Source organism: Plasmodium brasilianum, chromosome 4 (assembly GCF_023973825.1).
Source record: "Plasmodium brasilianum strain Bolivian I chromosome 4, whole genome shotgun sequence".
In the NCBI taxonomy this organism is placed as follows: Eukaryota; Apicomplexa; class Aconoidasida; order Haemosporida; family Plasmodiidae; genus Plasmodium; species Plasmodium brasilianum.
Window position 1 is genome coordinate 1,093,725 of NC_090117.1, and position 144,179 is coordinate 1,237,903.

Below are 144,179 nucleotides of genomic sequence, written 5' to 3' on the forward strand. Positions count from 1 at the left end.
ACGGTTACTATTCAGTAAAAGAACATGATGCTGAAGATGAATCATGGACTACTACTTGGAATAGCATGTCATCTACTCCAGATGAAAAAGGTGAAAAATCCAAAACTAAATTATCTCATAAGCGAATATCTAAAAAAAAATTAAAGAGAAAATGTAAAAGAAAAAAACTTAAATCAGAGAGAAAGGATACCACCACCCCTGAAGAGAAAATCGACGAGAAAGAAGAACAAACTGAAGATATTCCAACATACGAGGAAACTACTAGCATTGTAGAACAAACCGAAGCGGATATAGATGAACAAAGAAAAACAGAATTAGAGGAAACCACGGAAAAAGAAGAAGAAAGGAAACATAAAAAATCAAAATCCGAGGCACCCTTCCAGGAGGTTATTACAGGATACGTCCGAAGGGAACCTGAAAAGTCATTATTCAATTGCTTTTATTACCCAAAAACCGTGGATGATGAAGCATTACCAAATATTACGACAAAGTCAAGGCTCTTCAAAAACTGGGGAGAAAAGATTCCAGATCATTTACCAGAATCTATATTTAAACCAGATGATTTCAATTTAGAAGATGATAGTGCAAATTTAAAACCAAAAGGCGGTTTGCTCCCGCATAAGCCGCAATATAGGCATAAGAAGTATTTAAAACCAAAAATTATTTTACGCACTCCCGATATTCCAAAACATAAGCGTAAGAAAAAATTAACCACAAAAAAAGATAAGAATAAGACATATGAAGCATTCAAAGGTACGCTTTGGCCAGAGCTAGTTGGCTTAGATGAAATGCTAGATACGAAGCCGACACCGTGGATACCCACTGTAGAAGAAACCGATAAGGTAATAATCGAAACACCAGAAATTACTCCAACACCCGAGATTTCCACTGTAGAAGAAACCGATAAAATTAAAGATGAAACACCAGAAATTACTCCAACACCCGAGATTTCTACTGTAGAAGAAACCGATAAGATAATAATCGAAACACCAGAAATTACTCCAACACCCGAGATTTCCACTGTAGAAGAAACCGATAAGATAATAATCGAAACACCAGAAATTACTCCAACACCCGAGATTTCTACTGTTGAAGAAATCGATGAGGCGACAGACGGAACTCCGGAAACCAAGTCAAAGAGCAAGAACAAAGCTAAACAGGAATGCGATAAGAAAAAAGATAAGAAGGATAAAAAAAAAGATAAGAAAGATAAAAAAAAAGATAAAAAAAAAAAAAAAGAGAAGTCAACAACAGAGATTTCGACTATAGAAGAAACCGTTAAGGTTCAGCAAGAAACATCAGAAATTACACCAACACCAGAGATATCTGTTGTAGAAGAAACCGATAAAATTAAAGATGAAACACCAGAAATTACTCCAACACCCGAGATTTCCACTGTAGAAGAAACCGATAAGATAATAATCGAAACACCAGAAATTACTCCAACACCCGAGATTTCCACTGTTGAAGAAACCGATAAGGCGACAGACGGAACTCCGGAAACCAAGTCAAAGAGCAAGGACAAAGCTAAACAGGAATGCGATAAGAAAAAAGATAAGAAAGATAAGAAAAAAGATAAGAAAGATAAAAAAAAAGATAAAAAAAAAAAAAAAGAGAAGTCAACAACAGAGATTTCGACTATAGAAGAAACCGTTAAGGTTCAGGAAGAAACATCAGAAATTACACCAACACCAGAGATATCTGTTGTAGAAGAAACCGATAAAATTAAAGATGAAAAACCAGAAATTACTCCAATACCCGAGATTTCCACTGTAGAAGAAACCGATAAAATTAAAGATGAAACACCAGAAATTACACCAACACCCGAGATTTCCACTGTAGAAGAAACCAATAAGGATATAGAAGAAAAATCTGGAAGTACCTCAATATTTTCTTGCTTTTCTAAAAAGAAAAAAGGCCATAAGAAAGATAAGAAACAGAAAAAGAAGTCAACGACTCAAATAACAACTGTAGAAGAAACCGAAAAAATAACAGACGAAACACCAGAGATTACACCAACACCTGAGATTTCCAATGTAGAAGATATGGATAAGACACATGAAGTATTCAAAGGTACGCATTGGACAGAGCTAGTTAGCGTAGATGAAATGTTAGATACGAAGCCGACACCGTGGATGTCTACTGTAGAAGAAACCGATAAAATTAAAGATGAAACACCAGAAATTACACCAACACCCGAGATTTCCACTGTAGAAGAAACCGATAAAATTAAAGATGAAACACCAGAAATTACACCAACACCCGAGATTTCCACTGTAGAAGAAACCAATAAGGATATAGAAGAAAAATCTGGAAGTACCTCAATATTTTCTTGCTTTTCTAAAAAGAAAAAAGGCCATAAGAAAGATAAGAAACAGAAAAAGAAGTCAACGACTCAAATAACAACTGTAGAAGAAACCGAAAAAATAACAGACGAAACACCAGAGATTACACCAACACCTGAGATTTCCAATGTAGAAGATATGGATAAGACACATGAAGTATTCAAAGGTACGCATTGGACAGAGCTAGTTAGCGTAGATGAAATGTTAGATACGAAGCCGACACCGTGGATGTCTACTGTAGAAGAAACCGATAAAATTAAAGATGAAACACCAGAAATTACACCAACACCCGAGATTTCCACTGTAGAAGAAACCAATAAGGATATAGAAGAAAAATCTGGAAGTACCTCAATATTTTCTTGCTTTTCTAAAAAGAAAAAAGGCCATAAGAAAGATAAGAAACAGAAAAAGAAGTCAACGACTCAAATAACAACTGTAGAAGAAACCGAAAAAATAACAGACGAAACACCAGAGATTACACCAACACCTGAGATTTCCAATGTAGAAGATATGGATAAGACACATGAAGTATTCAAAGGTACGCATTGGACAGAGCTAGTTAGCGTAGATGAAATGTTAGATACGAAGCCGACACCGTGGATGTCTACTGTAGAAGAAACCGATAAAATTAAAGATGAAACACCAGAAATTACACCAACACCCGAGATTTCCACTGTAGAAAAAACCGATAAGGTGACAGACGGAACTCCGGAAACCAAGTCAAAGAGCAAGGACAAAGCTAAACAGGAATGCGATAAGAAAAAAGATAAGAAAGATAAAAAAAAAGATAAAAAAAAAAAAAGGAGAAGTCAACAACTCAAATAACAACTGTAGAAGAAGCCGAAAAAATAACAGTCGAAACACCAGAAATTACGCCAACACCAGAGATATCTGTTGTAGAAGAAACCGATAAAATTAAAGATGAAACACCAGAAATTACTCCAATACCCGAGATTTCCACTGTTGAAGAAGCCGATAAGATAATAATCGAAACACCAGAAATTACTCCAACACCCGAGATTTCCACTGTTGAAGAAACCGATAAAGCTACAGACGAAACATCTGAAAGTAAATCAGTATTTTCGGGCTTTTTCAAAAAGAAAAAAGGCGATAAGAAAGATAAGAAACAAAAAGAGAAGTCAACAACTGAAATAACAACTGTAGAAGAAACCGAAAAAATAACAGTGGAAACACCAGAAATTACACCAACACCCGAGATTTCCACTGTAAAAGAAACTGATAAGATAATAATCGAAACACCAGAAATTACTCCAACACCCGAGATTTCCACTGTTGAAGAAACCGATAAAGTGACAGACGGAACTCCGGAAACCAAGTCAAAGAGCAAGGACAAAGCTAAACAGGAATACTATAAAAAAAAAGATAAACAAGATAAAAAAACAGATAGGGAAGATAAAAAAAAAAGAAAAGAGAAGTCAACAACTCAAATAACAACTGTAGAAGAAACCGAAAAAATAACAGTGGAAACACCAGAAATTACACCAACACCTGAGATATCTGTTGTAGAAGAAACTGATAAAATTAAAGATGAAACACCAGAAATTGCGCCAACAACCGAGACTTCCACTGTAGAAGAAGCCGATAAAGCTACAGAAAAAACATCTGAAGGTAAGTCAGTATTTTCGGGCTTTTTCAAAAAGAAAAAAGGCGTTAAGAAAGATAAGAAACAAAAAGACAAGTCAACATCTCAAATAACAACAGTAGAAGAAACCGAAAAAGTAACAGTTGAAACACCAGAAATTACACCAACACCCGAGATTTCCACTGTTGAAGAAACCGATAAAGTGACAGACGGAACTCCGGAAACCAAGTCAAAGAGCAAGGACAAAGCTAAACAGGAATACTATAAAAAAAAAGATAAGCAAGATAAAAAAACAGATAAGGAAGTTAAAAAAACAGATAAGGAAGATAAAAAAAAAAGAAAAGAGAAGTCAACAACTCAAATAACAACTGTAGAAGAAACCGAAAAAATAACAGTCGAAACACCAGAAATTACACCAACACCTGAGATATCTGTTGTAGAAGAAACTGATAAAATTAAAGATGAAACACCAAGAATTACACCAACACCCAAGATTTCCACTGTAGAAGAAACCGATAAGATAATAATCGAAACACCAGAAATTACTCCAACACCCGAGATTTCAACTTTAGAAGAAACTGATAAGATGGTAGGGGAAACATCTGAAAATCATTCAAAATTTAAGAGTTTTTTCAGAAAGAAAAAAGTTGATAAAATTGATAGAAAAGAAAAATATATGTCAACAACTGAGATGACAACTATAGAAGAAACCGAAAAGGAGAAAGACGAAACACCCGAAGTCTGCACCGAAGAAGAAACTGTAAAGGGGGAAGACGAAACCCCAAAAGTTACTCCAACATCTGATATTTCCATTGTACAAAAATCCCATAAGAAGACATATGAATCAGATGAATCTATGTCAAAACACAAGATCTCTACCAAGGAAACACATAAAACTCAATCAACACACGAGATTCATAATGTAGAAGAAACGGATATAATGAATTATAAAACACCAAGTGAGAAAGTATTGTTGAAGTACACTACTGAGTTAGGTGAACATGATGATATAGAAAATGAAATATATACAACGTGGAGGAACAAATATATAAAATTGAAAGATAAGAATGTAGGAAATAGTACAACAACATACAAGTATTCAACAGAAAAAAATGTTAATGAAGAAGGTGATTCACTAAATAGGTATCCAATGGATAAATTCCTAAATGAGAAAAAGGAGAACGTTATAGGGGTTAAAGAAGAAGATGAATCACGATATGGATTATCCCTGTTTAAGGGTAGGACACCATATGGTGATTTGGCACCACATACAATATGGAGGTGTAAATGTTCATCTGTACAATATAGTGCAGGTGATATAACACCAAATGGTTCATGAAATTATAATTATGCAGCTATGAAAACTACATCTTAAAAAGGCGAAACTCCAAAAAATATATATATGTTTTAATTAAGATTATTATGAAAAATATTAATAAAAATGAGATGATAAAATTTACCTTGTATATGGAAAAGCAAATATTGTATTATATAATGGTAGAATATGACAAAAAAGTTGAGAAAACATATAAAATGAAGTGTAAAAAAGGCATTTGTTTTTTGAGTTAAATAGAAAAAGGAGAGATGATAAGAGCAAAATCAGACTTAGAAACGATATCAAATAATTTAGAAGAGAAACATGAATTAACAAATGAGAAAAAAAGGGTAGAAAGAAAATGTTACATACTCAACGAATCGCGAATTATAATGATTATTATGTAGATAGGTTGTATTTATAATGAATGAAACAGCAAGATTGGGGAGATAGATTAAAATAAAGCCAATGAAGAATAAAGATTAATATGAAAAATATTAATAAATTGTTATAAAATTTTGTTTATGGATGAGAAATATTTATATAAAACTTTTTACAAGGGTGTTTTGTAACTGGATGATATTATGTAGAATCAAAATATATGAAGGAAATAAAGTTACATATGCGAAAAATTGAAAATAAGTAACTAAAAGTAGGAATATTTAAAGTATTGAAATTGGAAGAGATAATATGTAAAAATATGTAAGAGGAAGAAATGAAAAAAATTAAGTTACCAAAAGGAATTATTTGAATGCGAAATCATGCAAATACAAAAAATATCATTTATTTTATTGAGTTTCATATATTTGCAAACAACCCACATAATATGTTTAGTGTAGTTTGTTTTTCAAATTTTGTATTATTATCTATATTTGTGAGTCTTATAATTTTATCATAGGCTTTTAAACAAAGTCATATATTGTGAATAGGGATAATTGTGCAAATACGATTAAAACGTTTTAAACATTTCATATATTTTAAAATATACATAAGAAATTATTAGCAGCTAGTTGATTAAAATTTTAAAGAAATTTTTTTTTAATGATATTTTGATAACTTTTTTTTTCTTTTTATATGAATAATATATTATTTGAATACAAGACTGTGATAAGTCCATGTATATTATATATATGTTATTAAATCATCAGTATTTCTAGTTTGTAAAATTTGTTAAATTAATTATATGGAATTCGGTTATTTGAAGTATAATTCTTAAAGGTTTAATTTGTACATGTATAATTATATATATGTATTTATATATATTAGTCTGTAAAATTATAAGTGTAATACTAAATTTATGAAGTTATTATTTTTTTTTTTTTACATAATAACATTTTAAATTATTTAATGCATATTTGAAAAGGAAAATATCAGCTAATTTTGTGTTATGTAATTAAATGTGTACTTGAATATATATATGATATTTAAAAATTTTGTTATTTATTTTTAATTAATAGAAAATATGTATTATATATTTACGATTAAATAAATAGGAACTCATAAAACTTTTTTTTTTTTTTTATCAATATATATTTATTTTACTTAATATTTTACTATTAAAAAGAGCCTCATTAAAAATTAAAAGATTTATGAAAAAAGATTTTGTTACTCCACAATTGAGTTTTATATAAATTCTGTTATAGCACGGAAGTGCAATGGATACCTTTTTATAATTATTTTAACGGTATACAATAATAATAAATTCGAAACTAGCAATTAATAATATTACTTTCCTTACCAAAGTTAATCTGTTTTCTTTTTACAATAATACAGTGAATATGTTCTAGATTTTTAAAAATGAAATATGAATTTTAAACATAAATTACTTTTGTCTTTACTGTGGAATATGTTGTAAAGATTATTAATATTAGAAGTTTTAAAAATAATAATTATATATATATTAAAAGAAATTAAACCAGATATGTTATACTTTTTCATTATGTTGTATTTGATAAAATGAAATAGATGAATAAAAGGAGGAAAAAAGTCATTTAAAAAGTTTTGTAATTTTTTTATAAAAATATTTTATGCTTAATATTATATTAAATGATAATAAAAGTATGTGGAATAATAATAATGTACAAAAGTGTTAAATATGCTAATGCATTTTGTTTTCATGAACAATAATAAAAATGAATTAAAAGTGCAATTATTTTCATCCTGTTAACCTATTATTTATAATATCTAATAATTGCTTTCATATGTTTGTTATTCGTATACATTTTTGGTATATATACATTAAAGCACATAATATTATTAAGTTTTTAAATTATTGAAGAAACATGTATTCTCTACCCCATCCTGTTTTTTAGCATAACTGTTTTTTTTTTTAAATAAATCTTTATGTATTAATTGTATTAAAAAGAGAAAATACAAAATAATAAAACAATTTCGTGCTTTTTACAATATGTTATCTGCATGCTATACTCTGATTTTTCTGATTAGTAGGTTTTAAAATGTGAATTATTCTATATAAAATGAACTTTAAGATAAATTTATATTACACTTAGCAAAAGAAAAGGAAAAACATAAGAAGAATTAATATATAATATTATATAAATACAATATAACTACCTATTTTATTAATTAAAATTTTTGGAGTACAAAGCAGTTATATATTGTAGCAATTTAAGAGAGTAAAAATAGTGAAAAAATATATTATTACAAAAAGACACATTAGTAAGAGAACACATATATATATAATATATTTTTTTTTGTACAACACTATTTATTTTTTAGTTATTAAAATATTAATAAAGATATTACAAATAATTTATGAAGTAATTATGTATAATTTAAATTACAAATAAAATAAATTTTTTCATAAAAAAAAAAAAAAAAAAAAAAAAAAACTGAAGCAAAATTAAGTAGCTCTGTTCTTAATGTGTTTTAAATTATTATAAGCCTTTAATTAGTTAGAAATGAACTTTAATTCAATTTAATGGAGTTAGCAAACTACATATTATTAATAAATCCAATTATTAAATTTTTTAAATTGCTCGCTTAGTTACTCTTAAAATTGTTTTTCTAATGTTATTTAATAAGAATCTAATTTACAATTATTTTGCTTTTAGGAAATTCTTAATATTCCGTGAAAAAGTAATATAACGATATTATTATATTATTGTCTTTTCTACTAAAGATTTTCAATATATCTGAATATTTTATCATTAAAAATGAGTCCCCATATATCGATATATTGTTATTACTGTAAAAAAAAAAATTCGTATTTATAATATACACCTTTTCTATAATAGGAAAAATTAACAAAAACATCATTATTCTATCTCGATCTATGAAAATTTTATGAGTAAACATTCTATACGAAGATATCTTTTATTCCTTTTCCTAAGATTATATATTTAGCTAAGTCATTACAATTAAAAATTTTTATTTGACATATATATTACTAACTTTTTATATAATAATAATTATAATGTAAATTCTTATTAAAGAAAAAAAAAAAGAATTCATTTTACTTAACAAATAACTGATAAAAAATATATACATATGTAATTGTGATAAATATAGGAAAAGTTAGTTTCAAGTGTTTTGATTTATTAATTTTTATAGAAAAGGAAATCTAATAAGCTTATCCATATTAAGTATTATAACTGAAAAAGAAATATTTGAAAAATCTTCATCTCTTCTTTTTTCTTAAATTTCAACTAAAATCTAAATCTTCCTTTCGTTTAATACTGTAACTTAAGCTAATATTCGAATCTATGAAATTACTTAGGAGTAATTCCATATAAAACAATTCACCTTTAGACGTAAGAAATTTTTTTTTTCTAATTTCAAAATTATTAAAAAAATTAAGATTAATTTACTTAAAAATAATATAAATTTCTCTTTTTTTTAATTTTAAGAATTAACCCTTTTTTCTATATTTTTAAAACTCTTTTGTTTCATGTACTTTAATAGGTATGTACGCTAATATGTAGGATGACACAATTGAGGTAATTAATATATATCCTAAATGATATTAAGTTGGTAGTGGGAGGGGACAAATAAATACATTTTAAATTTAGTTCCATTACTTTTTATTTAAATTAAATTCATAAGAGTATAATTGTTTCACACTCTCCACTAATGTTGTTTTCATTACAAGATAAAAATGAAATATATACACTAAAAACTTAAAAACAAATAAAAATGTTTGTCCATCCATTCACCTATTTATAATTTATGTTTGTAATAGAATAAAAATATAACATATCTATATTAAATTTATAATGTATTTAATTAGTTTTTCAAAACTTTTGATAGAAAATTTATCTTTAAATATTCCACAAATAATATATATAATATTTTTGTCGGATACAATTAACTCTTTAATTTAAAAAACTGAGGATACTTTATGTATAAATATAAAATTGAAAAAGATTATGTGAAAATAAAAAAAGTATTTTATATATAGCATATATTGTTAGTTTAAAATTTTATTAATATATATATTGTTATTTTCATATTATATATTAACATTTAAGAAACAGCTGTATGAGAACCTTTTTATAACTCTAATGGAAAGGAAAGTTAATAGGAAAAATCTACTTATTTAAATATAAACATATTTATATATAAAAAGAAAAAAATAAACTAGAGGGTACATTTATTGTATATCCTTATTTAATGTAAATGTAGTTCTTATTTCGATTTAATTAAAAAAAGTAAGACATTTTTTTAATTTAAAATTAAGTACATGTGAGATTTTTAGAACTCAGAAAATCTGTGTATTTTTTTTAATAAATTTGGAGTTACCACTGTTATGTAATTACGTTAACAATAATCTTAATAAAGTATTGTATACATGTGTTTTCGAATAAAAATATATATAATCTCTTCTATAAATATACTTGCATAAAAACTCTACACCAAAATAGTTCGTACAAATAAATCAACAAGGAAAAATGCGTATATATATATATATATATATAATGCAATTATAGCATTATAATGAATATATAGTTAACGCAAAAAAAAAGAAAAAAAAAAAACACTCTTATTATAAAATGATAAAATTTTTATATTTTTACTATTCTCTACTAATCTCTTAAAAGTAAACTTTTTAAAATTAAATTCAAAAATTCATGATAAATATTTTTTTATAGTTTCTGATATTATGCTGGATAGTTATAAATTACTAGAGCACGATGTAAATTTTTTTTTTTTTAAGGTAAAACCTTAATTATAGCTAATATTTAAATGATTTATATCCTACTTTATAAGTTCTATGTTTGTCCATGATTAAATAATTAACGTATTATTCAGACAAACGCACAAGATCTTGATAAAATGAATACATTTTATAATCATATCGTAGTTAAAAATGTGGTAACTACTGATACGGCTAAAAGGAAAAATGTAAAGTCCTATAAAAAAATATATATATTTTAGTATCCTTTTTTTTTTCTTTTTCAGTTGTTAATTTTAGTTGTATATTATCTGTCGTTTGTATTTTATGGTATTTTTTATTTTGTCTATTATTTTTACTTTTTCAAGAAATTTAATTTTTCTTTCATATTTCGTTTTTTACACATTATCCATCATTTGATTCTGTAAATTTTTAATAGTTAATTTCTCTTATCTAAAAAATTACTAAAGAAATAACAATATCACATCTATTTCTTGTTTGTTTTTTAATAGTTCATTATTCGTTGATTTTTAAATTATTTAAATTCTGATTTCACGTTATTTGTTTTTTAACTACTCTTAATTCTCTTGTTATTATCTCATTTCTTATTAGCTACACTAATTTTGTTGTAATGATTTAGCTTTTTAATATATATTTTGATCATGATCTTCTGTTTTATTAGGATAATTTTCTTTTGAAGAGTTTTGTTCTTTCTTGTTTTTTCGATTTTTCTTTTTCTCTTTTCGTACATTAGGAGGATTATCCTCTTGATCTTTTTTTTCTTGGCCAGGAACTTGTGTATATTTCTTTTCTATAGCAGGGACTGGAGCAGGTTCAGAATCTTTTTCATTTTGTTGCAGATTAAGATACTCTGTGGTCTTTTTCGTAGGTATATTTTCTCCATTTTCTAGATCATACGTTTCATTATATACTATGTAATCAACTTCATCTTCGTACGGTTCTTGTCCAACAATGGGGAATCTTTTTCTTAATTCATATATATCCGGTCCAGGAGAACCTGAACATATATCTATTTCGTAGGGGCATTTTTCTTTAAATGTATAATTTGTTGCTTCATATTTTTCATCACAGTTTTTATTTCCATCTTCTGCATTTTCCTTTAATTTGTAATGTTTCATTTCGTAATTTTCTTCATATTCTTTAAATCCACAATAAATTTTTTCTTTTACTATAAGACGGCCTTTTAAATAGGGTTTTTTTGTTGTAATCTTCAATACTGCTAATGACCTATGAGTTCGTGAGACGAATACTTTTTGAAGTCCATATTTATTATAGCAATTATCACCACATTTTTCCTAAAAATTGCATAAAATTTTATAAAATTAAAAACGAAATTCATATTTTCTTGTTAAAGCAATAACTGTAAGAAATTCACAAGGCGTGATAGTAAGAAGGTACATATAATATATATATATATATCTTATATCAACTTACACAATTCAAACAATTTAACATCCAAATTAAAAGAAAGAAAATTGATACTTTTATGAAACAGAGAAAATTATTTATTTTCTCTGTTGTGTTATTCCTCTTTAATATAACCATTTTCGTCAAATAATATTTTTAGAATGATAAGAATTATTTGCGTAAAACAAAGTAATATTTTAAACTTAATAATTTATGTGAAATTTTTGATTTCTTTTAAAGTATAGAAAAAAATTATAAATTTAACGAATTGAATGAATATAATATATACATACATATATAATAAAATGCAAAAGGATAAAAACTACTTGAAAATAAATTATATATTTATTTACTTGAGAATAAATTATATATTTATTATTGCAATTCAGATTCGTTTTATATATCAATTATGAAAAAAAAGTAAAAAAATTTATTGAACATATTTGTAATTTATCCTAATAATATGTTTTACATAAAAATTCGGAAAACAAGTAAATAGAAAATATACAATAAAAAAAAATTAAATAATATAAAAAAGAAGCAAAAAGAAGAAATGAGAATAAATTAGAATTTATTTTGCTATGCTATACGAACTCTAATTAGGAAACGAGATAATAATGTTTAATAGCGAAAAATATATATATATATATATATTAATGCGCGGATTTTAATAATATGTGCAACGTGGAATATGCACTTAATTTATATATTCAATTTTAAATTATATAAATATGGGATAGAAATAATATACATTTAATAATTTATTTCTTTTAATCCATAGTGCTTTGAAATCTGTAAATTTAAAATTTCTCAAGATAAAAAATTATCTTTTTTTTAACTTATTTTTTAATAAATTTTTTAAAAGTTCAGGCATACTATCCAATCTTAAACGATACTTCAAAGATAATATTTTAATATATAGGTATAATAAAAAAAAATAGGAGTAACCTAAAGTAATAATTTCACTTAAAAATCTTTTCACTAAAAACATTTTACTTTTATTTTGTTACAAAAATGATTACATGTTATTGAACAAAATATAGGCAACAATATAATAAATGTAAAATAAAATCAAATGTATAAGCATAATTTAATATGTATGGTGGTTAAAAAACTATCAAATATTTTTTGCATATCTGAAGAAATAAAATTATAAATTATGCATTAATTATAAATTATAATATTAATGCTTTAAGTATTTTTATATGTGTAAAATTATCCATTATTAAAAATTATCACAATGAAGAAAGTAAAATTTTCAATAAAAAAAAAATTATTTTAAGAGTGTTTTTATAATATGAATAATTTATAAAAGTTTATTATTTTCCTTTTTCATTTTTACCTAATCTTTATATTATAAGAACTCTTTAATTTTCGACATAAACATAATACATATTATTTTTTCGATTTGCTCAATGAAAATGAATACAATAAAGTTTAAAATAAATACATTTTTTTTTAAGATTATAATTTATTTTTTTTCGAACATAATTATAATTAAAAAACCTTTATAGATAAACTTAATTTTTAATTAAAATTCTTTTTATAAAATGGAAATTACATTTAATATTAATATAAAAAAAAAAATATATATATAAAATATTAAGTTTTTTTCATTTTAGTAAAAATCACTATAATACATTGTTAGTTTTTGATATATTTTTTTCTAATGGGTAATTTTATATGGTAAAATAAATTAAATGTGTACATTCCAGAAAATTATTAATAATCCTTTTTTGATTAACTCTTAGAGGAATTATATTATCAAGTTAAATTATTGTTTTATTTAATTTTTTAATGGTTTTATAGTTCGATTTTTTAATTTCATTTGATGACTTCACATAGAATGTAAAATAGAAACTACTTTTGTTCCTACTGTTAAATTTAAACGAAACCAATCTTTAATTTTCCCTTAACATACTATTTTAGTTAAAATTACCATTTTTATATAATTAACGAATTATTTTACATTATAAAATTTAAAATAATGCATAAGTAATTAAATGAAAGTCAAAATTTTTATATAGTGTAATAATTCAATATTACATTTTTAAATTAATTAAATAACTCGAAAGCAGTTTACATGGTTAGGATTATTTGTAGTATGAATATATTTTTGTACATCAATATGAATTTTATTTCCGATTAAAAAAAAAGAAATAATAAGCAGATTAAAAATAATAAGTGATAAAGCAAATACATTTATTCAGAATTTTAGGAATTTTACCTAAATAAAAATGATGAAAAAAGCCAAAATATCGTAATAAATTCGGTAACACTAAAATGAATCTAGTGTTATTAGTTCATAAATAATAATAAAAAAATTATCTCTTAATAACTCAAAATTTTAAATATAAAATGTGCAATAATATAATGGATGTTATATACTAATAAAATATATCCTAATAATTTAAATCTTAATAACTAAAGCTATTGAACAAAAATTTGTTAAAAATAATAGGGAAAAAGGACTTTGATATAATTAATTTGCATAGGAACATTAAATTTAAAAAATAAATTCAAAAAAGAACACATGGAAGAATGTACGATAAATGAAAATATGAGTTATGGAAGTCAAAAAATAAAAAATAATATATTTGCAAATTGAAAAAAAAACTTATCAATTATTAGTATATTTTCTCGTAAATTATTAAAATAGTTTTGTTGTAATTATTTTGAAAATCTAAAATATAAAAAGTTCTTTTAAAAAGTAACATACTTATTTTTATATATAGTTCTTCATTCATATATAATTCCAGTGTCTTGAATTGTAATAGATATATATAAAGTTGAGTATTTATTAGTGACGCTAAATTCTATTTACTAGTTTTATAATATATATATTAATTATTTTTTAACCTTTAAAAATAACATAAAATAGTTAAAGTTAATACGCATAAATATAAGAAATATATAAATGGTTTAGAAGGAAATACAATAGGACGGTTAATAAATTTATTGACGAAGATATGATATTACTGTGCAATAAATAAATATAAAATGATGAATGTAAACATTACAGCTAAGTAAAAATAAATTATATAGTTAATGTAAATTATAATATATTTTAATAAATAAAAAAAACAAAAATACAAGGAAAATGGGAAAGCAGGAGAATATCATTAATTTAAATTTTTATTTTACAATGAACTACAAAATGTTAATTGTTACAATTTTAGTAATGACAATATTCATCTATTTAAAAATGATATGCGAATATTTTTTTTATATTGGAATTATATGTAGTTGCAGTATTTATTAAAGAATTGTTGTAAATATTTATGTTAACAAAGGCTTGTATGATAATTAATTTTATAAACATAGTATACCATAACAGAAATTCATGTAAATAATATAATATGTTTATTTTTATTACTTTCATGTTGAATCAATTTAAATAATAAAAATATTAGCCATTTCTGTTGTTTTTATATCTAAGCGAATAATTTAAAGATTCACTGTTTTATTATAAATTGATAATATACTTACAATATAATAGCATTTTTTTAAAATACCTAGCTTTAAAAAAAAAAGAAAAAAAAAACTAAACTTACGAATTCGTGAATTTTAATATTATTACTTTAACTTTTTTTTTACTTGATCATTTTTTTTTGTTTTTAAGTTGACATAATAAACTTTTACATGGATGGAATTATATGTATACATAATTATACTACTTCAAAGTGCACTCTATTATTTTTATTTCATTTTACTCCAATCTTAACAATTTATGTTATGAACCGTTATTAATTATAAGAGTTTAGAAAATTTGATACAAAGGAAAATATATAAATATTAGTTAAAAGCAAATATACATAAGACACTAATTTTAAGATCGAATAATGAAGAATATATATGAACAGTTTATATTATAACTGTGTGAGTCTATCATTGCACACAATACAACCTGTACTTTTTTGTCCTTTAACCTGTTACTCATTTTTTTATAAAGTTTTTATTATATTTTTAGAGTCACTTATAAATGTTTACGACTATTTATTATAGAATATTTTACTTTTGTCTATTTATTAAGTGAACTAAATTATTTAAATTGCAATTCATCAGAACAAAGGCATGATGTGTTTTCTACCTAATAATTTAATAACTATATATATAATGTATTTTAAAGTTGTAAAAATAAATTATACCTTAATTTTCTTATTATGATTCCCACAATAGTTTATTTTTCACATTATGATATATATTAGCTGTGATGTACAAAATCATCATACATATAAGCTAAGAAGTTTATATATTAACTAACGAAATGAGTTATCAACATTGTTGGGTACATAAATGTGATATACGAATTAAAAATAAACACATATATGATATGAAGCTTATAGTTAAATTTAAATAGAAAATTAGAAATATTTAAACATTTATCCATACCTATATATATATATATATATATATATATATATATATACATGTGATACATTTTTAACAGAATTTTTCCATGATAATGAAAATAGAAAAAATGGGACTGTAAATACTTTTTTATATTCAATTTTTCCAATTCATAAAAAATAAAATAAAAAATCACATTCAATTTCGTTTTTTTCATTTATATAAATGTAATATAAATTATAAACAAAAGGAACTAGAGATCTCAATGAATATATAAATTCTTCATATATTTTTAAGTAAAAAAAATAAAACCTTCGACCCAATAAATATATAATACTTAATATATGTTAATATTTAAGTAATTTTATTATGTTATTGAGAAATTATTATGATCTGTCAGCACAGATATCTATAACCAATATATAATATATGTATATGAATTTTCTTTTAGTAATATAAAAATAATAGTATGTAATTTTTTTTGTTTTTAGATGCAGCTGGAACTTTAATTAGATTAATAGCTAGCATTTTTACTTAGATATTCTTTCCAGTGGCATTCCGTATTATTTGTAAATGATTCCCATAAAGATTTAATTGAATTTATAGTTTCAGTAAACATGAACGATAAAAATTTTTCATCTTCTATTGATAAAGTTAATATCTGAAATGACTGTTGTTCAGTATTATATAATTCATATAACATGTCCCTATAGACCTTGAGCCATATTCTGGTCTTATAATTTCCCATCAAATTAATAGTTCTTGCTAGATCTTCCCAATAATTACTCAAATCTTTCAGCATATTATGAAATTTATCTTTTTCAATAGAGACCAATCTATTATATATGTTAAACATATCCCTAATATGAACATATTCACTTAAATTTTCTATTTCTTTTTGTAATTCCTTTTCAGATAGTTTTTCGTAGTATTTTGACCCCTTAGGATTTGTATTTTCACTTGTCTTGTAAAGGCTGTTAGAATATTTCTTTTTATTATTACTCGTATATGATTCATCTTCAGAAGAACTGTCTTTTTGATTATTATATGTGTTCATTACACTATTAGAAAAATTTCCCATCTGATTATTATATGTGTTCATTGCACCGTTAGAAAAATTTCCCATCTGATTATTATATGTGTTCATTGCACCGTTCGAAAAATTTCCCATCTGATTATTATATGTGTTCATTGCACCGTTAGAAAAATTTCCCATCTGATTATTATATGTGTTCATTGCACCATTAGAAAAATTTCCCATCTGATTATTATATGTGTTCATTGTACCATTAGAAAAATTTCCCATCTGATTATTATATGTGTTCATTGCACCATTAGAAAAATTTCCCATCTGATTATTATATGTGTTCATTGCACCATTAGAAAAATTCCCCATCTGATTATTATATGTGTTCAATGAACCTTTAGAAAAATTTTCCATTTGATTATTATGTGTAATCCAGCTATCACCAGGTATATCTACTGTTTGAAATAAGTCTAATACATTTGTCTTGTTACCACTGTTATAATTGTGTTCTGTTGATAATGAATTATCAGTCACATTACGATTAGAATCTTTGCAACTTAGATTACTTTGATTAGCTTGTTCATTAAATGATACAGCTAAGTTTCTTACGTACCTATTACTGTACTGAATTTGTGATATTATAGTACCTTTATACACAGAATTGTTCTGTAAAAGTGTCATTATATAAAATTAGGGAAAAAAGGTTAATGCAATTTTTAAGCTTTATTTAGAAAAAAAAAAAAAAAAAGGATGAGGATTAATGAAAAGAAAGTAATGTGTTTGTACTGATGAAATTGTGTTTAGTCTAACTTTCATTAAAAAAAACAATAGTACAAGAAAGAGTACATTTGTAAATCTTGAAAATACAAAATTTTTGATACTTCCTTTGTTAGATTTTTTATTTGTCCCTTCTAAAGAATTTGTAAAATAATAGTTAATATTCCGTTCATTAACAGCAAAGGATTTTTTTCTTGATAAAGCAAAAATTCTTACATTACAACGTTCCATATTTGATATATACATTATTAAGACAGAAAACAATTTTTAATTAAGATACAAGAATGAATTATTCTAATTAAATCATAAAAATTAATTAATAATGCAAATGTAAAAATATTTTATTTAATTTTACTATTAAGAATTGCTACAAAATATATATATACTTTTTTTTTATTTTAAAAAAAATAAACGATGAACTACCTGTTATGAACATTTTAAAAAATAGTTTATAACATTGCTACAAGTTAATTACAACATAAACAACACCTTATATATATATATATATATATATATATATATATATATATATATATATATATATATTTAGTTTTTTTTTTTTTTTATTAATGCAGTGGAGATAAAACTTGGTATTTTTTACACGCTTTATTTTAACTAATTTATCAAAAATATTTAAAAAAATAAATAATAGTAATATTTTATGATTTATGAATGTATAAGGAATTCTTAAAAAATTAAAATTTAATATTTTTTTTTTTGCCAATTACTTAAATTAGTTATAATGATTTATTCATTCATTAAAAAAAAAAAAGAGTAAATAATTATACTTTTATTATAAAAGAACAAATACAGAACAATGGTTTAAAAAAAACAAAAGTACATATGCACCAAAAATTATTATTATAATTCATTATATAAAATCATCATTTACAACTCAACCATATTTGTTCTAAAAAAACAGGAGTTGCAAATATTTATTAAATTATTAGAATACATGCAAACATTTAATTGGTTTACCTATATCAGTATATAGTTTTGTTCTATTGATATTTCTTTTTTCGCTTACCATATTTTAAAGTAATAATTAACTATTTATTTTTATAAATAAAAAAGTTAAATATAGTATTGGAATATTTTTGCAACAAATTATTTTTCATCCAGAAATTATTGTTATTCCATATTTTATTCTTAATATAACTATTTTTCTGAATTGTGACAAATGAGAAAAATGAACAAATAAATATAATATGTTTTGATTTATATATAAAAAAGAACGTACTTTAGTATCTCTTACTTGAAGTATATGTATAGAAACACTGATGTTAATATCTAGAATTATAATATATAAATTAAAATATAAATAATACTTAAAAAAATTTTTTTTTTCCGTTTTAAGTAACATAAAAAATATTTTCACAAGTGTACTACAGCGTTTATTCATATTTTTTAAAACTTCTTGTTTTAAAATATAAATTTCTCCTGAAAAAAGTTATTGCATGGGCATTATTTGTTCATTTAAAATGAAGAAAACAAAAATTATTAAATTTTTTGGAATAGAATAAAATGAACCCGCAAAAACATGTGACACCAAAGAAAGAATTTTTCTTTGCTTTTTATGAATACTTTATGTGTAGTCTTCTAATTTTTGATGACACATCGTTTTAGTTATATAATATAAAAAATAAAAAGCAATAAATGAAGAAACTTATGTAAACTTTCTATATTATGGTTATCTTTTATAATAAATTTTTTTTTATTACAGCTTTACTAATATCGAAATAAAAATTCTTTGAAATTTATAACCTATATATATATATAAATATAAATATAAATATAAATATAAATATAAATATAAATATAAATATAAATATAAATATAAATAAATATTTATAATTTTTAGAATTATACTCAGGTTCCGTAGTACGTCTGGAAATATAACTTTGAAAGAAAAGGCAATTTAAAGAATTTATGAAGTCATTAGAAAATAATAATTTAGTATTTTGCATTAGAAGCTGAAAGAATAAAGGAATATTTTCACAATAAATTAACAGAATATGAAATGTAAATTGCAAAAGAAATTGAAAAATTAGAAAAATTAATTATCTCTAAGAAATATTATAATAAAATTCTTCAAAGATAAAAGGTTTAGTCATTTTTTGAATACATAAATGTAGTATGTGTACATGTAAAAAAATAAAAATACAATCTCATGAAAGTAATAAAAGTGCTACTAGTAAAAATTTAGTAAAAAATTAATAAAAAGGAGTAAAAACTAGACATTTATTCAAAAACACACCTTGGTTTTAAAATGGTTAACTCTAATTATGCTTTTAGTCTTTGTATTCATTCTATATAATTATGAACTTAATCAAAATTTTCGTATATTTATTATTTTTATTATGATTATTATAGTTATTTTATTTTACATAAACAAAAAAAAATAAAAGGTTTAATGAAATAATGTAAATTTCATCTTTTATAACAATTTATTTTGAAACAAAAAAAAAAAAAGAAAATGCCATATTAGACAAGACAGTATATCGTGTGTGTACAACATAGTAATATGACTGAAATAAATTAAAGCAATAAATCCTAAAACTTGATATATTTTAGAATTATAGCAATAAATGTTAATAATATAAACATTAAACTATTTATGAATTGTAAAATGTTTCTTCAATTTTCTCAATCTTTTAAAAACATATAGTTTTTAGAATAAATACTTATTATTTCTCCTAAAATATGTAATGTTTCTTCATTATATATATGTACATCTTCAAATTTAAATTTACGCACTTTCTATTGGACATTTACTTTATTTGAAGACCATTTTTAATTGATTTATGTGTTTATATATATAAACTTCATAGTTTCTTTACATAATTTTAATTGATATAATTATTTTTATTTTACTTTGGCTTGAACATTGTAAAGTTTATATTTCATTTCTTAGAAATAACAGTGACGTTATACTCACATTTATATAATAAGTACATCAGATATTCTAAATGCATTTACTAATGATATATAACACAGCTATCGAAATAACAACTATAAATGACTTATTTTAAAAAAATTATATAAGTTATGTGTTTTGTTTTTTTATGTGATATCTTCATTTTTTATTTAAATAATTTTTGGATAGCATTAATATATTACCTTTTTTTAATACTAATTATGAATTTATTTTAATATATACTAAACAGATATGTAATTCTATTTATAAAAATTTTAGTATAATTTATAATTTTAATTGTTTTAAAAACTTTTTAATTTATCATTAACACATTATAATACATCGAAAAATTATTTATTTGTAGTATATATTCACCAAAATAGCTATTTAACATATATTTTATGATTTTTCTCACAATCGTTATATTTTTTTTTTTCCATTAAATGTAAAGATGCGATGCAAAATATATCAACCTTAAAACTAACACATAAACTTTTAAAGCTTGAATCCTGAACCCTTTAAATATACTAACTTTAGTTATTAAATATAGGAAATTTTTATGAAGGTTTATATATTTTATTTTAGCTAAAACATCCATATGTTTCATCTGGATTTTCTTTCTAATTTAAAGTTTCATTTTTCATAAGCTTCAAATTCCAGTGTTTATTATTTACCCCTTAATTATAACAAAGGAATGCTTTTCATTAATTAAAAAAAAGAAAGGTTTATCCATTTTTCCACATTTTTTATGCTCTTATATTTTTAAGTTTATATGAATTTTTTATATATTGTACAATTTTTATCAATAGTTTAACTTCTCTGTGAATCCTTTATCCGTATTTATCGAATTTTTTCAACATAAAAATAAAAAATGGTATTATCACGTGGCATTTTCATATTACTCCAATTCGTGCACTATTTATTATGTTCGTAATATTGGGCATCTAGGTCCACTGCTGCTTTTTAACCTTCTTCCACTAACACATTCTTTTATATATAAAATACCGTAAGTTTTTTTCATTTTCGTTAATCTGCAGTATTAAGTTATAATATATACTGAGAAATGGGAAAAAAAAGTAATAATTACACTTTCTTATTTTTTTTATTTTTTTAAAAAAATAAAGAAAATTAAATGATATTAATTTGTATTGAAAACGGTTACAAAAAGAAAAACGTTTTAAGAGGAATATTCAGAATAATCAAAAAAAAAAAAAAAAAGGAAGTAAAATATTAGATAATGTAACAAGTTCTGCTGAAAAAAAAATAAATATTTTAATTTAATGCCATATTACCGATTAAGATATATAACATTAATAAAAAGATGAATTAGAAAATGTATATGCATTAAAGTTCATTATGATAATAATGATCAAGTATATAATATCTAATCAGTTTATATTCAAATAAAATAATACAAATTTTATAATATATATATATATACATTTTACCATAGCATTATGAAAAGGGCGCATAATCATTATTATGATTAAACATTAATGTTTAAACTTTAATGAAAAAATGATTATACGTATTATCAATAAATTAGGTGTAATTTTGTGTATAATATAATTATATAATGAGCTCGCGCAGCTGAAGCATTATTATGGTAAAAAAATTATATACTTTATACACAAGTACACTTGAAAAATTATATAGATAAAAAATTACTTTAATGAGATATTTATACTTATGAAATTTTATATAAGATTAGAAATGATCACATGCTTAATTATAAATTTAAAATTAAAAAAAAAAAAAAATTTAGTTAAGTCAGATGTCCAACTAATAGCAGAATTATATTGCAATATATGAAAATAAATACACTAATAAGATATAATTTTCAAAAAAAAAAAATTAGACATAGAACATTAACTATTTAAGTGCAAAAATATGAAACACAATTAAATTAAAATAATAAAATATTATGCATTTCTTTTATGAATGGAATTAACAGACACCATTGTTATAACTGTTCTAAATTTTGAGTTTATTTAATTTTTCATACGTAATTAACCTTTTCATTTTAGGTTTTTACTTATATGGCTTTTTTTTTTTTTTTTTTATTCATATAACCAACTTCTAAGTTAAAGAAATATATAATGTATTTAATTTATTTCGTACTATAAATAAAAAGTGCTTTATATACATATATTTTATATGTTTACTATTATTCCAATTTCATTTATGTTATTCTTAATTTATATTGCATATAAATAAATACTTTTCCAATTATGTACCGCACGTATTTACAACAATTTTCCATTTAATTTATTATAATACATTTTTTTATTATTCAGATTCACCACAGCAGTACAAGTTCTTTACTTCAAGACATACATTCCATTATTTATTTTGTGCCCATTTCTTAAAAAAGAATACCAACCAATACTTATAGGCAATACTATTATTTTCTTTCCATTGTGTGATCGTACTTCAAGTTTTAGAAGCGTATATTCCATTAACATGGTTGATTAAATTCAACCAATCACCTTTTTCTCTTTTTCTACGCATATTCCAAATACTATATTTTTTAAATAACGTGGAATAATTTCGATCTCGCTTTTATGTATGTGGTTTTATCTTTTTCCAATAGCATTCTGTAAGTACATAATTTTCCTTTCTATCCCATTGATTTTTCTTCATATTATACCTCGCAGTCAACTTTGATGTCATATCTATTATATGGGGGGGTGTACATCTGTTAAGCTATTTTTCATATTTATATTTCAAGTTACTCCATATGATTTAAACCATTTTATCCACACATCATCACTCCATTTTTTGAATACATCATAATGATTTGTTACATATTCTTCTTCCATATCCTGATTATAATACATCCAATTATTATCTAAAAATTTTACAAAATCATCCCATTTTACATCTTGGCGTTCAAGTCAACATTTCTTTTCACTTTCAAAATCTTTTAATATTTGTGTTTTCCATGGAAAAAACCATTTCCTTCATTCAGCAATTTTAGCATCTTTTGCTTTTTTTAATTTTAATGAAAGATGTCTTTCAAATGCTACTGGTAACTTTGTATTTTTTGTTTCACAAGAACTACTAGTTATTGGCTATATTTTTTCAGTAACAACCTTAATAACAAATTAAAAAAGAAAATTATTTTTTAAATTACTTTAATTATTAAACATTATTAAAAAATTTACATATATTTATTAAAGATGTTTTAACTTACCAATTGTTGGGTATCCTGTGAATAATTAGCGAACTATAATTTAAATACGGCAACAGATGCCGATATAAAAAGAAATATTAATTTCATCACTAACAAGTCTTAGTTTTATTTTATATTATTAAAATTTCAAGAATATACTTAATTCTGTAAGAACATACTATAAAATGAAAAATATGAAAATAATTAAAATGAAAAATATGAAAATAATTAAAATGAAAAAATTGAAAATAGCTTAAAAAAATATATTTAAATTAATATTCAGAAAAAAGAAATAATAATATAAAAATTTTACGATTAAAAAAACATAAGGACGATAAATTTTTAAAATTATAATTCTAATAAGAATTATATTTTTTGTGTAACACCATATTAATACACTGCACATTATTTTTTATTTTTAATTACTTAAAGTTATTATATAGTTGATTATGTACTTATTCTCATCATTTATAATTTTAGTAATAATTAAATTCATGTATTTTTTTTTTTTTTTTTGTTTTAAAAATATTTAATTTTAAAATAATAAAATTGGAGTTTAATGTAAAACTTCAAGTATAATTTATAACAAACTTAGAGCTTTAATGTAATTTTGTTCCTTTTTTTCTAACATCCATATATAATAAAAGTTATATTTTATTATTAATACATTTAGTATTTTTATTCATTCGTTTATATTTTAATTATTTTTTATTTTATTCTTTTAAATACTGTTGTTACGGTATATCATACTTGTACATAAAAAAAATTATTATAATAATTTTAGAACAAAGTAGAAAAATAAGAATAATAATTAATAATTCAAAAATAAAACTTAAACTTTTATTAAGGATAAACATAAATTATGATAACTATTATATAGAGGAATTATTAGATTAAATATAAAATTTTAATATATGAAATGGAGTATTTTTTCCCCTTATTTTCAATCCTTTTTTTCATACATTATATATTCACTTAAATTCATTTTTTAATTGTGTATTAGCTATTTCATTTTCTCTTATTGTTTGTCATTTTTTATTACATTTTTTACGGTGTTTGTTTTTTAACTTTTTACGTTGTTTTTTCTAAGTTTTTTTATTATTTTTTCAGAACTTGATTTATATATTAATGCAAAGAAAATAAATTCTTATGAATTATCCTGAGATATTGTTTAATCAGAAAAAAAATCATTATTTATATATTTTTGGTTAAATTATTTTGATTAAATAATTTTGTTATTAAAAAATAATAAAAATAATGATATATTTTAGAGGAAAATAATAAAGCATCAAAACTTGTCTGTCTTTGATGACTACTAATAATGAATTTATAATACAAAAACGGGTTTTAAAAGCCGTTTGCGCTGTCTTATTATATTTTCATTATAAAACATGAACATTATTTGATATAAATAATTAACCTAAAAAAACTATAAAATAAGGGATTTATATTTATTAATATATTAAAGGTTTTCAATTTAAAAAAATTTTAATGTATTTTTTTTGTATTATGACAAAACAAAATTAAAAAAAAAAAAAAATTATTTTACGAGTAGAAACAAATAATTTTTAAAAAATTACATATTGCATTATAAATTGATTACATAGTGATGACGAAAAATAATAATTTAAAATATATGTAAAATAGTTACAACACAAAAAGTATAGTACAACGATTTAGTAATTTGATGTTTGTTACATTAATAGCATTATTTATAATTAGTTTTTCCTTTTTAGTAACATTTTATAAATCATTAATAATACTTATTTTATATTCTTAAAACTTTAAGTATTTTAGTTAAAAATTCAATTCTTTAAAAAAATGGTTTAATGTAAAAAATTTTCTAACTGATAATGCAGCCCATGAATATAGTATAACAGAAAACACACTGAATTATAGAGGGGTAATTTTATACTAAAAATAAAAAAAAAATCTTGAAAAAAGTTAAAAACGAATATATTTACTAATAATGTTCTTGTATGTTTAGGAGAATTACTTTTAGAAAAAAAAGGAAAAAATTGATTGTTTTTCTCTAATGTATGTATTTTTCTATACCAGAATAGAATAATACTTTATTAAGAATCAATTAGTATAAATTTTAATTATATATATTTTTCAAAATAGTAATAGGTGATATAAATATTATTTTATTAGGAAAAGTAATGTTCATATTTATTTCTTCTATATGTATCAAAATTTTTATTTTATTATCAGTATTCAATATAGTAGAATGATTTTGTAAAAGTATGATGGCGCTTATTATTATAGATATTGAAATTTAGATATGATATAAAATGTTTTAATTTGTTGTTTAATAATTTGTTATTATAGTAAATGTTTGATAGCATTTGTTAATTTAAAAAGTAATACTTAAATAATGAACCATTTATAAATGTGTTTTATAAAGAATTAATGATGTGTATAAAGGATAAACTGCATATATAAAATCGTTTTATAGTTTTACTGAACTTGTTTACGTTAAAATAAAATATAATATTAATAGTTCATATCAGATTAGTTATGAAACATTAATATTATAATTTTTGGTATAGTTGAATAAAAGAAGAAAGGAATGAAAGATATATAGATGATTTTAAAATTAACATGAACTTTTACGAGTAATAAAAACAAAGTAGTATAAAGTATATGTTTCTTATTATCATATAATTGGAAAAGGTAAAAGAACGTGATGATTATGTAAATATAATTGTTATAAATATTAATTTAGACAAAAGAATTAAAAAAAAGAACGTATAAAAAGTGTACTAGAAAGTTTAATTAAAATTTATATTAAATAATATCATGTTGAAAAAAAGTACTTTATTTTGAAAAAAGAGTAAATGTATTTTTTTTTTTTTTAAATAAAAAACGAGAGGATACAAAATTTTGGAACAATAAACGAAGTATAAGAATAAATAAAAAGTAAAAAAAAAAAGACCATTAAAACATTCACATATTATATAAATATATAATGAATTTTAACAAAAGTTTTAATTCTACAGAGTATTATTGTTCGTTAGTTATTATAAATATATTTACTTTTTTTTTTTTGGTTTATTACAAATATGTTGAAGGACTACAAACGAACTACTGAAGTATTTTTAAATTATTAATTAAAACGATAATAGTATATTTTTCATTTTTGATTAATCATAATTGAGTATGACAAAATTTTTTAAGTTCCCAATGATGTCTTTTTTTTCATAAATATGTGCTTTTCAAGAATTAAACATTTCATCAAGCTATATATTATCTTTTATGCAAGAATGCTGGAAGAATGTTTAATTCAGTATAAGTACAAGAAGTCATTAGAAAATAATGTAGTTTTATTATGAGTTTTCTGTTATAAATATGAATTCGTATAATAATATATTATGTACACATAAGAAATACTAAAGAACATACAGAAAAAGGCTAAAAAAAAAAGAACAAAAACATACATTTTATTTGATATTAATAATTATTATATATATTTTTTTTTAATTTTAAATAAATTTTTATAAGAAGCATAAATATTTATTCTTAAAATACTTAAGTATTAGTATAAATACAAAAATATAATTGTTCTGTTGATTGTCTTAATATATATATATATATATATATATATGCAGTAATACTGTTTTATATAAATGTATATTTTTTGAGGGAATAATTATGTTCTCCCTATTTATATAATTATTTTTTTATATTATATATTTAAAAAAAAAAAAAAAAGAGAAAAAGATTACAAGGAACAATTTGAAAATAGACAATTTTATACAAAAGTTTATTTAATATAATTTTTATTTGTTCTAATGAAATAAATATAAAGTAAATACTATCGTGTGCACGAAAATTGATTCGTAAGAAAATGTTTTTTTATGTATCTAGTGTTATATTTTATTTAAAAGTTATAATGTAAACTCGTGTTATATTATATTAAAGAAACCTATATATATATATCTTTATAATACCTTCAAAATGCTTAATGTATGCTTCTTAGTATTACATATATATAGTGACCTCTACTATATAATACGTACGTAATGAAAATTTAGCTAACGTAAAATTTTTCTGTGTAATTAAATATATGAATAACTAATATCTAAGAAATTTAATTAAGAGGTTTAATTTATTCATATGTTTAAAAGTTCCTTTCAGAAATACTAGTAAAAAAGAAATTTCCTGTTACATTATTACAACCTTTCATTTACTTTACTATGAATGTTATATTCCTCATTATAGGTAGCATAAAAATTATCCACCAAAATAAGTATTATATTTATTATAATTTTACATAATTTTTAGTTAAAACAGGAGGATGAACAATCTGTTTATATAATTTATAAAATATTGTTAAAATAAAATACCTCAAATAATACATACATTTTAATTCCTGTGACTGTTGTTACATTATTGATATTTTTGTACAGTATAATGTAAAATTTATCTTTAAAAAAGTTAATATTTCTTTATGTTCCTTAGTAAATTGTACTTATTATATTCCAACTATAAAATAAAATTATAATACATACATTACTGCTATTTCTATTTTATTACAATAGAAACTATTTGCGTTAGATTCAGATGAACAAAGGCAAAAAATAAAGGAAATAAAGTTTTCTTAAACCATTAAAAATATCTGAAGGCTTTGATTTTGAAAAATCTTGGACGAATAAAAATGTATATGATACTGAGGTTATAGGTGAAAAACAGGAAATCTAGAAAAGGACATAATGCATAAATATAGGAATATATATAAGGAAAAAGAAAAAAAAATATTATAGAAAGATATATGGTAGTACTAAATAAATATATAATTCACGAGTGTGAGATGAATATAGGATATTTCTTAGATCTATACTTAGGAGATTTTCCAAGAAAGAAAAAAAAACAAGTGAAAATGTGGTATAGGACATTTATAAAGCGAAAAGGTAAAATTAACTATGAATTGAGTATATAGGAAATTATGGACATGTATTAGATAACAGGAAAGAAGAAGTATTGTTTCATAACTTAACGATTAATTGTATACATGTATTAATAAAGTATATATATATAGGAGAACACACAAATTCGATGAGATTTGTAAATTACACTTTAATAAATCCTATTCTTTAAATGCAAAACATTGTACGGAAACAGTGGATAGCAAAGGGAATAATCATTACAGAACAGTATTCTGAAAAATTGTGGTTTATGGAACTGATTAAGAAATACAAGATTGAAAATTTTACATATCATTATGAGGATGAAGAAGACACTTTAATGACAATTATAGACAATTTAGAATATAAAAATTACTTCAAAGAATTATATAAGCATAAAGGAAAAATTCGTATAGCAAAAGCATATGTACTGATATATAGGTTTTTATTATAAGAATATATGAAAGCAGAATACATAAGAAGAAAAGAAAAATTTTTAGGTTGTTCCATAAAAAAATTGAAAAAAAAAAAATAACCCGATAAAAATTCAAAATATAGCTATAATAGGGAAGATATAAAGAGAAACCACATTAAATGTAGTAAAAATATGGAATTTTATGAAGATGAAGAAAAAAAATATAATGAACATATATTAGACGATTTGATAAATGGTTATGATGATGAAGGTATAATATAGAATAAAGCTGTAAAATTGTATAAAAATAAGGGAAATATAAAAGAAAATGTTATTTCAAAAATAAGTAAGAGCAGAACAAAAACACGTTTAGAAGAAGGTATGCAAAAGATATGTATAAGTCGAAATAATGAAGTAAATTGGTTAATTATTGTTAAATACGAGAAAAAATATAAAAAAATATATGATACTGAAGTTAAGAGAAAAATTACAAAGTAATATATATGGAAAATTAAAATTTAGAAAGTTAATATATAGATATTATGGCAAAAAATGACTTTAAAAGAAAAATGGATGACAAAGAATTTATAAATTTACTAATAATAAACTCTGCATTTTCAGAGGTAAAAGGGATAAAGAGAACAAATATATTTTATATATCCATGTACATCTAGGACATTACGTACAATTAACTATGCCACAAAAGTAGATATTATATAAACAATATATAGAAATATAAAAATATATCTGTACACTTAACTATAATATGTAGCAAAGATAAAATGTAAGACATAGAAAAAAAAAAAAAAATGGAACAATAACATATATGAATATATAAGTTAACTTACAGATTTTCTTTTTAAAAAATCGTAATTATATATTAAAAAAATAATAGCAATACTATATTGTCTTAAGAATTATGTGTTTTATTATGTGTGTATGTTTAATTTTTAGTTTTTTGTTTTATCTTGCCATATCGTATTTTTAAATTAACATTTTTAAAATATTTGTTTTTTTTTTGGGTTATATTTTATTTTATTTTTGTTCTGTTTGAGAATTTTTTATAAGAACTGAAAAAATCCATATTGTTCATTTAAACCGTGATTAATTAAAAGGTATGACATCTATAAAAACGAAGTATATTATTATATATGATAAAAAATATTGTTATATATTATGGTTTAATGTTTAGATTATACATAATAAATAATTAAATTTATTGGTATAATTTTAACTTTTAGTAGAAATTGTACATGTTATATTATCACTTTTGAGCATTATAACAGCTTACGAAAAAATAGAAGGATAATTATTTATAATATTTATCATTACCCTTACGTAAATGCGCATTCTGTTCCATTATATAAAATTTATCATATATGTATGATGAAATAAAATGATAACAAAAGAGATGTGTAATATTATTCTTCATAAAACTAAACAAACACATTATTAAATCGAGATTATTGTGCTAATAATACATATTATACAGGATTTGCTACTTTTTTTTTGTGTGCGTTCGCTTTTTATTTATTATAATGTTGTTTTTAATTTAATTTTTTTTTTCTTTTGCTCCTTTTTTTGTTGAATTTTCTATTTTTTATTATTCTAAATATAAATTACTCATCGATCAGGTTTTTCACGGAATGAACGTTTTGTTACAAAAAGCTCCAATAAAGGTAATATTATTCCATTTGTTTTTATTTTCTTCTAATGGTATAAAAATGTATACATTTTGCTGTACATTCAATTGAACTTTAAGTTACGAAGTTATTGGTAACTTGTGTACTGTGTCTCAATTTCTTTTTTGTATCTTTTTCACCATCTGCGTGTTTTGACGTCTTCAATTTTTATACTGATAAAATAATAGTTTTTTATTTCTTGAGTTACGAACACATGAGAATGTAAAAATAATTTTGATTTTGTGGTGAGCTTTGGAAGTTTTTTTGCAACATCCTCTTTGCAACTACATACTTACGAAAGTCCCTTTGAATTTTTTTTTTTTTTTGGATTTTTGGCTTACAATTTTTATAAACATTATTATTAATTATAAAAAAACAAAACACAAAAAAAGAAAAAGAAAGAAAAAAGAAAAATAGTTATTTTAAATCCCCTTTTTACTTTTATAATTTTCCATATTATTACTGTACTTTAAAATATATATATATATTTTAGTTTGTTCAAACTGTTTGTACAAATTTACACGTGTATATAAGTAAGGATGTTGTATCACAAATGAACACATATATTCCTAGATGTGCATCACTTTTATGGTTTATTTTTTCTTCACCTTTTTACATTTTGTTTACTATAATTTTTTTACATTTGCTTTTTTGTTAATAAAATGTCTGTTAAATTATTTTTTTAAATGAAGATATAAACATACTGCATTTGTATATATATATAAACACAGATACATTTATTTACAGATTATGTTTATATTTTTTTTATTGCCACTTACCTTTTTTTTTTCTTTGAAATTTATAATAGCAAAATTAAAATAAAGCATAACAAGTATTAAAATTTAAAGGAATCACATCCTGTAATAATTTTTCAGAAAAAGAAGAATAGAATTATAGTTTTTCCTTTGTAAAAAGTCACAGAAATCTGCATATACCGTTGTTCTGTTATGATGATTGTTGCAATATATTCAATGTAAATTGTAAAGCTTAGTTTTTTTCATTGCTTGTTTTAATTTTTTTTGCTGTTCTCTTAAATATTAAGGGAGTCTTTTTGCCGAAAATATAATAAATGAAAAAAGAAGGGAACTGGGAAATTTGGCAATATTAACTACACGAACAAGACGCTTTCTTATTTTTAGTTTACATATATCTGTATAAGGACGGCTTAATCTTCGTAGAAAAAAGTGTGCCGAAAAAGGAAAAAACTGAGGGGGAGTGATATCAATCGATGCCATATCAAACAAAGGTATGACAAAGAGGATGGAGATAAAAATAAGAAAAATAACTAAATAACATATATGTTATTTAAAAATGATAATAAATAGATAAGACTAGTATACTTTTTAAAACTATATATGTATTTTTTTACTATTTATTTTTATTGAACTTTCACAGGGTTAGACCATAAGTTGGTGCATAAACTAGATAATAGGCATAGTCTATTTTCGTAAAAGTGTTCTTCGGGAGTTCTTCCTTATAATTACCCTTTAGAATATTTTTTTTTCTTCTATATTCAGGAAAAGATTATGAATACATTTTTATAAAAAGGGTAGACAGTTACACACATAAATGGTTAATGCTAAAGGGGAGTGAAGAAAAAAAATAAAAAAGTGTAATTGTATACAACATTTTTTTTCTTTATTATATATTATTTTAGTTGGTATGGGAAGACGGAAGACCACGAAGAGTAAATCCGAAATTCTGTATTTTCTTGAAAAGGGAGATGTAAGAATAAAAAACATTTTTTTTAAAGAATTTATATCTGTTGTACTTCTGTACTGTTTACATATATGTAAGTATACATGCATGTATATAAATGCATTCCATAATGTGATATGTTTATTTAGATATTTTCACTCATTTATTTACTATTTTTCACAAAGCAAATATTTATATTTAGACTTGGACTAATACGCTGAATAATTTAATTATATTATTAATAGACCTGGGGCAAGCAATTTTTGCAGTTAAAACAGAGGGTACATAAGAAAAAAAATAACAAATAAATGAAATAAAATACATTTTTACTTCATACATTTGATATTTCTTCTTATGACTTTGGATAATAATTTACTATCATGAGTTATCTTCATACTTATATATTTCTATTTTTTAATTATTTTATTTTGTTTTCGTCCTTCTCAGCTGTGGGACGGATTAAGAAACACCTTCAGATGAATACTTTTATAAATATGCTAACGCTTATCTTAACCATTTAAAACAAAATAAATTTAATAAGATGCTTATCTTAGGAAAGTAATTTTAAGTACATAAATAACTGAAATATTTTGAAGACTTAATTGTGTTAGAGTTTTTGCATGTCCATACGATAGCATTATCTATGCGTGCATACTTACTTGTGTATATAACACGCTAATATATATATATATATATATTTATATTTTTTTTTTGCGCAGTTCTATAGGAACTGTAGGGGGTCTTTGGAGGATTCCAAAAATCAGAATAATATAAGTGCAATTCTTTTGTTGAAACATATTTTCATTGCTGTATTTCGAGTATTATTTTATGTATGTTATATGTGTACGTGTATGTATAATTATTTATATACTACAATAATGTATTCGTTCATTCTTCAGATATATGACCTGATTATGCAGAATACCTTTTATGTATCAAAATAATGGCATGCTAGAAAAGGCCTTTTCTAAATTTCTGCCTTTTCATTTATGATCTACTTGTTGAAACCAAAATGGAAAATATAAAAACATTTAAAAAAATACATGTTCCTATTTTATTAAATGTTTCTAAATAGGTGAAGCAATATAAAATAAGGGGCACTAAAATATAATGAAAAGAAAAGAAAAAAAAAAAATAATATTATATACACAATAATAAATCATAGTGTAATAGAAATATGGTGTTACATAACATAGAGTGACATGGAAAAAAAAAAAAATTGATAATAAAAAGATTATGTACTTTTTTTTTTTCACATATCATGAAATTACATTTTTGAACGAATTTTAAACTAGTTATTAGCATGCGTCAAAAAATAATAACTGATTTTCTTCTGTCTAAAACATTAACCATTTAATGAAAACAAATAATGTATTTAGAGTGAAATTCAATTAATAAATAAATAAAATGTAAGAATATTTTATGAATAAATACGTTTTCTTCCATAACATTATTAAAAGTAGATAACTATTTATCCATTTGTGATATTTTTATTTTTTTCTTAATATGTAAGATCATTTGAGGTATGGTAGGAACTTAAATATGTAAAAAAATATTAAAAGTTTGTATTATGGATACGAATTTTTTATTATCCATAATTCTCTTTTAAATGTTATAAACGTAAGTTAGAGTCTACGCATGTTATATATATAAGATAGTTGATAAAAATAGTATGATGCTTTTATTAATGTTATAAGCTCTAATATATTTTAAGTAAAATATTAAGTTATATTTTGTATGGAAGGATAAATTATATGGTTTTTGTTTAAATTTATTTTCTAAGCTTTTGACATAATTAAGCATAATTTTTTTATATACTGATCTTCCGTGAATTCAAATTGATCCTCCAATTTATGGCTAATATTTGATATATTAATCAGAAGATACGTGAATTCAAAAATAAATTCTTTATTTCATGAAATATATTAACTTATTCATTTTTTTGGAAGCCTATAGTTGGACATACACATCTCGAGATTATTATTTGGAAATATGTATATAAAAAAGTAGACCCATTTGTTTATAAAAATTTTGATATGTTTTTTAATTTTTTTTTTCTTTGCTTATATTAGAATTTGTGATATTTTATGAAATTATACCCTTTTCTTTAAATAATACACAAATGTGTATAAGTGTTTTGAGTTATAGTTGAATTTATTTGTAGGAAATGTTCAAAATTTATTAGTACATTTTTAATTTCTAGTAGGTACGTATGTAGGAGTTTATTAATTTCAGTATTACAGTGTTTAACAATAAGAGAAAGGTTAGATACGTTTATTATTTTCTTATTACACTTACATAATTGTTGATTAAATTGTATTTTATAAAAATTACTTGAATGTTTATGATAAAATAAAAAGACAAATAAAAAGGACATTTATTTTTATTCTTCATAAAATTAAACAAGTACCTTATTGAAACAAATATATTCTGATGTTATAACATATTATAAATGAGTTATTCTATAAATGCTTTCTTTCTTTTTTTTTTTTTATTATACTTCCTCTAAACATATATATATATTTAAAGAAAAAAGAATAAACTAAATTGTTAAATTCATTAAATTTCCACTAAGGAATAATAGAACATATTATACACAATAAAGAGTTATAGCTTTGAAAAATTATATAGAAAAAATAAAATATTATCTTTTATTTTCCTTTATAACATATATATATTAATACTTTATCCAGTGTGATATAGATTGTATTTTAAAAATAAATTATAGATACCATAAAATAATGCATATGTTTTAATAATAACTAATGCAAATGCCATTGAAAATAGAACTCAAAACCTTTACGAAATATTGTAAAATTTATATATTATTACTATTATTACACTGCTATAATAATATATTATTAGAGATATTCCTTTTTTCCAAAATATAATATTTATAAAATTGGACTTTTTAATAGAACATCACCGAAATTAGTAATTACCACGCCAATGTATAGAACGTTGCATTATCTATATTATATTTAAACTATATATTTAGAAATGCAATGAAATAATAAATTTTTTTTTTTCATTTTGAGAAAGATTAATAATATAATTATTTAATTGCTATATAATGTGAGATAATCAAATTATGTGTTTTGAATATTTATGAATGCATTCAGATTACATTATATTTATTAAAGTTAATTTTTTGTAGGGAAAGTTATAATAGAAATTATATAATATATTTTTGAAGTCATTTTCCTTTATCTTTGTTGTAACAAATATGATAGTTACATTTATTTATTAAATATTTACAAAAAAAAAAAAAAAAATTAAATAGATAAATGCATTACTCTTTATCATTAGAAGCAGTTTATATTATTGTTAATTGATTTATTAATGAATATATTTCAATATTAAAAATTAATGGAATGGTACAAATGATTTGCTGTTTTTTATTAAAATTGCATTGTTTATCATTTTAACATGGATGAGCTATTTAAACACTGATGAGGTACGATAACATTATTTATGAATATTTAAATTATTTATATTTTGGTGGTTTTATTTTTTTCAATACCGTTTTTTAAAATGATATTATTTATACATTATATAATAAATACTTATTTATTATTTTTTTTAGAGTATGATTATTAAGCCTGTCGGAGGATATAAGCTTAATGGAAAATTACATACAAGAAATTCTCGAGCAATGGAGGAGAGTGAACAGTTAAAGGGTTCAAGTATTGCAGTGTTAAATTAAAAGATACCATATAATGAAGAGAATGAGAAGAAAGTTGTGTATAACAATGTAAAATGCTATAGACAATGAAGAATACAATCAAGAAAATATTCATTGTATAAAAGGAAATTCAATAATGCAGATAAGAGATATAGAAATTTTATATATGGAAGAAAAAAATGTCCATTTTGAAGTAATGTTATTCAGGAATATTGATTATATGGATTTTATTAGAAAAAATTTCTCAGCGATATTACAAAAAATTAATACTTAAGGAGCATATTTTATGAAAGTTATTATCTTCTTTATTTCTATGCCGGGGACTAATTTTACCATTAGAGGTTTTAATTTATAATTCGTCAAAATTATCTACGGTTATTGTTGTATTATATCACCTATTATTTTACGCATTAATTGTCATGCTGACGTTTGAGATTGAGTATATGTTTGCAAAAATTAAAAAACATAAAAGAATTATGAAGAGGAAATGGTAAATGAATGATAAATTATATGTTTTTTTCTGTAGACTAGTCTATAATATGATGTATTAACTGTAATGTATTTAGTGATATATTTAGTAAACATACACCTAGTTTCTTATATTTTATGAATATACCTAAATATATATGGCCTTTTTCGTATACAACAATAAAAAAATATATTATTAGAGTTTTTGCTCATTTGTATAATTTATTGTTCTGCACTTTGTATCTTAATGAAATGTTCCAGCTTAATTAAGTATCATGTCTTAATATAAGTACATATTTAAATAGATTCTTATAAAAATATATGGTTATGGGTTAAAATTAATATGTAATTGCGTATTTTATATAATTTTATTGAAATGTTGTAGTTTATATTTTGAATAAAAAGTTCTTGTTTCAGTTTTTCATAGTGCTTTAGTCGAAAATGATTATTTGTTGACATAATTTTCATAAGGTTTTTATTAGTTTTAACTTAAAAATAAAATTTTCTTTTTATTGTATATAATGAAATTAAATGCATATACTTTGTTGCATTGGTTTATACGTATTTTATTTTCTTTCTTAAGAACATACTTAACAATTATTATTCAAAATAAGCCTTTTGATATATGATATATACAACATATTCATTGTAAAACCGTTTTTAGAGGATGTTCAGTTTTTTTTGTATGGTTTAAATGGGAATGTATTAATACAAAATAATAGCTTTATTAGATATGATTTTTTTATAATTGTTTAATAACTTCAGAGTTTTAAGTATTTGAAGTTAAAAGAAGAGTTAAAACTATTTATAATTTTATTATTTTGCTGAATCGTGGCTTTAGTTAAATTTTGGAAGCGTCACTTAAATGTAGATTATATAGAAAATGTTTAAATAAACATATTATCTACATATATATATATATATATATGTTTTTACATTATTAGATGTTTAAATTAATTAATTAAATGTAACCATACATTAATATGCGATATGTAGGAATTCTTTTCTGTTCTCTTTTGTAAATGTAAAAATCTATATATATGTTTTATATCTGTAAAAAACTAAATTATAATAGAAGGTAATGAGAATAATTATATTTTTTCTAAAATAATATAATAATGTGTTATTTCTTTCTTCTACTTGATGTTGTTTATGCTTGTATGGAAATATATTGGGAATATAGTTAACATTACGTTAAGAATATATAAAGATATATATTATTCATATGCACAATGCCTAATTGTCTCATAATTATAATGCAAATTTTTTAAATAGCGTAAAAGTTAAAAAGTTTAATTTTAGTTTTTATAGAAATTAATCAAAATATAACACTGTTTTTATGTGTTAGGTGACGCTTACGAATGTCCTTTTAAAAAACTAGTCCATTTTTTTTTACAAGGATTTATTAAATAAACATATTGTATAAGGCTTTGAGTGAAAATTTTTTGCTTGTAATTTTAGTGTATAAATTTCATTTATTGAATTTACTTTTTTACAAGTTTAAATGGAAATTAATATATAATATTAATATATGTTTTGGTTCTCACATTTACAAACGAAAAAGTATTGTTTAATAAGCGAAATAGAACAGGCATATATTTTTGTTTGCAAAATAAGTACTTAAAACTTAGAAAATATAAAATTAGTGTATACCTACAGTTCTGAGTGGGGAGAAGGAAAATGCTGCTAATAAAAATTTTAATAAAAGTATTTGTTTATTATCATATTAAAAGAATTTTTAATTTCTACATCATTTTATCTAATCAGTATAAAATTACTAGAGCCTTTATTTTTGCAAATTCGATTTAAAAAGTTAAAAAACAATTAAATTCATTACATGTGCATTATGAACTATGAACAAGCCTAAAATTGATTCATTAAATATCTTATATAATTAAGAACAAAAATATTTAAAAAAAAAATTATTATTATAAGTTTCAAATTTTTTAAATGAATATTATTATTATGATATACGATTTAAAATAAAAATGTTTAATTTTATTGTATTTGGATTATATATATAAATTGTAGTAATATAAATTTTAATATTAAATGAGAAATATTGTTTTTTTTTAAAAAATAAAAAATAATTATTAAGTATAATATAACTTTTTTTCAATCAATTTATCTCTTTAGAGGCTTACTCATACTGCTTTTATTTGTTAAAATTACGTATTTATGAAAATTTATAATTATTTTAGTATTTTTTTCCATTTATTTAAGTATTTCAGCTATGCGTGCTTCAATATGCAGATATAAAATTGCATATAACTAAATAATAACTCTCTTCGGAGGAATATAATTCAAAATGTAAAAATAGTTTACGTATTAATCTTGTTTACAGAATATTTAGTTAACATAAAGTTATTATATATAGAAATAAAATTTTAATTTATGTGTGTACGATGATATATCTCAATGATTTAAGAGGAATACAAAAGATAAATAAAAATTAGAAGCAGTTTATTTCTTTTTATGTTTCACTAAACAAAAAAAAAAAATGTAACATTTTTATAATCATGCATATTTATAATAATAATAATTTGTATGAGATTAGGTAATAAAGAAATTTTTAATTATGAGTAAAATATATGAATAAGATTAAAATATTATAATTCAATGTAATATGTATGATATCTATAATGGAGTATAAACCTCCATTACAATACCATATATAATTGAAAATAAAATAATAACAATTATTAGTTATCAATTTATTACTTTCTTTAATATATTATATCATTATTAAATGTTAATTTAATGGTACAGAACTGATATGAAAGATTATACGTGAAGAAATGTTATATTATAGAATATTATTTTTTTGAAAAACTATCATTCTATATATAAAAAGTAAAATAAATTTTATAGCTGTATGTTTATAATATATATTAAATGGATTAATTAAGTATTTTTTTTTTTTATATATGAAGATATGCTATTATTATATTAAAAGTACAAAAAAAAAGGTTTTTTTTTGTACTTTTAATCTCTTGTATAATATTTGGGCATATATTTATGTCTATATTTATATTCATAATATAAAATAATTAGTACAAAAATATATATATATATATATAATTAAAATAAAATTGGCATTATGTAACTGACCAATATATAAAAAAGGGCAATTAGAGAGTTATAAATATAATGTCGTAAATAGAAGAAAATAAATTCTTTTTATTTATATATGATGTAAACATCATTTTATTAATTAGTATATAACATCACATTTATTTTAACAAGTATTTATAGAATGAACATAAGGATATTACCGCTATATTATAAAATTATTTTACATAACATATTAATTTATATAAATTAAACATTATTATAAAAAATTTACCACTAAAGTGTATGCTGTTAAAAAAAAAAAACAATGTTTTGTTTTGTGATTATGATATATTTTTTTTTCCTATTGTTATATATTTCAAATATTAAAAAAATAAAAAATAGAAACATTTAAAATTCATTTTTTATATTAATTGAATAGGAATATTAAAAATAATTCATCCAAAAAGTAAAAATGTTAAAAAAAAACATATATAAACATAATTGAGTAGTCATATTTTAATTATTACTTTTTTATAAATATTATTAGTAAAAATAATAATTTTTTTTTTTTAAATTATTATTAAAAATATTTTGCCATTGAAAATAATAAGGCAAATATTACTGTATAAGAGTATTTATGTCTGATTGTTGATATTGTATTCTCCTTTTATATATGTTAATTCTGAAGTAAATTTTTTACTTTTTATAAATATTTTTACATGTTAGAAGATAGTATAATATAATATATTAAACAAAATTCCCATTTCATTAGGTTTCTTTTGAAGCAGAGCGAGTACTGTATTTATTTGATCTGCTGAAATCTTTAGTTCTACCGTTATATATGAATATCATAATTTTTTTTAAACCAAACCTTTTATTACCTTTTCATTTTTTTTAATTATATATCTATCATTTTTATATTTACTGTACAACATTCAGGGAAATAATCTAAGAGTTATCTTATGAATTCTTTGATAGATATAATTTTTAATTCGCCTAAAGGTGTTGTTATAATTAAACGGATGCTTTAGATTTTAATAATACACGCTTATTAAATATTGTCTTATTTCTTGTAAAATATACATTAACTTTACTGAAATATGCAAATATTTCAATAAATGATCAAATCAAAAAAAAAAAAAGAAACTATTTTATACTTCGAAGAAGCTTGTAGAAAAAATAAAAATTTGTTGGGAATATACATAGAATCATTGTATGATAATTTAAGTAAGTTAAAACTATAACAGTAGGAGATCAAGGTGGTGTAAAAGAAACCCTGGTAATTTTAATGTTTTTTTTCTTTCAGAGTTTATTCAAAGTACCTTTAGTAATTGTTCCTTAAAATACTTTTAATATTGGAAGTAACGTAATTACTGTAATAGATTATTCAGAATTTAATATTCCATTTTCTGTGCGTTGCGCACCATTTGGATCATTTATTATTTTTATATTTTTATGTAAATTAAAAAAGAAAAAAGATCCCATAATGAGTGTTAATTTCCTAACATTATTTTATTTATTCTTCTTCCAAAATATTTACGATTAAAAATGTCTATATGAATTAATAGATTTTTATTCTTTTATGTTATGGGTTCTCCCCCTTATATCTTGCTTTGATGGAGGTATTAGAAAAATAAAGAAAAGCTTAAATTATATTAATGAACAAAACATATATGAATCATTAGAAGGCTTTTCTGAAAATCCAACTTCACATTTTCAGTGAAGAAATAATATATTTTATCGTATTTCAGGGAAGTAAGTACTGTAAAATATCTGTGAATGTAATTTCATTAAAGAGAGAGAAATTCTTAAAGATACTGTATTACGATACTATATGAATATATTTATATGAATAAAGTATGTTAAATAGTATACCTCTTATCATATATGTATTTTAATATTTTTAAGTAATGTTTGTGAGGAATATATTTCCCTTGTAATGATTAATTATAATATATAATATTTATAAAAAATCATTAATAATTTCTTAATATATTATAGAATGATTAACTTTGTATATAAAAAGGCATAGATTGTATACCATAAAGAAAGTTCAAATCAATTTAATTTACATTATTCTATCTTTATATACATTTATAATGAAATTACAATTTAATATGTTCATATTGTAAGTACGTTATTAAGACATTTAAGTAGAAAATTAATGAAAATGAAATGATGTATTTGATACTATATTAATTTTTTTGTATATATAAATTTCTCTAATACTTTTCTAAAAATAACGTTTTATCAACAGTTATTAAAAATAAAGTACTGCATTTTATGTCATTCATAATTTTAATTATAAGTTTCTGTATTACACGTTTGATGTATGTATAAATATTATATAAAGAAAATACGTGTGCACTTATATATTAAGTCTTACTGTTCAATAAATATGCAGACATATAGATAATTCCTTCCTTAAACATGTATACTTAAAATGGTATATAGTAAGCCATTTCAGTATAATTTTTACTTTTTTAAATTAAAAATGAATAGAAAATATATTTAGTAGGATTCAGTTTTTATAATGTTTTTTTCGTTTTATAAAAATATAAAATTTTATTCATTAAATATAAGTAATATTATTTTCACTGTAACACTATTAAAATTTTATTTTTATACTAAATTTCGCAAAAGTTATTGCGTTATATATGTGTTTTACTTACATTTTCTTCTTATTATGGCATAAAAATTCATTTTATATTCCTATAATATTGTTAATAATGGTACACTAGCATACAACTGGAACATTTAATACAATATTGAGTTACAAAAGAAACATTACAATATAGGAGTTTTGTACATTGTTTTTCATATAGGAAGAATTATATTGCCATTTTGTAAAAATAATGTTTTTTTATAACACAATATATATAACCCCATAATAAATTACATGTTATAACGGAGAAAAAAAAATAATACAATATGGTAATATTGTATATATATTTAAAACAATGTATGATACCTATAAAAGAATAACGAATGCTGAAGTGGGCTATTGTTGTAAAGTTACTTAAAGAAAAACAGTTTGTGTGAAAATAAAAAAAATTGGTATTGAAATAAATATATGTACTAAGAAATGGTATATATAAATTAAAAAATAAGAATTTAGAAGAACATATGATAATGAAAAAAATGGTGAAATATCCATAAAAAAAAAAGGAGTAATAATTTAATAGGAGAAAATTTTCGAATAAACCTACTGTTTGGACTTGTTGAATTTTTCAAAAATGGAATATTGTAAATTGGTTTCAAGATTTTAAAATGAACTACAGAATTGATAATACGAATAATGAAAATTATATTACAGGATTTTTAAAAATCTAGTTTATTTAAAATGGAATGAACGGCAATATGTTTATAAATGAAAATTTAATCTCAGCACATGAATCTGATGAAAAAGAAAAACAAATATATAAATGTCCTTTGCTAAATAAATGTGAAAAAAATTCCTTTGTTTGAATACATATAATTCCTTAAAATAAACTATAAAAGAATTTATATTTTTATATATAGAATCTTAAAAAATACAACAAAATAATATTTTAATATACGGGAAAGTATCATCCATAAATGAGAAACATGATGTATCATATTTGTATGGATAAGACATTATTTATGTATTTTCTTAAGTACTCTATGTTGTGCAAACATCTTATGTAAAAAGAAAACAGTATATTAATAGTTTATAATTTAAAAATAATATTTAAATAAAATAAATGTTTAAATAAATAAACAATTTTGCGATGATCATGTATAAATTAATGTAATAAAATAAAAAGGATGTGATATTTTTTTCTAGTATCTTATATGTGCTCGTTAACTTATGTAAGTTTTAAACATATTGTACATTATATTCAATATATTTGAACAATTAAAAAAATAAACTATAATAAACAGATATATTAACTTAAAATCATAATATTAGAAAAAGGACATACATAAAACCATGATATTTTATTCATTTGAAATAATAATTAACGTATATATTATTCTGTATGTAGAATAACGTTTAATTTCTAACAGGATAAATAAATGTGTGTAATACTATTATAATAAAACGTGAAAATATTACAAATTTTTTGGTAGTTATGAACTAAATTTCCCTATTATAAATGTAATAATGTTTTCATTAATACATAGGCAAAAATATTGATGGAATACAAAGAAATTAAATATGTTTAAAATAATAAAAGTATCATTTATAAAATATATAATACATTAATGTAATTGATGTATTTAGAGGAATAGAAATACGAAAATAATATTGAACATACAGTTGAAAGAAAAAAATATTACAAGATTAATACGAATACATATATATATATATATATATATATAATTCACAATATAGTTATTTAATAGTGAAAAAATTACATATATTAAATGTAAACTATTTACACATGATGTATTAAGCTTAAAACATATAAAATTATTTAGAAAAAAAAAAAAAAAAATACATAATTAAAATGTAAAAATTAAGAAATAATTATAAAAAATAAGTGTTCCTAAAATTTATGAATTATAAATACGTAAACACTTAAAAGGATTTCACTATATTATATATGGCTAACACTTTTTTATAAATTATTTTGTAGGTTATATATAGATTATTTTATATTTTTCATAAGGGATAAAGATTGCATTTTATATGAAAAACTTTAATGATGAATTAATGAGAAAATAAAAGGATGGAGCTCTTAAAGGATAATAAATAACATTTATAAATATCATTCCATGTGAAAATTAAAACAATAAAAATATTATAATGCTATTTTTTTTTTTTTTTTTTTTTTTTTTTTTTTTTTTTTTTAATTTTAAAATTCTATTTCAAATTTTTTATTTAATTTTAAAATAATATTTCAATTTTTTTTTTTTTTTTATTTTATAATAATATTTCAATTTTTTTTTTTTAATTTTGAAGTAATATTTCTTTTTTTTTGTTTTTTAATTTCTTAATTTTTTCGTTTGAATAATAATATTTTAAGAGAGAAATAAAACAGCTTTATATTAGATGATAAAAAGTAATTTTAGTACATAATTTATTCATAGTTCATCATTTTTTCTTTGTAATAAAACATTTGAAGAATGAAATATTTAAGCACGGCTTATTTTTTCAGTTAAAGATATTTTTATCAAAATATTATTTTATTTATGTTCATAATTGAATATGCTTCTTTTAATTAAGTTTCCGGTATTATTTATATGTAAATGAATAAACAAAAAATAACATTGTTTTAGCTGTTATAGCAAAAAAATTACTAAATCCATATATATTACTAAATAATACTGTTTTTCTTCTGTATTTCTCGAATACGTATTATTTGTTTTATATTACTGTTATACATAAAATTATTTCTTTTGGAATATTTTTAATTCTTTACAAATGAATGTAGTATTTCTGTAAATATTTTACTTTTAATGACTTTTTATATTTTTTTATGTTTTATTAATAATTGTTCTAAATATGTAAATTTTTATAAAAAAAAATTATATCCACGAATTTTAAAAGTTTTTATAAATAATTATGTAAATTAAACGTATAAATTATGATGAATAAGTGAAAAATCTCTTTTTATTTGTCTTCATACATTTTTTCATTATGTACTTTTTTTTAAACATAAAATAGACACTAAGGTTATACAAGTTTTATTGTTAATGTAGAACAATATGCTGTAACAAAATAATATATTTTTTAATTTATTTTTAGAGCCATTAATATTGTTGTAATAATTCTTTTTTTTTACAATAACCAATTTTCAAAAATAATATGTTCATATAATTAGAATTATTAAGAAAGAGTCATTAAGATTTGTAAATATTTTCTTAATATATAGATCAAGGTTTTTTCTATATATTATACATGTCATGTTGTAAAAGTAAATTCATTATTTCGAAATAATAAAAAATAATACATTTTTTATAATTTTAGTTAGAAATGTATTAAATAAAAAATTATGCAATCATAATAGCATTAATTAAATCATATATTTTGAATAATTACTAATATAAATTGAAATTATTTTATTTTAATTGAAGCTTTTTATAACATTAAGATGAAAATTTGATGATGAATTTTTAAAGCTATTTTTATTTTTGAACTTTGTAAAATGCATTATAGTTATATACATTTTATCAGATTTTTAAGAAAAAAAAAAGAAATTAAAAAAAATATAGTATCCTTAACATTAAGAAAATGTTATGTATGGTTAATTTTTTTCATAAAATATTACCATATTAAAAATGTATATCATGGAAAAAAAATTCAGGGCACCCTTTTACATTAAAATTTCTACTTTTATCTTTTTAACGTGGGTATATAATATTAAGGATAATGTGGTATGATTATATTATTTAAGGATATTTTTATTATTTATGTTGTTTGTGCTTTACTTCTATTAATATATTTTTTGGTATAAAATTTATTATTTTTTTAAATCATGAATATTTTTTATTTTTAGAGTTACTTAAATAGATGTTTCGATGAAAAGCACCATGTTGATGGAAAATTAGATATAAGAACTTATCGAATACTAACAAAAAGTAAAAAAAAAAAGGGTTCGAATATTGTATGGGTAAAAGGAGATTACCCAACTATTGAAGAGTACAGAAAATTGTACCCAGCTAATCATGAAAAAGTGACCAAAAAAACAAAAAACAAACAGCCATATGAATGTCCATTAAATAATAAGGGTAACTATGAACATGCGAGAAAAATTAAATCATCTTTACATTTAGGGAAAGATTCGTATTGCGAAAAAAGAAGGATTGACAAAATATATTTTAAAAATAAAGTAAGAGATTTTAAGATTTCTGATTTTAATCATTTGAGAAACAAGATAGAATTAAAAAAAATTATGTTTTATGTTACATGTATTTTATTTATACCAGTTGTAATACTAGTAAATGTAGGATTATTTGGAAGTGAATCAAGTGAAGGTTGTAATGAAGTGTTGTCGTGCTTGGCAAATAATGATTTTCGTTTTTCATTCCTTATATTAACGTTTATAGTTATAGTTGTAGTCATATATATCCTTAAAAAAATTCTAAAATATGACAAGTTTATAAGCATAAAAGAAAAGTTGAATAATACATTTTTTCCGTCTCTATATTAAGTATTATTTTATCACTATTTAGAACTTTGGTTTTCCATTTTATATATACAAAAAACAAACATACATATGATTGTGTAGATTTCATAAATACAACTGCATCTATCAAAACTTTTCATACGACGATCTAAAAAATATAGTCTGTTAATTTTTTTGTCAATTCAATTGTTTTAATGATTTAATATTTGTATTTTAAATTATTTTTTAGGTTAATCAAATATTATGTTTCTTATATATATTTCTATATTTAATTAAATTATTATGACAAATATATATGTGTTAAGATGAATATAGAAAAACACATTTTATATAATTTAAATGATATAATGTGACAATTTATATTTGTTAATATAAAAAAAAATAATCTTAATTAATTTTTTATTTTTATCAATTCACACATGGTTACGTGCTGAGTAGATAAAAAAATGTATTATTCCTTTAAAATTAAAAATAAACGTGTCTAGTTTGGAAGATGAAGGAATTGAGCAAATGAAGGTAGTTGTATTTTTATTTTTTGTTAGTTTATATATACAAAAAATACTGCTTATAGTTGTATAATTATTGTTATAATATATTTAATTTCGATTAAGATATAAATTTATTTTATAAGAATAAAGAATAAATTTAAAGAACGTAGATTAATGAAACTTAATAAGTTAGGTCATGTGAAGTAAACTCAAATAATATGTATGATAATAAAATTTCACTTATTTTTCTTTGTCTTTTTTGTATTATTGTGAATTTTTTTTTTTAATAATAATTAAAACGTTATGTAGGGAACAAAGTGGTTTAAAAGTTTTATAACTTTTTATGTAGTGGAAGAATGAATATAAACAACTTTTTTTTTTTAGTAATTTTATGTCTATATATGATTAAATTTACTTACTAATATTATTGAAATTTTAATAATATTATATATTCCAATTTCTTGTTGATATAAAATATTGTTATATATATGTAGCATATAATGTTTTTTTTTTTTTTTTAATTGTTTTTATGTGATTCTCCTAACTTTTATGTATAATAAAAGGAATATATATATAGTAAAAAAAATTTTATTATTTTATTTATATTTTTTCTACATTTCGTTATGTATATTTTTATAATTATATATTATATGAATGGCATATTAAACATTATAACTTTTTTTTTTTTTTTGTAAATTATATATTAGTTAAGTGCATGTGAGCTTATAAAGTATGAATGCAATAAATAATTTTTGCATGTAGTATATTAATTAAAAAAAAATTAATATCAATAAAGCACTGGAATTAAGTTAAAAATGTATCATTTTACAAAACAATGAAGATGGAAATAGAAACGTCACGCATTTTCGTTATTAAAAAAATTGTATATGTTTTTGTCGACATATTTTAGTAGTTATATTAGTAATAACATAGATAAAAAGACGTAATAGAATTATAGTAAATATCACTGGAAATCTGTTAATAAGTGGAAACAAGAAAATAAAAGGTTTCACTAAAAAAATATATATTACAATATCATCAATTTTTAAGTCACTTAAATAGTTAAAGTCTTATTCTCATCATTATATAACATTATATTTTAGAAGAACCATAATATGTTATTGTAAAAGGAGTATTGCTTTGGAATTGTGTAATATAATTGAAATTATACCTAGAAGTCTAAAATGATTAAAGGTTTTATATATATATATATATATATTTAAAAATACTAATCATTTATGTCGTATACATTTACTCAGGAAAAAATTAAATTTATCAAGAAAAAATGATAATAATTTAGAGATTATTTTTTCATTTGGATAAATATGGATAATAAATTAGTTTAAATTAACATGAATATTTTAAATAAATATAACATTAAAAATTAATTTAGAAAAAAATAATTATTCTCATAAATGACCATGCTTCATGAGAATTTAAGTATGTCCATTAATTATATGGATTAAAATTTTCATAATTTGTATTGTTACATATTCTTTATAAGATAATGTATAAATTATTAAGATGTTATATTTTTTTTTATATAAATAAGAAATTGTAATACTAGGCAATGTATCATTAAAGTAATAGAACTCTTTAGGATAAGTAAAAATGTAACTTCTACAAATATGTTTATAACTGTATTTATATATTATAAACATATAACAGCGTTGAATACAAAAATAAATGTCTTAGTTTTGTGAAATGTTATTAGGTAATATGAGTTATAAGTTGTATACAGAAATTTGATATGTTTATTATTTTATCTATTTAATTTTTAAAAAAGTAATTTAATTTGAAGAATTGGTATTAATTTATTATTATAGAATTAAAATAATATATTTTATATATAATATTTTTTATTTATCCTATTTACAAGGTAGGACAAATTGTAAGGAATAAAATATTGGAATATAAATATTTCTTAATATTATAGGTATAATTAATAAAATATCTTATGTATTACTTTTATATTAGCTGAATAAATGTAATAATATAATATATAATTTTTTGTAGTAATTATTTGTAAATGAATAAAAAATAAATATAGTGTTCTCTCCTTTATAAAATGTTCAAGGAAAAAATTAATATACAGTATATTTTACTAATTTTTATTATATATTATCTTTTCATATCTCTTAACAATATTATTTTACACAGTTATTTTATAAAAAATTTTAAAAAATTATTATAAGCACTAAAGATGTTCTTTTACTAAAATTAATTTTACATTTTTATTTTCTTTTATTATTCATATTTGATGTTATTATAATTTAAGAAATCATATTTTTTTCTTCTTGTAATATAAATACAAATATAGCGGTTTTGACTTATGGTTCAAATTATTAGTAGAATATTATAATAAAGTGATACAAAAGTTTTAATTTCTAGTATGTACTTATATTGGACTATTAAATTGAGCATTTCAATTTTTCTCGAATAAGCGAAATGATATATACATTTATAATTTTTTTATTACATTTGTTTAATTGTTTATGTAATGCATTTCATAAAAATGACTCAAAAGTTTATGATAAATAATTTCATAACAAAAAAGGATATGTATTTTTGTTAGTGGTAATATTAAACAAATACATTATTAAACCAAGGATAACCTGATATTATTATATTTTATTAAAATGATAATTATACATATTTTCATTTTTTTTTTTGTTATATTTCTTATGTATGTATATATATAATATAAAAAAAAAATTAAGAATAATAATTAGTTAAATTTATAAAAATTTGATTTAGAAACAATAGTATAAATTTCACAAAATTAAAAATTATAACATTCAAAAATGATATTGAAAAAATAGAGTATGTGATTTTATTAACCTTTACAATATACATTTTTTAATTGATTATATAGTATCATATATGTTTTATCATGTATGTATATTATATACAATAAAAGTGTATGTTTTATTATTAATATAGTATAAAATGTTCTTATTGTCGTTTAATACTATTATTATTTTAATATAATTATAATAAATATTTTATTAGTAAAAAGCACTTTTTCCAAAATATAATATTTTAAAAAGACAATCGATAAATGGAAAACATAACTGAAATTAATAATTATTCTTTTTATAAGTAGAACAGTGCATTATCTATAATTTTTAAATTTTATGTTAACTCAAAATTTGGAAATATTAAGAAATAAAATATATCTTTTTCAACTTTATTTTGAAAAGAATTAGAGAATTGTCTAATTATTCTACTATATAAAATAATGATTGTACATATTTTGAATAACTATTAATGTACTTATATTCTTTTAATTAAAGTTAGTATATTAAAAAAAAAATTAAAACAAACATTTTATAATATATTTTTTAATTTATTTTTTTTTATCTCTGTTTAAAAAACATTATAGTTATATGTATTAGTTATGTTATTACAATATAATATTAAAAAACAATTAATATATATATAAATACATTTTCATATTTTTCATCTAAATTATATAATTTTAATTTTTTTCTTATTGAATACGTTAGAATATTAGAAATATATATTATGTAAGATAAAAACAATTTACACTTTTTTATTAAAATTGCTACGTTTGTTCTATTAACTAGAATTTATCATTTTTACAACAACGTAATAAATTAATACTGTCTAAGGGTATTCGAATTACTAATATTTTTCGTTTTAATTTTTATTAATACTAATTTTTGTAAAAAATAGATTTATTTCTTAAAAATCAAATGCTTTCTTTGTTTTTTCAGAGTACGCTTAATTACTATGAGGAGGGGAGTAACATCCTCTGCAGTAAATTAGATATGAGAAGTTATCGATTGTTAGAACAATGTAAACAAAATAAGTATTCAAATATTATAAGTTCAGAAGAAATACTAAATAATGGAGTAGACAATAAAAGCTAATTATCTGATGATAAGAAAAAAGTCAAAAGAAATAAGAATCAATTAAATGTATGTTTGTCAAAGAACAAAAACAAAATAAAGAAGTTTTGAAAAAAAAAATTGTATATTTGAAACTAAAAAATATTCTCACTTGTAAAAAAAGATAATCAAAGAAATATATGTTATAGAATTTTTTAAAAACAGCAGTATAATTAGTGATAAAACATACAAAAAAATGATATGTAAGAAATACAGAGGACGCTTTGCTCTGCTTTTGTTATTATTCATGTCGTTCTTAATATAACTAATATTAGATTATTCCTGTAATTATGGGCTTTTAAATGGGTTTACTAATTTATTGAATATCTGTTCAAAAAAGTAGTTCTAAACTTTACATAAATTATTTGAGAGATATAGTTATTATCCGATGTTAAATGTGTTTTATGTTACTGTATCTTCTAGTGAATGGATATGTGGATACAACAGTTATGTAAACGGGTCTTTGAATCTTTTAATATGTTTACTACCTTTATTTATATTAGGTGTAACTGTTATATGAGGAACTATTTATTACCATAAAAAAGTTAAATATCAAAATGCTAAGTTCAGGGAAAGGTAAAATATGTAAAAAGGAATATATTCCTTTGTATATAGAAATTTTTAGTATGAAATAATACCTATAGAATCCTTAGTACTATACTTAATAAACATACAATCAATTTACTCAAATTTTATAAATGCTCATACTGATTCTTTTTGATATACAATAATAATAAAATATGTTCTTAGTTTCTTCATAATCTAAATATTTTTAATGTTTTTAAATATTTATTTTATTGTATTGTTTATTATTAATTAAATAGGATGATTTTATCCACATAGTTTTATATATAATTCGATTTTGTGAAAAATATATGTTTTTATGTATAGAAGTTGTTATATAATGGAACAATTTACTTAATTTTATAGTCGTGTTATAATTTATATTTCATATAAATATTACTGTTTTATATTTTGTTTTCATTTTATCGTAAAAAATTATTATTTGTTTATGTTATTAATAAATATTTTTTTTAGTTTTAAAATAATAATAATAGCTTTATCTTCTTTTGTATTTAATGAAACGAAGAGAATATTGTTTTTTTGATTTATACATATTATTAATAAAAAAATTATTTTTAATTCTATAATATATGTTTTATGAAAAATATTTTATAAAATAAATTTTCTGTAAAGTTCAATTTAACAGGAAATGTTTTTTTTTTTTTTGCATGTATTAAATGGAAAATTAAAAATATATAATATAAATATACCTTTTTGATGTATATATTGTTTATATTTCCTTAATAAAAATGTTATAAATAGTTATAAATGTATGAGAAGCTAAAAACATTTATTATTTTATTATTCAGCCCAAATATGGTGTTAAGTGAATTTTGAAAATATGAATAAAAGATGTATTATATGGAAAATTCACATATAAATAAACTACATATATTTTTATATTATTAAAATGTTAAATTAGTGGATTAACTACAATAACATGCTAGTAGATAATATATATATATTCTTTTATTATCTTTTTAATATTAGCAAAATTTTGAAATATATGTATAAGTTTGTAAAGTGTTATATTATGACGAGGGGTATTAAGTATTAATACATATTTTCGAGAAGGTTAATATAACATTTAGGTTTTTCTTTACATGTGTGCTATTTTTTATGGTTATACATAAATATATTGAGTGTTCACTTTCTGTTAAGAATACATAGATAAATTATGCTATATACTGACGTTGGCTAATTCTTTTATATTTATAATACTCATTAAAGTAAATAAAAGTTGAAAAAATGAATTTATTACTTTTTTTTTATAGTAATTAATAAATATATAACAAATTTTTTACTCGTTAGATAAATTTTATGAAGATCTTTTTAAAAATTTTTATAATTCTTTTTACAAAGCTTAATTAAGCAAGTGTGTTATATTTAATTTTTCCTGAGAAAATTTTTTACTCGTGATTATCATGAAAAAGTTTAATGTATTAAATTTTCTTTTATATATATTTAAACGAAAATTATAATATCATTTTAATATATGTTTTATTTATCAAAATTGCGTATAATTATGAATGTATTACTTATTTAATGAAATAGTGCATGCATGTTTTTGTTTTTCTGAAAATATATGTGTGATGCAGAAAAAATAATAATAAAATGTAAGAGAATACTACCTTGTTAAAATGAAAATATAGATAATAAAAATTTTAATATAAATATATATATATATACATATATATATTTTTAATATTTAATATCACTATAATCTTTAAAAATATTTTAATCCATTTAAAATATATATATAATAAGCATAGACATATGGAATAATTATATTTTAACAGTATATTTTTTTTTTTTATATTAATATTCTTTCTGAGTATGTATAATTAATAAAAAAAATATAAAGAAAATTAAGTAAATTCATATTAAGATTTTTTCATAGAAATAATAGTTTTAATTAAACATAATAAAAAAATATTTTTTCAAGAATTATCATACAAAAAAAAAATAAAATAAAATAAGTTATTTACTATTAAAATATATATTCTTTCATAAATTTCATAGTAGCATATTAATATAATTTGTTTGATTTTTATTATTTTATTGACTATAAAAGATTATGTTTGCTTATGGATTAAATAATACATCTGCTATAGTTAATATAACACAAAATATTATTTCTTAAATATATTTTTGCTGTAGTTAAATTGTTATAATAATTAGTATTTTTTAAGAATAATAATGGGTTTTTCTAAAATATAATATTTTTACTTTTAGAATTATTAATAGGAGAAGATTTTTATGATTTTTGTACTTATTGTATTGATATATAGAACAGTGTATTTCCTGTATTCTCTACGTTCTATATTATATATAATAATAATATTTCGAAATTTTATTGACTCGTTTTTTTTTTTTTTATTTATTTAGAAATGTTTTATTAAAAAATTAAATATTTAGTGCACTACATTAGATAATTAAATTATATATTTTGAATATATATGGATAGATTTAAATCATTTTAATGAAAACATGATTTTTAAATATAAAATTATCATAAAAATTTTATAAGATATATCTCTCGTCACATTACTTGGTATAAGGAGTAAAATCCATTATAACTATATACATTTTACTATGTATTTAAGAAGCATTAATAAAAGAAATCATTTTGAATAAATATAGGATACTTTATTATTAAAATTATATTATTGTTAATTTTTCCATTTTTGAATATATTAAAATATTAAAAATTTATATGATGGAACAAAAAATGAACTTACTAGTTATTATAAAAATTGTTGTGTATGCCTTTTTAAGTTTAATTTGTCATTTTAACAAAGATGCGGTATATCATTATTTTTAAGCATTTTTGTGTTATTAATATTTTTTATTTTTCGTTTTTATTAAATTTTTTTATTACTATTAGATAACTTATTTTATTATATAAAAAATATGTACACTGTTTTTAGAGTAAGGCTAGCAAATCTTTAAGTCAGGACTGTAATATTATTATTAAATTAGATATAAGGAACTGTAGATGTCTAGCAAAATATAAAAATAATAAGGATTTAAATAATACATGGTCAAATGAAAAGTATCTAAATAGTGCTGTACATGAACAAAAAGATATATCTAATAATATAAAAGGGGTTAAAGGAAAAAAGAAAGATACCAATAAAAATTTTTCAAATATGGGGAAATACTACATAGAAGTTGTGGATAATAATAATGGAATGTTTGATGGAAAATATTTCCATTTTGAAAAAAAATTAATTAAAAAAAAGGATTATGATAACTATATTGAAAAAAAGAGAAGAATTTGTGATATATCTTTAAAGAAATTAAAATTTAGAAATTATGGTTATGTTGTTGCTGTATTTTTTATTATTTCTTTGTTTGGAATAGGAGTACCAGTAATGTCAGGAATGGAGTCTTTAACTCAAATGTTGACGTCAATTACAAGTCTTTCATTCTTAGAACCTTTGAAAGATGCTATAGCAGGGTTGGACAAGACACAAAAATTATATCTTTTTATAGCAGTATTTAGTATAATTCTCATTGAATTATCGATTATAGTTATAACAGTGATTTATAAAATCTTAAGAAATAATGAAAAATATAATAAAATTAAGTTAATGAACGAACAAAATAAATAATAAGAAATATATATCATTTTGTAAAGAAGTCTTTAATATGAAGTAATATCTGCAATATATTTGTTGATATATTTAAAAGGCACAAAAAATTTGTAAAATATTATAATATACATGTAATGTATAGGCTTTTTGATTTTCAACAATTAATATATATATTCTTCGTTTTTTTTTGAAATTGAATGTTTTAATTTTTTCGAATTCATTTTTTTAATTATTACTGTGTCTTGATTAACTGTTATTGTTTAATATATATATTTGTTTATTTAAATATATATTCCATGAAAAATATAGTGTTGTGCTTTATAATGAATATAAATAGCACAGTTTACATAGTTATAATAATTTGTAATAATTTAAATTTATATTAAAATATTTCGATTTCCATATTATATCGTGTTGTAATCTATAATTATGATTTGTTCAGTTTATTAAGTAAATGTATTATTTTATAATTAAAAAAATGCATCTTTTATTGTATATAATGAAATAAATTGCATATATTTCGTCCACTGTTGTATACATGTATTTTTTTTTATTTAAAAAATAATATTTATTATTCATGATGATTTTTATGTAAAATATGTCATAAATCATATATTTCGTAAAAATATTTTTATATATACGTTCAGTTTTTTTTCATAGTATGAATGTAATATTCTAAATATATAAAGAAAAAATATACTTTTTAATTATGGATTAATTATAATTGCAGATTATCTTGAATATTCTGGATAATTACAGTTGTGTGAAGTTTTTAATCTAATTTTTGTATTATTTTTGTACCTAATTGTAGTATTAATTCAATATTTAACAAATTAAATGAATATATATTATATTGAAAAAATATATATAAATAATTTATATATTTTTTATAACTTTAATAGATTAAATAATTGGACAATAATTAAGATAATATTAATAGATAATCCCTTTGATTTCTTTCTTTATTTCTCAGTTTCTAAAAATTATTTATTTTGGTTTAAATAATAGAAAGTTTATATTTCATTTAATTGTATATTCTGTAATATTATTTTCGTATTTCAATAATAATTATATTAGATCTAATGAATAATTTATTTCATGGATGTTAACACACTCATCGTATTGGAAGTAATAAGAAACTTACTTTGTTAACAATATATATCACTTGTTTTGTTTTTTTATGTAATTTAAAAAAAGTTTTTTTTAAAAAATATTTTTAATTATATCATACACTAATATTATGTGTTGAACGTTGAAATATAAAACTTTGATATATATAAATTATTTTAATGTTCTAAATCATCGTGAGCCTCATAAATGTATCGGAAAAACAGTTTTATTTATTACACTTACACACATAATATGGTGTAATGCCTATATGTTTTGTTAAAGCTTTGAATATAAGATATATATTGTATTTTTATTTAACATAAAAATAAATCTGAATTTTTGAATTTATCAAATATATTTATAACGTGAGAAATAGTACATTAATTATTAGGCCTATGAACTCATTAAGATATGTGAATGATCTAAATTATAAAATAAAACCCATAGAATAGTTATTTTTATAATAAGACATAAATTACATTTCGATTAAAGATTTGATTATCATCCATAAATAAAGATTTTTTTTTTTCCAATAAAATATATATTTTTATTTTAGATTATTTTTTGAATAAATTAGGATTATATTCTGATAATAATGCTTTTATAAGCATAAAAAAAAGTTTATAGGTATTGCAAACATTGTATTAGATAATACATTTATTAAGTTCCCAAATAAGGTAAATTGCATATTAAACGTGTTATTGAACTATTTAATTATTATAATAACTTATTTGTTAGCATATATATATAAGTGTAAGAAAAAAATTACATTAAAAAAAGTTCATTATCCAAAATTTTAATATAATTATTTAAATGAGAAAAAACTCAATAGGAAAAAGTAAATTTAATATATTCAAATTAAGTTCATTATAATTAACAAATTACATATTACTACATTTTGGTTAAAAAATCATAATCCTTTAGATGTAGCTAAAGTACAAATTATTATATAAATACATTTTTATTATTAAATCTTTCAATATCAAAAAAAAAACTTAACTATATTTTTATAAAAAAATATACTTAAAAAAAAGAGTTTGATAAAAATAAATAATCACTAAAATGTTTGAGAATAAGGTCAAATTAACATGATAATCCTAATGTATTATATAAGGCTTAAAATTTTTTGTAATTTATTTCGTAATAAAATTTGTACGTTGCATTCTGTACGAAATATAATGTATTAAACCTCTTTTTAAGTATTATATTTTGTTCAACGCTTTAAAATATGTGTGCATGAAATAGTTCAGTGTATACTTAAGAAATAGCATGTATAATGTTACAGCATTTGCATAAAAAGTAATGGAATGAAAAAATAATATGTCAATTTTTACAACTTTAATTAGTAATTCAAAAAAATTACTTTAATTGTAATAATTCTTTTCTTTTCTGATTTTTTTTCTAAATTTATTAAGTTTTGGAAATTTTTTTTTTTTTAAATTTATTAATTTTTTTCTTTTAATTTTAGTAATATATGAAAATAAACTTAATGTTTTTTTTTCTTTTTGTTTTTGATATATAATAATATTTTATTCAATACAACAAATTAAAGTTATTATCGTGTCTATTCTAAATATACAAGTAATAAATTTAGCAGAATAGAGAATAATTTTTTTGTTTCAAGAAATTTTTATACTGTATGAAAATATTAATTGTTTATACTTCTTAAAATTAAAAAAAAAAAAAAATAGTATATTATAAATTCTTTCTGTATTTATCATTTAAAAAATTAATCATTTTTTTGTATTTTTAAATATTAGTGGTATTATCCTTTTATTTATTTTATGTATGTATTCTTTTTATTTTTTTCATTTGTAATGAGGATATAAATATGTTTGAAATTATTTAATTACATACAATACTTTTGTACTAAATTCCCTATTACCTTATATTTTTGTTTTATATTAATATTTCTGTATATATGTAGATATTTAGATATTTAAAAGTAACAAACATAATAAATAATTTAAGAATTTATAAATATTCCTTCAAATAATAACTTTTGTTCTAATTTAGATACAAATTATTAAATTGTGAAATAACTATACAAAAATATAACAGTTATATTGTAATACATTTAAAAGTATAGTTATATTCATAGAACAACTTGTAACTATGTAGTTTATTAATATATAATAGTTTATAAAAGGAAATATAGTTTTTTAGTTGTATAACAATATACATTTTATATGGGAAAAAGTATATTTCATAACTTCATATTCTTTCTTTATTTTTTTTACTTCTACCAATAATTAATATTATTTATATATAGAAGGAAATGCTGAAAGAAAATTTATAAAATTAGAATTATTATTTGGAAACTATGTAAAAGTACATATGACATTTCACAATATATAAAAGTATACAGTTCTATATGTTATACTTTCTTTTAAATAAATAATAAAATTTGTTCACTGATTGAATAATTTTTCATTTTATTTTATCTTATATAACATTCTTCTATATATTATATTATTTTATTTTTAATATGATAAATCCTACATAGAAATTATTATAAATGAATTTTATTTTTAATGTATAATTTTTAATATGAGCTATATATGTGAAAATGCAATTTTTTACGTTTGAAATAAAATATAATGAGAAAAATCAAAAATAATATGAAAAGTTTCTTCAAAAATTTGAAGGAAGAAAAATATAATTAACATTTTTATTACATAACATATATTAGTATTAATGTGCACAATTGTGCAAGGTATTAAGGGCTTCGTTTATCTTAAAATGCTTATGTTTTCTTTTTTCATTTGTATATTCCATTATTACAATAATGTGGTATTATAATATTACTTCGCATTTTTTCTTTTGTTTCTAAATTTTATTTTTAACAATAACGTTTTCTTCGTTTACAAATATATACACTTATACATAACAAATGTTTCTGTTCTTTTATTTATTCTAACTATGGTAATTCAATAGATAAGAAGTATTCATTGAATGGTTATTTATGTTTAAAAAATAATAGACTTTTATCGGGGAATCCAATCGATTTAAGGTCAGCTGAAGATACATCGGATTATGAGGATGACTCTAAATTAACGCATGAAAGAAAATATATATATGAATATAGCGAGAGCCTTAAATCAGGAAGAGAAAAACTAAAAGAAATTTTTTTAAAAACAGAGGGAAGGAATAGGTTACCTAAGAGAAAAAAAACTTTTCTTCGTAAAATTGATGCCTTTTTTGAAAAAAGGTTATTTAATCTTTTGGGTCCTATATATATAATTAAAAATGACTTGGGAAATAATAAAAAGGCTAAAAGAAAAATTTGTAAATAAAAAGGTGAATTTAGGAGTTTCTCTACCCTTTTTAGTTTTTTTGACTGGATTATCTCTTTTTATAACATTTATTATATTAATTTTAGAGTACTGTGAAGAAGATATAAGACCAACTCGTGGAATTATACCAAATGTGCTATACAATGTAATTTTTGTACTTTTAACATCTCTGATGATTTTGATTATATTAGGTATTATTTTTGTTTCTATAAAAACTGCAAAATACGAAAAAATAAAGGAAAGATATTGTAAAATTTGTTATAACATTGTTAAATCCTTTGGTAAGAAATACATTTTATAAGGAATATTAAGATTTGTAGAACTGTTAAAAATAATGAACGTGAAATAGAAATACATACAGTAACAGAATTTTTATAATACGAAATACATACGCATAATTATTTTCATATAAAGTAAATAAGCATAAATTTTTTAGTGAATTTGAATGTTTTAATGTTTTGAATTTGTAATCAATGTAATGTTTTAGCTTAACACAGTACAATCGTTAATATATACATTTGTGTGTTTAATTAGATTTTCAGTAAATAAATATATCTATATGCTTTAATATTGATATTCAAAAGAAAAGCTCATATAATTTCATTAATGTGATGTATAAAATTATATATGTATAAAAAAAAAAAGTAGTCTCTGTTTTACGAAATAGGAGATTATAATAATTATTTTTTTACGTACATTAAAAACTGTATTATTTGTTTTGAATTACAAATGAATATCTCTTTTTTTTTATTTAGTGATACTATATGAATATAATTTGTTTTTTTGATATGTATTAACATATATTTCTTTTTTTGCTTAGAAATGCACTTAATATTTATTCTACAAAATAAGTTTTATGATATATATGAAAAAAAATATATGTATAATAAGAATCTTATTAAAAGGATTTGAAATTTTTTTTTATTGTATATATGTAAAATTATAAATAAACAATAAAATAACATAATTTTTTAATATGGATAATTTATGATTTTTTAACAAGTTGTGTACTATGAAACTCTATATTAAGGTGAAGAGTAAAAATCAATTGATATTGTTCCTTATTATAGTGTTAATTCTATTTTGTATAAATTATTTTAATGTATATTATACTGAAAATATATAATTATCTTTTATATGGTTTTTATTTTTTATGTCACCTAAAAATAAATTTTGTGAATTAGTTTTAATTAGGTATGAATAGATAATGCTTTTGTTTATTTAGAATGGAATACTTTACATTAAAAACTCTATTAGAAGAATATAAAATTTTTATATTAATATGTATAATTGGAGTACATGAATTATATTCATGTTTGTTAGTGAAAATATATATAAAAGTAATTTTGTTTAATTATATTTATATTCTCTTAAGCATTATGATCATTTTGTTAACGTAGTGTAATACTGTCGTTTGTTTATTTCTTTAACTTTTTAACGTAATTGTAATTCATATTTTTATTATTAATTAGAGAAAGCATAATGAGAGCATACAATTAATGCTTTCACATTATCAGTGATGTACCAAGTTTTTTTATAAATTTTTTTTATAATTATTTGACTAGTGTAATATATTTCATTGTATGTTTATATTGAACACATTAGAGTTTTATGAGGAAAAGGAATTTTATCACTTATATTTTATATATGCATTAATTTATATTATTTATTATTTCCATAATTGTATATTTACGGAACAAGATATACCTTGAAGGATTTAAAATGATAGTTATTTAGTAGGTATATATAAACTTCAAAGTTTAAATATATTTTTTCAAATGATATAAATATTTTCAAAAAATTATTTTGGTTTATATGTTTCAAAGCTTATTATTTCATTTTCTGATAATTTCTTTGCAATTATTTTAGTATTTAAATAATAATTATATTTTATATATGCATTAATTTATATTATTTATTATTTCCATAATTGTATATTTACGGAACAAGATATACCTTGAAGGATTTAAAATGATAGTTATTTAGTAGGTATATATAAACTTCAAAGTTTAAATATATTTTTTCAAATGATATAAATATTTTCAAAAAATTATTTTGGTTTATATGTTTCAAAGCTTATTATTTCATTTTCTGATAATTTCTTTGCAATTATTTTAGTATTTAAATAATAATTATATTTTATATAATGAATTTTTTATATATGCAATGTGACACAAATATTGAATTAACAACAATAATATCCTTATTTTATCAATAATATATTTACAAGTTTTCTTTATTTATGTAATATCCTCAATTTTTTTTTGAATGAATTTTTGGATAACATTATTTTATTACCCTATTATAGTGAGAATTATATGCTTACTTAATATATACTAAACTACGTATTATTTAATTCTAATTATGAAGATTATATAAGTACTATCGTAAATTCAAATATTTATAAAATTTTTTTACATTATACTACCTCGTTTTAGTATATTGAACATATATAATTAATATTTAATAAAAAATATGAATGGTTAACAAATATTTGGGGTTCCATTTCAATACCTCTATTCCATATGATATTATAATATAAAATCTGAAACTTAAGCGTTGACTACTAAGCATAAAACCTAAATAATGAATGCATGGAATATGCTAACTTTAGTAGATAAATAGAAGAAAATTTTATAAATTTTTTATTATTTATTCTTAGATATATCGTTGTTTTCTTTGCCTTGATTTTTTTTCTAATATATAGCCTTTTATTCATTTGGATGTAAACTCCATTTTTTATTATTTACAATTTTCTTAACAAAAGAATACTTACATTAATTAGAAAAATGGATACTGCCCATTTTTCTTTTTTTATATGCGTTCAAAATATCTAAGCAAATACAATTTTTGTAAATTACCAACCAGGTTTTTCCTTTGTTTCGCACTTCTGTGAATATTATTACCTCTAGCAGTCATTTTATCAATATGAATGCATGAAAGATATTATCGGTAGGTATACTCATAACACACGAAATTTTCAAACATTAATAATCATAATATATGGAATTACTGTAAGTCAATTAATGCATTTTATGTTTATTCCATGTATGTATTCCTTTATTTATTAAATTATGTGCGTTCTTTTAATTTGGGAAAATATGACAATTGTGTTACACTACATACTGGAATATGGGGATAACAGTGAAAATTAGAACATTTTATTTTTTGTTATTAATAAAGTATATAAAATAAAAGAATATATATATATATGAAAAAAGGTAACACAATGAAAAAATATATTAGAAGAATGCTTAAATGAAATAAAATAGAAAAAAGGAGAATAATAATATTCTAGATAATATATTAAGTACAGTTGTAAAAAAAAAAAAATTCAATTAAAAGCTATCTCGTAAAAGAATAAAAAATAAAATAGATATAAAAACTAATTAGCAAATATTTAAACATTACAACACAATATAATAATGGTTACATATATAGTTTTTTGTTATCTGTTCATTTTATATAAAATAAAATAATACAAAAATTATATAAATATATTTTGGAATAATATTATAAAACATGGAACGTTAAATAATATTATGATTAAAAATGATTATTAACACTTAATTAATTAGTATATATATAACCAGTAAGCCTATAAATTAAGGGTAATTTTATATATATATTTTTACAAATTAAACAGACGCAGATAAAGTTATAATGAATAAAACTATACTTTATATTCAATTGTTTTTAAATAGTAAAGAGATTAAAAAATTATTCTAATGTGGAAATTTATATATTTTATATTACGTTAATTGGGGAATGGAATATTTTATATGCGCATTCATAAATTTAAATAGAACAAAAACTTCTTATTATACTGGGAATCTTAATTATAGAAGGATTATTAATATATATGAAAATATATATTGTAATAACTCAGAAATATCTTTTTAATATAAAAAACTTATGGTATTTATAATTCTAAACAATAAATTATTTTTATATATTACAACAAAAAAATAAAATTACTTTTTTTTAAAATTGTATTCTTAATACCTTAAATAAATGCTATAACAAAAAATAATATATATGAACAAACATTAATTTAACACAAATATAAGAAGTGAATATAAATTTTGAAATACATTGTTAATATATATTTATAAATGAAAGATTACTGTTCCACTTATAAACATTCTATGTTTTGTGTTGAATTGAGTTTTTCATAAGTAAACAGTATTCTATTCATTTTTTGTTCTTAGTGATCCTGCTTTTTTTTTCTTTTTTTTTTAAAATATTTAATTTAAAAATATAAATGTAATAATATATAACATTAATACAAAACTTAAGCTATATACATATATATTTATATATTTATATATATATATATATATATATAACTTCAAGCGTTGCAATATAGGTAAAGTCATTCTTTCCTTTTTAGCATGTATGTACCATTAATATAAGATATATTTGTTTTTATTATTACATGCATTATTACTCATATATATTTTTATGACTATTTTTTTTTCTTTAAGAAAATATTATTCATTCTGTATAATTACATTATTAATGGAAATATACTGGCATTGAAATGTAGATATAATAAAAATTAAAAAAAAAATAAAATAATAAGTAATTAAAATATAGAATTTAAACTTTTAATAAATATAAGCACAAATTATTAATTATATAAAGGATATTATGCTAAGTTAAAAATTATTTTTTTTTACCATTTAAAAATTGCATTATATTTTACCTTCTTACGTTCTTTTATACTTTTTTTTCAACTATATTTTTAGATTATTTTATAAGCTTTTTTAATCTTATTTAATCTAATAATTCTTTATTTTATGTATTACTTTTTTTAATTTATTATAATATTCCTCCTTAGTTTGTAATTTTTATTCTCTTTTTACTTTTTTTCTTAAATTGTTTTTGAAATTTTTTGTTATCTATTTTTTCATATATTTCATGCTAATTATTTTTTTTCATTTTTTTATATTTCTTTATTTTTTCATTTTTTATGGTAATTATATTTTCATGTTTTTATGTTATTTTTTTGCTTAATATTTTATATTTTTTTTCGCTTCTTTTTTCTTTTAATAGGAGAAGTTCAGAAAAGTAAATTTTTATCAATAAAATTATTGCAGCACAAATCTGTTTAATTAAAAGAAGCATTATTTACATATTTATATTATTTTCTTTTTTCCTTGATTGAATAATTATGATATTAAAAAATAAGATTAAATGTAATGAAATACTCTTGGAAAATGTAATTATGTATCTTTTTGTTTTTTATGAATTATAATGATTTTAAAATAAAAAAAATGACATAAAATTTTGTTTGTATAATTTTTTATTATTATAATTTTGTAACAGGAATATTATTAGCTATAATAGTAAAATGCTCTAGTGAAAATGTTTTTAATTTAAGAATATATTATAAGAATTGTAATTTTAAAAAAATTTAATTAATATATTCGGAATAATGTTAAGAGAATTAAAAAATAAATTGTTGCTAATAAAAAGTATAATAATATAAAATAGTTGGTTATCGGACTTTTTATGAACGCTGAAATATACAGAACAAGTTAAAATAGGTTCATATTTTAGAAGAAAAAATTAATTTATATATTGTGGAAGTGAGTAATTAGTTAAAAATTAATTAGTCATATGTTTTAATGAGTACAAAAAATGATAATCTAAAATATATTTATATATAATACCATAACACAGAAAGTGCATAATAATTATGTAATTAGATTTGGCATATCAAATCTGTGATTTACTATGTGGTTATTCTTTGCAGTAAAATTGCATAAATCATTAATTATAATTATATTAGATTTTAGCAATTTATAAGTAATGTTATAAATAATTTATTCTTTTAGATATGTTATTATACAACACTTTCATATTGAGAAAGACGCTTCCCACGATAGTAGTAAAATATGTAGCATATTGATTTGTGGTGTTCTTTTCTTATTCGCCTAAAAATATAAACAGAATATTTTTTTTTTATCAATTTATATATATATATATATATATGTGAATGCGATTCGTTTATTATAGCACATATGTTATAGAGAAAATGAAATTCTTTATTAAGAAATGGAATTGTTAAATATGACTTATTAATTCTGAAAAAAAATAAATAATTAGAAAGAACACAAATGTTCTATATATGCGGTAAATATATTTTAATCAAATATTCAATAAGCATTTATTTGGAATATGAACTTAATGACTTTACAGAGTAAAAAAAAGTAAAACATTATAGAGATTATATAATAAATAATCATAAATAATAAAATTATTAAAAGTTTTAAGTAGTATAAATGTAATTTTAACTTTAAGAAAACTTAAAATTTTGGAAGTATTCAATACAATATATATTATATATACTGATGTTATATTTTTCTATGAAACATTATTCATTCTGTGAATTTATAAGTTTCTAGAGTTGTTATTATTATCGGTATCTTATAAGGCATGATATGATTTAATTTTTTTAATGTAAACATAATGAAATTTAAATATATATTTAAGTGTTATTTTAGTTATACTAAGAAAACTGCAAAAAAAAAAATTGTATAATAAAATAAAAAATATATTTTTGTTATTTAATTTCGTAATTGTTTTTAAAGTAATAAATACTAAAGAACTCATCTGTTTTTTGTTTACATCATTAAAACTGAAATATGCTATTTTTATTATAGTTGTGTACTCTTAAAACTGAATTACGTTAAAATTATTATAATATAAATTAACCTTGTACATCTGTAAAACGAAAAATATATAAATTATATTAGTTATGTATTTGATTGAAATATTAAATGACAATTGTAATAGAACATCGCTTTAAATATATATGTCAAACCAAAAAAGTTAATGAAAACTCGTAAAATAACATCTTTCCAAATACTTTTTTGTACGCACATTTCTTATAATGATTATATGTATGTAAATAATTAATAGTGTTTTGAATTTATATTAAAAAACAAATAAGATGCATTGTAAGGGCTCAAATTTTAATTTACTTTGTCTTGAAGAAATAGTTATAATGAAACTTAACATTAGGACAAACACTAAATAACATGTTAGTAAAGGTATAATGTAAATGAATGATTTATTAATAAAAATTTGTTGATGTTTTATGTAAGTTACATATGAACAATATCTTTTTTTATTTTTTTTATTTATTAAAAGATTTGAATTCTCTCTTTTAATATATACGTTGTAGTGTTCTACTAATTTAAGAAAACAATTAAATATATAATCACTTTATCTAAAATTTTCTTTCTAATTTATAATTTATACGTAAGTAAAAATTTTTATTCAAACAAAAATATATTTTTTTTAAATAACGTACTTTTATTTTAATTTATTTAATCTGCTGTCCATAATAAATAAGACGTCTAGGAAAATTATATGTACACGGTACATTAATTTTGAGATATGATAAAACATTGTGCAAAAAAAAATATATAAATTAAGTATATTATAAATCTTTAAACAAAAGTATATTATCTTTTCATGATGATAATGTAGAAAAAGAGGATATTGAAGAACATTAAAATATATTTGGAACACTGGATCTACATCACCGAAGAACTATAATAAGATAATGTATTATCCTGAAGTTTTTAGATATGTTTTATATTTATAAGAAGGTAAATTGAAGAGAAAAATTTTATAAATTACTTGAAAACGATATGTAGCACATTAATTACAGAACATTTAAAAAATATAAGAGGGTATGAAAAATATAGAAAATATATTTTATATATCTGAAGATTTCTACAGAAAAACATTAAGCACATTGAATTAGTCTTATATCATTCAGTGACTCATCAAGTTGAAATTAGCCTTTTGACGTGTGAATGATTATAATGAGAAAATTAAAAATATTTTTACATAGAAGAAAATAATTTTGTTATGCTGCATTAATCGATATTTTTTAATTATAATTTGCAATAACGAATTTTTCTTAGGCTTCTATACTTTTTGTATCTGTATCCTATATAATGACTTTTTGTACTATATTCAAAGATATAAAAGTCTATAATTTTCTTAAAACCTATGTAAAATTTTCAAAAGCTCAAAATTTTGTAAGAATAATATTTTGAACTATATTGCACTTTAAGAAATTATTTCTGCAAATAGTTTAATTAGAGGAACTTTTAGAATAATTAGTAATTGTATATATTCAAGAGGAAAGAAGCGTGTACATTTTTAATATGCATACATTTTATGCATATAATATATATGGTGCTTAATAATGTGTGCTTAAATATTAATTTATTACAATTTTTCGGTCGTTCAATATAAGAACATAGATTTTTCAACTTTTAACGTTACATCTGATTAATTTTTTTTAGAAATGTAAATATATATATAGTACTTTTTAAACTTAATTTTATGTTTTTGTTAAGATTTTTGTTACGAGATATTTTAGGTGATAAAATATATAGATGATAACAGATTAATACTTAATAAGTTATTATATTTCTTTAACATTTAGCTATGGAGCAATATATAAAACAGGGATTTATTATTATACAAGGTAAAGATTTTATGAAATATTAAAAATTAAAAAAGGTATATAAATCTTTTTTTATTTTTTATTAAATCAGTAATTTAAGGTTATATATGTTTTACACATTAAGAACATAAGAACAAATGAATATCAAATTTTCATATCAGGAACTTTATCTATTTGTGTATTATATAATATGTTTTTGGATTTGTGTTATATGCATTGATCTTTTAGAAATAAATGTTTATTAAATATATTATTAATGCACTTAGTATATGGTGTAATGAACGTACATTTGAAAATTTGGAGCAAAGCTCTATGAAATGTTAGAATTATATAAAAAATAGAAATAAAAAATTTATCATTTGTATAATATGTTATAAGAGATAATAATTAATATATGACGCTATTAAATTACTTTTACCATTATTACACATTAAAAGATATAACTCTATGTTTTACTTTAATATATATATAATGCATTTGAGTTCATTAAATAATAAATAAATTTCATTAAATTTTTGGAAATTTCGAGTAAAAATTGTACCATCGAATGATTAATATAGTACAATTAGGAAATCATAATAATGGAATAAACATAACGCTTATAAATAAGAAATGTATTGTATAAATGTGTTGGTTTTCTTATATTATAACATTTACTATTTCTTAACATAATATATTTTTTTATTGTGGTATAATATCATAATTGATAAACTGTTAACATGTGTATATATATTATTTGGAATAAATTTATTCTTATTGTATTTATTTAAAAATGAGAAAAATATAGTTTTTATGATCCATAGTTATGAATAGTGCAGAAAGATGAAGAGCTAGAGAAAATTTAAATAATATTTTAAGTAGTTATCACACGCTAAACGTGTTCATAAGTATAAAATAATTAAAATATATAAGAAGACTGAAAACAATTAATGAAGATATACACTAATTTGAAAAATGAGAAATTGATAATAGTGAATAAATTATAATTAACACTGCACAAAAATAATTCTATTTTTAATATAATGTGATGATAATACTACTTTTATCACTGAAAAAATTCACATATTAAAATAACGTAAAAGTATTATTGAAAAAAAAAATTAATAAAGGAAAAGATAAATTATTTTTTTAATATTTCATGTGTTATATAACATAACTTTTTGGAATTTATCTAAAACAAGAATTATAAGTTGACACTGAAATGAAACTTCATAATAGACCTTTTTTATGGATCATATATATAATTAATTTAAAATTTTTTAAAATACTTTGAAAATTATTATATTTAATATAAATATATAGTGCTTACCGTTTATAATCTATATTATACTGTTAATATTTATTAATCATAAATTTTCTATAAAAATTTTTTTTAAACGAATTGCATTAGTAATGCTTGATAAATAAATGCACAACTTACTAATAGAAATGTATATATATATGGATATTTATATTATAGTTTACGAACTATTAAAAAAAAAAATAGTGCAATTATCAAAATTATAGATATAAAAGAGATATTTGTTTTAAAACTTTAAGGTAAATTTTATATATTGCCATATTTTTTTTATATCGTGGTATAGTCTGATAATTCTTTTTATATTTTTGTATATATAATATTATTCCAGTAGTTAACAGTGATGAAATATCAAGAGTCAACTAATTAATTATTAGATACTTTACATTAAAATGTTAAGGTATTGCTGCTCGTGTTCATATTAAAAGTACTACAAATAAAACATTAATTATGTGAGCGAAAGATTATTAAAATCTGGAGACAATTGCTTGTACATTTTTAGAATATGTGAATTTAAAAATAGAAAGGGTATTGTAAGTTGAAAAATAAATATTTTGTTTAAATTCTGTTGTAAAATTTATAAAGAGAAGTATGGTAGAATATATAATGTATTAAAATTTAAATATATTTCTATTTGCATTCTTTTTCATAATTTTGAATAATTTAAAAATAATTTGGTTAATTTAAATTTATTTCTTTTTAAAAAAATTTTATAACTTTTAATATTTAGAAGCCAATTAATTTGAATGAGAATAAATAAATAAAGTACTAGATGAATTATGGAAAGAATATATAAATATTTTGAATGAATGTACAAAATATGCTAGCATACTTTTATTTAGGGTTATGTGTTATATGAAAAAATATGGTTTACCCAGAAAATATTATTGTTATTTATATAATAAATTTTAGGAAGTAACACATTTTAGGAATTATAAAGTTTAAATTTATAAATGTAATCTTGTGAATGGTATTAGTACAATAATAATTTATTAATATATAAAAAAACGAAAAGGATATATCTTCATCAAATATAAAGAAGTATTTAAATAAATTCATGAATTACAAGTATTAAAGAAGTGTTAACGTATATTTCATTTCGAATGAGCAAAAAAGAAGTTAACATTATTCATGTATTATGAAAGTAATTATAATTTCATGTTTGGTATTTCTGCTATGGGAGTTATTCGTTGTTCCCATATTTTGATCCATTATACAGAATATATTTCTTATTAGTTTTGTAATTGTATTTTTTACATCCAATATGAGAAAAAATGGAAGTATATACATGTGATTCTATTTATTTAAAGTTAAGATAAATATTTATAAATAAAGAAGGTTAAGGATATATATGATAAAAATTTTGTATTATTTAGTTTTATAATGGAACAGTTGACATACAAATTAAATTAATGAAAAGCTAATAAATATTAATTTATTTTAATGAATTGTTAATAAATTATTTTATTTCAACTTAGTATGATTATAAAATTTGAAAATAGTCGGATATGAGACTATGGGCATAAGAAATAATAATTTGTTTATTACCGAATAAATACAAAAAGGAAAAAAAAAATACTTCATTCTGTAAAGTAAACATTGCTTATTAATAAATTTATTTTATTTATCTAATTTTCTGATGAATATTATTTAATAGTAGAAATTTTTTTTTTTAAATTAAAAATAAAAAGAACCTCTTTTATTTTCAAAGAAAAATTAAAGATTTGCTGCATTGTTGTTACACATAGTCATATTTTTTAACCTTAAAATGTTAATGTTTTTTAGTTAAACTAAGAAAAAACATATACATATATCTATAAAGTATATTTTTACATAAATTTTGGAACTGCATTAATTTAAACTAAAAATTAAAATACAAATACATTTTTTATATTAGAAGAATTATGGAATTATATGTAAACAATTTTTTAAGATGAAATGAAAAAAAAATATATTTCATGTATTATATAATTGTATTGGAGGCTTATATTTTTTTACAAATGTTCATATAAAATTTTATTCACTTCAGAATTACTATACTAAATTTATAAAATTAATATTTTAGAATGAATACTTTTTTCTCATTTTTCAATAGTCTAAGATTAATTTATCAGAAAATTTTATGCGTATTATTTTAAAAAAATTATATTATCCATAGAAGCAGAAAATAATATTAAAAACATTTTACTAGGAATACCAATAAGTAGTGGATAATAATATAAATAGTAAAAAACATAATTATGAGGAAATAGGAATAAAGAAACAAGTTTAGACTAAGGTTCCTTAAGAGCTTGGATTAAAGGCTACAATGAAACCTACAATTATGCCTATAATTATGGAAACGATTAGCACTACAGCTATACAATAAATCAAGTAAACAATTATAGATTTACCTTGATTATTTTGGTTATATATTATAGTACCATTCATTTTATTTATATAATTAGAAAAATTAAATTTATTACTTGATTTGATATAGCATAAAGGTGAGACATCCTTTGAGTACAATTTTTTTAAAGAATTGTATAGATTTTTATTGTTATGAATATTATCGTAATGTTTTAATGTAGGAGATTTTTCTTTTAAATTATATTCAAAGTCAAATTCTCCATGTTCCTGAAATTCTGAGTTTTCCATCATATAATTATATTCTTCTGGAGAAGAAATGTCACCGCATGTTGATTTGTTATATTCTTGAAAAAGTTTATTATGATGTAATGAACATATATTTCTTTGAAATGCTTCAGTACTTTCATCATCTAAATCAGTTATTATTTTTTTTTTAATATTTTGAATTTATTTCTTACCGATTCTACTGTTATATCACTTAACGATCTACCAAATTTAACATTTAATATGTTATTCCTTTTTAGATCCTTGCTCCATAATGTATCATAGAAGGATGAAAAAAAGTGAATATTCATATTTAAAATTAAGAAAATGCATATTTATATATTATATGAGTAATGTTTTTTTCTCATATAGAAACAAAAAAAATAAAAAATAAAAATTTAAGTAAAATAACTATTATACCTCTTCAGAATATTTTAATGTCCATTTTAGACAGTAAGAAGTAAAAGCATTATTAAAAAATATGCACATTTCTGTGTTACGCTTTTACAATGAATCTTTTTAAAGTTGTTAAAACTTATGTAATATTTAAGGTATTACATATACATGACATTTTCCATAATAATAGGAATATTATTAATACAGAGCTTTTGTTAATTATTTTCTTTTATGTCGATATAAAAAGTCTTTAGATTTACTTTTTAAATAAATACAATAACAGTACATATTGCGGCACAAGAAAAAATATATTTAAAAAAGAGTTATAATTAATAATAATATATTTTAGTAAAAGTTATATTTAAAAATATTATTAATTAATATTATTCAAATAATACATATAAAAAAGGATTTAACAAGTGTTTTTAGGACAAAATTGTATTAATTGAATAATTCACCATACAAAACTTTTATTTCAAAAGAAAAAAAAAAAAAAAGTATACATATACATATCATACGTTGGTTAAATATTGCTTTAATAAGAATATAATATGGGCTAAAATTATACGAATAAAATAAGTATTAGAATGAGTTCGAAATATATTTTTTGAACAATTATGTTTATATTTGTTCTTAAAAAACATATTGTAAAATTTTTTTAGATATTATCTACTATCTATCCTGTTGTAATTATTTTTGATAAAAATAATTAATCAAAAAAAGAAGGAAATATATATACATGTAACAAAATTATAATATATTACATAAAATTATATTATATACAGTATTAGATTTTGATATAACTTGACCTAGAGAAATTATTAAAAACTAAGATGAAAAAATATAATTATTTAATGTATACATAGTTATATTTCTACATTTTAAAAAATATATAAAATATTTATTTTGTATAATAATTTAACAACTAGCTCTATTGATTCATTGCAGACCATGTTTATATATGTATGAAACCAACAATTACAATAATAATGCGACACAATGAATATTAAATCAATAAAATTTGTGATACTATTATACTTTTTATAATAAATGTTTTAAAAATATAAACAGGGTATGACATATTTAGAAAAAATAACAATTAAATTAAACATTCCATTTTAAAAATAAAAAGTTTACTTTTTTTTTAACATTTCATTGGTATTATTTGTATACATTATTTTTTTTATTTCTAGTTTTTTTTTTTTTTTTTTGTTTATATAATACAATTATTTGTTCTTTCTTAAACATTTTATGTTTATTTTTTCAATCCGAAAACCATTGGAAAAAGGATTTAATAAATTAAAGTGAAATATCTTTTAAATATGTTTCAAAAAAAATTTCAAAGTGCGATTTTTTATTTTATGGGATTAAAATTATGAGAAATTAAGAAAAAAAGAATAAAAGAGATATATTCTTAGGTTTGTATTAAATATTTTATTTATTTATTATTTTTTTTTTTTTCTTTTCAAATTTTTTATAATTAACAAATAATTCTCTCTTTTAAAGTATATAAAGTTTTATATTTAAAATAAGTTTTTGCAAAGTTAATGTTGAATATTGTTGAATACAAAAATATAGATAAAATATATAGGAAACTATTATTTAATGTAATATCACACTGAAATAATGTAAATGACAAAAAGGAAAAAAAGCAATTCCTAATTTTTCTTTATATGTTTGCATTATATGTAAGTTTATAATTAAAATATTAATATAAGAAATAAAATCGTATTATTAGGTAATGTTAATAATAAATAGTCATTTGTTCATTTGTAAAGAGGAAATTTATTGGGAATAAGTTAATTTTTGAAAAGATGTAAATAAAATGAAAAAAAAAAATATATGTATGGTTAATTTTTTAATTATTGTATTAGCATTTTACTTTATTTTATTAAATCTATGCATTTGTTAATTATGTAGTAATTAATTTGTTATCAAAAAAAAAAAAACAAAATAACAGAGTTTTATGAATATATATATATTTGTTTATTTATTAATACAAAAAATAAAATAAAATGAAATGAAATAAATACGAAAATACCAAATTTGATGCATATATACTAGATTTCTATAATTGGCATTTAAAAAGAAAACTTTACTTTTGGTCACACGTCATTTAAAATATTCAAAAAGAAAATTTTTAATTTCTGTTAAAAAATTAAATTTAATTTAGTATTTATATATTCTATAAAAATTTGAGTGTTTCAAGTAATTTTTATGTTTCGAATAAGTAAAAAATAAGTTATATTATTTATATACATTAAGCATTTTTTTTAGAATAGAATAGTAAAATTAATCTATAATTATAATATGCAGAAGTACAATTAGTGTTATTGGGGCCATTGAAGAAATAATAATTGTTACAATAATAAAAAAAAGATAAGAATAAAAACATGGAAAAAAGAATTTTTAAATATATTTCTTTTAATTTTAATAATATATTTTTTTATTTATGTTATATATATAGTTAATTTTATTATTTCTGAAATTATTTATTACTAACAAATATCCTTTTTAGTAAAATGTTTAATTGGTTCCTACTCTTAATAACAAATTTTTATATATTGTGCTAAAATTATGTTAGGTTAATATTACATAAGTAAATATATATGGAAATATTACTATAGAATTATTCTATTTTCTTTTTCTTTATGTTATCATTTAATAAACAGTGTGTAAATATAAATATATATATATATAGTTTAATAATTAATTTAGGCGTATTAAAAACAATGAATAAAATGTTATGAGACTGAATAAATACTTTTAATTAAATAGAACTCTGAACAATATACTGAACACTTTCTTTCTTACTATATTTATGATTACTATTAAAAAATGTAAAAAATAAAATTAAGTTTCACCTTATAAAATTTTGTTAATTTTTCCGTTTTATATGAACATGTTACAATTACAATAATATGATGTAATTACAATGTCTACATTTTTTTTTTATTATTTTATTTATTTTTTAATATTTTTGTTGTTGTTTACTTCATTTTTGTAAGAAAAATTTTCTTCTTAAGTGGTAAATCACTTTATGAAATAGTAAAAAATATTTTTAAGTTTTATTTTTAGTTCCAGATTATTAAAACTATAAACTAAGGGAACAAAATAAATTCTTGTTTGTATTACAAAAGAATTGTATTATTAGTACAATATATAATAAAATTTGACGCAATAAACTTAATTCTAAAAAGAAAACGTCACCAAATGATGAATAAGAAAATAATGAAAAGGAAACAAAAGAAAAATATAAACCTAAGTTAGAAAAAATTAGAGAAAATACTAATTTACACAAAATACGAGACTAATTAAATTAAAATATATTAGGAATAACTCAAAACAAAATTCCATCGATTAATGCATGCATTAATAGATATAAATAAAAATAAATTTGTTACCAAAAAAATAAGTTCTATATCAAAAACCATGAAAGAATATAGAAAATATATATTGAAAATTGAGTATTATATATACTGTGCTATATAGATGAAAATAAAAAAGAACAAAAATTAATTAAAATATTTATAATAAAATATATTTACGCAATTTACGAATATTAGCTGCCGTATCACGATTGAAATTAATAATTCTGTTTCTTTGTTTCAAAAAATTAGTGTATAATATTTTAATATTTGCTAGTGCATGTAACGAAATATTAACCTAACATTTCTAGATACACTAAATTATGAATTGTCATTAAAAAGAATTGTTATAACCATTTTTAAGCATAATATTTTTATGAAAAAAGGAATATATTATAGAGTTTAAAAGATTTAATTGTATTTTTAATAATAGTATGTATTCGAATAATATTAGAGAAATATGTAATATTTATGAAAACAACAAGATTTACTTAAATATTTTAATATTCAATATAAAGATTAATGTATATTTTTTAAATTTTAATATAATTCGGATATATTTTTTCCTATTGTTTTTATATAGTATTTTTTTATATGTCTCACTGTTCTTATTTAGCATATATATATGTATATATGCATTTAATAATAGTAAAAATTTATGATATATATATTTACTTATAAACAAGTTAAATATTTAGAGAATAATAGTAATTTATATATATATTTTACTTCCGTTTAGATGAATATGAATACTTAATACAAAATGTTGTGAATATTTTTATTAGATATATAATATAAAAAAAAATACTCAGGGTAATATAAATACTCCTAAAAAAAAACATCTCAATTAGTTTAATGAGAATATAGAAAATATTTATTATACAAAAAGTTATATGTTCACATTATCTGTATAATTATGTATTCTTCCTAATATACAATACTATTTATTAAGATACTCCTTTATATTTCTTTATATATATACAAATTTGTAATATACGCAAATTAAGGGCAAGTGAAATAATAAAATATTTTATGGTTATGAATAGGAACTTTTCTAAATTTTTTTTAATTATACATATAATATATATAAATATATATCCTACACACATATGAAAGAATGAAATAAAAAAATAATTATCTTAATTTAGTTCAGTGCCATAGGAAAGTATGAAACATATGGCATAAATAAATATATAATATTTTTTTTATTTTAATTTATTATATAGTTTTTAGAAATGTAGTTTAATTTTTAAAATTAATATGAGTTTATTATTTTATAATAAAAAAAATATATTTTATATACATTATTTTTATAATTATAGAAATTAACTACATGCAACAAATAGTAAGGTAAAAAAAAATTGGAGCATAAATATTTTTGTTTTTATAGATTTATTTCATGAAAAATCTAATATGTTTCATTTAGAGCAGTAGTGTAAAAGTTTTAATTTAATATCTAATATTGTGTATATATAATTTATAAATAAAAAAAAATTGATATAACTTTCTCACCTTTATATAATTTTCAAGAAAAGAAATTATATATCAGGTATTTTACTAAAATTTATTATATATTATTCTTCACTTTTTGTAACAGTATTATTATATATTGTAAGTAATATTAGTTAAAATTCTTTTAACTTATGAAAATTATTAAAGCTCTTTGTTTACAAATATTACTTTTACATTTTAATTTTTGTTTATTATTAGTATTTCTGTTAAAGATATAAATTTTTTTTTTTCGGGAAAAAAAGAAAAAAATAATAAGGAAAATAAATGAATTCTTAAATTTAAAAAATTTACTTTTAGTAATAGTAAATAAATAGTACTTATATAAATTGTATGATCGCTCAATTGGATCTCCCCTTTTAATATATAAAAATTTTATAGGTTTTTTCAATTCAAAAATGCAAAATTTAATATAGTGGTGCATAAATTTTCAACAAAGTCTAGATATGTTTAATATCTAGATTATAATATGTGGAACAACGAAAAATTTTATCTTATTTTTATATTTTTTTAACTTCCTATAATTAGTATTAAATTTCAAATAGTTGTTTGCTTTTTTTAATTATTTAAAAATGTTTTCAAATTATAAAATGTACTCGAAGATATTTTTTCTGATAGAAAAATTTGATTAAATTTAATAGTTCTATTCCTAATATTTAAGTTAATGTGCGTATTCGCGGTATATATATATTTGTTATTTTAAATATAATACAAATAATTAAATGTTTAAAGATAAATTTTATTTTATTTCGTTTAAAAAAGGTATAAATAACGAAAATTTTTAATGGCTCTCTTAGAAAATATATATATTACAAACATATATTAATAAAATTTACTATACCAAAAATTACTGCATGAAATGTTACTTATTCTACAGATATGATTATTGCAAACATTTATTAAAACATTTTTAAAAATATTCTTTCTTTTTTAATGTTTATATTTGTATTTTATATATTATATTTAATACTCTTTTAAAAAGTAAGAAAGAATTATATAGTCCTAATGGCAGCTTCATTTTATTAGTAACTTGTGAAAATATAATTAATATTTTAAGAACACAAAAATATTATACGAAAATATAATTCGAATATGAATAAAAAAGTTAAATTTTTTATTTTAGTGAAAACTCCCATATTTCATTTATATTGTTGGTCATATTCTAATTACTATAATGTGTTATAATAATGTTATGCAAGAAAATTTGCTTTATGCATTTTGCTTCTTCATAAAATGTAAATATATATATATATATATAAATAATAGTGCCTATATGAGTAAATAAGTATATTACGTCGTACATAATTAAAATATATATTTTTTTATCGTACTGGACTTTGATAAATATTTAGACAATATGAACTGTTCCCATAGAACTGTATATCAAAAATTGATATTTTGTGTTCAGAAGGTTAAATTTAGAGAGAAAATATAGAATTAAACGTTACGTTATTTAGAAATAGATATTGTGACTTTGAAAATGGGGATGCTAAATATTAATCTGAATTTGATGGAAAATGGGAATCTATGAATAAAGACAATACAAGAGCTTTATCCAAATGATTAATCACAAAATTTATATCAGTTATATGTAATTTATTTAGAGAAGCAGACTATTTCTTTGAAAAAAAATTATATATGGTATTTATGTCTATATATAAATAAAGCAGATATGCAAATTCTTCCTAGAAAAAGGCTTAAAGCATTCATAATGTATTAGTGAAGCTTTGATATTCGATCTAACAATAAAACTTTCTTAATGGTTTTTCTATTATTTATTCTATTAACTTCATTCGTAAATATTATTTAATCCAGTAACACTACTAGGCTTATTGTTGAAAACATATTATTGTTATTCATGCGTAATAATGGGGGTATAGTTGGATTATCGTTATCTATTATATGTATTTTTGAACTTACTTAAATCCTGATAAAATTATTCAGATATGTAATTGATGATCGAGTAAATGCATAAAAAGTCTAGTTGTAATGAATGCACAAATTAAAGAAAATATATATTAACATAACTAATAAAGTTCTACTTTATTCTTAATGATATTGTGCTCTCAGAAAACGTTTTTCTTGTTCGAATATTAATTTTATTATAATTCATGGACAATATAATCATATGTAATGACATTTAAAAGTAAAAAAAAATATATTAAATATACATTAGAGTTCGTATTCTTCTCTATTTGTTTTACTAATATTCTATATTCTTATGAGTTAATTTATTATTCTCATTTGTTATACTTATATATGTATTTTTTGTTTCATTCTAATATTAAATACATATAGATAAATATTCGTAGCAAATGAGCTATGAGAAAATTATGTGAACATACATTTTTATTATAAAATATGAGCTCATTTTCTTTGATATACAAAATTGCAATTAATACAAATTCTCTTAATCAATGAAGCAATATAGATCTTTAAGAATCTTAAATTGGGTTTTTTTTTTATGGTTATAATTGATTATTTGAACATTTTCCTAAAAAAAATTATTATATAATCATTTTAATTTATATATATATCGTTGTTTTTCATATAATAAAACAAAAATTATATTATTTATTTTTTGTTAGTATGTATTTGTTATGGAAATACTAACAAATATTTTTTGGAAATAAATTATTATGGGAGATAAATGTTTTAATGTATATTTTATATAAGAATATTTTCATAGGATTTTTAGATTTTATTAATACTTTAGGTAGGAATCATCAATATAAACTAATATTATTTTGCTTTTAAAAATGAATTCTTTATAGCACATTACCTATTTTATAATTCATGGAACCTTATAAATAAATGAAGGGCTTAAAGTACATATATCATTAGATAGCCTACATAATGGTTCGATATAAAACTGTTTCATAATAATTACGCATGTGTATATAATAAAAAAAAATTTATTAATTAAAATTTATTATGTATCGTTTTTTTTATTATAGTATTAAGAGAAATTTTTTTTGAACGAATATTAATCTGTTATTAGTACGTCTAATGGAGCATTTGCTTGTTTTGATCTGCCTTAAAAAATAAGTTCTTTAGAAAAGTGAATGATATAGGCATAATAAAATTTAATTAAACAATATGAAAATAAATTTTAAGGTAAATAAATTTTTTTTTTAGCAACATTATATATAAATAATCATTTAATAGTTGTGATACATTATATTTTTTTTCTATACATTTGTTTACGGAAAAAAACGTAGGTTCTTAAATATGTACAAAAGGATATATATTTTACATTAATTACTAGGAAATTTAATTAATTTTTTTAATATTTTTCTAATAATTTAACATTAAGTAAAAGATAATCCAAGTAATACATATATGCTAGTTAATAACAATATTATTATGCTTTTATTATTAATGTATGCTTCAATGTATTTTAATTAATATATGAAGATATACTTTGAGTAGAAGAATTAATTGTATAAGATTAATATATACTATTTTTTGCTGAAATTAATATGTGACCTTTTCGCATGATATAACCATAATTTTTTTAAAAGTGCTATTATGTAAATTTAAATGACCCCAATATTAATAATAATATTTTTATTTATTATAGATAAGTAGGTATATAAAAGTATTACTTAGCATATGAAACAGCTTATTTATTCCTCATTTTTTCTATTATAAAATTTGATATAGAAAATTGGAAATAATATGTGGATTAATATGAATAAAGAAATTTATCATTCTAATAAAAAAACATTTTAATATTTTTTAATACTTTCTTATTTTTTTTTTTTTTTTATTACATTTGTTCTAAATATATATAATTAATTAAAAACGAAAAAATTAAATTGAAAATTTGGGAATATTTCATCTAAATTGAATATGATAATTTAAACTTAATTAAGAATAATGATTTTTAATAATTATTATACAAAAATAAAAAATTAGTTATTATTTTACAAAAAAAAAATTTTTTGTTCATGAATTATGTAATATATAATAAATTATGTTTTTTTCAGTATGCTATAATCTATAAAATACTATATGTGCACAAGGAGTAACTAAATCATATTTTATAAATAAAGTAATATATATTGTTTTGCATCACTTATTATGGCAATTGTTTTATTTACATGAGTAATATTTCTAAGAATAATAGCATGTTCTTCTAAAATATAATGTTAATAAAATACAAATTATTAATAGATTTTCACCTTAATATTAGTATTAACTGTTGTAGTATTCAGAGAAATGTATAATATATATATTCTATGCCTTCTATATATTCTACATAAGCTCAATATTTCTAAATAAATAGAAAGTATATATTCTTATTTTTAATTTATTGTGAAAAAGATCAAACAAAAATAATAATTTTATCAAAGTATTATATTAAATAATCATATTATATATTGTGAATATTTATGAATATATTTTAATTTTTTTTTTTAAATGAACATTACTTTTTTTTTATAACATTAGGGTAAAAATTTTATATTATATCTATAAATTATTTTTTTTTTTATAACATTAGGGTAAAAATTTTATATTATATCTATAAATTTTTTTTTTTTTTTGTAGATGTAAAATTGGATATAGTTATATGCATTATATTAAATGTTTAAGAAGAAATAATAAAAATAAGTATTTTAAATGAACTTATTCTTCTTTTTAATTTGAAATATATTATTATAATATTATTTTATTTCTTTCTAATTATATTATAATATTAATGATCTATAACATGGAACAAAAAATTAAGCTAATCTTATGCATAAAAATTGCTATGTTTATACATTTATATTGGATATGTCTTTTTAACAATGATACAGTATTATGATATTATTTAAGGATATATTTATTATTTATATTATTAGTATTATATATTTATTTACATTGTTTTTTTATAAAATATGTATTATATTAAATGGCAAATATTTACATTTCTCTTTTTTTCTTAGAGACCGTTTAGCAAATGCTTGTATGAAAAATTAGACCCTCGTGTAAAATCATATGCAAGAAATTATCGATTACTAACAAAATATAAACAACAAAATAGTTCATGCATTATAGGTTTAAGAGAGGATATATCCAATAATGGAAAATGCAAAAAAAAAAATATATCTAATAATGAAAAAGGATCCAAAGAACAAAAAAAACTGTCAAATAGAGATTTACTAAATAAGAAGCAATACTATACGCAAATAATAGATTATAATAATGCAATGTTTGATGGAAAACATTTCCATTTTGAAAAAAAATGGATAAAAAAGAAAAACTATGATTATTTCATTGAAAAAAAAAGGAGAATTAGTGATATAGCTTTAAAAAAAATAAAATTTAGAAAGTACAGATATGGAGTTGTCATGTTTTTTCTTTTCTTCATTTTGGGAATAGGATTATCCGTGTCATGTCAATTTAAGTCGATCAGTGCATCGGATGGAACGAATGGAATAGATAGTCAGATTTTATCTTTTCTTAAAGGTATACTAGGTTTAGAAAATGAAGGACATGTTTACATATTATTATTTGCAGTAACATTCATTATGTTAGCAGCCTTAATTATTGTAGCGATTTATAAGATTTTAAAAAATAATGAAAAATATCAAAAAATTAAATTGATAACTGAGGCATATGAATAATATTATGTATGTATTTCTCTGCAAGCAAGTTATTAATATGATGTTATATTTGCAATGTTTTCAGTAATATATCCTTAGTTAAAATAACTGTGATTACCACAATTTTATAAATACAAGGGTATATAAATGCATTTTTTTATGAATTACAATAAAGACTTTTGTTCTTAACTTTTTTGTCAATTAGAATATTTTAATGTTTTGTAATATGCATTTTAACGTGTTAGTTAATCTTTATTACGTATATTTAATATAAAATACTTATTTGTGTATTTATACACATATTCAAGGAAAATATATTTTTTTGCTTTAAAATGAATAAATAATATCATAATATGCTTATCTTTATTGAATACTTGTGATAATTTATATCTAATATAATAATTGTTACTTCTCAACTCAAGTATTCTACTTATTTAAAATCATTATTTGTTGTAGCTATTAAGAAAATGTATTATTAACTCTATGTATAAATATGACTTTTTTGATATTTGCGTGAAAGGAATTCAATATATTTAATATTATATATATATATATATATATAAATATATGTATGTATATTTTTAATTTAAGATAAAACTTTATATTCATTTTATATGATATGTTTTGTGTATATTATTTCATAGAATGTAGAAGCTATAAAAAAATTTTTAACGGAATATTAATTTCTTTTGAAACGTATAAGTGTAAAATTATAAATATATAAAAAAAAAATATTTTTTTAAAATATAATCTGTTTATAATTATTTAACAACTTTGACATCCTAAATCATTACAATTAAATGAATTGATAAAAACTTTTATCATTTTTTTCTTGTACTTAAATATAATTTTTATACAATTTTGAATGATTTAATCATATTCACATTAAATAGAAAATCAATAAATAAATATAATATATATTGTTTTCATTTTCTATTTCATTCAAAAATTAAATTAATGAATCAAATATAATCACATATTAATAGGCATTATCTACAAATCCTTTTTTTTATATACTTATAATAGTGAATTTCTAAAAATGTGATATATATCTACAAAATTTAAATTGACATTAAAAAAAATTATAACAAAAATATATTTAATAAATTAGTTTCTTCATGTATAGTTATTTATTTATGCATTTAAGATATATTTTATTGTTGTCTATAAATGTTTTAAGTTTTCTTTTTATTTTAGGTATATATAAATACACATAGAGATTATATTGACCATGAGGAATTCATTCATATTTGCAATGCTCATTTTTTTAATAAAATAAAGTAATAAAATTAAAGGAATTTTCATATGTAATTCATGTGTAGAATATTAGTTTTTAGTTTAGGTTTCAAAGATCAATATTCGGGCTATTTTTATGAAATAGTCAAAATATATTGATGCTAATTTAGTTTTAGTGGTAATTATATATGGAGAGTTATAAAATTTGTGTGTTATTTTAATGATCCAATAAATAATGGGATACCTGTATTTAATAATTTATTTTTTTACATGAATAATTTTGATTTCATTGTATCTTACATATATTACTAAAATATATATGCTAAAATAAATGAATGAAACAACATTTGTTTTTATTTTTATTCTTGATAAAATTGTATAAACCTATTTTTAAAATTAGTTTAATCTAATATTTGTAGGTTCTATAAAAATTTTACTTTTTTTTTTTTTATTATATATATATATTTAATTAAACTAAGAATTAATTAGGTCAAATCATTCACAAGCACTTCATTGAGAAATAATGGTATAATTTAAACATTAATATCAATTATTAATTTTAAGAAGAATTATAGAATAATAGGAATTCACAATTTCTCTAGATGTAAAACATTTATTTTTATATATATGTAGTATATTACTAATGCGATTTTTGAAATATATTAAAAGACATAAAAGGATGAAAATGATCATGTAATAACTAACGTAAATATCGTAAATAATATAATACAGAAAATTATAAGTAATATTATTTTCTACATTTATGATAACTATTAATATATTGTTATAATAATCAATATTTTACCAGATATAAAGAGTGTTTCCATACATAATGCGTATGGAAATATAATTATTAATAAAAAAAAGTCTTTAAAATTAGTTATTATTCTTTTATTATATAGAACAATATATTGTCTATATTCTCTCTCTTCTATATTCTATAACAAGTGAATATTTAGAAAAATTAAAAAATGATATATATATATTTTTATTTTATTTTGTAAGTAGGTAATAAAAAAATTATCAATCTTATTTGCTGTATAAAATAAATAGGTTGTATATTTTAAATATTTATTGATAATTCAATTTATATTTTTCTAATAAATTTTTGTTTATTATGAATTACGTTAATATAAAAATTTTAAATATTTATTTAAAGTTAGTTTTCATAGTCTCTGCTATAAAAAAAATATACTCATATATATTTTATTACGTTTTTATGAAGAGAAAAAAAAAAACTAATTAAATAAGTATATTATCGTTTATCTTTATAAGTGTATTATATTATTTTTAATGGTTTCTATAGTGAATATATAACAATGTTAAAAGTATATATCATGAAACAAAAGATTAAGTTACATTTATATATTAAAATATTTCTGTTTGTCCTTTCAGCTTGGATATATCATTTTAACAATGATAGGGTATGATAATATGATTTATCCATATTTTCCATATTGCTATATTTCATTTTTTATTTTTTACTTTTACTGATAATGTTTTTTATCATGATGCTATTTATCGTTAAATATGAAATATTTTCTTTGCTTTTTTAGTTTAAGTATAACAAATATTTGGAACAGAATCATATTCTTAAAAGAATATTAAGTATAAGAAACTGCAGATTATTAGCAAAATGTAAGAAAACTAATAATACGAATACTGTGGATTTAATAGTTGATATACCACGTAATGGAGTGTACGAAAAAAGAGACATACCTTATAATGATAAAAGGAACACAACAAAGAATAAACAATCATGCAGAAATTCATTAAATAATGCTAGTGATCATAGGCAGGCTACGAAAAATAGATCTTGTATATATGAAACAAAAAAATATTCTCGTTTAGAAAAAAAAATATTCAAAGAGCTTGATTACACGGATTTTCTTAAAAATAACAGAACAGTAAGAGATAGTATTTACAAAAAAATAATATTTAAAAAATACGGATTGAGAATCGCATTACCTTTATTACTGTTTTTGTTTTTATTGATAGTGTGCATAATAGAATTAACTCTGGGATTGTCTGGTAAAGGTTGTTTATTGTCTTACTTAGGTTTGAAGAAGGAACATTTAGAAACACTGTCAAAAGATGGAGATGGAACCTTGTCAACATTTGTAAATTTGTTGAAAAAGCTAACAGGTTTTTGGGAGCACTCCGGAATTTTTGGTACTAAGGATGCTTGTGATTTTTGTAAAGAAGTCTCAAATGCTGTTAGTAATGCATGTATATTAGGACGATTCTTTCGTATTCTCATATGTTTTGTACCATTTTTTATATTATGTTTCACATTTATTTCATGGATTATTTATTACCATAAAAAATTTAAGAAATATGAAAAAATTAAGTTCAGGAAAAGATAAAAAATTTTAGCGAATATTTTTTTTTCTTTATGGAAATCTTTAATAAGATGTAATATCTGTAATAATAATAGATATACTGTTAATAAAAATAACAATAACAAAATAATAGCTTATTTTATTTTGATGCATCTACATGCTGGTGACTATTTTGATACAAAAGTGTAAAAATAGAAGTTCTTATTTTTTTTGCGAATTTTGATATTCTGAGGTTTTTAATTTGTATTATAATGTATTGTTTCAGCTTAGATAAGTATTATGATTTAATATATATATTTTTTTTAATAGTTTTTCTTTAAAAATCTATATTTATTTTTTTTTAAATAAATATATAGTAGAACATATCGTAAATTTTATTGTAATATGATAATTTATACATGATAAAGAAATTATTTCTACTTGTATTTTAGCTCTATGTAGTCTAAAATTATTATTTTTTTTATTATTATAAAAACATATTATTAGTGTTAAATTAGCAATAAATATTTCTTGATTTTTTAATGAAAAAATGTGAATAAATATTGTTGTACAGATTAGTACATTAAATTGTTTTTTAATTAGGAAGAAATTTAGTATTTATTCAAATAAATAAGTTTTATTAGGAATAGATTTAAAACAAAATTATTCTAAAATATTTTTTGATGTCCTTTTAAGTTTTTTTTAGCATGGGATGTATTTGAAGTTATAAGTAATAAAAAAATATCTTTATTAAGTATCTATCATTTTTAAATATTAAATTATAGATTATATATATTTACAATTAAATGAATAGTTAAAACTATTTACTCTTTTATTATTTAGTTTAATTATGGTATTTATTAAATTGTGGAAGGATGAATTATGTATATACTATATACATAACATATTAATAAAAGTAATAAATATATTTTTTATGATTAACATCATTAAAGATTAAACTAACGGAATAGATTTTGTATATTAATAGATAATATGAATAAAGTTTTTTTTTTTTTTTTTATAATAGATATATTTTAAGTAATGATATATATCGCTAAAAAAATATATTATTAATGGAAATGGAAATATGTATATATATCCTATATGGAGTAATAATATAGGGGTATTATATATATGTACTATTTATTATATCTATAAATATATTATGTGTAATGTTATATTAGATATTCCTAGAAATACATGTAATTTATATTGATAGTTGCTCTTTCATCTATATTTATAAGGTTCATTTTTTAATTAAAATCAAATTATAAAAAGTGTATTATATATTTATATATATTTAACAAATAAATAATATTGTTTTTTTTCGTTAGATATTTTTTAATTAGGTCTACTTAAGAAAAAAATCTTTTTTTTTAATACCTTTTAATTAGATAAAGGCAATAAATATTGTTTTACATGTAATATATTTCTAGTGAACTAGATGAGTAAATTTAATTTATTGAATTTGATTTTTTATAGATAAAAACAAAATGGATAATATAATATAAATGTATATTTTAGTTTTTATAATCATATGTATTTTAAAATGTACTGATTTTATTATGAATTAAAATATATATTTTTTTTTCTTTGCAAAAATATAGTAAGGGGATGGAAAATATGGATCTGTCTATATGGAAAAAGTTACTTTATAATGGTGAGAAAATTGCTAAAAAGTATTTAATAAAATATACATTTTTATATATATATATCTTTTTTAATATTTTATATTATCATATTTTATAAAAACATTTTCTTCTATGTACATAATATATATATGTATCTAGAATCATTATTTTACTATAATACATATATATTATTTTTTTCTTATCCAAATATATTAAATAATAATAAATTTCTGTAAAAGAAATAATTCTAGTTCTTGTGTTACATGTTTAATTAGAAACTATATAGACAATGAATATTTCTATAAATGTTCATCTTAAATTTTAAAAGAATATTAAGAACATAAAATCTATCACAATTTTTTTTATTTCCTACATGTTACAGTAGTATTCCCATTACAGTAATTTTTATATTGGACCTAGTAAGAAAAAATGCACAACTGTAAACATATATTTATGTCATTCTATATTTTAACTATCTATTAATATTAAATGATTTGAAAAAAGTATTGGAATTATTTAAAAAGCTCCACATATAATATACACATGTTTCATAATATGAGGGCCTCATGAATATTATTAAATATTATTTATTTTATGAATAAATATATGTTAATTATATGTGATCATGAACTTTAATCAAGTAAAATAAGCAAATATATTTAAATTATTCATTGTTATTCCTAAATAATATTTATTATTAACACTATTTTTGTTATAGTATGGCTGACAGAACGTATGCAACAATTTTTATTACAGCTCTTTTGTACATTGAGTGGTAGTTAATTAATACATATTTTTTTTTGAATTACAATTGTAATATTATTACATATCTAGTAATTATTCGAGTAATATAATATTATTTTTGATTGTAATTTTAATGTGTGCATTATTTTCAGTAAATACGTGATCTTAAAAATAATTATATTTATGTTATAAAAATGAGAAAATAAGACACTGGAAATATATTTAGTGCACTTTTGTTGGATAAAGTATATTAATATAACAAATAATTATTATATATTAATTTGATATGTTTCTTAATTTGTGTAATATCATATTACATATTTTAAAAAATATTATTTCCTGTAAAAAAAAACAAAAAATTTATTAAAATTTTTTCTTTTTTAATTAGTAAATGAATCTAGTTTACAAATAGAAATATATAAGTATAGAAATAGTGCATGTGTCTTTTATAAGTTAATATATGTTTAGTTAATTCTTATTTCATAAATAATATAATGTAGAGGTAATATTTTGTTTTATATGGTTAAAAAAGCAAATATACTTATGAAATATGGTAATATAATATTTAAAATAATAATTATTATATTAAAATTGTATTATTTTTGAATTTAATAAAATATTTATCTATTATACAATATCACAAAAAAGGAAATCATTTGAACAATTGGTATAATGTTTTCATAATTAGCTAATTTTATTATATGTATTATATATATGAGAGGACTTACTGATATAAGTTGAAAAATAAAAATGTTTTAACCTTGTAGTATTTATCAATTATAGAATATATATTTATTACAGAAACTGGATATGTTCTTATTTGTGTATTAATTTTTAAATCTCTTTATATGTACTTCGTTTTATTTTCTTAATTATTTGTATCAATGTATCCTATACCTATACTATTATGTTAGTATATCTCAATTAAATATTCATATATTTTCTTTTCTTTTTAATCTTTTCCGAATATCTTATAAATAGTTACATGTATAAATGAGTACTTAATTTATATTACATATATACTTGTATTTCTGAAACGTTCTTTCCTTTAATATTTTATTTTTTCTTTTTACACAAATATTATACTTCCTTATTTTACCTCACCTTTATGGTTCTCTCTTTATCCATCCTTTTTTACTTACTTTTTTTTGTTTATATATTATTTGGAATTGATATATGAAAAATTGAAATTTTAAAAAAGGAAATTATTAAATTTTATGTCAATGAACTTGTAATGTATTTTTGAAAAAAAAATAAATTAGAATTTCCATTTTGTCAATGCAAAAAAGTTACTAAAATGTCAATGGAGGGTTGAATTTTTATAATAATTGATGTAATATTTGTAATTATAACTATGAACGTTAATTTGTGTTATGTTATTTTTATGCTATTTCTTGTGAGCTTTATAGTAAAGGACTGTGCATGCAAAAGTTTTAGGAGAAAAGAAAATAGAGTAGTAAGGGCTAATAATATATACATCGTAAGTATAACAGTATTAATTTCAAAAAAAATGATCTTTCTTTTTTTAGGATACATGTATTTATATGATGCAACATAATTTTCGTAAAAGTACGTTAACATAAGGAAGGGGATAATGGAGATGAAGCAAAACGATAATCGAAAAACCATGAAAAAGTAAAACAAGTACAAATGGAAACAGGAAACATAAAAAAAAAGAATAACATAAAATATAAATGATTATAATAGCAAATGTATAAGAACAGTATAAATCAAAATTTTTTTTTTTTTTACTTTGTTTTCCATGGTGAGCGTTCGATTACAAAGTTATTGTTTTAAATATGTATGATGGATATAAAAAAAAATGGAAAATACAAAAGAAAAATGAAAAAGAAAACATCAAAAAAAAAAAAAAAAGGATAAATGTTTACAATACTTTTTTATTTTATATATTCTTCTCTTAATTCGTTGGAGAAGTCGAAAAATTGAGAAAATATCATTGTAATTATGTACTGCAACGTGATTTGGGATTATAAAAAATAAAATTTGTTTTGTTCGAATTTTTTTTTTGTATCACATACGTTGGTACATCGTGTACATGTATGTACGAATACGTATGTGTACATATATGCATAGGGTCGATAGAAGTATGTGCCCATTTATGTGTTTCCACTGGTGTACCTTACTAAATATCATAAAATGAATATTTATATTTATATATATTTAAATACATTGAAATATTTGATCATAATTTTACAGGTGCTTGTTGAAATTTTTACTCATAAACAGTGCGCACATGATAAAATTAGAACAAATAAACAAAATAAAATGTATTTTATATGATATGCTTTATATTCTTCTGCTTATAACTCCATTTCACCAATTTCTTATTTTAACTGAGTTTCATAAGTATATATTTAAATTTTTTTTTTTGTAATTATCCTCACCTGATGAACACTTTTATAAAGGAGCTAATGTGGACATAGCTCATTTAAAACAAAATAAATCTACTAATATATTTATGGTCTCGAAGTAATTTCATGTAGATAAATAATTGATATTGTTTGAGGATACTATTATGTGAATGTCTATGTATGATTGTAAAATAGCATTATTCATGGGTGAATTATTTTGTAAGCATATAGGGCGCATTTACATACATATATTTTTTTCTTCTCAAGATTTCTCCTTGTACATGTGAGAATATTTACATTTAAAGTGTAAATGAGTACATATGCATATATATTTATATAGAAACATTTGTGTGTTGGCATGTTTTTTTCAAGAATTTTAAGATATTACAACCATATGTGCCCTCAACATAGATGAATCTATGTAAAAATTTATGTACATAGGATAGTATGAGTAAATTACTGAAACTATGATATATGAAAAGAGATAATATCAAAAATGAGTAAACTTCATTGGAATAGTTATTTCACTTACGGATCTTAATAAAGAAAAGGAATATTAAAAACTATGTAAAGCATCTAAAGAGGAAGCAGTTTATATTTATTAGTTAAGAGAATCTTCCTCTAACATCAGCTCCAATCTATATTGAATAAAAAGTGCAAACGTACTTTTTATTACGTTTATTAATGATTAATATAAATAGTGTTAATTAGTTCACTCGTCATAAGAATTATGGAAACCAATGGTCGAACATAAAGATAATGCGTTAAATGCAAATGTATAAAGGGTAAATATAAAAGCTATTAGTTCGTCCTAGTACAATGGAACAAAGTTTGTATATACATGCATATATATATATATGAGTATGATGGACTTATGCATATATGCACATGTTTTTAATATTCACCATGCACATACAAATATGTAAGGAATTATGCACATGTAATAGTGAAAAATATGCACCAACAAAGGGCGTATTCAGATTTGTATATAAAGTATTAATTCACTTGAAACTAAAAAAAAAAAAAATTACACCCTATTCTTTATAATTTTATTTTTTTGTAAACATAATATTAGAGAATTGCGTGTAAACTTATATGTAATATGCGACTACTATATACGTCTTGCAAAAATAAATTAATTAGAAATAGTAGATATCAATATATCTATAAACTAAAGTGAACGTAACGTGGATAAAACTCAAAATTGTTTTCATTTTAGAGATTATTTTAACGTATATATGTTTGCGGGGACATATTGCAATAAAATTCATAGCCGTAATAGAACTGCGGAAAAGATATAATACTTCTATAATAAGAATGATTTAAAAAATATTATTTAATGTTACAGTGTAAAAAAAAATTATTTCAGTGAAAATATATATAAAATACATTAATTTAATTTTAAATAAAATAATGAAGAAACAAAAATCACATAGTTCATTGTTATTATCGTACTAACACCATGGTTAATTAAAAGAAACATAATCCGTTATAATAAAAGAACTATTTAAAAGAATTATTGTTATAAGTAACATTATATATATAAGAAATTAGTGAATACTAAAAATTTAATATAAATATATATGATTTAATAGATATAAATATATAAATTAAGTATATATATATTTAATAATATTATTCACTTAGGTTGAATATCTTCACATAAAAATTAAATATTTCAAGAAAAATGAAAATTATTAATAGTTTATCCTTTCATTTAACTGAATATGCATGATTAATTAAATTAAAATTGTGTTAATGTTTTTAATAAATACAACATTCATAATATAATATGGGGAAATATTAATGCTCTAAAAATTACCATCCTGATTAATTATATGGGAATTTGGAAAATAATAAATAAATAAATAGGAGTTTGTATCTTTATATATTATTTATCGTTGTGAATTATTCACATTAGATAGTATTATTTGTTAGGAATGATTGTTATACTCTTTCATATGAGCACAAATTTGTAAATTTTCCTAAAGTAAGGTATATCCGTGTAACTTAATTATGTAAATGTCTAAAAAAAAAACTATTTTTCAATAGATTTATATCAATATATATAAATATATATACTATATTATTATGAACTTATGAAACAAACAAATTATTATATTACTTTTTTAATGTACTGCATGATAATATGTTTTGTATAACACTTTAGAAGTTTCACGTTTTTATATATTTCTCTTTAATTAAGTAAAATCCGTCATTTAATATATAATTTGGAGTAATATATATATACAAATTAATAAAAAATATATGCACTATTATCTCCTACATAAAGTTGTCAAAAAGAAAAAAAATGCATTAAAGTCTTTCCTAAATTATGTTCTATATCATTTTGCATATTATCTTTTTGTATTACTTAATTAAACCATTTAATGTTTTATATTATTTAAATATTTTATCTTACTATAATTTTTTTTTAAAAATATTATAATTACTAAAAATTGTTTTTATCGTACATTTACTTTTTTATTTATTTTCTATTTAAATTATAATTAGTGCAGAACTTATAAATTTGTATTTTTTTTTAAAAAAAAATAGAAAAATATAAATTTCTTGTTATTTAAATCTAATGAATTGTATTTGAATCATAATATAAAATACATTTTTTTAAGTTATATAAAAATTTCTGTATTTCATATACAATAATATGATAAGAATATATAAAAGCATTATATTGGATAGAAAATTTTGAAGCATCGTAATTGTGTAAGTGGATTACATTTTAAAATGGAAATTTTTAATTATTGTAAAAATGTTCCACATATCGTAGGTATATGATATATGTTAGGTTATAATTAGTACTATGAAGAAAGAAGTTGTCTTTTTTTATTTTTTTTTTTCATCCTATAAATACTATTACATAGCATTTAATAATTTATGTTTTTTGAGTTATTTTATAATGTTTAAAAGCTATAGCATACACATATATCTAATCTTATCATTAGTAAGCTGAGAAAAATTTTAAGAACTATATAAGTTATATATGCTTATATAGCTATTATCACCGTATGTTTTTTATTCTAATTTTAAAATAAAATATTTATGCATCAAAAAACTTATTTTATTTAGTATTAATTCTGAAATATACTGGCACAAATGTTTAGAATAGCTATGTAAGAGTACTATATTTATATATATTGAATATTTATTTATAAAATTAGTTTTACCAAAAATGATTTATTTTTATTTTGCTTATTTTCTGAATAACTTTATTGGAAATACCTACACAAATATTTTTAAAATTATCTTTTCTTTTTTTTTACATTATATTTTTATTTTATTTATGTAATTCATACTTTTTTAAAAATAAAATAAAATAACAATATAAATAACTATGCCTTTTATGACTAACTTGCAAATATAAATGAATTTTATACCGACGTAGATATATAATAAGGTTAAATAATTCTAACGAGAATTAAAAAAATAAGTATTTTATTTTAGTTAAAACTCTTACATTTATCTCCAATTTATTTACATCTGTTCTTATTTCACTAGTAAGGTATAAGTATATAACAGTAATTTTGTTTAATTTTTATTTCTATTTAATGATATGTATATATATATATATATATGTATACTTATGATGATATTTTCCTTATGAATAATGAAACTTATCACATTTTAAGTAATAAAAATATTATATTTTTATTGTAGTATAGATTGATAAAATTTTAGATAATTATAACTGTGAAAAAGAACCGCTAGATTCAAAAACTACTATATTATTACCAGACTAATAGAGAGGCACAAATAATATAGGATTAAAGTTATTTTATTTGGAAATATATGTAATGTTCAGACTGTGAAGATAATAATTCTGTATTGTGAATGATGCTAATATTAATAAAAATATGATGATAATTCAAGTTTTATATCCCCAATATTAGTAATAGTATGAACTTCTGTAATATATAAGTCATTATCAGTAATAGATGTATTATTTTTAAAAAATTATTATATAGGAAACTTATTACTTTATATAAATACAGAAAATATATAGATTCTACCAAGAAAAAATGTTTAAAATATTCTGTGTGTATAACTGTCTCTTTAAAATTTACTCAAATGAAATACGTTCTTAGTATATTTATTATGTTTTCTATGTCTTATTCCATTAGGTAATTTATCATATATTAAAGAAAGAAGTATTAAAAATTTATTTAATTGTGTGGACAAATCAAAGATTTTATGATTGTTACTTTATTATGTATTTTAATAGTTACTTATGTAATGGTATAAATCTTAAAATAAACGACTGAAATAGAAATAAAGGATATCAAAGCCTAGTTATAATTAATATGTTATTTAAAATATAAAGATTTTCATATATCTAATGAAGTTTTGCCTTATTATTATTAAAATACTTTTTAAAAAAAATTAATTGTTATATAGTCATAAATTTTTTCTTATTAAACCTAGATAATACAGAAATATATACTAATACGCAAAAGCAAAAAAAATATATATTAAGTATTTTTAAGCGTTAGCTTGCTTTTATATTTGTTTTTATATTATATTTTATTATTTTGAGATAATTTATTGTTCTGGATATATATAATATTTTTTTTTTCAATCATTAACATGTGAAATTAATATTACTGAATATTTAAAATAAAAGTATCTGTTTAATATACAAAAATTATATGTGTAAATGTTTTATGGAGATTAGTATTATAATAAATATGTAGTGAGTTACATTAGTATATATAAATGGAATTAGTATAACTTGAATCTATTATTTAATGGATTTATGGTTGTAAATATTTTTCCTTTTTTTAATGGTTTTACTTGATCATTTCAATGGAATTTTTAGAAAATTTATTATATGTTACTTTTAATATGAAATGTTATACTTTAATTAGTAAAACCAAATGTATTTGCTTTTGTAGTTTCATATGTATTTTTTATTTAAAAGTAAATTTAACAAATCATTGTTATTGTGAAATTAGTATGAGAAATATATGTTTCTCACCTCATTTGATGTAAGAATACTTTTATTAGATATTTATATTTTTTTTATGGTTGAAGTTTGAAATTACAAATAATAATATGATTCTTTTTTAAAGAATTAATTATTAACAGAATATTAACAATTTTATAATTTGTGAAACATTATATTTAAATGAGAAATTTGTATATCTTTTCTTATTTTAATTTTCATTTTAGGCTACTATTATATTTAATACTTTTTTATCAAAATTACTTTAACATATGCAATAAAATGTAATAATAAATAAAAATTGTATTATTTTTTACAATTAGATAATAAAATAAGTATATTATTGTATAAAGATAAATTTTATGTTAATATAAGATATACAACAATTAGCATATACTTTATTTTGTATTTATGCATATGTTTTTTATTAAATTTATTTTAAATATTTATATTAAATTAAAAGAGCTAAAAGATAAGATGTTATTTATCTTAGAAATATATATTTTTCTAGTATATTAGTTGATTTACTATAAATTTGACTTATTAAGTATATTATGGACCACAGTAGAATATATATACTTAAGAGTAACTAGTGCTAAGATTTAAAATAAAATAAAGAAGAATATTGTGGAGAATATTGTTCTTTCATTTATTATTACATTATTAAAATATTTATTTATTTTTTTTAGGAATAACCAATTCTTCCAAAATATAATTTTTATAAAATTAGAATTGTTAAGAGAAAAACATTATTCAAATCAGTAATATCTCTGTTAACGTTTGGAGAAATACATAACTATATTCTCTACATTCTGTATTGTACAAATACTTAATGTATATAAATATTGAGAAATCATTTATATTATATTGTGTTTTATTTTGAAAAGAATAAAAAAAAAGTTATTTAATCTCTTTAATGTATTTAAAAAATAATTTCTAAATTTTGAATATTTATTAATGAATTCAATTTATATTATTTTTATTTAGTTGTTTTTTTTATTAATAACCTTTAAATAAAAATTTTAGGGTTTAACTGTACACCTGTTTTTCTTTGTCTCTTCTGAAAAAGAATTATATCTATATATGTTTTGATGTTTTTACAAAAAATTAACAAATAAAAATTAAATAAATGATAATTGTGTTTTTTGTGATTAAAAGAATATTATATAATTGCTAATTATATCTTTTCGAGTATATTATAATATAAAAAGATGTATACTATGGAACAGAAAATTAAGTTACTGTTATTTATTAAAATTTTTACATTTATACTTTTATGTTGGGCATGTCATTTTTATATTTATATGGTATGATAATATTATTTATGTAAACTTGGGTTATTTATATTTTTGATGTTTTATTTTTGTTAGTACTTTTTTTTAGTGTGAAATTTTGATCTGAGTGAATAATAATTTTTTTGTTTTTTTTTAGAATACACTTAATAGTTCATTGGATGCAAGCTACAATTATCGTAGAAAAATATATTTAAGAACATATCGTTTACTGTCAAAGTGTAAACGTGATAAGTATTCAAACATTGTATGCTTAAAAGAAGAAATACAAAATAATAGAGTGAGTGAAAATAAATATATACCTTATGATATGAAAAAAGACTTGGGAAAAAAGAAACAATCTCTTGCATGTTCACGAAAATTTTTAGGATACCATAAACAAGATATTAATAATAAATTTTGTATATTAGAAACCAAAAAATATTCCATTTTGGAAAAGAAAATATTCAAAGAACTTGATTATGAAGGTTTCCTTAAAAACAATAAGACTATTAGTGATAAGCTTTACAAAAAAATATTATGTAAAAAATATGGATTAAGGCTTTTTTTACCATTGTTAGTATTCTTACTGTTATTATCGTTAATCATAGTAGATTTAACGTTTCCTTCAAATTATAATAAAGGTTTGTGGGGTACATTAGGTGTGTTAGATAATTTGAAAGAATGGTTAGATATGAAAAAATGGTTAGAATCTATTGTAGGATTTTTGAAGAATTATATGCCAAAGTTGTCGTCATGTGAAAATTTAGCCAATGGCACACATGAAATATGCTTTTTATTACCATTATTTAGGGTTATAATATATGTCATACCTTCAGTTATATTAGGTGTGACAATAGTATTATCGATCTTCTATTATCATAAAAAAGTTAAAAAATATGAAAAAATTAAATTCAGGAAAAGATAAAATTAATATTTATAAATAAGATTTTTTATATAAATGAATCTCCAATATGAACTATTATATGTCATATATATAGTAATATGCTTATTAAACATGACCATAATTCTGAACTGGCGCCTGCATATTAATAGCCTCTTTGGTACACAACTGTATATAAAGTATTTTCTTAGGTTTTCTGTAAATTTGCATATTTTAATGTTTTTCAATTTGTATTTTAAGTTATCGTTTTATTACAAATAAATATTTTGGCTTAATGTACATATGTGTGTATTTAAATAAATTCATATTATAAATATGAGATTGTGAAGTGTAATCAATGTAAGTAATGTAATTTAACCAATCTTCATAATATCTAGATTCTATTTATATTTAAAATATTAGTAGTATTTTATATTTTATTACTTTTTCCAGTTGAAAATGATTATGTGTCGATATACTTAAAAAAAAAGTTTTGATTAGCCTTAAATTACAAAAAAATATATTTAGTTTTATATCTACCGGAACGAAGGAAAACTATTTTGTTGTACTGATATGTAAATACATAAATTACATAAGAAAAAACTTAATATATTGTATGAAATAAATTAAATAAAAACTATATTATAGATAAATTTAATTATAAAGCACTTTTTAATGGACATTCAACTTTTTGTGCATAATATAAAAGTTAAAAATATAAAAATATAATAAAATGATATCTTTATTAAATATCGATAATTTATAGTAGTTCAGTAACTTATGAATTTTATGTATTCACAACTAAATGAATAGTTAAAATCATATATTACCTTATTATTGAGTTTATTTTTGGTATTAACACAATTTTTTATAGATTAATTAAATGTGCATTATATTGAAAAATTTTAAACATACATATTATACATATTTTTTTGCATCATTAAATGGTTGAATTAGTTAACTATATATAACCACGTATTAATAACTAATATATTGAATTTTTTTCTTTTATCTTAGTATATCTGTCTCTATAATAGTAGACTACTATATATGTGATATATATACATGTATATATAAGAGAAATCGTTGGTTAAGTATAAAGGATATAATTGAATTTTTTACTTCAATAATATAATTATATGGAAATAAATATTCTATATCTATGCTATTATTTATGATTATCTAAAAATATATTAATAGTTAATATTGTTTTACATATATGTATGAACTATATAGTTAATGTTGATATTTACAAATTCAATATTTGAAGTTCATTTTTTAAATAAAACTGAATTAAAAAAATAGTATGCAGTTTTTGTACATAATTCATAATTATATATAATTATTTTTTTTCCTTATGTAAAATTTAAAAAGGTACTATATTTAAGATGTTACTTTTTTCTTCTTTTTTTTTAGTGTTTAATTAAATATGATTATGCATAGTGTTCCTCATGTAAATATTTTATGTGAAAATTTAATCTATGAAATTTGATTTTTTATAAATTGAATTAAAAGTTGTATAATACTATTAACACATGTTTTAGATATAACATTTTAATACGCAATAAAAACTATTTTTTATTAAAAAAAAAAAACCTATGAATAATATTTTTTTAAAAAATGCTAAAAACATACAGAAAGTTGGATTAGAGAATGTGTAGATTTGCTTATGGATATATTAAAAATATTGATAACAATAATTTTAATTAAAGAATTAATTATTTTTATTATTTCGTTTCATGCTTTTTTTTTAATGAACATTATTGCTCTAATTTGTTAAAGTGTTTTATTCCGTGTAAAAAATATATATAGATATAGGAAAAAATATTACTGTTACTACATAATTTTTTTTTTTTTTTTATTCTGGAATTATATTAATATTTTTTATAAATATATATGTTTTAAAAAAAAAATTAAGTGTATATGTATGAACTTTTCTCATATAGAATTAACGATATAAACTTTAGTGAATTAAAAATTATTAAACCAAAATAAAAAATGAGTTTATATTTGCCTTTATAATATATATTCGTTCATTTATCTTGTAGTATGAAATATATTATTTTTTTTTAATATATAATAGACTATGAAAGATAGAGTACGCTTGGGAATTAACTAAAGTATCTGTCCAGATTAACATAATGCACAATAATATTTAATTAATATATTATTATTGTTATTGAATTTTTATGAAAATATATATTATTAGGAATAAAATGAGATTCTTCTACAATATAATATTTATACGCTTAGAATTATTAGTATGATTTTATCTTTATAATTCGTACTGCTTATATTGGTATAATGAATTGTATGTTATCTACATTCTCTATGTTCTATATTCTACGTACAATAAATATATCGAAATAATATGATATGTTGTTCTTTTTTTTTTATCTTATTTTAAAAAAATATAATAAAAAAATTATTTTAGTACATTATACTAAATAAATAAATTATATATTTTTAATACATATAAATAAATTTAAATAATTATATTTTAATGAATGATGGATTTTATTTTAAAATACATTATATTAGGAATTATATGATATATTTTTAAATTTAATTTTATTTGTAAATATAATAGAAGGATTCATTGTTATATACTTATTATTAATTTTTTACATAGAAATAATAACAGGAAATTTTAAAAATATATATAGAACCCTTTACTCTTAAAAATACATTATGTTATGTTTAATTTTTTTTACACCGAATATATCAGAATATTAGAGATAATTATCATGAAACAGAAAACTATTTTATTCTTACTTATTAAATTTTCTGGGTTTATCTATTTAATATGGATAAGACATTCTAGCAATGTTTTGGTATGATAATACTAATTTATGATATTTTCTTTAATAATATTTTACTTGTTTTATTTATATTAATACCTTTTTATAGCACTAATTATTTATTTTTTTAAATATCAAATATTTACTTTATTTATTTTTTTATATTTAGAGTACGTTTAACAAATCTCCGGATGAGAATTACTGCGTTGGTGAAAAAGCAGATACCATAAATTATAGATCACTAGCAAAATATAAACAAGGTAATTCAAATAAAATACATTTGAAAGAAAAGTTTCCAAATAATGGAGCGTATGAAAAAAAAGATATATATAATAATGAAATAGGGTACAATGGAAAAAACAAACAATCTAATAAAAATATATTAAATAAGGCACTATACTATACCGAAGTTAAAGATTGTAATAATGTAATGTTTGATGGAAAACATTTCCATTTTGAAAAAAAATGGATCAAAAAGAAAGATTATGATAATTTTCTTGAAAAAAATAGGAGAATTGGAGATATTGATTTAAAAAAAATAAAATTCAGAAATTATGGATTTGGAGGTGCTATATTTTTCATTTTTTTCATTTTGGGAATAGGAATACCCATATGCTCAGGAATAGAACATTTGGATACTTTATGGAATTCGATTAAATCACAAACATTTTGGAGCCTTTTACAATCAGCTTATGAGAATGTGAAAAGTATATTAGGAGACTATACATATATAACATTATTTAGCATACTTATGTTTATGTTATCTGTTATACTTATTGTAGCGATTTATAAAATATTAATAAATAATGAAAAATGTGGAAAAATTAAATTAATATCTGAGTTAAATGAACAATAAGAATGTGAATTGTTTTATAAGAAATTTATTGCTATGAAGCAATACCCGTAACAGAATTAATAAAACACATTTAACAAACAAAACTATAATTATCATAATGTTATAAATTAAAGTATATACGTATGTTATTTTTCATGAATAACAGTAAAGAATTATTTTGTTCGTTTTTTTGTGAATTTAAATGTTTTAATATTTTCCCATTGTATTTTACTGCATTATTAAACTTAAATATACGTGATATAATATATATATTTGTATATTTAAATAGATTTCTATGGAAAATATATATTAGGATGTTAATGTAGATATAAAATTGAACCTTATACGTGATTTTTTATAGATGTTATAATGTATATTTGTTCCAAAAAATGTTTTTTTTTGTTTTATACATTGTAGTCTTAGATTATGTTTTATCATTTTATGAGGAAAGTGTGCTATTAACAATAAATTAAAAATAAGTATGTCCTGTTTTATATTTAATAAAAAAAAATGAATTTATTATGTTGAATCGATAATTATATATATTTATATTTTTTCCTGGTTAAAAAGGCATTTTATATTTATTTAATAAAATATACTTTATGATATATATTCAACAAAACATATTTCTAGAAGAAAGGTGGTAAGTGACTTTTAGTATAATTTGTATACTATAAAAGTGAAATTATATAAGTGTTATGTACAAATATTTTATATATATATGAACTATTCATAATTGTTCACTAATCCGAGTATTTTTAATGCATAATATTTAATGAATAGTTAAAATCTTTTATCTTTTTATTTTTGTAATTAACTGTTGGATTAAACGTTTTGGTAAAATATACATAAATATATATTTATTGAAATTTTATATATAGTAAATATGTATATTTTATTTATTTTTTATATTAATAAAAGTTTAAATTGATAAATTAAATTTAACTATATATTTATTTAACCTATGTTGAATTTTTTATTCTGTTTGCTACATATCCAACAAGTAAACTATATTATGTGCATAAATAATAAATATGCAGGTGCTTGCTTCTAGAAGAAGAAAAAGTTTTATTTTCAAACAAAAAAGAGTTCGTTGAACATATTATATCCTTAATTACAATGGTTAAGAAAATATATAACTGCAACATTTGTTTCTTCAGTTATGCATAAATATTAATTATTCATTTAAATTCATTACTATATTCGTATTTTAATTTTTTTAATCATTAATTCTATTTTATTGAATTTTTTACTAACTCAATTTTCCATTTTATACATAACTATAGAAGCTCCTTGAATAAGATTACTACCATTTACTTTGGTTTATCCTTAATGGAAAAGAAGCCATTATATTATGTAATAATTATTTTAGTATTATTATGTATATATTTTATTTATAATATTATGGATATATGTTTTATATAATGTATTTTACGAAATGTTTCTTTTTTTTATTTTGGCAATTTTTTTGGACAATAAAAGATTAACATATAAATTTCTTCTAATCGTATTTTTTTTTAACTTTAATGTGATGGTGTAAGAAATATAGAAACTTATATTCATGTTATCAGAATAAGTATTAACGTAGTAAAATTATTATTTTTTTGGTATAAGACATTTGGTGTAGTGTTAATATGTCCTTTTCCTTTATATAGTAAAATATATAAGTTATAAAATATGGAGCATACAAAATTCAAGGTGTAATGTTTATTTTATATTTTTAAATATATACTATAAAAATCATATTAATATTATAAAAACGTTCATATGTATTAATTTATTTTTTGTAAGTAAAATGCAGTTTACATTTTGGTAAATATATAATAATATTAATTCCTGTGATTATATAAAAATAAAAGAAGGATATTTATGTTTTTAGCTTAATGTATTACAGTATGTGCAATCGAAAAATATTAAATAATATACATTTCACGCACTATCAAGAATAAAATAAGAGATTATAACGTTTCCGATATGAAGCAATAGTTCTTAGATAGTACTATGTTTAATTTAATAATTTATATCGAATTCCTTTCTAATTAAAAATATAATTAGAGTGTGCTTCGAATAAAATATGCATCTATAGTTAATAAATTGTTATCATTTTCTTTTTTTTTAGTTTTTCCTAATAATAGACCGTTCATCAGGAAAAGTTTTTTTATGACATGCTGAAAAATTTATATGAATAAATGTCCTATAGATAATAATTAATTAAATGATTTACCTCATGTGTATATATAAACGTACAATTAAAATATTATTAAACATCAATATTATAATATTCTCATATTTTTATTTTATTGTATAAAACATATAATATAATAAACTTTTCCTTAACTGGATTATTAAATGTAGATTAAGCATAAAACAAATTGCATTAATTATAATATTAATAGTACTGTCCAGTAATTGATAGTACATATTTTTTTATCGATATACTTTTTTGAATATTAATATTTATGTAATTTCGAATTCATATAAAAAGTATTTAAAAAAAAATAGAAGATGCAAATTATTACAGGTCCACATATTGAACTAATAAATCAATGGAAATATGATGAGTTTGGTTTGAATAATTTATATTTTCTATAATTATGAATAGGAGTGTTTATTAAAGAAGAAAAAAAAGCTAATGAAAATGTCGTAGAAAATGATTTTTCTTTTTTAATTTGGAAAATTCGTCATAATATATTTATATAACTTACAGACAAAATAGAATTTCTAATAAACGTATAAAAATGGAAATATAACTAATAAGGGAAAAAAAGAAGCTCATTTTTATATTTTTAAAATTAAATGAAAAGATAAAATAAGACATTATATAGATATAGATGAGAATAAATGAATTCCGAAAATTACAAATTCAGCTGTAATATATTCTATACAAGATACGCAGAAATGTATATCGAAACAATTGATAGATTAAGAAGTACATGTAATATAATGATATTCTGAAGCAGTATGGTTTAAAGAGTTGAACAAGGAATATTAGATAGGAATAAATGTATGCAGTAATGAAGATGATTAAAATATGTTATTGTCAATTATAAGGGGGTTATATCATAAAGAATATTTCGAAGAATTCCTTAACGGTAAGAGTAAAATAATAATAGAAGTATTTATAATTATATAAAATATAATATTAAGGGAATGCATAGATGAACAATATAGCAAAAGGAGAAAAGTGCTTTTGATTAAAAATTCAAAAATATGAAACAAATAGAATATACTGATAAATATTATCATACGTTATATTCTGTGAAGGAAATGGAGGAATCATATTAAATGTAATGAAAATATGGAATATTAGAATATCAATACGAAAAAACTTTTGATAATGTTAGATGAATTTTGATTAGGCATAATTATGGAGAAGAATTAATTTAGTTTAAGGATGTAAATTTATCTAAAATAAACATAAAATGTAATTGATAGAAATATATTGAATACAAAGAAAGGTGTACAAAGGCACATTCATAAGAAAATCTGCAAAAAGAAGAAGACGAAGGATATAATGTAATTGTGGCTATACATTTTTTATGATAAATACAAAATAAAATAAAAAAAAAGGAACTCTGTGGACGATAAATAATTCCTGAAGTCTATGATTTAAAAAAATCTGAAATAAATCAAAATGTACATCATAATATTATGATAGGAGGGGGATATATAAAATCGAAAAAATAATATATAAACGTGAAAACAGAAATATAATTACGACAAACAAGATAAAAATATATGAAGAACATTATTATATATATATTGTCAGAATTCCTAGATCAATGCAAAATTAATAAGTAGAAGAAAAACAAAGGATATTTAGTAGAAATATGAATAGGAAGGTTTTTAAAAAAAGAAATAAAACAGTTGAGTGAAAGTGCAATACAAAATAAATAAAAATTGAATGGGAATAATGATGTGTGCGATATTATTTTACAAAAAGGAAAAAAGGAACTATGGAATAAATATATAAAAAATTATATGCATATGTTAGTTTTGATAAGAAAGAAAGCATAGTTAAATAATTTAAAGATTAAATGGTCAACATATATATATACAAGAGAAAGAAGAAGATCGTTGAATATTGTATATTCCACTATTACATATACTATATCATAAATGAAACAATTAATATGGAATGTATGGCTAGTGTATATATTTGAGATGGAACAATGTTTTAAGAAAGAATAAATTAAACAATTGATTAAGTAATATATGTGTGAACTATATGCATATAGTAATGAATATGAAGATGATACGTTAATGAAATGTACAAAGAGTTATGTGCATAAAGAGGATATAGACTAATTACATATGTATAAAAAGAATATTTTCATAGAAAAATTATTCGTTTGATATATGATATTTTATTAGAAAAACATATGAAATAAAAATAAAAAATGAAGAAAGAAAAATTTTTAAATCTATACACCCCAAAATTGAGCAGAATAAAATATCCTTTTAAAACTTCAAAATATTTAGATAATACGGAACATATATAAGAGCTTTCAGGTTAAAAATAAGTAAAATAAAGAAGTTAATTGAATAATGCTGAGGAAAATTTTTGACAAATATAAATGATTAGATAAACTATGAAAAATAATTAGTTTATAATAATTTAGTGAAATTATTTAATATAAAAAAGAAGTATAAATGGAAATTTAATATGGGAAATAAATGAAATATGTCAAAGACAAATCAGGAAGAAAATATTAAAAAGGAACCAAGAGAAGGAAATAATGCAAAAAATTGGATACATATTTATCCTGATAAAGATAAAATTAAAAAAATTATCTGGATTAATTAGAGGAATATTAATTTAGAAATAATCCTACAAATTATTCTTAGCACAAAATTATAATTTTCCAAAATTGTTATAGAAAATAAAAAGAATTCTCTCTATTTACCTTTAATATATATAATTTTTTATAGAGTATACATTAATTTATGATATAGGATTTCTGAAATATATTCTACATAATAACAGAAAGGATGCGATATAATTAGTAAAACATGGAAAATTTCAAAAAATTTATATTTTCTCCATTTGTTAATTCTTTTTTTTTATTATTGTAATAAGTTATATTGTTATATATCAATAATAATTATATTTTCTGATATATAATATTTAAAAAACTAGAATAATTAGTAGGAAAATATAAAAATAAAAATAATTATTATACTAGAAATACCTAGGACTCTAGCGTATATCTATATATTTTGTGCAATGTATAATATAAATAGATCCAAAATTTACTAATACTTAAAAGTCATAAAAAAATTTTGTTTTATTATATTAACATGTAATTACATTATACGTTGTAAATATATATGAATGAATTGAAATTATTTAATTTAATCATAAGCTAATTTTTTATGAAGAAATATTAATAAAAAGAAATAGGCATTTTTTTACTTATAGAAGTATATAATTTAATCTTCATTTATTCTTTATTGTACATATGAGAATATTAGATATCTTTAACATGGAAAAACGTTTTAAGTTAATCATTTTTATCAAAATTTATGTATATATCGTTATATATTGGATATTTCATTGTTACAGTGACATGGTATGATAATAACTTTTGAATACATTTGTATTATTCATATTATTATTGTTTATTTTTATTGATTATTTATTTTTTTTATACTAGGAGTATTTATCTATTTATATAAGAAATTTTTATATTTTTTTTTAGAGCATGTTTAACATATTTTTAGATGATAATTATGGTTTTGATAGTAAATTAGATAAACGAATTTATCGATTATTAGGAAAATGTGAAAAGGGTATTTTTTCAAATGTTGGAGATTTAGAATTAAAGATACCGTATAATACAAAAAGAAAGAAAGAAAAATTACTTACAAATGATAATGAAAAATGGGAAAAAGAAAAAAAAGAAAAATTATATAGAAGCTCATTATATAAGGAACAATTAATTAAGAGACTTATGAAAAATAAATGTACTATATTTCATAGTTCATATAACCACTATGAAAAAAAAATAATGAAAGGACTTGATGACAAAAAATTTTTTAAAAAAATGATGCTGATTAATGATAAGGATTATAAAAAATTAAAACGTAAAAATTACAGATTAAGACTTAGCTTTCTTTTATTATTGTTCTTACTGGTATTAATTGTACCTATAGTGGATTTATCGTTAGGTAATTTTAGTTCTGTAGGTAAATTATTAAACACATTATGTACTTTAGTAAACGGAACACCATCTGACTCTGCACAGGATTCGGGATCTTTGTGGTCCTCTACATGTCAATTGAAAAATCTTACAGGAATTAAAGTATTTGGTATTCTAGTCTATTGTTTACCTATCTTAATATTGGGAATTATACTTATTCAAGGAATTTTTTATTATTATAAGAATGTTATAAAACATAAAAGAATTGGGTTCTTGGAAGCGTTTAATGAATGGTAATCAATACGTTTATTTCTTTAAGGAAGCCTTTGAATGTTATGTACTACCTGAAATATCTTTAATGACATATTAAATATAATAATTGTTTAGATTATATATATGAACCAACATATATGTAGTAATATTTATACGTAAATGTAAAAAGAAAAAGTTTTGATATTTTTTTTAAATTTGAATATTTGAATGTTTTTTAATTTGTAATTTAATGTATTCTTTCTTCTGAATTAATTATTATGGCTTAAGATATATATATATATATCTGTTTATATGCAAATTTCAACAAACAATATATATTTGCTTGTTAGAATTAATAAATAACAGTACATTTAATATTATTTTATTATATTCATTTTTTAATTTACTTTTTAACTAAAAATATTGCTGCTTTATATTTTTTATCATTTTATACTATAAAATTATTACTTTTTAAAATAATTATGAAAGGGAATTATTACTTTAAAATTAACAATTAATGTGCCTTGTTTTGTATGTTAAGAATGATAATAATTATATTTATTGTATTTAAATTTTTTTTTTTTTATTATAATATGGCTTTTTAAATTTTACTTTTTTTTCTTTTCTGTTAATATCATAATATGTTGGCCGAATGAATAATATTTTTTAAAAATAAAAATAAAATAAAATTTAGAATATCTATAGTAATTTTTTTGTGAATATAATAATTCTATAATTGTCATTTTATGCTTCATACCACATATGTAGCAGAAATTTTTATAAATATCATACTTTTTACTATATAAGTATAATTAAAAAAATTAATTTTCGTTTATTTGAATTCATTTTTTAATATGAATCTGTAAAATTGTTTATTTGACAAAATATATTTGTAAAATACAAAACAAAAACTAATATATCTGCTTTAAAATTGTCAATAAAAAAGTTGCTGAATATTATATTTTCGTAAATCGTATTGTTAGACTTCCTTACTTATAATTTCCATAAAATAACTTGTGTATAAATATTACAAGTAAATTTATATTATTTGAAATTTTTTAAATTATGATAGTTTATGAAACATTCACGTACTTATTATACTGTGATAATTCTTTTTTTTTTTCTAATATATGAATATTTTTTTAATTATGCATGTGGAAAAAAACATAAAAACATTATGGGGATCGATTTAAAAAATCATCATTTAGAAATAATGGTACAAATTAAATTTAATTAAGAGTTAATTTTTTTAAAAATATAACACATAAATAATAAATAGACCTTTTTTTACTTATGAAATATATATAATTATTCGTACATTGGATAGTTAATTATAAAATGAACTTTCTAAATATATTGTAAAACATAATATAAAGCTACTTTTCATATGACAACTGAAAAGTGTGTTATATTTCACAAAATAAAAAAGTTGTACAAGTTATTGACTATTTCCTTACTACAATTATTGTATAGATATAGTAATTCACATTTTATAAAATAAATAACATGCTTTATTAAAGTGTAATATCTTAAGAATTATAATTAATAGTAGGAATATATCAATCAAATTAGAAGTTATTTCCCTAATATATAAAATATAGCAATAGATCTATATTCTATACATTTTCTTATGTAAATTAAATGAGTATATAGAAATATTAATATATCATGTATCTGTTTTTACTTTAAGAAATTTATATAAAAAAAAATTGTAATAACTCGACTATATTAAATAATTAAGTTATAATTTTTTAGTATTTATAAAAGAGCTAAAAATATAGTATTTCATTGATAGTAGTATTTTATTCACAACGTAAATTTCAAAAATGTATAATATATTTTTAAAGGTTTTATATTTTTTTTCGCGTGGTAAAATGCATTTACGTATGTATATATTATTATGTTCTATGAAAAAATAATGAATCAAAATTGAAAATATACAGGTAACACTATTTTTCGTTGAATATATTATACTTTATTATAAGCATAATTCATTCTAAATAAATTTCAACTTTAGAGTTTTATAGTATGGAACAAAATATTGCATTGTTTTTATTTATTAATATTTCAACTTTTATACTATTACCTTGGATATGTTACTTTTACAATGACATGGTATTATAATATTATTCGAAACATTTGTATTATTTATATTTTAATTGTTTATTTTTTTTAATGCTTTTTCTTAGGATAAGAATATTTTTTTATATAAAAATAAGAAATATTTACATTTTTTTTTTTTGTTTAGAGCTCTCTAAATGTATATTTTGAAGAAAAATGCAATTTTTTTAGAAAATTAAATACTAGAAATTATAGATTATTAACAAAACATAAACACGATAAGGATTCATGTATTGCAAAATTTATAGAAGAAACTCCAAATAATGAAGTGAATGATAAAAGATATATATCTAATAATAAAAGAGGAACAGATGGAAAACACAAACAATCATGTAGACGTTCATTATATATTAAGGAATACGATAGAAATGTTGAGAAAAATAAATGTGTTATACCTAAAACAAAAAAATATTTCGATTTTGAAAGAAAAATATTTAAAGAACTTGATTATGAAGATTACGTTAAAAATAGCAAAATTATTGAATATAAAGAATATAAAAAACTAACACGTAAAAAACGAAGAATACGAATTGCTCTACTTTTGTTATTTATCTTTATATTGATACTACCTATATTAGATCTTTCATTAGAGAAATTTAAAGATGGAGGTATTTTGGGTTTATTAGACTTATTATACCCAACACAATCTGGTAATGGTCACGGTGCGATTGGGGTAAATGGGCTTTTGGATAACTTGTTAAGCAAAGGTACATGGAGTATTATAGGAAAAATATGTGCATCAACTACGTTCATTTATGGTGTACCATTCCTTATATTTGCCGTTATATTTGTATTAGTGATGATATATTACTACAAAAAAGTTATAAAATATGAAAATATTAAGTTCAGAAAAAGATCGAATAAAAAGTAATATGTGATTTTCTGTAAAGATGCATTTAATATATATAGTAATATCTTTAGTGATATACTTAACAGCCATAATAATAACTATTTTTATTTTATAATTACAAATACGTATACCAGTGTTTTTGGTGAAAAACAATAAACATGTATGTTTTTAGACCTTTTGTTAATTTGAATTTTTGACTGTTTGAATAATTTTCAATTTTTATTTTAAGGAATGACTTCTATATATCCAATTATTTTTTCTTGATATATAAATCTTCACTTTAAAATAGATTCTATAAATAATTTATATATGTTGGCATTAAAATCAATATATAATGGAATTATTTATGTAATTTTATTGGATTCATGAGCTTTCAATTTTACTAAACATATTTTTTTATTTTTTGATTAAATCTAAAATTATTATTTGCTTATGTTACTTAAGAAAATGTACTATTATAGTCATGTTAATATTGATGTGTCATTTTTTGCATTCATCGTATGTATATGAATAATTTGTATTACAGTGGTACGTATATAAATTGTTTTTTTACCAAAGAAAGAATGTTAATATTTATTCTATAAAATATATTTTATGCGGCATAGTTTATAAACGGTGCTAAAGTATAAATCTTTTTAAAGGATGTAATTTTTAACATAGTCTATGTTTGAAATTATAAATATACCATGAAGTGTTGTACTTTTTTATTTATGAATTACTTAGAATTACTTACAATCTTTAGGATTCTAAATCATTACAATTAAAGGAAGTTTTAAAACCAAATGTTATATTATTTTTGTAACTAATTGTAGTTGTTACTCAATATTGCACAAATTACTTGAATTTATATTATATTGAAAATTTGTATTTACGTAATCTATATATTTTATATATTTTTTATACCATTAAAAAGATGAAATATTGGGAAATAATTAAGAAAATATTAATATATAATCTGTTGAAGTTTTTTCTAAATATCATTTATTTTGGCTTAAATAATGAAAAGGTTATATATCTTTTCTTAATATAATATGTACTATTATTTTCGTATTTGTCTATTAATTACATTATATATAATAAATAATTTAATTAATGTGCTTTGGCACAATTATCAAGTTGAAAAAAAAATAAAAGACTTATTTTATTAACAATATATATTACATTTTTTGTTTTTTCATGTAATTTTTTTTAATGTTTTTTTTTAAATATATTCAATTATAACAAGCCTTAAAATTACGTATCATAAATAGAAAAATAAAAGTTTGATATTTAAGAATAATTTAAGTTCTAAATCGTTATTTGTTTCAAAATATATATTGGAAAAAGAATTTTATTCATTAAATTTATACAAATGATACTGTGTAAAGACTACATGTTATGCTCTGTTAAAGCTTCGAGCATAAGACATATAATATATTTTTAATTAACATAAAAATACATATGAATTTTTCAATTTATCAGATATATTTATAACGATAAAATATCACATAAATTAATAGACCTTTAAGGTTCTAAAAATATAAGCATTATATAAATCATAAATTAAAATTCAGAATAGTTATTTTTATAGTAAGACATATATATTAAATTTTGATTAAAGGTCATATTATCATCCGTAAACAAAGTTTTTTTATTTCAAAAGATATATATATATTTTTATTTATTTTACATTACTTTTTGAATGAAACGGGATTCCATTACCATAAATATACCTTTATAAGCATAAAACAAAATTTATATATATTGCAAACATAGTATTGCATAATATATTTATTAAATACACACTTAAGGCAAATTGCATATTTAATGTATCATTGAAATATTTTACTATTATAATATGTTAGTTGTTAAAAAATATATTATAATTGTAAAGAGCCCAATAAATTAAAAAATTTTGATCATTTAAAATTTTAATATAATAATTTGTATGAAAAAAATGCAATAGGAAAAAATAAATGTTACTATAAGAATTAATCACGATATCCTTTAAAAATTATATATTACTTTCTTTTGGTAAAAAAATTATAATTAAAACTATAATTGATGTTATAGCGTAAATTATTATATAAATACATTTTTATTATTAATCTTTCATTATAAAAAAAAAATTAATTATATTTATATAGAAATATATATATGGAAGAAAAAAAAAACAAAGTTTTAGCATAATAAATATTCACTAATATTCTTGATTATATGATCAAATTAACATCCTATTTTTATTGTATAATATAATGCTTAATAGTTTTCGTAATTTACTTTTTAATAAAAGTTATATACTGCTTTGTTTATAAAATTTTATTTATCACAATTTTTCTTATGTAAAAAATTTTAACTCTTTAAATATGTGTAAGTTTAAATAATGAACGCATTTAAACCATACAAAAGAAGTATCATATGTATAAAGTTACAATATGTACATAAATTATAATGGAATAATGATATATTATATGAATTCTTACAACTTACTGTAGTAATTCAAAAAAATTATTTTAAATATAATAAAATTTTTTTTTTTAATTATGTACATATGAAAATAAACATACTTAATTTCTTTTTTATTTTTGATAAATTTTTTTTAATATAATAGGTTTATAATTATTATCCCCAGCATTATAAATATAGAAAGATTAAAATAAATAGGATGTAAAATAATTTTACTATTACAAGAAAATTTTATATTATACGAAAATATTAAATGATCATATTTCATCTTAAAATTATGTTTTTAATAGTATGAATTAAAATAAAATATTATATATTGTGAATTATTTTTTAAATTATACCATTTAAAAATTAGTAAAATTTTTATATTCCTAATTGTTTTTTTTATCATCCCTTTATACTTCTTATATATATATTCTTTTTATTACATTTATTTGTAATAATGTATGGATAAGAAAATTTCTGAAATTATTTAACTGCGTAAAATATTTATATACTAAATTGCTTCTTATTTTTATATTAATATTTCTCTCTATATATTTATGTACGTTTTGAAAAGGAATGGATAAAATTAGATTATCAAATATTTTTAAGTATTCTATTAAATAATAATAAGTAGTATTTCGATTTAAATTTAAATTCTTATATTCAAAAATACTTATACAAAAATATAACGACTATTATCATAGTACGCTTAAAAATATACGTAAAATAATATATTTCAGAGTAAAAATAAATTCAATTTTATTAATAAAAATGGCTTATAAATGAATATGCGTTTCTTCAGATAGATATTAATGCATATTTTATATAATGAAAAATATTTTTTATAAGTTCATATATCCTTTCTATGTTTTTTTTTGTCAGAAAAATTAATATTATTTAACCAAAAAATGATCATATACCAAAAAGAAGTATAAAATTAGAATTAATACTTAAAAACAACGTAAAAGTTCAAAATTAGCTTCTGAATATATATAAGTATACATTTTCTACATGTTATACTTTCTTTTAAATAAATGAAATAGTTTTATAATTGATTGAATAATTTACGTTTTTATTTCATCTTATTTAATAATATTCTTCTTCGTGATATTTTATGTTGTTATTATCTTTTATTGTATAATAAATCTTTATAGAAATTATATCAAATCAATATTAAAGTTATTTTTCAATTGTAAAATATAATATGAGTTACATCAATATAAATTCGATTTATGACTTTTATAATAAAATAAAAAAATTTAATGTAAGAAGTTTATTTTATCATCTGCAGAATTTAAGCTATAGATAATAATTTCATTTTTAAACATATAATACCACTAACATATATAATGTTGGAAAATATTAAGTCACTCATCTTTGTTAAAATACTTGCATTTCCCCTTTTAATTTGGATAAGCCATTATAACAATAATGTAGTATTTTAATATTTCTTCTTATTAATTTTTTGGGTTTTATATTATATTTTTAAAAATTGTATATTCTTAGTATATAATACAAATACTTGTAAATAATAAATATTTACTTCCTTATTTTTAGTATACCTGCTGTAAATCTATGAACAATAATAGTTTACTAGATGAGTATTCAGGTTTAACAATTAATAGACTATTATCAGGGAATTCAATGAATGTAATATCAACTGGATATACATTAGATCATAATGGTGGCACTACATTAATGGATGAAAAAAGAAATATATATAAAAATGACAGAGACCATAAATTACGAAGAAAAATAATAAAAGAAATTTTATTAAAAGCACAGAAAAGGAATAAATTAGTTAAGAAAAAAAAATCTTCTTTATGTAATAGTATTGATGAATATCTTGAAAAAAAAATACCCATCGAATTATGTTTCATAGATAAAACTCAGAATAACAAGAAAATTGATAAATAGAATGCAAATAGGATGCTACATGAAGAGATATTTTAAAATGTTAAGCCACCTTTTGTAATTTTATAGTCAGGATTAGTACTTTTATCAACATATGTTCTCTTTGTGGAACTAGTAATTGGAAAAGAAACAGGATTAGTTGTAATAGATAATATATTATATGCAGTACCACCACTAATTTCAGGAGTTTTATTTTTTCTTGCAGCTTTAGTTGTATTAGGTATTAATTATACTTTAAAAAAAATTGAAAAATTTAATACAAAAAAGCGAATTAAATCTAAAATTTACTATAATATTGTTAATTCCTATGGTAAAAAAATATTCAATATAGAAGGAGAAACTATGCAGTATAATTAGAAACAAAACATGAATAGGATATGCGCATAAGCTTATTAAATTTCAAAAATTCTTATGAATATGCATAACTATTTTGATATATGTTATAGAAATAAGTATTTAAATCCTCAGTTTTACTGTTTTATTTTTAAATGTTGTATTTTAAGGAATTGATAGAATTACGTATTCTGGAATAATATATATATGTGCATTTAATTATACTTATACATGAAGTGTAAATACTATCCGTAAAATTAACATAAAATGTGAATTTACTATTGTTTCATCAAATTGTCAGGAAAATTCACGTTGTTAATCCTAAATACTGGATATAATACTTATTCATTTATTTTACGTTTTTAGTCGAAAATGATTATTTAGATACCTAATTAAAAAAAATGTATTATTTCTTTTAAATTAATTTTAAATGTCTTATTTTGTGCTTGATAAGAAAAAGGACCGTTATTTTTTTTTTTTTTTTTGTAGAAAGCAAATATAATAAATTTTTATGAAAAACTGTTTTATGATAAATGTATTATAAAATATATTTAAAATAAAAAAGTTTTTAAGGTGTTTAAAATTTTCAATAACATGAATATAAAAATACATACATGTAATAAAAAACCAAAGTTCTTACGAATTAATTAAGGTTTATTATTATATGTGAGTATTATAAATTAATGTAACTAAATTCTCTCCAAGCTCATTTAATATTCAAATTTATTTAAAATATGTTTTTAATCCAATTTACTAAGGGCTAATTAATAATATATTATGAAGAATGTTATATATATATATACTATATTTTTACTTTTTAGTTAACGTTATATATTGCAATGTGTTATTAAAATATTTAATTTTATGTATATAATATATAAGAATTAATTATACTTTATCCATATATATATATATATCTTTATATACTGTAAAATATTATATATGAAAATTATTGTTAATAACAGAAATAATTGTATTTTACAGTGCAAATTTTAACTAAAAATACTGTGGACATTTATGGTTATTGTATATAATATCTTTTAATGGGATAAAATATATATAATAGAAAATTTATTGTAACGTTTTTCTTTCTTTATTTTTAATATAATATATTGTATTTATTTACGTACCATAATTTACAAATTAAAATAAATATAAATATATATATTTATATTATATAAAACAATAAAAATAATAATACAAATTAGAGAAATATAACAAAATTAAGTAGTGTATTGGAATTGCTTAAAATTATGAATCATATTCAGAGAAATTTTTATGTATGAATTTATTATTACTATAAATAGTTACGAAATATATAATTGATTACAAAATAATTATGAGAAAATTTTTATTTTATTTTTTTTATATGAACATGCCAAAGTTTCAATAATGTAGATTTGTTTCTATAATACCTTTTTATATATTATTATTTTGAATTTGATATTAAACACTATAAAAAACACCTCGTATATAAATTAACATCTAAATTTATAAATATATTTTAAAATTCATGATAAAAAGTAATTATGTGTAGAAATTAAAATGAGTGTATATTCTGAAATTTCTAATTACAGATGAGAAGGTACTTAAAAATTTTATACGTTGAAAAACGGGAACTCCTAGTTATAAAATAACATGTGTATAGTAAAGTGTATATAATTAGTTCTATAGTAACTATTAAAGTTGAATTCTATAATAGACCTGATGTGAAGAACTATCCTTTAATTTTATTAATTTTTGCATATTATCATTTTAACTACTATAATACATATGCAAATATTATTGTTTTTGACATTGTATAAAGTAAAAATGAAATACAGAAATATAAATTCTATTTGTTACTATTATGATTTACTTTAGAGAAATAATTATAATTATATAAGGACTTTATATATTTTTTTCATTTATCATATATCTTTTTTTTATACTCCTTAGATGTCATAAATATAAAAGGGTATTAAGGGATCAAGAAAAAAATTAAGACAATTATTTCAGAAAAACATATTTATGATTTATTAAATAATATATAGTAGTCTTCCTATGTAAATACGAGTAACAACAGAATTCATATTTCTTATTTTCATGCATACAACTCCTTACAACTATGACACGTATAATATCCACTATTTGAAGAAAACAACGTTAAAATTGTTGTATGTAGGATTAAATTTTTAATTCTAATTAATTAAGAGGAAACAAATATTAAAATAAATTTAAAATATCGTTATAAATAAAAAATGTATATTATTTTTATCTTTTGAATAATGTTAATACTTTAAGATTTTTCTATTTTATATATGTAATAAAGTTATAGGTGATATTTTTAATACTTCTGTTACTTTTTCTCTTTTTATAGTTTTCAATACTTATGAATTAAACTTTACTTCATGATATTGTATATGAAAATCAACATTTTTGTGTAATATAAGGCTATATGTTAAAGTTTCAGAATTATACATTTTATATACCAAAGAAAGTTTTTTGAATAAGTGGAATTTGTTTTTCCTATTCGTACAGTAGTGTTATATTTATGGTAACATTTTCTGTTGATAAATTTCATATCATTATTTCTGTAATTTTTATGCACAACTGTTTTTTTTTAATATTTAGTTTATCTTATTTATTATTAAATTTTATATTGATGTAAGTTTTACAATATTAAGGATTAAATATTTTATGAAAATAATATTGTGTGTAATTTTATTACTTTAAGGATATCCCTGAGAATGATAACCTATATTATGAAAACTTCCTTCATAATTTCTATTTATACATTCATGCATATTATGTAAGGATTCTCTTGTTTCTTCTTGAACTTCATTAACTTCAATCATTTTTTTCCTTTGTGAAAGACTATGTAACCATGATTTCACTGGAGTAAACTGTATAAAAAAAAAAATATGTATATTTACTTAAAAATATAACTTTTTGTGTCTTGCAATTATTTGTGGAAATTAATTATACGATGTGTAGTAAAATATCCATATATTTATGTATAATTTTTATTAACTTTATATAACAAAAATAAAGTCATTGTTCCTAGTAACGTGATAGCTGTAGTTATGCTAGCAACAAATATATAATCTGTGTTTGTAGGTGGTAAAATGTGTGGTAATCCAGGACAAGGATTTACAGTGCTCATTTTATTATCATATGCTTTCTTGAAATTGATTAACTCCTCACAAAAAGCGTCATTACTATTTTTTTGACATTTGTCATAATGTTCAATATAAAAGCTGTAACATTCTTGAATTTTACTACAGTAACCGCCATTAGATATGCCATTTGTGCCATCATAATTTTCAAAATCTTTATAATAACTATATAGTGTTTGAAGGTTTTTTAAAATTTCAGTATTAATCTTTTTTATTTCGTTCTTGCATATATTATCTATTTTGGACGAAAGAACTATATATTGTTCAAACCAATTAGGCTTCTGAGTGTACGTTTCATCTGAATTTAGCCGGTAATTCAAGTATTTACAACGTTTTGGGTCATAAGAATTATAACTTTGCTTTATTTCAATTAAGTATCTACCAATAGATTGACAGGGAGAGATAAAGGTCTTATCAGTTTCAGTAATAATATTAAAATTTCTACTTTGACAATACTTTCCAGGATTACCCCCACTCCCTTTGCTATTATGAGTATCTGAGAGTGTTCGTTCAAATTCATTTTTATATTGAAGAAATAATGTCACGGTATTCTCCTAAAAATAAAAAGAATATAATAATAATATTTTAATAAGGAAAATGATATTTTAATTAAATATATTTATATATCATTTCTAAAACAATGAATCCTTTGACACAACAATATATATAATTATAAAATAAAAATAAATTTACGTTTTCTTCTGCAGTTCCTGGTGTCATTTTATATATGTATAGGTGAATTAACTAACTAAAATTAAATTTATGTAATATTAATATTTATATAAAAGAAAAAATATATATTTATGTTTATATATGGTGTTTTCCTTTTTTTTATGCATAGAATTTAAAAAAAAAAAATACTTAGGAAAATTTCTTCTTTACTTTATATTAATATTAGAATCAGTTGTTTGCACGTAGTAAAATATAAGACAAACGCTTTTAACTTATAAAATAATATTTTTTTTAAAAAACAATGTTATTTTATTCTGAATAAAAAAAATTATAGAGAAAAATACACTTCCCTATTTTTTTATTCATTTAATGCTTATATAATTAAACTGATATATATTACAAAAAATAAATTAATTTTAGTTCATTCTCATATAAATTTCCTATAATACTGAAATAACGATTTAGGAATTCGTTTTGGCTTTTTAAAATGTTATAAACAGACAAATATTAACTACTTATAATGTATAGAATTTTCTTTTTTATTTTATAACTTTTTTTTTTATTGTTAAGATAATAACTTTCATAATATTTCAATTAATATTTATAATAAGATATTACAGTGTATATATTGGTTAAGAAACTGAACTTTAACAATATTACTAAAATTATAATTTAATTAAATGAAATAGAAATTTAACTATAATGTATTATATTACATGAAAATAAGTATTAATCTGTTAAATTCAAAATATAGCTACTGATAAAATTTGTTTTTATGATAAATATAATATTCCATAACTAAACTATATCGTTTAATTATAAAAAAATCTGTCAATTGTCTTAATCCTATAATATGTAAAAGTCAAAGTTTTACTTTCTTCCTGAGAAATTTCGGTGTGGCATAATATATATCTGTATTTAATATATAAATGTATCAAGAAAAACTAAGAATTTTTATACTATAAATTAATTATAATTATATATTAAAGAAAAAAAGAAAAATTTAATAATTATCCTAACTTATTTAATGAAATTTATTATTGAAATCATTTGTACTTGTAGCATAACAAAAATAGAGTTTAATACGTTAATCAAAATTTATGATTTTAAGCCACAGAGCATACAACCTATTAGTAATCTTTTTTATGATAGATGTTTTTATTTATATATATAATAAAATAGCTTCAAATGTTAATATTATAATATTTTGCATTGTTGTTTTTCGCTTATATTTTATTTGTGAATAATATATATCAAAATGGTTCATCAACATAATAACATTTAATGCGACGTACTTAGAAAATAATAATAAAAAATTTCTATTTTTTTATATATAATATTGTTCTAAAATACGCTAGACTCATATATATTTAGTATGATATATAAATTATAAGTTATATCTTTACTGTACTAATATATTTAATACATAATCATATATATTTTAAAAAAAATAAAAAATGTTATAAAAAAAAATTATTTTTATTATTATTTCATATATGTAATTAATTGTCTTTTTCTTCATGAACGATGTAGAAGTTATAATAGTACTATTATTATTATAACTGTTAAAATAAATATTGGTTAAATTTATTTTACAATGGATATTCTTTGGTTAATATTTTATTTTTTTATTTATAATATTATAATATATTTTTTTAATTTTTACATAAGCGTTTCAATTAATATTGTTACATAGTTATCATGGAGTGTTATATATTTCAAAAAATTACCGTTTTGTTATTTGAACTTTGTATTAAATCATAAATATGTTTATAAGTTTATGTATGTTAATATTCTTTTATAATATTTAATATAATTTTAACTTGAAATATGATTATATGATTATAATTAAATTAAAAAAATTATTAAGTTCATGTATCAAATATAAAAATTAAAAGAAATCCTACAAATTAATATTATTGTACTATATACTCAATATTATCTAAATATAAAAGTGATATATATCTTATATTATAAAACTTAAAAGTATTTTTTTTTAAATTGCCCTTTTTATATTAAATTAATATACTTTAAAAGAACTATATATTTATTATTTGTCATATAAAATAAGAATATTTAAATTTATTTTAATTTATTAAAAATTTTCGAAATATAAATCATGTTAATATTAATAATAAATAAAAATAATTATTTTCTGAAAAATATATTATTGATATACTATAATATATATGTTTTGTGTAGTATGAGGATATTATATTACAAATTAGAATTTACATTCCAATTAGGATTGTGTGACTTGATCATAATACTTAAAATTAATTCAGAATAGTATATTTTTTATTTTTGTTCTTAATATTATTACTGCATTAATTATATAATTTAAAAAATAAACAAAATGTTGTTATTAGAGTTTTTACTCAATAGAAATCAGCAAACAAAAATTTATAATTTACTTATTTTTTATGGTATACGAATAAAGTAAAAAATTATTATGAATCAAAATGGTTTATCTGTTTTAAATAATAGATCTACTATTCGTGTATGTTATAAATATATATATGCATATACGTATAATTTATAAAATAATATAAAAAAGAATAAGAAGAAATAATCTTATTAACTAGATATTAAAGAAAAGTATTATTCTGTAATTACAAAAAAGAGAAAAAGAAGAATTATTGAAAGTCAAAATTTATAAACACCCTTCAAAACTCAAAAAGGAAGTATCAAAATATTTTTTATTAATATAATAAAAATAAAAATAGATATTTAATTGAAAGGAAAAAAATAAAAATATATGATATTTTTTGAAATTTCTTTGAAATAATCTTATTCTCTTTCATTTGTACTTCGTTTTAAAAAAGTGTTGAAATTTATCAATTTAGTACTGTTTAACTTATATACTTTTTTATAATTATATTTTATATCTTTGATTTTATTAAAATGTTAATAAATTATAATGTATAAAAAAAAAAAGAACAATAAACCATAAGAATCGCTTCTAATTATTAGTTTATATCTTTTTTTAAAAGTTAATAATATATACATATTAATGTAAAAACTTATGTATCCAGAATTATTTCATTATTATCCCGTTTTAGTCATTTTAATAATTTCATTGATATTTTAAATATATTTTAATAAAACTTATATAAATAAAAATAAAAAATACTTTAATGATATTAATGCATATATATATGTATGATCATTTTTCATTTAAGCCACAATATTTGTTGAGAAAAAAAATTAAATTTTTTATTAAGAGATTGAATTTTTATACATGATTTTTGCATTTTGCGAATATGTAAATAACTCAAGAGAAAAATTATTATATATATAACAGTTAAAGTATTATAATTTATAATAAATGAGAACTATTAATATGAGAACATTTATTAGGGCATAGAGATTAACATTTTTTTATGGAATATATGATTTACTTTTTTATAAGATAAAATATATGTGGCATATCATTAATTTTTTATATATTTTAACATCATTTTTCTTTAATGAAAAGATTTACTATATCAATTAAAACATTAATTTCCAAATAATGCGAATACTTATAGGTTACAGAATAATTTTCTTTTCAAAAGTGAAGAATATTGTACAGTTATTTTTAATCGAATAAAATATAATTATATAAATTTATGTAATAATATTATATCAATTCAAAAATAGTGTTAAAATTTATTTATTTTGCTCTTTTTTATTATTCAAAATATTATTTTTTTCTAAGTTTAATATTTTGGAAAATGCTAATATCAATTTTTATTTTTTTTTTAATATATATAATATAATCTTACTATTTTTATTGAATACAGAATTAATATAATGTTATAGTGAATATTTTTTCAGAAAGAAAAAAAATTATATATAATAATAATATATTTTAAGTGTCTGAGTTTCAAACTTTAAATTTCATGCCCGCTTTTTTTCTTCTTTATTACATATTACTTTACATTCTACTTCTTTATTTTTTAGAGGTATTACAAAATTCAAATAACTTTTTTTTTAGCCGAATTATTTTTTAAATATTATCTAAATATATTTTAGATGTATACTTATTAATTTATGAAGTGTGTCTTTCTGTTATATCATGGGATTTTTTTATTGTTCCATCATTAACTATAGAATTTGCATATATGTCATTTTCTCTTGTCCAGTCTTCTATCTCATTCCTGAAATTTTCATTCCCTATATGTGCATGTAATTCCTTATTTCTTTTATTTTTTATATCATTGTTATTATATTCAATTATATTTTCTGTAATTTCTTGTTTGTTACCTGAATATACTTCTGCCTTCCATTCGTTTATTGAGCTATCCAAGTATGATTCCCTATTATCAAAATTCACCTCTTTTGTACATTCTTCTAATATCGACATAAGAACAAGAATACACATCTTTGTCAATAATTTTTTTTTTATATATTTATATAATTCTTTATAATTTTCTTTGTGCTGCAATTCTTCTACATTTATTAATGATATATAATTTATGGTTTCTTCACTTACACATTCTTCTGATATACTCTGCAACTTCTCTGTTAATACCTTAAGTCATTCCTGTTACAAATATTGTTCTATAATATTACAGTTTTCTGATATCCATTGTTTCCATAGATCTTTTTCTATTTCTAAGAATAAAATTTTGCGATTTTCTTAAGAAGACTTCTTTTTTAGTTCTTCAATTTCTTGTATATAAGCTAGTTCTTTTTTCCATTCATTTTTCTAATTATTATACCACTCTACTTTTTTCAATTTTTCAGAAAGATTTCTATATCTTTCTATACATTTATTCCATTTAATATTTTGTTTTTTAATATCATTGCTACTTTTAATATTTTCTTTTATTAGATCATCATCTGTTAAATTAGGATTGGTTCTATAATTCTCTTTTGCTAACTCATCTATACATATTTCTAAGAATGCTTCTTTGTTGTTTTCCCAGTCTTCATTTCTGCATTCTTCAAGTACTTCCATATGTACTTCTATTATGGTATTGGATCTGTCTTTTTGTCGCTTTGACGAATTTACATTTTTTGTAAGTTCATTTATTTTAATTGTTTTTATGATTTCTTCATCATCATATATAGGGTTTTCTAAATGATCATCTGTAAAATGTTTACTTTTATTGTTAGAAAATGAAGGTACGAGTAATCTCAGAAATTTCACCTGTCTTCTTCATATTTTCTTTTTTTGTTTGAACAATCCTATTAAAGCGTACTATAATATAAAAAATAGATATTTATAAAGTAAATTATAACAGTAAACAAATCATTACCATATTTCTAATTGTTAAGATCTATTTTACTTTAGTAAAAAGGGAAAATACAATAACACATAGGGAGCTTATTAGAATAGGAGATATATATGAATTAATTGTATGTTCTTCTGAATCTGTAATTGTATTTTAAATGCATATGTTATATATTGCAGTTATTTAAAAAATAGAAGAATATGTAGCATTAATGGTACATATAGTTTTAATTGGCTCATTATAATTTGAAAAACCTGAGGCAGAGGCTGATACTTCAGGAGACAACTGAGGAGATTCAGGGGAATGAGGTGATAGTGACCCTTGAGGATCTGGATGTTGCGGTGCATTAAGATCTGGTGGCAAGGTACCCTTAGATTGAAGTTGCAGTGGCGTTTCTAAAAATACATTTTGTTCAGTTAGAATATTTTGAATTTCTTCAGTGTTTCTTTGCGTACCTGAAGATTCCTTTGACGGAAATTCTTGAGGTTCAGATTCTGATTCTTGCTTAACAACTTCATCAATATTAGTACCGCGTAAAATGTTAGAAAAATTTTTTTCTCTCCGTTTTATTATATATATACGAAACCGTAATTTTTTTAGAGATAATAAATAGATTTCGGTATTTATCCTGATTCTTATTATGCCCACAAAAATTTACATTCTTTTTACAAAAGATGCACATAATTATATAATATATAGTGAAAAAATTAAAATAAGAATAAAAAATTTATTTATAAAGATAAGCTTATATTTACTATTGCACAACCTCAAATAATAATGGGAGTTTAAGTATAGTATAATAATAAAAATGAAATAGAAAAAATAAAAAGGATCATTTAACAAAATAAAACTTCTATTTAATGAATTTTCAGTGAACAAAATTTTTTACAGGTACAATATATACTACTAAGTTATTTTTATTATTATTCATATAATTATTTCCATAATTTAATTAGGAAAAAATCATTCATTTTTAAAAAGAAAAAAAGAATTTTACGAGCTATCGTTTTTACGAATATTTATATGTGTAACCATAGTGTACAGTTATATATAATTATAGATTAAGAATTATGAAAGACCTAAAAAAAATTGCATTAGGAAAATGTAATGAAAGAACATATTTAATACTGTTAAAAGTAATGCATAAAATGTAATCGTATATATTAAGAGAGAAATCATTTAGTTACATAAAAATAAAATGGAATTCATATTTTACATTAACAAGTATTAACATTAAGTATAACAAATTATATTAATGTGAAGTACTAAAATTTTATTTACATACTGTAAAATATACATGCTGAATAGAATTATAAATACTAAAATTAATAAAAAAGGATATATTAATAAAAATAAATAATAATATATTTAATTTAATACATGTGATAATTGTAGCTAATAGTGGTTTGCTTTCTTCTTATACTAATATATATGATAGAGTTTTATTTGTTAATTTATTATAATAACTCCATAAAATTAATATTGTAAAATAGTGGTGACAAACCCCTTATAATAAGAGTTAGTAATAAGTTAGTAATGTTCACTATAATTATAATATAGTCAAATAAATTATTAGTTTTATGTATATTTCTGAAAAATATCAATTATACAAAATTTATTTTAATTATATTTTATTTAAATATTTTTATCCTTAATTTTATAAAAATTTTATATAAGATAGTGCACTACATTCTCAATAAATATGTAATTATAATAATAATTTAAATAAATTAATTTTAGGCGTATATCATTTTTATTAAATTAAAAATTATTAAGGTTTTTTTTTTTTTAGGTTTTAGTTTATCTCTATAAAAATATTAAGAATTAACTTTTAATGGAAGTAATAATTTGTTGCTATATATATTGATGTTATTAATTAAAGTTTCATATAATGTATTTTAAGAACTTTAAAAATTATAAAAGCATAATATTTATAAGTATAATGTAGAGAGATATAAAAGATAAATATTTATATCAAGGAAATAGTTCTATATATTAAATGTAAAATTGATATTTTTAAATTATTTTTTTACACATAATCATTCCAAAATTTAATATTATATATTATATAAATATTTCATTAAATATATTTAAAGACAAATATAGCATGAATTTATATATTATTAATAATTTCTTAATTTTAATATTTTCAACGAAATTATAAGTAATTAAACAGACAAAGTATTTTATCAGATTTATTATAAATATATAATTACATATTTCAGAGAAGAATTTCTTATAATAATATATGTAAAAAAATTATTTCGTCATTAATATATACCCAAAAATTCTAATAAAAAAAAAAAAAAATATATATATGAAATAATTTCTGAATATGTATATTAAAAAAAGCGTTAGCCTACTTGCAATATGTAATTAAGTCGTGTAACATTTAAGTAAGTTAGAAAATTTTAAAATATCTTTATTCTTATTTATTCTTTTGTTGTATATATCTTATACATGCTATATCATATTTATAAATGTTACTTTTACATGAAAATAATTATATTATTATAGTTTATATCTCAAAAAAAAATTGAAAAAAAATTATAAGAATATAATTACTATATACTTTTTTAAATATTTAATATAACATAATAAAATACTAATTTCTAATATGATATATATATAAAAAATTATTTAAAAAAAATGTTTTTTCTTTTATTTCTAATATTCCAGGAATTAACCCATCTTTAAAAATGACATCTATGCTAGAGGTTTATATACTTTTTAATAATACATTATATTTAATATTCATTGAATAATATTTGTTTTTTTAAATAAATACATTAAAAAAATTATTCTGAGTAATAATATTTTCCCATTATTTGTAATTTTTTTTTTTTTATTTTAATGCTAAGAAAAGTTTTTTAGATTTATTATTTTCGAAAGTTTATAAGGATTTTGAATCATCAAGGGAGAATCATTGTTACGGTGAAGAAAATAAAATTAATCATTTTAAATCTCAATTAATTAGTTACAATGATATTAAGAGTGTTGAAGATAAGATTCTACATGCTTTATGTTTCATATCTTTTTCTACAAATGATCAAAAGTGTAATGAACAATGTCATAGTTTGTACTACTGGATAGGTAATAAATTATTTAAATCATTATCAAATGAAGGTTCGTTTTCAGATATTATTAAAGTATTTGAAAATTGTTCAGAAAAAATTGCTGGAAGGGATAAGTGCAAGTGTGATTTTTTTGGAAGTATTAGTAAGGAGGAGTTTAATAAAATGAAGATTGTGTATGAATATTGTAAATATCACGATACTATTGAGGGAACTCTTAAGTTTCATAGTAATTTGTGTGATAGTGAATCTAAGGAATACCTTGATAAAGCTAATAATACATACAATGAAGTGTATGAAACCTGTAATTCATTCAATTCAAAGGCGTACTGCACAGTAATTATGAATCATGTTCCTGAATGTTTTAGGAAAAAGCTACCTACTTTAAAGTATAAAATAAAAGAATATCATTCAGAATCTATTGGTTTGAATGAACTAGGTGATCATATTCCTAATGGAACGACACCTACAAATGGTCAATCTACCTATAATATATCTCAAATTTTAATGTTGGTTGCTTTTCCCCTTGCAGGAATTTTATTTATTAGCTTCATTCTATATAAGGTAAATAGAAATAAAGAATATAAATATAAGTATTCTAATTTACTAATATATATTTATCTTTAATAAAGAAAAAAATAATAAATATTTATTTAATAATTCTAATATAAACTTCTTATACGAATCGTTTGTAAAATAGTTTACTCCAATTGTCTCCTGGATAAATACAAAATTAATAAGGAAAAAATTAATTAGACATAGACTAGATGATAGTAATAAACAGGAATTAACAGAATACATATCTAAACATGCATTATCAAATTTAAGGAGAAGAAAAGTAAATATAGCCTATCACCCTGCGTGAAATTAATTTACTAAAGACAATGGCTACATTAAATGAGTTATTACTACGAATATTAATTTTATAAAAATTGTTTTTACGTAGATATTTCCATTAAAAAAAAAAATATATATAACATACAGAATTTAGAATATTTAAAAATAGTAATAGAAATAGTACTTTACTGTATATTATTTGGATGTACTGCAGAACATACCTGGTTGATAAATTATCTCTATAAAGAAGATTATTAATTGAAATATATATAAAATATTAAATAAGAAAATAATTGGAGGACGCTAAATTAAAAATTTTGATGCTTGTTGCCTACTAATTTACCAATATCCCATTATACAATTAAGAAAGTAATAAAAGATTTTCAGTTAATGTGTTTATTAAAGATAAATATTTCCTTATATATAATAGTTTTATAAAAGTCTTTATTTAAAGCAGTAAATGAATCATATGACTAATTTATTGAATAGGTTAGTAAGGTGTTAATTATTATTATAACATAAGAAAAGTTCATACTATAAAAGAGATAATATATAATATACCAAGAGTAAAATATAAAATATACAAAAAAGTAATTATATATATTGTAAATTATACAATATAAAATATAAAGTTTAATTTTAGAAGTATTTTATAAAGATAAATTAGAGTATATAAAAAAAAATTTTATACATATATGAAAAATTAAGTGCTTCATTTGCTCTAAACGATCATTAAAAAAGTTTGGATATCAAAAATATTAAATTTATATTAATTTTTATTATGTATATTTTTATTAATAAATTATATATATAGAATATATTCTCCGTATTTTCATATTGTAGAAACTTTTTATGTAGAAATAAAACAATGAACTCAAAAATATTTTATTGGTCAACGTAGACGAATAAAATTGTAATATTTTTATTGATAAAAAAGTTTATTCTTATTGTCATGTTACATAATTAACTAATGCATATAATTTGATAAAATTTATCAAGATATTTTGCTTATATGAAATATAAAGATGATCTGTTAAAAATTAAGATAGCTCACATTAAATCAAAACGTTTAAGGCTGTTGTGTTGTAAATATACCTTTATATCATACATATATGTATTTATATTTTCTACTAAAAATATATAATGTATGGTTAAAATATAAATATACATTAGTAATATATATACTATATATATAAAGGATGTATTTATAAATATTATGTTTAAATATTAAAAACCTAGTTATAAGATTTTCAAGAATGAAATATATGTTAGCATACATAATAGAGTAGAATCTCTTGTATAGAATAATGAATCTATTTATCTATAGAGTTGAGTGCGTAAAATAACAATAGTGTTATTATTATTGAATATAATACCATACTATTAATGTTTAAAATATACATGATCATAGCAAATATATAATATAACATTAGTATATTAACAATGTATAAGTAATAAAAAATGACAAAAATATCAAAAAAATTGATTTAATCAGAAAGTGAATAATATGAATAACTATAAAAAAAATTAAGCTAAATATAAATTTGCATAATAAATCTATATTACTATAATTATAAAACAAACAAAATATATAAATAGCTGTAAAATATTAAATATATATATTATAGAACTAAAACTTTTTTTTTTTTTTTTAAATATTTTTTATAGGAGTATTTTTATTAGGAAAATTATTATCAATTTATTATTATATTATTAAAATAATATATTTAATATATAATATTTTTATAATTATTACCAATTACTTAGCGTAATTAAGAGTGATGAATAAAAATATTCGTATATGCGTATTTCTTGTTGTGAAGATATATTTCGTAAAACATAACATTTATTTCAGCTATTTTAGTTTAAGACGAGTTATAATTTTACAAATAATTTTAAGAGTTATATATTTGCTTATGAATAAGCTATAAATAATTTATTCTAAACTCTATAACACTTTAATACAAAGTATCTATATATAAAAGAATTTTCTGTGTATTATTGTTTAATATTTAATATTTTATATATTAAAATTTCTGTCTTCTTGACAATATTATGTTATATTGTACGTTATTCGATTTGAGTAATGTTTTAGTGGTATTTTTCTTAATGTTACATTAAGTGCTAAAATTGTTATTTTAATAATTTTACCTTAATATATATATATTTTTTTGTTAGTACTAAAAGTTGTAATACTTCTCGTAATTATATTCTCTTTTTTATTATATATGTATACTTCTAAAGACGGTTTTATTTTGTGTATCATAATGGTGATAAGAAATTTTAAGATATATTTGTATAATTTTAATTTTTAGTAATAATATATGTACAAGGATATTAATTCTGAGTAATAAAATATGTGAAAAATAAATTAAATGATACCTATATTTATTATATTATTAGAGGAGTTACGTAGTTGTTGATATAATTTAATTTTATAAATATTAATTTAATATATTCCATAAAATAAATTCATAAGGAATGCGATATATATTTATATTAAAGAAAGAATTAAGCAAATACATTACTAAAACTAAATTATGTGCATAATAACGTATATTATGTAATAATTAGTTTTTTTTCTTTATTATAGTTCTTTTAAGTATATATATTTAGTCAAAAAAAAAAAATTAAGAATTTAGAAGCATTTCATTTAAATGTATTGATATAAGTTAAAAATAATCAAGAAAAGTTGTTATGAAAATTTTTTTAGCAAAAATAAAAAATTAGTCTTTATTTTCCACTAAACTATACATTTTTTCATGGATTATGTAGTATAAAATTAATTATACCTATTTAATTATATTATAGCGTATAAAGTACTACATGTGCTTCTGAATATACTAAATTATGGGTTATAATTCAAGTAATATATAATGTTTTTTTTTATGTATTATTAAAACAATTTTTTTATTTACATGAATAATATTTTTAGGAATAATAAAATTTTCTTTTAAAACAAAATATTAATAAAATTAGAGTTATTAATATCGTAAAATCCGTAAAATTAGTAATTATTTTTGCAACATGTAGGGAAATGTATTATATATATATTATATACCTTCTATGTATTCTATATAAGCTCAATATTTCTAAATATTTAAAAAACATGTTTTTTCATTTTTATATTATTATGAAAAAGTTTAATAAAAAAAATTATTTTATCAGTGCATTATTTTAATTAATAAAATTATATATTTTGAATATTTATGAATATATTATATTTTTTTTTTAAATGAACTTTTCTTTTTTTTTGAAAATATTACGTTAAAAATATTGTAATATACATATAAAGTTTTAATTTTTTTTTGTAGATGTAAAACTCCACTAAGTTTTTTGCATTATATTAAGTGTTTAAGAAGCAATAATAAAAATAAATATTTTAAACAAATGTAGTATTTTTCTTAATTTCAATTATATTATAATAATATTATTTTATTTCTATCTGAACATATCACAATATTAATGGTCTATAACATGGAGCAAATAATTAAGCTAAAATTATGCATTAAATTTTCTGCGTTTATAATTTTAGCTTCGATATATCATTTTAGCAGTGACGTACTATGTTTATTCCATTTAAAGACAATTTTATTATTTATATTCTTAGTTTTATATATTAATTAATTATGTTTTTTATCATTACATTCTGTATTCGAATACGTGGTAAGTATTTACACTTCTCTTTTTTTTTAGATAATGCTTAACAATTCTTTGAATGTGAAATGGAATCTCGATAGTATATCAGAAGCAATACATTATCGTCTACTAGCAAAATATAAAAACGATCAGGATTCAAATACAGATGGTTTAAAAAAAGATATATCAAATAGTATGAAATGCAAGAAAATAAATATATATAATAATGAAAAATTGACCAAAGGTAAAAACAAACAGTCAAACGGAAATTTACTAAATAAGCAGCAATACTACACGGAAATTATGGATTATAATAATGGAATGTTTGATGGAAAACATTTTCATTTTCAAAAAAAATGGATAAAGAAAAACGATTTTGATGATTTTGTTGAAAAAAGGAAAAGAATTTGTGATATAGATTTAAAAAAAATAAAATTTAGGAATTACAGTTTTGGATTTGCTCTATTTTTTATTTTTTTATTCCTGGGAATAGGAATACCAATGTCACCAGGATTAACATTTTTGAATGTTGAATGGAATACAATTAAAGGGAATCCATTAGGGGAATTTATCTATAATGTTATAGATAAGTTGACAGAACATACAGGCAAATATTCTCTAATAGTGTTCTTTAGCTTTCTCATGATTATATTATCTGTTATACTTATAATTGCAATTTATAAGATTTTAAGGAATAATGAAAAATATGAAAAAATTAAGTTAATGTCTGAGTAAAATAAATAATAGGGAATGTATATTTTTATATAGAGAATATTTTAATATGAAAAATTATGATATTTTTAGTGATATTCTTAATAAACGTACATATAATGCTTGAAGTATTATAAATAGATGTGTACACCTTATATCTCACAATATAAAAATATAAATAAATATGTTCTTCATATTTTAGTGAATTTGAATTTTTTAATGTTTTCAAATTGGTATTTAAAATTCTCATTGTAACATAATATACATTGTTGTATATTGAACTAAGTTTTTATAAATATATGATTGTTGTAAAAAATTAATAAATAATGCTACAATTAATATAATTATATTGAATTGTGATAATTTATATTTCTGAAAGCAGTTATGCATATTATTTAGAATCTCATACTGGTCTGAAATTATTTTTTCATGTTTTCAAGAAAATATATTATTGGTTTTAAACTTAAACGAAAGATGTGTTCTTTTGTGTTTTATGAAATGAATTGTATGTATTTATATACATTTATATATATTTATGTATATATTTTACTAAGAAGAAGAATTAATGTTTATTATATAAAATTGGTTTCATTAGAAGCATGGAGCAAAATATATTTATTGTAACAATAATTCTAAGTAACTTTTTTTTTTTTTAATGTATATATATGAAATTAAAAATATATACTAAAAAAAATACACTTTGTAATAAAAAACTATTTATACGTTTTTATTGACTTGACGATCCTGAACCGTTGCAATTAAATGAAGAATTAAAAAATATATTATTTTAATATTTTTATTAAGAATAAAGTAACTTAATTTTGTAAGTATTATTAAAATATACATGTTACTAAAAATTTTTAAATAAATATAGTATATATTTCATTTGCTTGTTTGCATCATTAAAAGATAAAATTAATTAATTAAAATTAATCAAATATTTATAGATCATTTATTGAAATTGTTTTTGCTTTAGTAATTGTTTAAAATTCTAAATTACGCACGGCTTCATTTAATATATCTAACATAATATATTACAACAAATTAGTTAAACAATTGTTAATATATAGAAAAAAATATACGTATTCTTTTCTATCCTAATAAAAAGTTTTTACTTCTAATAAAAAAAGATATGTTGTTTACGTCAATCCCTCAACAGAAATGGTTAAATTATTTTATGAATACAGCATATTTTTATTTCATTTAGAGAAAAATATACTATTTTCATTCATTACCGAATTCACATTTTGAAACATTCATATAATTGAATTTTTCTTTTCTAGTTTATCTAAATTCATTGTACCTTTTTTTAAACATGATTGATAAAGATTTTTTGAATAAGGCAATAATATTGTTTTTGTAATCTATAATATTGAGCATCTACTGTCTCTTATTTTAATAATTATTTTTATGTTGTTAATAATTGCATTTATTTTTAATTTTATATATTTATGATTTTATTATAAATATTTTTTAATATTTCTATCTCATTTTTTTAGTAATGTTTTATAAATTCACCAAATTAATGCTTAAGTTTTATTATTACTTTTTTTCTTTTATCAGGATAAATATGTACAAGTCATCACATTTAGATATATATTTTCCTTATATGGGTAAATATAATCAAATTCTTAAAAATATATTTATAAGATTTTATCAGTCATACGTATTGAAATTTGTTCTACAAAGTAAAAATTTATAATTTTATGAATCTACAATATATGTAAATTCATATGTTTATGTATTTATTTATATTAATAAATTTAGATAAAACATATTAAATTCATATTAAAAATACTTTTCATTTATATTATGGTATGCTTATAAATGAAATGTAGTTTAATTTTTTGGTACATATATAATTACATTAATTCTAGAGATTATACGAAAAAACAAATACATATAATAATTTCGATAATCATGCATGTCTTTTTGAACATGTATGGAAAATATATAAAAATATATATATAATCACGCACTATTAACAATGCAAATAAATGGGTATAATAATAATCTACGAGGTACTAGCTTTTACGTAATGTAATTTTCTACTTAATATATTATATAATGTTCTCTTCTAAATAAAAATCTAATAACAATGTGTTGAGTATATTAATTAAAGTTATAATTATTTATGTATATAATAATTTTTTTTTTTTTTTATATTACTGCTAAAATATATATATATATTAAAAAATAAAAAATTGAATAATATCCTTAAATTTACAAAATTTGCATTTAGAAATGTTAATATAAATAATATATAATTAAAAATTATTCCATTTAAAAAATAGTAGTAGCGATAAAATATAAATTCTTATTTGCGTTTAAAGTAAGTATTTTTTGTGGATTAGTTCTTATGTTGTATATTTTATTTGTAAAATATATTATTGTCCATAAAAGAAATGCATAAATTTACGTATTAACTAATATATCAGATATTAAAAATATGATAGAAAAGGTCGTACGGATTATAGTTTTCTTCATTTGTTAATACTATTATTATATTGTTATAATAATTAATAATTTAATAGGCATATCAAGTTTTCCAAAAATATAATTCTTATGTTAAAAATATGAATAGAAACGTATCAATAAAAACAGTAATATTTCTCTTAAAATATAGAGCAAAGCATTATTTATATTCTCTACGTTCTCTATATATTCAATATTTCGATATATTAGGAATTAAAATATATTGTTTTTTATTTTGTTTTGAAAATAATTAATAAATATTTACTTAATATACTGTATTAAATTAATAGCTTACATATTTTGTATGTTTATTAATTAATTTAAATCACTTCATTTTAATTAATTTTATTTTTATGTACATATAGTTAAGATAAAAAATTTATGGTATACATATAAATTTACATTTGATTATCTCAGTTGTAAAAAAAATTATAGTTACATAGTTTTCATTATGTTTTTACGAAAAAATATAAAAAACAGATTAAATAAAAAGTAATTGTATATTTCATTTTTAAAAGAGTACCATATTTTGTTAATTATATTCTTACATCGTGTATTTCTATATTAAAGTTCTATATAATGGAAAAAAAAGTAAAGTCACTGTTATTTATTAAAATTCCTAAGTTTACCATTTTAAGTTGGATATGTTATATTTGCATCTATATGGTACGATATTATTATTTAAATATATTTGTATTATTCTTGTTTTTTTTGTTTTATTTTTGTAATTACTTTTTTTAGTGTGCGATTATTTATTTGTTCGATATTCATTTTTTTTTCGGGATTTTTTAGAGTACATTTAATAAATATTTGGATGAAAATTACATTTATAGTAGATACATTTATGGAACAACATATCGTATACTGTCAAAATATAAACAGGATGAATATTCAAATGCCTTAGTTTTAAAAGAGGAAATGACAAATAATGGAATGAAGAAAAAAAAAGATATATCTAATAATATGGAAGGGTACACTGGAAAAAGAAAACATTCAAATGGAACTCCATTAGAATTTAGAGGAAACTGTAAATCATATATGAAAAAAAACAAGTGTATGTTTGAAACAAAAAATATTCCCACTTTGAAAAAAAATATTCAAAGAAATGGATTTTATGGATTTTCTTAAAAACAACAAGACAATTAGTAATAAGTCTTACAGAAAAATAATACGTAAAAAATGCGTAAACTAATTTGTTTTACCTTTATTAATATTCTTTTTGTTATCAGTACTGCTCATAGTAGATTTATCATGGAGTTTTGTAGATGAAGAAAAGGGTTGTGGGGTACAATAGGATTTCAAGCATTTTAGAAAATTGGGGAAAAAGTGGTTGTTGGTTAAATGCATTATATACGTCTCTGAAAAGTTCGGACTGTTTTGGAACGGCCCATTTGGAAATTCGTCTGTAAATAGTCAATGAATTTTAATGTATTATTAAGATTATTTAGAATTCTAATATATGGCTTACCGTTTTTAATATTAGGTATAATCTCTCTCTTTTCCTTCCCCCCCTTTTTTTTTCCCTTTTTTTCCGGGTTTTGTTTTGTTTGGTTTTTGGGAAAAGAAAGAAAAAGGAAATTCTCTACCTAATATTAAAAACGGTAAGCCATATATTAGTATTCTAAATAATCTTATTAATACATAAAATTCATTGACATTTACAGACGATTTTCCAATGGGCTTCCAAAACCAGTCCGAACTTTTCAGCGACTCATATACTGCATTCAACCAACAACCACTTTTTCCCCAATTTTCTAAAATGCTTGAAAATCCTATTGTACCCCACAACCCATTTTGTTCATCTACGAAACTCCATGATAAATCTACTATGAGAAGTACTGATAACAAAAAGAATATTAATAAAGATAAAACAAATAGTTGTACGCATTTTTTACGTATTATTTTTCTGTAAGACTTATTACTAATTGTCTTGTTGTTTTTAAGAAAATCCATAAAATCCATTTCTTTGAATATTTTTTTTTCAAAGTGGGAATATTTTTTTGTTTCAAACATACACTTGTTTTTTTTCATATATGATTTACAGTTTCCTCTAAATTCTAATGGAGTTCCATTTGAATGTTTTCTTTTTCCAGTGTACCCTTCCATATTATTAGATATATCTTTTTTTTTCTTCATTCCATTATTTGTCATTTCCTCTTTTAAACCTAAGGCATTTGAATATTTATCCTGTTTATATTTTGACAGTATACGATATGCTTTTCCATGTATTTCTGTACTATAATTGTAACTTTCATAAAAATATTTATTAAATGTACACTAAAAAATCAAAAAAAGAAATGAATATCAAAAAAATAAAAAATATCACACTAAAAAAAGTAATTACAAAAATAAAGCAAAAAAAAAACAAGAATAACACAAATATATTTAAATAATAATATCGTACCATATAGATGTAAATATAACATATCCGACTTAAAAGGGTAAACTTAGGAATTTTAATAAATAACAGTGACTTTACTTTTTTTTCCATTATATAGAACTTTAATATAGAAATACACGAAGTAAGAATATAATTAACAAAATATGGTACTCTTTTAAAAATGAAATATACAATTACTTTTTATTTAATCTGTTTTTTATATTTTTTTATAAAAACGTAATGAAAACTATGTAACTATTATTTTTTTTACAACTGAGATAATCAAATGTAAATTTAAATGTATATTATAAATTTTTTATCTTAACTATATGTACATAAAAATAAGATTAATTAAAATGAAGTTATTTTAATTAATTAATAAATATACAAAACATGTAAATTATTAATTTAATACAGTATATTAAGTAAATATTTATTAATTACTTTCAAAACAAAATAAAAAACAATATATTTTAATTCTTAATACGTCGAAATATTGAATATATAGAGAACGTAGAGAAGGTAAATAACGCTTTTCTCTATATTTTAATAGAAATATTACTGTTTTTATTGATACTTTTCTATTAATATTTTTAACTTAACAATTGTATTTTTGGAAAACTTGTTATGCCTATTAAATTATTAATTATTATAACAATATAATAATAGTAGTAACAAATGAAGAAAACTATAATCTGTACGACCTATTCTATCATATTTTTGATAGCTGATACATTAGTTAATACATAAATTTATGCATTTCTTTTATGGACAATAATATATTTTAAAAATAAAATATAGAACAGAGGAAATATTCTACAAAAAATACTTACTTTAAACGCAAATAAGAATTTATATTTTATCGCTACTATATAATTTTTAAATGGAATAATTTTTAATTATATATTATTTATATTAACATTTCTAAATGCAAATTTTGTAAATTTAAGGATATTATTTAATTTTTCATTTTTTAATATATATATATATTTTTTAGCAGTATTATTAAAAAAAAAAAAAACTATGAAGTAATTCCTATATATAATATACTAAAACCTAATAACTTTGGTTCACTAATATATTTGCATAATAATATTTGGAATAAAAATAAATTTTTATTTTTGTTACTAATTCATTTTGTAATAAATATTAAATTAATTCGTATATCATATTATTAAATACACTGTTATGCAAGTGTAATCAAAATATAATAAATGTATTTTTTCTTTGATTGGTAAAACTTCATAATAAGTAAATTAATTGTCTACAATGTATGTAATCATTACAAATTAAAATTGAATTATCAATTTTTGAATATATAGTACTAATAACTTGAACCTGAACAAACAAAAGTTAAATACAAGCTTATGTCATATAAAGAAAAGAATGTAACTTCATAACATATCATAACTTTTAATATTTAATCAGATAAAAATATATAATTAAAAAACTTTAAAAGTTGTATTAACAAGGTTGTTAATTTTGCTAAGTATATATATTAAAAATAATGATATTAAAGTATCAATGTCCAATTATATTTTTTTAAGAAAGCTGAAATACTTAAGGTGTTTCATGTTCTAATTTATATATATTCAAAAATACTTAGCATATGATTAATAAATCTAATAATTATCTAAGTGCGTCTTTCAATATGAACTTATAGTAGAGCAATTTCAACAAAATTAGAGATTAATAATGTTAAAATTCCATAAATAAATTTATTACAAAACAGTATAATATATCTTTATTTTTAATATAGAGATTTATATTTAAATTATAATATATTAGAGATTATAGTATTGTCAAAACCTCTATAACAATTTTATAATGTACTTATACATGTAATGTTCATACTATGAAAAACTTATATTATTTAATAGTTAATTAAATTTTTTCATCTTTTATTTTTGTTACATAATTATAATTAATTTAAAATGTAAAAATATTTAATGTTTCTACATATATTTATATATAGAATATAAATATATATATTATACAAAGTTAAATGATATAAATGTAAAAGTAAAACTTTAACTTCCATATACATTATGATAGAGAGAATTCACAGATTACTTTTTAATTGTATAATATAGTCTATTTATCGAATATTACATTTATAATTGAAAAAAGTTTTTACAGGACGTATATTCTTAATTTAAGTAATAAATTCTTATTGTCACATACATACATTTTATTTAAAATTACTTTTCGTTTAATTAAATTTTAATTTTAGTAAAATTCGTGAAGTTCAGATTCTTAACCAGTGTATATATTGTTAAAACTTATTATAAATATTAAATGAAATAATATGAGAATTATAATCTTAACAATAAAAACAATTATAATAAAATAAAAGAGAAATATCTATGCTTTATATATAGTAAACATTTATCTATTTATATTATTTTAAAATGTCCAAAATATTCCCAAATAAATATTACATTATAATAGGAAATGTATATTGGAATGAACTAGAATTATTTTATTTATTTGTATAATATATCAGTATAAATATATGAGATTCATATAAATAAACAAATAGAAAAAAGTAATTTCCTCTAAAATATTTTTATTTACAATAAAACAACCTGTTTTTTTCAAATAATTATATTGTCTATTAGAATAGTTTATTTCATATTTTACTAATTATGCTACCTTATTTTAATACTATTAAAAAGTAAAGAAGAAATTTTCCTGTGTATTTTGTTTTTAAAATTTTCTGTATGAAAAAAAGTTACAAACCACATATAAACATATTAAATATATTTTTTTATTTATATAAATATTAATATTACACCAATTTAATTTTTGCTATTTAATTCACGTAAATCTATATACAGTGGTTACTAATAGTACAGAAGAAAACGCAAAATTTATTTTTATATTATAATTATTATATTTGTCATTGTACCCAAGCGTTCATTTTTCTAGAAATTATACATAAATTTGTTTATTGAAAATATAAATTTGTCTATTTATATATTATTATTATACTTATTTTATTTTTAGAAGAATGCTGTAACATTATATCTTAAATATAGAGATAATTTTAATAATAAAGCTATATAAGATACATGGAATAGTAGTAAACCTGGTGAAAATCCTGGAATCAAATGTGAATCAATTAATAATGATAATTTTACCACTGCCTGTCAAGAGATTGGTAGATATTTAATTGAGATAAATAATCGTTATAAATCTCAAGGTTTCAAACCATGTAAATACCTACATTACAAAATAAATTCAGATGAAAATTATAATAAGAATTCTGATTGGCTTGAGAGATATAAAACCTTTTCTTCTAGAACAAATGATATATGCAAGGAAGAAATAAAAAATATTCCACGTAATATTTTAGATAATCTTAAAGAATTATACGGATATTTTGATGGTTTTAATAAATAAATTTGTAAAGAAGATGAATCCATGCGAAGTACATGTGAAAATGTTAATAAAATTTATAAGTTTTATATTCAAAATTATGAGAAATGTGAAAAAAATCATCAACTAGCTTTTTGTGAGGAGTTAAACGATTTTAAAGAAGCATATAATAGTAAAAAAGGCAAAGTAACTCCTTATGCTGGTTAATTACAAATTTTACCACCTACAGAAGTAGATAATGTATTTACTACCAGTATAACAACAGCTGCCGTATTACTAACTTCTTTAACTTTATTTATTTTATATAAGGTAAACCAAAATTATATATAAATATGTAAATATGGAACCATAATATGTTTAATTCAAAATCACCAAAAATTATCTGTAAAAAAACAATTATATTTTTAAGTACATATATATCTCTTCTTTTTTATATAGTTTACGCCAGTAAAAACCTTGTTACATAGTTGTTTGCAAAGGAAAAAAATAAATGAAATTAACAAAATTGAAAAAGAAAAAACAGAATGCTTAGAAAATATACTAGAAGAAGTAAATGGAGATTGTGAAGGAAGTTTACATAATATTGGTTATCAATCTAAAAGAGACACTTGAATTAAAATTCACATTTTATATTTTTTTCAGTGGAAAATCTAATACCCACTGACATATATTATACACACTAGAGAGAATTTATTAATAAATAAAATAAAATAAAAATAAACAAATGAATACATATATATATAAATTATTAACATAATCATATAGAAATTATTCAGCGAAAGGAATAAAATAAATAAAATACTATTTCAGAAATTAGTAACAGGAAAATACCTTTATACATGAAATTTTCTTGAGAAGGCAAAACACATAATTTTAGAACATAAATATATAATTCAAAACGATAAATGATACCTTGGGTTTATTAAACAAAAACATGAAAAAAATTTTATTACATAAGTGCTAAAACAGATTCGTAATATAAAGAATCGTCAAAAACACCATCGTTAATATTATTATATAAAATAAAAAAAAATTGGAAAAAAAAGTATTCAAAAAAAAAAACATTTTTTTTTTCCCTTTATACAAGCTTTATTTAAAATTATATTATTATATGATCCCACGAAATTATATAGAATTGAAATTTAACCCAATATACACCAATTATAACATAGTTATCTTCTTGTAGAAGTTATTATATATATCATTACCGTAATGATACTTATGCATGATGACGAGAAAAATGGGTTGTACCGTTGATATAATTTTAATTGAAAAAATCTTAAACTTCAGCTAATAATTGATAAGTATGTTTTTCTAAAGATCTATTCTTAATTTTTTTTATCCTTAAATACCCTTTTATATATGTAACATCCAAGGGAATTAAATTAATGGATATACGATAGATAAATAAATAATATATAAAAAATTACATTATAATTATAACGTTTTCACCAAATTAAATAGTAATATCATGTAAGAGTATTTATTCTACTATATTTCACTTTTATTCATTTTATAGAAAAAAATAAATAAAACATGTATTTCCATAAATGTAAAATCAGGTGACAGGATAATATGTAAAAATTCAGAAAAATAGAAAAATAATTTTTCTTTACATGAAGTTCTAGATACAAATCCATTTTTTACTTTCCATGTAATTAATCTTATACATATTACTTTACATGTGATATTTTAGTAATGCTGGCTTTTTTGTTCTTCAGGTAAAAATTTCAAGTACTGCTATAATTTATTAATTAGAAATTTCAAATTAAGTATACAATTTATTTACTTTACATAAATATGCATGGTTTTAGACATTACAACATATCTACGTTGTAGTTATTTATTTATATTGGAGTATTTTGTATGTTACATATTATCAAATTTAAAATAATTAAAAAACATATATGTATTGCGGAAATAATTATAAATTATTGTAACATTGTCATTTTCATATAAAAAGAATAAATCCATGAATTTTAATAACAAAGAGTTACCAGATTTTATTTTTCATTACAACTTTAATAATCATAAATTTATATAAAAGTAGGTTTCCCATATATAATACATACTACTAGTAAAAGTAAAGACACTACATAATTTTTTATATTTTTTTAATTTTTATTTTTAATTTTACAATATTATATATATATATATGTGATTATGTGTATTTTAGTTTACAAAATTTGCTAGAGAAATAAATAAAAGTTA

At 19.7% G+C, this 144,179-nt stretch overlaps 22 protein-coding genes and 2 pseudogenes across 24 annotated transcripts in view; 18 read left to right on the plus strand and 6 right to left on the minus strand.

Moving 5' to 3' along the window:
- Positions 1-5,287, plus strand: part of MKS88_001244 (uncharacterized protein) — a gene marked incomplete at both ends in the record, with an annotated part of 6,844 nt that extends 1,557 nt beyond the window's left edge. The window contains 2 exons of the mRNA XM_067214155.1: positions 1-3,153; positions 3,246-5,287. The exon at positions 1-3,153 is cut by the window's left edge and continues 1,249 nt beyond it. Coding sequence (XP_067075170.1) covers positions 1-3,153; positions 3,246-5,287 — 5,195 coding nt within the window. The remainder of the gene's footprint in view (positions 3,154-3,245) is intronic.
- A 5,754-nt stretch (positions 5,288-11,041) lies between these two features.
- On the minus strand, positions 11,042-11,963 carry MKS88_001245 (uncharacterized protein; the record flags this gene model as incomplete). The annotated part of the gene is made up of 2 exons (XM_067214156.1): positions 11,042-11,713; positions 11,853-11,963. 2 exons carry the CDS (start codon positions 11,961-11,963, stop codon positions 11,042-11,044), a joined length of 783 nt encoding a protein of 260 aa, XP_067075171.1.
- Positions 11,964-16,689: 4,726 nt separating this feature from the next.
- MKS88_001246 (uncharacterized protein) lies at positions 16,690-17,883 on the minus strand (the record flags this gene model as incomplete). The annotated part of the gene is made up of 1 exon (XM_067214157.1): positions 16,690-17,883. One exon carries the CDS (start codon positions 17,881-17,883, stop codon positions 16,690-16,692), a length of 1,194 nt encoding a protein of 397 aa, XP_067075172.1.
- An 11,288-nt stretch (positions 17,884-29,171) lies between these two features.
- Positions 29,172-29,675, plus strand: MKS88_001247 (uncharacterized protein; the record flags this gene model as incomplete). The annotated part of the gene is made up of 2 exons (XM_067214158.1): positions 29,172-29,419; positions 29,537-29,675. The coding sequence occupies 2 exons, from the start codon at positions 29,172-29,174 to the stop codon at positions 29,673-29,675; spliced, it is 387 nt and encodes a 128-aa protein (XP_067075173.1).
- A 6,687-nt stretch (positions 29,676-36,362) lies between these two features.
- MKS88_001248 (uncharacterized protein) lies at positions 36,363-36,732 on the plus strand (the record flags this gene model as incomplete). Its single annotated transcript, XM_067214160.1, has 2 exons — positions 36,363-36,459; positions 36,542-36,732. The coding sequence occupies 2 exons, from the start codon at positions 36,363-36,365 to the stop codon at positions 36,730-36,732; spliced, it is 288 nt and encodes a 95-aa protein (XP_067075174.1).
- A 9,506-nt stretch (positions 36,733-46,238) lies between these two features.
- Positions 46,239-47,101, plus strand: MKS88_001249 (uncharacterized protein; the record flags this gene model as incomplete). Its single annotated transcript, XM_067214161.1, has 2 exons — positions 46,239-46,325; positions 46,448-47,101. The coding sequence occupies 2 exons, from the start codon at positions 46,239-46,241 to the stop codon at positions 47,099-47,101; spliced, it is 741 nt and encodes a 246-aa protein (XP_067075175.1).
- Positions 47,102-54,762: 7,661 nt separating this feature from the next.
- Positions 54,763-55,660, plus strand: MKS88_001250 (uncharacterized protein; the record flags this gene model as incomplete). Its single annotated transcript, XM_067214162.1, has 2 exons — positions 54,763-54,849; positions 54,974-55,660. The coding sequence occupies 2 exons, from the start codon at positions 54,763-54,765 to the stop codon at positions 55,658-55,660; spliced, it is 774 nt and encodes a 257-aa protein (XP_067075176.1).
- Positions 55,661-59,449: 3,789 nt separating this feature from the next.
- On the plus strand, positions 59,450-60,349 carry MKS88_001251 (annotated as a pseudogene). The gene is made up of 3 exons: positions 59,450-59,468; positions 59,690-60,040; positions 60,135-60,346. Coding segments are annotated over exons 1-3 (582 nt in total).
- An 11,776-nt stretch (positions 60,350-72,125) lies between these two features.
- On the minus strand, positions 72,126-72,766 carry MKS88_001252 (uncharacterized protein; the record flags this gene model as incomplete). Its single annotated transcript, XM_067214163.1, has 2 exons — positions 72,126-72,601; positions 72,682-72,766. The coding sequence occupies 2 exons, from the start codon at positions 72,764-72,766 to the stop codon at positions 72,126-72,128; spliced, it is 561 nt and encodes a 186-aa protein (XP_067075177.1).
- Positions 72,767-82,445: 9,679 nt separating this feature from the next.
- Positions 82,446-83,343, plus strand: MKS88_001253 (uncharacterized protein; the record flags this gene model as incomplete). Its single annotated transcript, XM_067214164.1, has 2 exons — positions 82,446-82,532; positions 82,663-83,343. The coding sequence occupies 2 exons, from the start codon at positions 82,446-82,448 to the stop codon at positions 83,341-83,343; spliced, it is 768 nt and encodes a 255-aa protein (XP_067075178.1).
- Positions 83,344-85,895: 2,552 nt separating this feature from the next.
- Positions 85,896-86,924, plus strand: MKS88_001254 (uncharacterized protein; the record flags this gene model as incomplete). The annotated part of the gene is made up of 2 exons (XM_067214165.1): positions 85,896-85,982; positions 86,115-86,924. 2 exons carry the CDS (start codon positions 85,896-85,898, stop codon positions 86,922-86,924), a joined length of 897 nt encoding a protein of 298 aa, XP_067075179.1.
- Positions 86,925-97,806: 10,882 nt separating this feature from the next.
- On the plus strand, positions 97,807-98,785 carry MKS88_001255 (uncharacterized protein; the record flags this gene model as incomplete). The annotated part of the gene is made up of 2 exons (XM_067214166.1): positions 97,807-97,893; positions 98,018-98,785. 2 exons carry the CDS (start codon positions 97,807-97,809, stop codon positions 98,783-98,785), a joined length of 855 nt encoding a protein of 284 aa, XP_067075180.1.
- Positions 98,786-101,487: 2,702 nt separating this feature from the next.
- On the plus strand, positions 101,488-102,397 carry MKS88_001256 (uncharacterized protein; the record flags this gene model as incomplete). Its single annotated transcript, XM_067214167.1, has 2 exons — positions 101,488-101,574; positions 101,711-102,397. The coding sequence occupies 2 exons, from the start codon at positions 101,488-101,490 to the stop codon at positions 102,395-102,397; spliced, it is 774 nt and encodes a 257-aa protein (XP_067075181.1).
- A 5,465-nt stretch (positions 102,398-107,862) lies between these two features.
- Positions 107,863-108,816, plus strand: MKS88_001257 (uncharacterized protein; the record flags this gene model as incomplete). The annotated part of the gene is made up of 2 exons (XM_067214168.1): positions 107,863-107,949; positions 108,079-108,816. The coding sequence occupies 2 exons, from the start codon at positions 107,863-107,865 to the stop codon at positions 108,814-108,816; spliced, it is 825 nt and encodes a 274-aa protein (XP_067075182.1).
- A 1,983-nt stretch (positions 108,817-110,799) lies between these two features.
- Positions 110,800-111,763, plus strand: MKS88_001258 (uncharacterized protein; the record flags this gene model as incomplete). Its single annotated transcript, XM_067214170.1, has 2 exons — positions 110,800-110,886; positions 111,020-111,763. 2 exons carry the CDS (start codon positions 110,800-110,802, stop codon positions 111,761-111,763), a joined length of 831 nt encoding a protein of 276 aa, XP_067075183.1.
- A 3,758-nt stretch (positions 111,764-115,521) lies between these two features.
- On the plus strand, positions 115,522-116,443 carry MKS88_001259 (annotated as a pseudogene). Its single transcript has 3 exons — positions 115,522-115,608; positions 115,730-116,045; positions 116,160-116,440. Coding segments are annotated over exons 1-3 (684 nt in total).
- A 2,687-nt stretch (positions 116,444-119,130) lies between these two features.
- Positions 119,131-120,297, minus strand: MKS88_001260 (uncharacterized protein; the record flags this gene model as incomplete). Its single annotated transcript, XM_067214171.1, has 3 exons — positions 119,131-119,304; positions 119,433-120,131; positions 120,271-120,297. 3 exons carry the CDS (start codon positions 120,295-120,297, stop codon positions 119,131-119,133), a joined length of 900 nt encoding a protein of 299 aa, XP_067075184.1.
- A 3,985-nt stretch (positions 120,298-124,282) lies between these two features.
- Positions 124,283-125,989, minus strand: MKS88_001261 (uncharacterized protein; the record flags this gene model as incomplete). The annotated part of the gene is made up of 4 exons (XM_067214172.1): positions 124,283-124,765; positions 124,964-125,325; positions 125,690-125,840; positions 125,927-125,989. The coding sequence occupies 4 exons, from the start codon at positions 125,987-125,989 to the stop codon at positions 124,283-124,285; spliced, it is 1,059 nt and encodes a 352-aa protein (XP_067075185.1).
- A 2,181-nt stretch (positions 125,990-128,170) lies between these two features.
- Positions 128,171-129,410, plus strand: MKS88_001262 (uncharacterized protein; the record flags this gene model as incomplete). Its single annotated transcript, XM_067214173.1, has 3 exons — positions 128,171-128,188; positions 128,333-129,109; positions 129,246-129,410. The coding sequence occupies 3 exons, from the start codon at positions 128,171-128,173 to the stop codon at positions 129,408-129,410; spliced, it is 960 nt and encodes a 319-aa protein (XP_067075186.1).
- A 3,449-nt stretch (positions 129,411-132,859) lies between these two features.
- On the plus strand, positions 132,860-133,756 carry MKS88_001263 (uncharacterized protein; the record flags this gene model as incomplete). Its single annotated transcript, XM_067214174.1, has 2 exons — positions 132,860-132,943; positions 133,079-133,756. 2 exons carry the CDS (start codon positions 132,860-132,862, stop codon positions 133,754-133,756), a joined length of 762 nt encoding a protein of 253 aa, XP_067075187.1.
- Positions 133,757-136,786: 3,030 nt separating this feature from the next.
- MKS88_001264 (uncharacterized protein) lies at positions 136,787-137,501 on the plus strand (the record flags this gene model as incomplete). Its single annotated transcript, XM_067214175.1, has 3 exons — positions 136,787-136,873; positions 137,000-137,234; positions 137,437-137,501. 3 exons carry the CDS (start codon positions 136,787-136,789, stop codon positions 137,499-137,501), a joined length of 387 nt encoding a protein of 128 aa, XP_067075188.1.
- A 185-nt stretch (positions 137,502-137,686) lies between these two features.
- Positions 137,687-138,698, minus strand: MKS88_001265 (uncharacterized protein; the record flags this gene model as incomplete). The annotated part of the gene is made up of 2 exons (XM_067214176.1): positions 137,687-138,484; positions 138,612-138,698. The coding sequence occupies 2 exons, from the start codon at positions 138,696-138,698 to the stop codon at positions 137,687-137,689; spliced, it is 885 nt and encodes a 294-aa protein (XP_067075189.1).
- A 2,612-nt stretch (positions 138,699-141,310) lies between these two features.
- On the plus strand, positions 141,311-141,992 carry MKS88_001266 (uncharacterized protein; the record flags this gene model as incomplete). The annotated part of the gene is made up of 2 exons (XM_067214177.1): positions 141,311-141,320; positions 141,658-141,992. 2 exons carry the CDS (start codon positions 141,311-141,313, stop codon positions 141,990-141,992), a joined length of 345 nt encoding a protein of 114 aa, XP_067075190.1.
- Positions 141,993-142,013: 21 nt separating this feature from the next.
- On the plus strand, positions 142,014-142,580 carry MKS88_001267 (uncharacterized protein; the record flags this gene model as incomplete). Its single annotated transcript, XM_067214178.1, has 2 exons — positions 142,014-142,154; positions 142,407-142,580. The coding sequence occupies 2 exons, from the start codon at positions 142,014-142,016 to the stop codon at positions 142,578-142,580; spliced, it is 315 nt and encodes a 104-aa protein (XP_067075191.1).
- Positions 142,581-144,179: the final 1,599 nt, after the last annotated feature.